The sequence below is a fragment of the Saccostrea cucullata genome, unplaced genomic scaffold, assembly GCF_032062105.1.
Source record: "Saccostrea cucullata isolate Sc308-1 unplaced genomic scaffold, CSIRO_AGI_Scuc_v1 ctg37, whole genome shotgun sequence".
Lineage (NCBI taxonomy): Eukaryota > Metazoa > Mollusca > Bivalvia > Ostreida > Ostreidae > Saccostrea > Saccostrea cuccullata.
Genome location: NW_026938868.1, coordinates 766,451 through 889,886, shown reverse-complemented (window position 1 = coordinate 889,886; position 123,436 = coordinate 766,451). Strand labels below are relative to the sequence as shown.

Sequence of the window (123,436 nt, the reverse complement as noted above, 5' to 3'; positions counted from 1 at the left end):
TAACATAAGTTGAAAATAAGCTTCATTCCTTATAATTTAATTTCAATGTAGACAATGAGACAATTTTCCGTTTCTTCCTTCGAAAAAAGGCTTCAAATATCGCATATTTTGAAAGTTAACGTCAAGCGGAGTAATACGTTTTTGACGTAACTCATTGTGACGTAGGCAAGTTATGTTATACAAAATGGATAAAACCGTTTAACCAATCATATAGCGTGTTACAACTAAAATTAAATTATACATATTTCATTCTAAAGAAATGTAGCTTAAAAGAAGCCAAAAAATAAATGAGGAAAGGACTATGGACCACAACGTTTACCTGATTCAATACCGGTATATGTTCTTCGTCAGCAGATTCATTTTAGTAATCACTCTCTAGGTTGTTTGGTATGAGACAGGGCATCAACGATAGTTGGAAAGGTGAGATAATTTGTATAACGGTCGAAGTCCGTTATGCATAAATTACTCCATGTTTCCAACTGTACGCAACAATACATGCACGTTATTCTTCATAACAGGCATACAGCCTTTAGACACTTCATTTGTGATTGGCATAAAATGCATGAAATGAAAGTTTTTAATTCTTTCAATATTTGAAGTGTTTTTTTTTTTTTTTTAAAGGAGATAATGTTTTGGTGATTTAAAATTCGTACACGACAAAGGTAGTGAAATAATGTCATTGATCCAACGTAAAATACGTCACTCTTTTTTCTTCTTCTTCAAATAAAGTACTGGTCAGGATTTCGATTTTTGATATTTCGTACTGGCGCATGATGATGCGAGGAAAACAGGGTGAAATAAGAAAAATAAAATAACTATTTACAGTGCAGGTAAAATAGATTGCTTGGTTCACGGTCAGATGATGTGGCTAGATAGCTTCGATTTAAAGCTATCAAAGGAGGTGGTGGTAACAAAGGATGTTGATAGAGAGTTCCACACTCGAATACCGTCCAGGGAAATTGACACCTGTTACACTAAGGTTCTGGCATAAGGAACAAGGAGCATCATGCTGTTTCCTCCGGTTTTATTGGCTGGAAACAGGAAGAGTGTTGTAATGTCGATCAGCTGGTACACTATGCGGTACATCATAACAGCTTTTGCTCGACCACTTCGCTCCTGAAGAGATGTCCATCTCAGCTGTTTTAATGTCTAAAACACTGCTAGTTGTCCTGTAGTCAGAGGTTACCATACGGGCACCTCGTCTTTGGACCATCTCCAGTTTACCAATATTGTCCTTGGTGTAAGGATCCCAGATGGTACTCCCGTATTCCAAGATGGGCCTGACTAAAGTCTGATAACATAGCGCCTTTGTTTCTGGTGGACACTGGTGTGAATTGCGTCTCAGAAAGGCGACGATGGAATTGGCCTTCTTTGCAATGGTTTTAATGTGGTGGTTCCACTTCAGGCCTTGATTAAGGTGGATTCCCAGGTATTTAGTTGTTTGTACTATCTCAAGGACATATCCGATCTATAAATCGAGAGAACATTCGACATCGAACCCAATGCAAATGATCTCACAACCGTTTCGCAAAGGACATGTATTCATTTCATTTTTAAACTGGAAAAATATTGATGCTGTTGAATGTCATTCCTATAACAATAATTAATATCCCCTCGCAATTGGAGGGTATATAGTAACGCAATCGTTTGTGTTTGTTTGTGGGTTTGCCATGTCCTGTGAGGTCATTTGTATCGGGTTCGATGTCGAATGTTCTCTCGATTTATAGATGTGCTGTCTGCGATCTAGTTACGAAAGGACCAAACGTTTGCTTTGAAACACATCTTCAGATACAAAATTACATCAAAAAACAACAATGAACCCCTTGAAAATCGTCAAAAGAAACATAAGAGAGCTTCAATAGCATATGTATCTGTCCCTGATCAATATGAAGGATATATTCATTAGTAGACATTGTACTGGCTCTGGTCGCCTAAAGGCGCGTGAAAGATCTAGCAATGTGCTGGACAGATAGTATTAATACACTGAAACTTGCTCGTTATCTCTATAACAAGCTTCATTATCCAGGCAAGTAAAGACTCCGTGAATAATGAACTTGGTTCTCAAGGTAAATGCGTCCATTATTAACTACGGTAAATATGCCTTTTGTGCAGGACCATGTCTTCTTCGTTGATTACCCCCATACTGAATTTTAATTAAAATATCACGAATCGTTCTTAAATATGTTTTGCATACATAATCAGACGCATTGATCGTTCTAGTCAAAATGTCAGAACATCAATCAAAGTTATATATATATATATATATATATATATATATATATATATATATATATATATATATATATATATATATATATATATATATATATATATTTGAACATATGTGTGCATAAAATGCAAAAGACATGTATATAAATACGATAGGCTATAATTGCAGGCCAAGAGAAAATAAATGGTTTTTCTACTTTGAACCATTAAATTGTGAGGTTGGAAATATCTTTAAGTAGACTTTTATTATATATATTTTTAGATGATATTTACATTGTAAGTCAAACTTACCAACGAGCAAACAGACGGACAAAGAAAGCCCTCAAGTACATTTTACAATGCTCCTCAAACTTCTAAAGCACTTTAACAGGAAAAAGTAGAACAGCATCTACTAAACCCCCGCTTAAAACGTGGGAGGGCATGTAGTGACTGGGATTTCCGTCTGTCCGTCCGTCCATCTGTTACGCTTTAGGGTTTAATGAGACTTTAACAAAATCTTTGTTACATAGTGCCATTGTGCACTTCTTATTTTACTTTTTGTCCCGACACATATTTTGTTTCCCATTGCAAAACATTCCTATATTATTGAAGGGTACCCATCTCTAATCCCTTACTCCGCCCATACCACTAATCAAAATTTAATGGTATTTTTACAGATTCTTTTTTACATAATACCATTGTGCACCTCCTATTTACCTTTTGATCTGACTCTTATTTCGGGTCTCCTAGAGCATAATCATATCAAAGGCTGGGGGTATCATTTAGTGAGCTCAGAATTTACAGTATCTCTAGTTATTTCCATGGAGGTTCATGAAAGAAATCAATGCCTTAATTATTTCTGAAATGGGCGGGAGTTATTCTATGACATCAGCTTTTTATAATTATACCCCCTCTGCTTGAAAAAGGAGAAGGGGGGGAGTTATAATAGTGATAGTGGTGTCCGTCCGTCTGTCTGTCCAATCGTTCTGTTACGCTTTGGGGTACCATTCTCTTATCTGCAACACCTCTTATACCACTGAACGAAATTCAATGAGACATTCACAGAATAATATTTACATAGTGCCATGTGCACCTCCTATTGCATGACAAAACATGGACACTGTCATTCTTCCTATAATATTGAAGGTTTCCCATCTTTTGTCTGCAACTCCTCCTATACCTCGAAATAAAATTTAATGATACTTTCACAGATTCTTTATCCCTTGATGACATTGTGCACCACCTATTTTACTTATTTGCCATTTTGGTTATTTATCGGAAATTTTCTTGTATTGTATACAATTTCAAAGTTACGCAATTTCCCTCATAAATTATTAAATCAATGTAAAATTTTCACAGATTTCCTAGAATTGGTGTTATACAAATTATCGATAAAGGATTAGAATGAAAAGTGAGTTATCATCGTAATAATTTCATCAGTACAAAGAAGTATTTGATTGGTTCTCCGCCCAAACAAATGCAGAACTAGAGTGGAAAACAGTAGGCAGGTTTGATGATGATCTTTGTCTACTGCTCTCTTCTGTGCTTGTTCGTGTAATCCTGTTTCAGGTTACCATAATTTATTAAACATGTCATTGTTACACTGGGTGGAAGCAATACCTTGTATTATATGCCTTCAGTCTGTCACGAAATGAATTTCTATACTAGACAAATTGAAGGCGAAATTGAAAAGGCGAAATTGAAACCTTTCTTAGAGACTATAGCCTTCGTCAAAGTCGAATACCAATTTCTTCTCTTTCTGAGTTTTTGCTAGTCTGAGAAAGACTGTTATAATATGTAGAACTGGAAGCAAAACCTGACTTTTTCCTCATTATTGGCTTCAATATGATAAATTTAGCTCTTCATCAGAATCAAGATATTTAATTAATAATAGAGCCAGAAAAATATAGATCAATAACATTTCAAGCCTTTCTGCTGGTGTTTGGAACTCTAATGTAGTAACCAAGTCTCCATTGTTATTCACTAATTCATATGTTAAAAGAGACAAGTAAAATTTAAACGAGAAATATAGAATTCGACACAAGTAAAATTTAAGGGAGACATATGTATAGAAAACAAATACATGTACTTCTTTGATTAACTTTATTCTTTAGGGAGATCCCTACGACAGATTTCTTCAGAATGCTTAATGCTTTTATTCCGTACATTCAGAATGAAAATATGGAGATAACGAACAGTATTCAAAATCAAAAGTCTTTTAAACAATACAAAATTGGAGAAGAGCGAACACGGGCCTCCAAAACATCATTAGTGGGATCATGTGCCATGGAAGAGTAAGCATCCCCTGCCAACCAGTCACAACCGCCGTGTGTTCCTTGTCATGATCGGTAAATAATTGAAAAATCCGTCGTCAATTCAGTGTATAAATAATGCACTTACAATGAATATCAACTTCCTTTACATATGCAGCAATATACCTTCATCACCTGTATACGGAGTTCATACATTCCAGTATAGAAATTGTTCATACGTAGAGCATGTTCTTGCGTATCGAATCAACTGAGATATATAAACTCCATACGCAGGTGGTGGTTTGGCTATTTTTTTTAGCCGGGCTTATTCCTCAAAGAGCAATTGCCGGCTTATGTGATCCTGTTCAAGGCAGGATGTTGACCCCATAGTCGCCATTTTAAAGTTACGTGCAAAAATATAGTTCTTACTCTCAACCGCTTTTAAGATAATACAAACGCTAAATAAAGCAACAAAAATAAAACGAAGTTTTATCTATAAAAATTAAACATTAGTAGTAATGACTTTGAAAACTTCATAAGTCAAAGAACATAGTTCATTAGCGTAAGGATTTTTGATAATCAGTGTTACCGTAGTTCTCTACACATACGAGGTAAAGCAGGAGAGGGAACCAGACTGGCCTGTTTGTTTACATTCAGCTGTGGTACCAGATTAATTCTGATTCTGACAAAATCGAACCGTGGTATTAGGATTGAAAAACTCACTGTCAGTGTCTTATCATTTATATTGATACTTTAAAAATAATTTTTTCATCAGAATATAAACGTGATTCATGTAAGAAATCCATTCTACTCTGTAAATGAGCCCGGCTCTCTGTACTTCTGAGTACTTTGATTTATATAGCAATGTTTTTTTTCCCGTTCTTGTTGAAAAAAGTCATTTTCTCACCATCAATCGGTCCCCAAGGTGAAAATGAAAATTCTAAGACCGTATTGGACATCTACATAACATCAATAGCGTTCATGTCGATACTGAAGCTACTCCAAAAATAAAGAGACGAGAGGGGGGTTCCTATCGAAACTGAAGCTACTCCAAAAATGATGAGAGGAGGGGGGACACTTGATGTTTTACTATTTTTGAAATATAAATAGAAATGTGTTGAAATTTGTGTACTGTTTTTCCCCTAAATCTCTTTTGGTTCCAAGGATGAAAATGAAAATTTATATCACTTATTGCACATCTACATGACACCAACAATCATATTCCAAAAAATGAATTGGCTTGGTGCTCATAATATATGAGGAGACTCAATTTAGAGGATAAACCAAACCGAAGCCATGCTGCACTATTAAAGAAAACAACTAATTCTACTCCAAAAGATAAAATAATCAGCAGAAATGAGTGTTTCACATATACACTATAGGACTATTTTTAGTCAATATTAGCGATTTACTTGTGTGATGAAAATGCATTTCTTGACTATGCTAAATGAAAGTAATAGCATATGACCATATTCATCTTTTGACTAATGGAACAGAATCCTTCATTAGATAAAACAAGTTTATAGATCATAATTGTAGTCAAGTGTTCACTATCCATTACCCGTATTGGATGCCATATAATTACATTATCAACTGTACGTCTCATTAAGATACAACTTGTCGAGATATATATCCTGTTGTTAATGGCTTCAGCAGACGACAGTGGTTCCAGCGGGAATAAGAAGTTGCCTTCTAGCGCCAAAATGAACACCTTAAATGCTCAGTTTAAAGCTCGGAGATCTAAGAGATTGTAAAATCACACACAGGAAACAGAAATGTTCCCGCCGTAAAGTGGCCATGTTCCACTGACATTTCTTCCAGTGCAGCCCCTCTACAAATCGATTTTTTATTGCAGTCTTTTACATTAATTTCATTTTCGTGCATTTGTTTGGAGTTTCAATTGCTCCTTAGGGAACACACGACTGTTTCCACAGAAGATTGTCAAGTTAACAGTCCAGTATATAAATTTATGCACTTCTTCTTGAACTATTTTCGTCCTCGGTATCGAGAGGCAGGATTGAAAGAATAATTTTATTTATTACTCGTAAATACATAGATTGCCTATTCAACTGATGTAATGAGAAACAATAACATTTTTAAAAAATTAAAACCATGATAATCTAATTGATGTTTGTTTATGTCAGAAATTCTGCTGAAATAATAGTGCATGTTTGTGCGGTAATCTGTTAAATCACTCATTTTTCTTGAGGGTTAATTTTCGTGGTTTTCGAAGTATGAAGAGTTTATGACGAATTTCTGACCACCATGAAATGTAATTTTTCACAGATATTATTACTCAACAATTCTTCATCCACGAAATTAAACCCCCCACAAACCTTTTTTTCCCTCAAACCTCGAAAATATTTGATTTTACAATTTTGATTCCTCCGTATCATTTTTAGGAACTAAAGTATATCCATATTTCGGTAAATGACCGACACTGTTTTGCAAATCAAATAGACATGTATATGATTCTAGAATCAGAACAGTTTCTGTCCAAGTACATGTAAGCTGTGGTTTTCGCAAATAAAAATAATTACTCATCATCAAAGTATAAGAGGCCTCCAGTATCACTGAAGGAGATGTAATAGCATCTGAACACGCAACACGAACCTGAGGTTATCTGGAAAGTAAGTTACATGATCAACTATGAATGAATTTTTATCATTTTGTACGATCTCCAACTGCGACACAGACCCTCATTCGAAGAGGCGGTCTCCGTGTTTGGATGTTCCGCACCGGGATTCGAACCCGCGGCCGCGGTAAGGATCGACTGCTAAAGCTTTGCTCCGTCTGCATATACATGTACATGTAATTATTGTACTAGTGTTGTGGGTTTGGGAGGAGAAATGAATCTTGACATTGTAAACAGAAATTTCGTAGAGCTGATTAAAGAATGATATTGATTCTTGACAAATGGTTTGTGTCGTCTTTTATACATCTGTTTTGAGACAATACTGAACATTTTATTCTTAGAACTGAATTTTTTGTAAGCATCCGGAGTAGTCAGCATAAAAAGAAAATACAGTTGGTAATTTTTACTGTTAGTAAAATTTTCCATTTTAAAAATTCTTTGCCAAAGTTTCTTGTCCAAAAACTAAAGCAACATATTGGAAACCAATCATTTAATTCATGACTAGTATGTTTCTAAATTCAGTGCGAAATTTGAGGGAGTTATTTTTAATGGTGGTCTTTTGATGTCTATAATTTCATTACAGATTAACTGGTTTCCTTGTATAAAAGGAGAGGTTACCCGGTAATTAAGAGACTGAGACATAACATCGACCAAATTCCTTGATTTTGAACATCGCCTAAAATGTTTTAGAATAAAATAAAAAGGTGAAATACCAAATTCACTCACCTGTTACTGGACTAAAGTTGAAGCTTTGGGTTGAGGGATATGTGTTCTATCTAACAGACGAGAAACAAGTATTGTTACTGATCGATAAATTCTTTGTGTGCACTCAATTCGTTTGTCATCCATTTAATACTCCAGTTACAGTGCAACAAATTTTGACACAGCAGGCAATTTGAAGAAATAATTATTCACATTTAGCTTCTCTGATTTCTAACTTTCTAGAACGTCATTATCCGGAGTACGCTTTTGCCGTTAGACACTCTCTATCCGATATGAAAAATACTAATGATAAATGATAACGTGTAATTTTCTTTTTCATTACATATTAGAGATGCGTTCATTGATTTCGTGTACCGTGTGCTGGGCTTGATTTCCGAACATCCTCAAGTCAAAATCAATCCAATAGAGTCTATGTCAACTATATTTATCTTTAATTATCATGTTCCAAGATCACATAGTTGATGACGTTTCTATGTACTCACCAAAAAAAAACGGGTATCAAGAAAACGTCACATTGTGTACGTAAGTTTGATTTGAATTCAATAACAGTCGATCCCTTTCTGTTTTCCTCCATGAATTAGTAAAGGAAGTATATTTGGAGATAACGGACAGTATTCGAACTAACAATGTAATTCAGGAGCAGAGCAAACACAAAGACTTAAACATCAGAGGTGGGATCAAGTACCATAGAGAAGTGCGCATCCCTTGCCGACCGGTCACATCCGCTCCTTGTCATGATCGGAAAATAACGGGAAATTCTTCGACATGTAAATTATGGCTGGTAATAATATACGTGATATGAAAAATTTCAGTCAGGATAGACTTTATTTGCTGGCAAGGTAGACCATAATAGAAATCTCGAAATGGTAACTTTAAACGAGACTGTCGATATTCTTCCATGCTTTATGAACTAGATTGTCTAAAACCTCGTGTATAAATGTTTTGCACATAGATCATGCTCTTGCGTATCGAATCAACTGAGATATAAATCTCGTATACAGGAGATAAGATTGTATTGATACATAAGTATTAATTGGAAGTTGACGATTGCAAAGTTGAAGTCATCCCGTTTATCATATAAAGCTTTGTTGTTAGGTTACCATTAACGTCTTTTTTCTAGTAAAATATCCAAATGTGAAACAGGTGTGTCAGACTCCGTGATTTCTATTATTTAAAGCTCACTTGGTTATATCATGTCGACATATGAATGGGAATAACTATTGTTATTTGACAATAAGTCTTCGATGTACATGTATCTACATGTCCAGTGGAAGGTCACAAGAAGGACAATATGAAAATTTGAATAAATTCTGCTTCATGTAAATACAAACATAGGTCTCCTTATTTGAATTCCGAAAGATTGTTGGAAGACCTGGTCTCCAAAAATCACAAATATAGTAACAATCAGAAATACGAACATCCAGTTTTAAGAAGTTAATTTAAAGTATTTTTAATGACATACAGCAGGTTTTTAGCTCACTGGTTTAAACTGGAATCAACAACGAAAACGATAAGTTAAATGCATTTAAAATAGTGTTTTATTTCCAAAAATAAATTGTTGGGAACACATACAGTTGCTAAAAATAAACATAAAAATCGCGCCCCGTTATTAGCTTATCTATTTTTGTATTCATATGAAGGAGATTTTATTGAAAAACTTCTGCAAAATCAGAAGTGGCCTTGAATTCAATATTTAGACACATCGAATACGTTTTATCAGTTAACAATATCCATTTCTTTTTAACATTGATTCGATGCATCTTTAAAAGATGCTACAAAGTTTGACACAGCAGTTTCATATCTTACTAGACAGACGATAATGGTAACCTATCAACAAAACTTTTTTGATTTCCAAACATCTTGACTTCAACTTTCCTGTTGTCATCTTCCCTTATTTGTGTAGAAATATATTATTCTCACCCGCATATTTCATTTAAAGTTTTTTAAAGTTTATGTTGCAAGAGCATGCTCTACGTACAAACAATTTCTAAAACGAAGCGAGCTATTGACAAACAAAATGATGCAACAAGAATATGTACAGTCTCATACTGGTCCAATGCTGACTGACTTTTTCATACGAATTTTTAGACCATTATTTATACACTGAATCATCTACGGATTTTTCCGTTATTTCCCGGTCCTGACATGAAGCACACGATGTGGGTGTGACCAGTCGACAGGGGATGCTTACTTCCCCATGGCATTTGATCCCATCTCATACTTTTACATATATGTGTTTTCAAATTACTCTGTTTCCAATTTGAATAATTTAAATGGACTTTTGAGCTTCAGTACTTTTTTATCTCCATATTTTATTTTTGTTTGTTTTAATAGATAAACACCTTTTTGAATGCACGTAAACGTAGCTCTCTTGTAGTTCTTTCCATTTTACTTTCAGACCAGTGAGCTACAGATCTGCGGATATACAAAGAATAGTAAATGTTTTTAATTTTCTGTTGGAAAGGAAAACAATGATTATTAGAATATTCAGATTTTTGTGCAAGTATGTTAAAATGATTTTAAAAAATATATACCTTTGGCACCATTGATAATGTACAATATGTTGTTCATTATGTTTGCCGGGGGCCAGTAAAACTAAATAAAAAAGATTTCTGTTGGGAAAAACTACTGGCTTTATCGACATAAACTGACATTAATCTGCACAAAACGTACATTATCATGATTCTGAATAAATGTAATAGCCTTTCAAGTTTATCTTGGATTGATTTTTTTTTATCCATTGCTATTTCACTGCTTGGTAAGCACTTTCAATAACATAACATTAGTCAGAGACTGACACTCTCATTTAAATCGTGACCTGTTGCCTGTGGTAAATGTTTTTTAATGTTCAAAGATTTTTTGTAGTTGTTGGATATCCTATTTATGGCACGCCAAATTCACAAAAATGAGCTAAACATAGTTTCACAGTCGATAAACTAGGTTTATCGGTTGTAAACTATAGTTTACGGACTGTAAACTATAGTTAACAACGTCAATCTATATTTTACATCTGTAAACCATAGTTAACGCGATAATCTTTGTTTCACAACCGTAAACTACACTGAAAGAAAAACCTAGTGAATTTAACTAGTGTGTTTCATAAAGCGTTGGTCGTGATTAGTAAACTTTCAGTTTACTGGTTAAGATAGTGAGTTGTGAAGCGGGGGTCGTATAGATACTTAGATACCTAGTGAAAGTTACTCATCAATTCTAAATTTACTAATCTTATCTAGTAAATATACCAATATCTGGTAAAACTACTATTAAGGTAGTCAATCAATCAATCAATCATTCTTTATTTCCTCCTCATGGAGATATATGAAATATGACATACAATTAGATAAAATGCATTGGAATGTTGCGTCACAAATAAACTATCATCTCATCGTCGAAAACCCACGAGTGATCTCGTTTTTATTTATCACCGGGTTATGAGAAAAGATGAGATCATCCTTGGGTATCCGATAATGATAAACTATACATGCTATTAAAAAAAACAAAAATAAAGAATCATCTGACTTCCACCTAAAACATCAGAATGAAGTGATTATCTAAAGAATACGCACAAATCGTCCAAAAATAATGCATGCATATTTATTGAATTGAGAATTTCAGGCAATGTGTATACATGTACATGTTTCCCGTGACTTAATTTTCGCTACATGTAACTATAGATAATATTCTTTTAAAATTAGCTGGTTTTTCTCATATACTAAGTAAATAATATACGAACGATGCATAATTATTATTTTATTTTACAATTTAAGAGAATTTTAGATTATTTACATCAAATTGATTTTTAAGGTAAAGTTTAGTACATTATGAGATATTTTGTTGCTGAACACAGAGAGAAATCTTTTTACATATTTTGAAATTACAGTCCGTCCGATGGAACGTTAAATAGTTCCCTATCTTAAGGTTTACAACTACATGTACATGTATTTCGCATGCAACAGATATAGATTACCCGCCGATAATGGCTTAAATCTTGCCGACTCGGCGTTAGGCTAAAATCAATCAATCAATCAATGATCTGTATACATGTACTGTTTAAAATGATATTTTTTTTTTTTTTTACTTATTTATTTTTGTACATGATGGATAATAGAAATTTGATAAAAAGACGATCGGTTTTTTTATTTGGAGGGAGGGGTGATCATGTAAGGCACAGTAGAATGTGGCTGCAGTAGAAACAGTTTTAGGAAAAAATCCTAATAAAATGAGTTAACTTTGAGACACAAGGCTAGTATCACACCATGTTTGATTTCACGTTATCACGTTATATACAAATTGATGTGATTTTTTTTATTTAACTTAAGAATAATTATTGTAGCATGATTTTAGTTGTGATTTTATTGGCTGCATGGTTCATGTATTTTCTGTAAAAAACGAGGTATTTCTGAGATTGACCCCCTGTAAATTTGGACTCGATCACATTGGTTTCTTTTTCCTTCACATCAATGACAGGGTATTACGTAAAATCAAACAAAGTGTGTAAATTAACTCGCATGCTTTGAGGATAAAGGTTTTGTGAAACGTAAAATCAGCATATATGTAGATCTATATTTTGTTAATTGGAAGTTCAGTTGTTTATGGAGACGGATTTGTCTGTACGAAAGACAGAAAAGTATATCTTTTTTCGGGGGGGGGGGGGGGGTCGGTTTTTAAAGGATTTGAAATACATTTAACACAATTTTTTTGGGATTGTAGATAAACTGATTATGATCAACTATTTTTGTCATAATTAAGCATATTGTATAACTTAAACATGATGACCACTTGGATTGCTAAGCGATGACAGGTACCCAAACTGAACAACTGAGAAAAAACCATGACGTCACAATTGAATCGTCGAAAAACTACGATATGTTCAGAGTTAATTTTGTAAATATACCAATTTCAAAATGTAATAACTTTGTTATAAATGAAGATATTTTTATTCTGTTTTCAGTTTTTGTCGTGATTTTGCATGGACCACTAAAATACACAAAAATCTCAAATTCGATAAATTTTGCCATAAGGTCGATTTCTATCCGACGAGGCTCAAATATTACACAAGTTCCATTTAAATAGATATAAACATACAAAATATGATTAACACAAAAAGACAATATATGAGAAAACATACTCATAAACAAAACAGAAACATATTTACAAAACCTTTAAAGGACTGCTGAGAATGAGAGGGAAAATGGAAAAAAAAAGGGGGGGAAAGAAAAAAAAAGAAAAGAAAAAAAAGGGGGAAGTTACACGTTATTTTGTGTCTGACAGCGTTAAGAAAGTGCCCTGTTGTAGTGTGCGGCTGCGCTTCGAACAAGGTTAAAATTCAGTAGTCGAAAAGATTCATTGTCTGATTCAAAATTTGTATGGCGTCCCAGTAGAACTAAAAACCATTCATTTTCGGTTAAGCCACACAGCTCTGCGGATAGACGCACGTCAAAACAGTTTGTGATTACGTTCCACCAGTTGTTTCTTACTTCACTGGTTGCAGAACATGTACACGTGGAATGCTGAAAAACATTAGAGAATGTTCTTCCACAAATGACACAGTTTTCGAGGTGTTCCTTTGAGCATGAGTAGGTACACAGTTTACAGATGAACTTGCAGAGTTCGATTTCTTTGTAATTTTCGGCTATATCCCAGATAGAGGAGGGTTTCGAGTCCGAGAAAATTTGTGTGAAGGAATTAAAATCAGGGTCGTGAGACATTCGTATTTGGCGCTGAGATATGTGTGAAGCCGTGACACTGCCGCGTACCATTTTCTTCCAAGCAGATTTCATAGGGAAAGAGCCATCCTCCAGAAATTTCCATAAATGGGAGACAAGGTTGTATGATTGGAGAGTCCTTATAATATCAGGAATAAAACCAGATTGATCATCCGAGAGGTTGTGGAGGTAAGAAAATAGTCTTGCAAGAAAAATTGATTTTGTTAATGTCTTTGGATTCAAACGAATCAATCTTCCAAAAAATAAAAGTTTACGTGCGTCAATTTCAGAGCATATAGGTAAGACGTTAAAAAATGACTCACACATGTCTGACCGGCACAGTTTTGGTAAGTTTAGTGAGTTTTTGCAAATAAAGTGTTGGAATGTGTTGAGTCGAACTTTATCAGCGGATGTCATATTGTTCCAGAGTTCACACCCGTAAAGTACTGACGGTAGCACGATCGTTTTGTACAAATGAGACATCGTCTTGGGATTTAGAAACTGTGTACCAAGATCGGATAGTGCAAAGTAAGATTTGCGTCCTTTATTGCAAGCTTCGTGTATTCTGTCAGATAGTTTACACTTATGGTTGATAACGATTCCTAAGTGGTTATAGGAATGTTCACATGATACTTCGGAGGGACCCAAGTGCCATGATGTTTGATACTAGTGTGAATCTACTAGTTTTCTTCGTGACATTAACTAGTTATTTTTTTACAGTGTATACTTAACACCGAAAACAATCATTTGCTATGGCACGCCAAATTCACAAAAATGAGATAATCATAGTTTCACAATTGATAAACTAGGTTTATCGACTGTAAACTAGAGTTTACAAACCGTAAACTATAGTTAACGATTCGTTAACTATAGTTAATGATTCGTTAAGTATAGTTTTCATCTGTAAAACTATATTTAACGGTTGTTAACTATAGTTTACGAATGATAATCTAAGTTTATTTGTCTCTAATGAAACGTTAACAATAGATTTTGGTGATAAACATAGATTCACGTCTGTAAACTATATTTTACGTTCGTTAACTATAGTTAAGAGTTGTTAATCATAGTTTCACAAATCGTGAAACTATATTTATCAGATCGTTAACTATAGTTAACGGTTTGTAAACTATAGTTTACAAATCGTGAAACTGTATTTATCAGAAAATCTATGTTTTGCAATCGCAAATGATTGTTTTCGGTGTTAAGTATAGTTTATGGTTGTGAAACATAGATTATCGCGTTAACTATGGTTTACAGATGTGAAATATAGATTAACGTTGTTAACTATAGTTTACAGTTCGTAAACTATAGTTTACAACCGATAAACCTTGTTCATCGATTGTGAAACTATGATTATCTCATTTTTGTGAATTTGGCGTGCCATAATATGCGATTGCAAAACATAGTTTATCTGATAAATACAGTTTCACGATTTGTAAACTATAGTTTACAAACCGTTAACTATAGTTAACGATCTGATAAATATAGTTTCACGATTTGTGAAACTATGATTAACAACTCTTAACTATAGTTTACGATTGTAAACCATAGTTTACAAACGTGAATCTATGTTTATCAACAAAATCTATTGTTAACGCTTATTACAGACAGATAAACTTAGATTAGCATTCGTAAACTATAGTTAACAACCGTTAAATATAGTTTTACAGATGAAAACTAGACTTAACGAATCGTTAACTATAGTTTACGTAATAGTTAGATCATATTAAATAAAATTTTAGTGGTTAAGAAGGGGCGGAGGGAGCGAAGCGACCGAGCCCCCTTCTTAACCACTAAAATTTTACTTAAAATGATCTAACTTACTTAGAACCTAATCGCGCTTTTTCATTGGCTAATTAGTCAGCCCGCGGAGTTACTGCATAAACATAAAATCTTAACAATTAAGTGATCAACTTAATAGAAAATTTAGCAGCTGCTGATTGGAGGAAAAAGCGGGTTTGGTTCTAAGGTTTGTAAACTATAGTTTACAGTCGATAAACCTAGTTCATCAATTGTGAAACTAGGTTTAGCTCATTTTTGTGAATTTGGCGTGCCATACCTATTATATTTCAGAACTCTGAACATATAGGGATAATAGAGACATAACTATAATGACTTTTTTTTGAAAAATTCAATAGGGTGGAGGTAGAGGCATTTTTTTAAAGAATAATTTTTTGCTATAGATTTTATTTCATAAGATTTTTTTTTTCATTTAGATGCTTGTTGTCCCCTTCGAATTTGTGTTGCTGTAAGGACAACACAGGCTAATTCCAACATTTGAAATAAAATTACCAAATAAGCTAAAGGAAGTACGTCCCCACTTCCCACGATTTTTCGCTTGTCATTGGGGAACCGAGCACCTGTCTCGTCATAAAATTGTTCCACACATTTCCCCTAAAGAATTTTAAATGATGAATTAGATTTTACACAATTTCATGGTCGCTCAGGAGAGGGGGGTGCCAACAAGATCTGATGACCTTTTTCTCTTTTTTTCAAAGAATTTTCGTTTGATAGAACCACCCTAACTGTAAATGTGTGGCTGTACTTCCCGACTGAAGTTGCCTCCTACGGACCTTAACTTTGAAATATCTTATTGTATATATCTGGTAAAAAAAATAAACAGCAGTCTCAGTCAGCATTTGCGATCCATTCGGCTTTCCGACAAATATTTTGCAATAAAATAGGCACTGTGGATTACACATGTGCATATGCCTATTTTGATCAACATCCTTTTTTATCCCAGAAATTATGATTGCATAATATTAATTAACGAGCAAAACATATCAATGCACTAGTATTAAGTGTGAACTTAATCGTGGTGTCAAATAAAAAAAACAAATAAAGGTTTTTTAGCCTTACAAAAGTTTGGGTCTTTGAAAGATAATGTCACAAACTACATTTTACAAAATTTAGTTTAAAATGTAACAGAATTTTAATTTATAAAAAGAATTATTTTTAATGCCTGTTTTTAACATATGTCGAAAATTATTTATCAGTCAATTAATGTTTAGACAGTAAAAAGGAATTTGTCACTCAATATTTATTTAAGGAATTAGTGTCAATCCTCTACCTCAAAGAGCGTCCGACTTGTATGTGTGATAATTGCGTAAATGTGTTAATTGAAGTTTGAGTGAATCCCTTATGTTGTGTGAGAGAGTCAGTTTTAGATCCGCCGTGGACTATCCCGGACGTGAATATTAGATGCACTGGACATTCCGTCATCAAGAAAATACAGTTTTTACTCTGGACTATTCCGAGTTACCAAAACGTTTGTGTGTGTGTCCGTGTGTGAACGTTATAACCTGTCTTTGTTTTATGTGTCTTCACTTGATTTATTTTCCAAAATATAAACTTTTACTTTTTACTGCTTGACTTTCGTTAAATAAATTTTTTATCACAAGTTCACTTGTGTTAATTGGTGGAGTATCCAAAGGGTATTTAACCCGGGGGTATTGCATTTCCTGTGCAATACCTAGATCTCGGTACCTAAACTCTCACCCGTGCAGCTATTTTCCCCAAATTTGATTTAAAATGTCAAACTCAATGTGTTATCGCTGTGGAGAATCATTTTACAAGGGACATCTTATCAAGTGTAAGGCAATGAATCGACAGTGCTTTAGATGTCAGCAATTTGGTCATCTTTCTAAACAGTGCAGGAACTCTAATACAAAGCAAGTGACTATACTTATTGTGAAAAAGAAGTCAGTCCACAAAACAGAACGTGACCAGAAACGCTGGAATGAATTTCAGTCTAGACGCTCATTCGCCTTGGAATTACCGTTTTACGGCATCGAATCACAGACTGAGTTTGTAATCGCGATAAACTCTCTATCTACAAAGCCTTTCGGTGACCAACAATGCAAGAGCACAACATTAACGGATAAAATACGAATATTAAAGAAAACTATTTTGAGCAAGGAAGAAAAACTTTCATCTTTAGAGAGTAAACTTTCGGCCGCGTGGAAAAAGAATAAAGACGATAAGGAAAGAAAAAAGGTGCAAGTTGAGGACTTGGAGGAAAAACTCGCAGACGCGCGTACGAAGAACAAGGCCCTAGAAAAGAAAATCGGGAGGATGGACACAGAAATATTTGAGTTGAAAGGAGCCCATCAATCCGTGGCAGATCGGCTCGTAGCAAAGGAGCGTCAACTTAGTTTTCTTAGGTTGATGCCTCCAGTACCCACTGTTCCTATCCCTCTACAGAAGAAAAGTGTCGGAACCAACACGGATACTTGTAGCGCCAGTGACGTCAGCGACGCATCCACACAGATGCCAGCATTGGAAGCACGCAGGACAGGAAAAGTTTGGTACCCGCCAGGTCATCCCAACCACGTAGAAGCTAAAGCATCCTCGAGGAAAAAGAAACCGAAAACTAATAAACAATCCCAGCAACATGCTGCGTCTCCTAACCACCCCGCATTATCGTATCCTCGTATAGTGTATCAACCTACGCAACAACAACGTTTTTCATCCAGTCCCCGACAGCCTTCCATACCGACAGACTATTATACCACCTTTTATGGATATTAATTTAAGATTGAACCATCAGTGACTTTTTGCAAGATGAATTGAAATTTCAAATAATTTAAAAGCATAATTTTACATGGATATTATTCATTAATTTAATTTTAATTTGTAGACTCTGGGACAGAGTCTTACTCGGAGAGGGGAAGGATTGTCACAAACTACATTTTACAAAATTTAGTTTAAAATGTAACAGAATTTTAATTTATAAAAAGAATTATTTTTAATGCCTGTTTTTAACATATGTCGAAAATTATTTATCAGTCAATTAATGTTTAGACAGTAAAAAGGAATTTGTCACTCAATATTTATTTAAGGAATTAGTGTCAATCCTCTACCTCAAAGAGCGTCCGACTTGTATGTGTGATAATTGCGTAAATGTGTTAATTGAAGTTTGAGTGAATCCCTTATGTTGTGTGAGAGAGTCAGTTTTAGATCCGCCGTGGACTATCCCGGACGTGAATATTAGATGCACTGGACATTCCGTCATCAAGAAAATACAGTTTTTACTCTGGACTATTCCGAGTTACCAAAACGTTTGTGTGTGTGTCCGTGTGTGAACGTTATAACCTGTCTTTGTTTTATGTGTCTTCACTTGATTTATTTTTCAAAATATAAACTTTTACTTTTTACTGCTTGACTTTCGTTTAATAAATTTTTTATCACAAGTTCACTTGTGTTAATAATATAAAAAATATTTGACAAAAAATATTTATAGCATAAAGAGGGGTATAAATACATATATGTATATTTATAAATGAAAAAGGGATATTGTCCACAAAAGAAAAAAAATATACTTATTTCACGGGCACCCATTTAAATATAGAGGGGGTAGAGATTTTCGATATTTGGTTAATTTAGCGACTGATCGATAAAAACTCAGGGGCTCGTTTCTCAAAAAGTCGTAGATTTGGGCCTAAGTTAGTCCCATTAAAAAAGTTACGCCAAAATTTAGACGGGCCTAAATCGAGTTTCAGAAAGCGGCGTAAGACTGGGTCTAAGACTAAGACCTCTCCGCTAGGTACTAAGCATGCGCAGATCGTATTTTATTTGGTTTAGAGACTACAATAACATGAGGCGGATCAAATTAATATCACACTTGAACCTAAATAAAGGATATAAAGCACAGGAAGCACGAGCACACTAGCATGTTTTCCCTTTTCACCGTCTTTCAAACAGATCTATCACGCAAACCCTGTATTTTCAAGTTCAAAGCATTAACATAGTAGCGGAAACAGAAATCTTTAAAAGAGGGACAGATTGGGGTAGGCACCCACAGCCACACTTAACAAAACTGACTGAGTAAATCTTTTATTATAATTTTGGACACAGTCTCCCTCTCTTCATCCACAAGTGTTTTATTAGATATCTACATGAAAACCAAATGATGGAGGACATACATGATTATAAATACATGTACTTGCGAAAATTTGGAATAAAAAGTAATTTTCCTATGAGTAAAAGCCATATATGGCTAGGGGCTGGAACAGGCTCGTAGCAAAAGTTTTGAAAGTCGGGGGGGGGGGGGGCAACCAGTATTTAAAGGAATTTTTTCTGTATTTAAAATACTTTACGCAGTTAGAGAGTGAAGGGACAGAGCCCCCGACCAACAGGCGTACTGTCAAAAATTTATCAGTTATGAAATCATAATCATCATAAAATTAAAACATGGATAAGAGATTTTTTTTTAAATGATTAGTTGTCTTAAAGACCTATATATGGTTTTCCTTGGCTCCTATTTTTGGTAAAATTTAGACGTCAATGAACCTCAATGAAATTTATGTTTTTTGAAATGATAAAATTTACATATTTCTTTTATCTTTATATTGATATATTGATTTAAGTAATATGCAGAAAATTAAAGGTTTCAAGTGCCTTAGTTTTAAACAAAACTTCAAAAAATGACAATTTTCACACAGTAAGCGACGATTTGATATACATGCGACGCCTTGATCAAGAAAGAAATTTACACATGTAAAACTTTCTGAATGGGGCCTAAAATGGCCCATACCATATATAATTCTTAATAATTTCAATCAATTTATTCAGTATGAATTAGACATATATTGGAAACCAAGGTGATACATGTACATGTACCTGCATTTACGATACATGTATTATATTTTGGACATAGTTTTACACTGATATCGTCATGGTAATTTACATAGGCCATGTAGAAATACATATGCATATACATGCACCATTTGCATTATAACACACAAATTCTCAATTTGAATGGAAATGTTTTAGTAATTTATAATAATTAATAGATTTATTACCTGTAATATGGTTCACAAGAATTCGATTTAAAACTATTAAGCTTTTGCAAGCCATTAAGAAAAAACGATTAACCCATCTACACTTCTCATCTCTCGACAATGAATGAACAGTCTTATGAACAGAATACTTTAAGTATAATACTAAACATTTTACAAATTCAAATTTTTATGTTTTAATAAATATTATATTTAAAGACATGCAATTAAAGGGGAAAATTAAAGAAGCATTGACATGGTTGATGGCATAGTTACCGAATATTTCTTATTATTTAAAGTATATTTTTAAAAAATAAATATTGTCTGAGGATTTATTGAAACATTATCCATTTCAAAACAAACAAAAAATATCCGGAATCTGGCATCGTTTTTAAAAAGTGAATGGGGATGGGAGGGGGTTAAGTAATTAAGTGACCAAAATATTCAGCCGAGAAGAGAATTTGCTGAATGTGGGAATCAGCCCATAAGTTATGTACCTTTTTTAAAACAGAAAACGCATTATTGTAATAAAAAAAACGGGAGGGTTGCAGCCCCCCCCCCCCACCACCACCACCACGACAACGCGTGCCTACATTTTTAAAAAATAAAATCTGGCACTTCTTAAAATCTTACCCAACTAGAATTCAAAATTCTTAATAACAAATTTCTAGTTCATCCCACCTTTTGCGAAAAATAATCGATGGATGATAATATACAATGTATGTTGTTTGTTAATTTTCATAATTTTTGCATATCTATAATTGTGTGCATGTATATGAATAGTTATTATATCGCATATGTATAAGAAATATTTTTTAAAAACTCTTTTTGATTAAAACACTTGCCCTTTTTCAAAGTTGTGTACAGACTAAGCACTTACGCCTACTCATGAGCAGGCCTAGATTTAAACCAAAATTAAGTCTCGACTAAGTCTCCGCCTTCTTGTGAAACGCAATTTAGTCCGACTTCCGGGTTTAGTCACTGATTTAGTCCGGACTAAGCTTACGCCTGGTCGTAGGCCTTTTTGAGAAACGAGCCCCAGGTGTCTGTACTGTCTCAGTGTGCTTATTTCAACTTGTTTTCACCCTCCAACTCCCCCTCTTGACTGTTTTGTCTCCCTTCCTGGTAATAACTCTTCTGTAGTTTATAGATAAGGAAAGGGGGTCTTGATCAAAGTGTGTTAATGTTTAGGGTCAAAATAAGTCAACCACAAGGAAAATATGCATAGGTGAGCATTGTGGTCCATGGGCCTTTCGTTCAAGTATTCCGGAATTTAGGCTGTCTTCAGATCAACTACTAATCAATCATTGTAAACATCCGTCGATCGACTTCTTCCGAGCCTCGGAGTCGGAGCTGCGTCTGGTTGTATCCTTACGATGGAAGACGCAAAATTTTCATTGCAGGTTTTGACACTGAATTGCTGGTATGCCTGTGTGTTGCATATAGTAATTTCTGATTTAATACATATTTTTCTAGTTCGCATTTCCTCAATCATAATCAGTTGTTGCCTTGTTGGTAGCTACTTTCTGTTTTAATAATTCTATGTTTAATGACTGTTTAAATCACTTGTAAATATGAACTAAGGCAGTTCGCAATTTTATCAATGAAGTCAACAGAGTCATTTGATTGACCAAGCCATGACCGATATGAGCTCATCTTTAGCTGCAGATCTGTAGTCTTAACATTTCTAATGTTTTACTGAACGGGGATAAAAAAAATCTATGACCGCTGAGTGAGATGTTGGACCTGTTGATGAGATGTTGGACCGCTTACGTCACACAATGGGTGGGGTTTAATCTCATTTGCATTCGTTGGTGTTTCATTAAGTGACAGACCTGAGGTTACATCACGGAAGACAACTACAAGATACATGTCAAAAAATGTCAAAATAGAAAGTATAACAAAACTCAGCTAGTGCTCTCAGGCAAAATGCGCTTTGTCGACCCTCGAACCAAACTGTCTGCCTGAACAGCCTCAGGCAGACAAACAGTTTGTTTCTTTGGTCCAACAAAATGCAAGTTGCCCTTGATTGGCCTTGAACATAGTCAACAAATGTAAAATATACTGAGAAATAAATCAAGAAACGGTACTCTTTGTCAGTTTTTGTGTGCATAAATACACACTTTTTTCAATGGGTGTCATGAGCTCTCTGGTCTTTCATCATAATTTTTTTAAGACCAACCAGCTACAGATCTGCAGCTAAGTTCATCAGCTGTTCATGTCTTGGTCAGTAGAGTGATGATCAAAGTGCAGATTCCTGTGTAAAAACTCACTTTTTTTTAAACATTCATATCATTTTCCTTATACTTTCTTGATATACATTTAGGGGTGTGCCAGTGCCTTTCGCATGCAAGTACAGAAAAGAGAGATTTCAGGCTATTGCAGAGGAGATTGGAAAGGGGAGATATGATATAGTTATACTGCAGGAGGTATGATTCAGTTATACTGCAGGAGGTATGATATAGTTAAACTGCAGGTGGTATGATTCAGATATAGTTATATTGCAGGAGGTATGATATAGTTACACTGCAGGAGGTATGATATAGTTATACATGTACTGCAGGAGGTATGGTATTTGTTATACTTCAGGGGATACTTTTCTTCTATTTCAAGTAACATTGAAAAACTTAATATTTTTAAATGCAGAGGAGTGCTTGGTCACATTTCCACCGTGGATGTTACAGATAAGGGAAGAGCTGGGTGGGTGTCTTTACGGTGAAACATTTATAGGGAGGGGGGATATGGTGGTCAGGCAGATTGATCTATATATCTAGTCTAGTTCGCAGGGCACCTGTCTAGAGTTCTGTTAAGAGTTCTGGGGGAAGGGAGAGTGGGACTTGTTTAAATCATAGACTGGTCCTGTATATTTTTTTCCCTTGCCATTATTGTTCTGAATTCTCTTCAACTTTTAAAATTATTTTTACTTGGTTAACTTAACACAATGTGCATGCAAAATAAATTGATCCATATAAATATCTTGTGTGAACTGACCAAGATATCTATTTCCACCCACAATATCCAAAGTATAGTACGGCTCTTTTGTATTGATTGGCATTGTGGTATTTTTTTTTTTTTACATTTACGGCATTAAATTTTTATATTACTAGATTTAATACTGATGTTTTATTTTTGTATAAAGGTGTGGACTGAAAGTGATTTTAAACTTCTTCAACAGCATATATTGAAGGTGATGCCATATTCTCATTATTTTCAAAGGTAGAGTTGAGTTCCTATGATGTAAGTTATAGAAAACTTTTTTATTACACAAGTGTATATTTTAAAAATGTTACTTCATACAGTTCATACTTGATAATAAAAGATGAATTTTCTAAATATTAATTTTATTGTAGGCCTAATCCTTGTAGAAAACAAATTGACTGAATAATTAAATGAGTCTTAGCTTATGTACAGTACAAAATTTTGCAGTACAAAGTAATCTTTTAGAACAACATTTGAATCATGTCTAATTCAATTGATATAATGTTAAAGTGGGACCATTGGTAGTGGTGTCTGTGTCTTCTCCAAGCTCATCATTGAGGATTCATTTTACCATTTGTTCCCATTAAATGGCTACTTTCACAAGGTCCAGCATGGGGACTGGTTTGGTGGAAAGGGATTAGGGCTCTGTAGAGTGACCTTTCAAGGCTTAAGTTTCAACATTTATTGCACACATGTAAGTATGCATTGCTTCAATGTAAAATTACATCAAACTCTCCTCAATGAACATTAACATGTATTTGAAACGGTGGCGGTCAACAGAGTTCGATTACCAGTGACTAGATAGCTCAGTCAGTAGAGCACCTGACTGGAGTTTCAGGGGGCCTGCATGGGTTCAAATCCTGGTCTGGTCCGCTGCATATTCTCCTCTCCCGTTACAAAACTAACAGGTCTAGAGTATCATTATTTAAGAGTTAAGTCAATACTGCAACCAGTGAGCCTAGATCTGTTTTCTAGTTTTATGGAAAGAACAGAAACTAGAAAATATGTCTATAATCACCTTAAAAAATAAATTTTTGCAACATATAGATAGTCTAGTTGAAGTTGTAGATTCCTTATTTTTTACAAGTACTTATCATTGTGAAATTGCTTTTTAACCCCAAATCATGAGAATTATTATTCGCAAATGGATGGCTGATCAAGAGAATTTACATGGATTACCAGTAATACAGCACCATAAAAATAAAAGCGAGTAATTTTATTTATTATTTGCCTCTCACAAAATTATTTGATAATAAATTCCTCGCATATAATAAGGAATTTACAGTATACAGATATTAATAGTACAATCATTATATACCATTTGAAAGGTATTTTTGTACAGAATTATTGCCTTACTTTTGATGATACGGTTTCAAATCTCTTGTGTAGGCACCTATCTATTTCTTTGAGATTTTCTGGTCACATTCAGGTTACGGGGATTAAATTCTCTGTTAATTAGGGGCATTTGCCAAAGAAATACTATAATCTCTTGTGTAATTGCTCTATACATTTACCTGTAGGAATATAAGAAATGAATAAAGAAAATGTGTCTAAATGCATCTTATATCTGTTGAAAAACAGTCATCATCGACTGAGTTAGATGTACTGTTTTGAAACTGGGACAAAACAGTTATAGTACATGTATATGTTTATCTTTTTACACAGCTACTCATTATAAAGAAATATAGAATAACTTTCATTTTCATCTGGTTGCCTGTATGTCCCTGCTTTAAATTTTAGTTTTCACAAAATCACATAGCATCAGCTATATGATTTTAGTTTTAATCATCAATAATGCTTGTATGTATAATGTTTATACGCACTGAACATTCTGCGTTTGGGATGAATTAATGAATGTAATTGGAACTCACGTATTCAATTTTAAGTTAATTTTCGTACTAAAATCCACATCATATGTTGTATCAGCCCAATTAAGGCCCCGCATATTAGCCCTTGGACCCTAGGCCTGGCCCTAAGGCTAATAGGGGGCCATTTAGGCTGATATACAATCCTGATTTCATTGATTCATGATTGTATCAAAATTGTTAGTGATCTTTGCTTTTTGTTTTTGATTTATTAGAATATTAATTGATGTAATAATAATTAATGTAGAGTTTTGAGGGATTCATCCCACTGAGCATACATGTAGATTTTATTAACCCTTTTGAGAACTCTTGAATTCTTATTCCAGTTACATGCTGAGTACGACATGGCCTCAGATGAATACATTGCTCATCGTGTGGCTCAGGCTTTTGACATGAGTCAGTTCATCAAGTACACCTCAGAATCATGTGATGTAGTCATTGTCGGGGGTGACTTTAACCTCCGACCTTCTGACCTGGGATACAAATTGATTATGACAAATGGCAATTTGCATGACTGCTGGCTTGCAAAGGTATGATTTATTGGTTCAAATGGCAAAACTTTGTTGATGCTTGTATTTATAGTTCAAATCAATATTCCATTTAAAAATCATTAAGAAAATTCTTCCCGTAATGTTTACAGTGTAACAGAAATTTTAGTATGAAAAATGCATTAACTTCAAAATATTGAATACCTTACACATGTATATCATTTATACTTTTATGTGATGTTTCTAACTTTTAGAACTCTAGCAGTCAGTATTTTCATCCACTGATTTCTTTGTTTCTCAATTCTCAGAATGAAATTAGATTCATGCAGCATGTATCTTTAATTTCTGTGGGAATATTTAATCAGATTTTTCCAATTGTCAAAACAATAAGCTTAAAGTGCTTTGTAATGACAGTATTCAATAGCATTTAGGCTTAATATTGTCAAGATACCCAAGCACTTATCCAAATGGAATGGAGATTCTGAGGGCAGAATCATTAAAGAACACTAGTCAGTAATTTAGCACTAAACCTATATTTACAGATTATAGAATTAAGACTGTCAACAGCTTATTATACTCCCGTGGGGAGGGTGTATTCACATTCATCAGCTTCCCTTACATCCATTAAAATTGTGCACCAAGTGGCACCCAGAACAATTCAGTTATGTGTTTTACATAATATGTTTTTAGTTGGAATACTCGGAGATACAGAAACTTATACTGTATAGTGGGATATTAAACATATTGAAAAAGCATCTGTAAGGTTAACTTACTCTTAACACATCATGGAACTGTGTGTCCACCAAAATTATTGGCATACCTTTGAGCAAGCAAAAAGCTAAATTTTACAGCGGCTATGGAACCCCACTATATAATGGTTACTCAATATAAAAAAAATGTGCATGATTTGTTTATCTTTAGAGAATTAAGAATAACAGAATATGGAGTGAGCGGATTTGAAATTTAGGAAACCTAACATTTAAAACATAGAGAGTAATAATACATGTAATTGTAATCAATCTACAAGTTATCAATTGAGATAAATCAGTTATTATACCACTCGCAACTAGTTACGTGAGGTATAATGTTTTTATACCCCACGCAACTAGTTGCGTGAGGTATAATGTTTTTGACCCGTCCGTAAGAGTGTCAGTCAGTCAGTCAGTCGGTCCTTTTTTTTGTCAGCGCAACTCCTCATAAACCGCTGCACAGAATTTCGTCAAACTTTGCAGGTATTTAGGACACAATGTGTAGATGTGCATATTACCAGGAAATTCCGATTCCTTTTTTTCCGGGAATTTCCGCACTTTTTAATGTAGGCCTTTGGCCATACCATGAATATAAAGATGAACAGTTTGTCAGCGCAACTCCTCATAAACCGCTGCACAGAATTTCGTCAAACTTTGCAGGTATTTAGGACACAATGTGTAGATATGCACATTACCAGGAAATTCCGATTTCTTTATTTTTTTCTTAGAATTTCCGCCTAAAAACTTAGGTTTTTGGCCATACCTTTTATATAGAGATGAACAGTTTGTCAGCGCAACTCCTCATAAACCGCTGCACAGAATTTCGTCAAACTTTGCATGTATTTAGGACACAATGTGTAGATATGCATATTACCAGGAAATTCCGATTCCTTTATTTTTTCTTAGAATTTCCACACTTTTCAACTTAGGTTTTTGGCCATACCTTTTATATAGAGATGAACAGTTTGTCAGCGCAACTCCTCATAAACCGCTGCACAGAATTTCGTCAAACTTTGCAGGTATTTAGGACACAATGTGTAGATGTGCATATTACCAGGAAATTCCGATTCCTTTTTTTTCTTAGAATTTCCACACTTTTCAACTTAGGTTTTTGGCCATACCTTTTATATAGTGATGAACAGTTTGTCAGCGCAACTCCTCATAAACCGCTGCACAGAATTTCGTCAAACTTTGCAGGTATTTAGGACACAATGTGTAGATGTGCATATTACCAGGAAATTCCGATTCCTTTATTTTTTCTTAGAATTTCCACACTTTTCAACTTAGGTTTTTGGCCATACCTTGAACATACAGATGAACATTTTGTCAGTGCGACCCCTCATAAACCGCTGCACAGAATTTCATCAAACTTTGCAGATATTTTCCGCATTTTTTAACTTGGGCATTTGGCCATACCTTGACTATATAGATGAACAGTTTGTCAGCGCAACTCCTCATAAACCGCTGCACAGAATTTCGTCAAACTTTGGAGATATTTAGGACACGATATGTAGATGTGCATATTACCATAAAAATCCGATTCCTTTATTTTTCTGGGAATTTTGGCACGTTTCAAATTAGATTTTTTGGGATATCTTGAATATACAGATGAACATTTTGTTGGCGCGACCCCTCATAAACCACTGCACAGAATTTCGTCAGACTTTGCAGATATTTAGGACAATGTATAGATGTGCATTTTACCAGGAAATTCTGAATCCTTTATTTTTCTTGGAATTTCGGCACTTTACAACTTAGATTTTTGGGGATATCTTGAATATAATGATGAACAGTTTGTCAGCGCAACTCCTCATAAACCGCTGCACAGAATTTCGTCAAACTTTGGAGATATTTAGGACACAATATGTAGATGTGCATATTACCAGGAAATTCCGATTCCTAAATTTTTCCGGGAATTTCCGCACTAAAAACTTAGGTTTTTGGCGATACCTTTTATATAGAGATGAACAGTTTGTCAGCGCAACTCCTCATAAACCGCTTTATAGAATTTTGTCAAACTTTAAAGATGTTTAGGACACAATGTGTAGATGTGCATATTAATTACCAGGAAATTCCGATTCCTTTATTTTTTCTTAGAATTTCCACACTTTTCAAATTAGATTTTTGGTCATACCTTGAATATAGAGATGAAGATTTTGTCAGCGCAACTCCTCATAAACCGCTGCACAGATTTTCGTCAAACTTTGGAGATATTTAGGACAAAGTGTGTAGATGTGCATATTACCAGGAAAATCCGATTTTTTTATTTTTCAGGAAAATCTGAATCCTTTATTTTTCTGGGAATTTTGACACTTTTCAAATTAGATTTTTTGCCATACCTTGAATATACAGATGAACATTTTGTCAGCGCGACCCCTCATAAACTGCTGCACATAATTTCGTCAGACCTTGCAGATATTTAGGACACAATGTATAGATGTGCATTTTACCAGGAAATTCTGAATCCTTTATTTTTCTGGGAATTTCGGCACTTTACAACTTAGATTTTTGGGGATATCTTGAATATAGTGATGAACAGTTTGTCAGCGCAACTCCTCATAAACCGCTGCACAGAATTTCATCAAACTTTGCAGATATTTAGGACACAATTTGTAGATGTGCATATTACCGGGAAATTTCGATTCTTTCATTTTTTCCAGGATTTTCAGCACTTTGAGTTTTGGGGGAGCATGGGGTATGTGAGCTTGCTCACTTTTTCTTTCATTCAGTATGATTTGTATTGTCAGACATTTCCTGCTTTTATGTAGAATGAAGAGAATGAATCAGGTCACACTAATGAGAGAAAAGATAACAGCTTCAGTACACACAATGTTCAGAGGTTGGAACCAGTTGGAAGGCGATTAGATTACCTCCTGTATAAGGTCAACCAAGGTCAGTACAGGTTCATAGGTCAATAAAATTACATTGTACCAGTATAGGAATAATCCAAAGGAGCTTACCACATAAAGTCTTCAAGAGATTATAGTTAACCTATTACATGTGCAATAATAAATTTGAACAAAAATCTTAAAGCACTAGAACTTGACATTAATTAAATGTTCATTTCCTGCATGAAAGAATCTTTAGAATGTATGTCCCACCTTTTGTCAATGATAATCATTGGAATTTTCAGAAGAAATAAATTTCATCATCAATAAAGATATTGGTTTTTCCAGTAATCATAAGTCAAAAACCAAAATTTAACTCCTAGATATCTGAATTAATGGTACAGTAATATGTAAGTATTTGTTGAGTGCAAAAATTAATTGGAGAATTCATCATAACTACTGTATGTGTACTTTATTTAAAAAATGGGATTCATATTTTAGCGTCTTTGGCGCTGACAACAATGTGCTAGTTCATGAATACCGCTAAGAATCATTTACATATACAATACACTGAATGAGTATGTGTAGCGCTAATTTACTATCACGCCAACAACTTCAAACCCAGTGATTACGCTAAATTTTGAATATGCCAAATTATGTATACATACAGTATTTTCTGTCTATTTGAATAGTTTATATAGGAGAATGAACACTTCTAGATTTTTCAGTTAATATATATTTGAAAAACAAAATTAATAATTGAGATAATGCTAGTACATGAATACAGGATTAAAGATTTATAGAGGGTCGCTTTGAAGAGGTCATTTTTATCATGAGGGCAGAACATTGAATGGATGGGCTGGGCCCATGCCAGACCTGCATATGAAATGCATCTGATAATGACTGTGAGTGAGTGTAGCATTCATAGATTTGAGCTACTCACAGATTTTTTAACTGATAGGAATGAGCTTTAATGACTTTGTTTGACAATGCCCTGTCAGTGTTAATTTCTCATACTTTAATACCTGTACATTGGGAATATGTTTGTACTTTTAGGAGTGGAGGTAGAGGTGTCCAGCTGTAAACTTGACTTTGGGAAAATTCCAGACAAGCCCTACAACTACTCTGACCATGAAGGAGTCACAGCTCTCCTACAAATCCAGAGGAAAAAAGGTACATTCAAAGTCAAGTCTTTTAAACATCTTGACTTTAGAAAACTAGAGGTACTGTGAGCAATGGGCTCACTAAATGATACCCCCCGCCTCCCATATGTGTATAAATGGCAGTGTCCATGTTTTGCTATGGGAAACCAAAAATATGTGTTGGATCAAAAAGTAAAATAGGAGGTGCACAATGGCAATATGTAATAAAGATTCTGTGAAAGTTTCATCAAATTTCATTCAGTGGTGTAAGAGGAGTTGCAGATAAGAGATGGGTACCCCAAAGCGTAACAGATGGACGGACGGACGGAATTAACGATTACTATATACCCTCCCACTTTTCAAGCGGGGGGTATAAAAAGAGGGTCACTACTGATAATTTTCTGTCAAGGGGCACAACTCTTTAATGTCATTCTGTCAAGGGGCACAACTCTTTAATGTCATCTACATGTGTTTTTAAGTCTTGTCACTGGATTTTCAAACTAGCTACTATAGATTTCCTTGAAATAAAGGAGACATCTTTTAAATTAATTGTTAAATACAAAATGCAGGTATGTAGCTGTCTAGGAAATAAAATTTGGACAAACATACTATCTGATATCTGAACAGCTTAAGTGTTGTTAAATGCCAATATCAGATGTTTTATCATTACAGATTCTGGACAATCTCCGGATACAAGAGATGAGAACAAACTGTACGATCTTCTCTTGGAGTCTACGACCATTGTACAGAATGGCTTGAAGAAAGCCAAATCTGACAACCTTTTCTACACTGTCCTGTGTGTGGTGTGTACTATCGCTCTGTATGGCTTCTGGTGTACGGAGATGGAGAGAGAGAGCAGTCATCTAGTCGTCATCGCCAGGGCCGTTACTTTTGTGACCTTGACCTTACTGGTGGCTTTCTTCCTGTTTTACAAGCTGATCATTAATAAGATAGAATATAAAGGTCTAACTGGAGCAGAGAAGGATATAAATAATCTATGTTCTAGTGTTAAGAGAAGGATCAAACAAAACTAAGCTAACTTTTTACTGGACATTCCAGAATATACATGCTCAAAGCATGGAAGAGCATAATTATAATTGTACATTTTTCTTTGTCTACAGAGTTTATTTTGTAACAGGAGTCACAGTTACTTATTGATTTATTTTACTGAATATTTAAAAAGCTTCAACATTCCTGTGATAAATTATTTGATTTTTGTATATTTCATATCAGGACACTGAAATCCTATGACATATTTTTCACTGTTATATGTTACCTGACCAATTTTTGCATATACAATATAAGTGTTATTGCTATGGATGCACAGCAAAATAAATGAAGTTTTATTTCAATTTTTGTTATTTCTAAGTTCTGCTAAAAGGCATAATTGAAAAGGAAAACAAAATTTTAATATAGATCAATGATTCTGTGTTTCTTACCTAATAAAAGAAACATTAATTAAATGAGCTCTGTAACCTCTGGTTATTTATGTTTTCCTTGATTGCATGAATTACCCAATTTTCTCCCAACTTAAGCTCAAGCTAACCCTTGTGTCCATAATTTAAAATAAAGACTTTGATTTAATGGCCTTTGAGTCAAGGTCATAACCCACTCACAGGTTATTGGTAATCTTAATGCCATGTACAAGCTTTCAAAATTTCTCTATTTCAAGACAAGGTCAGGACAAAATGAAACATTTTTTGACAGTGACCTTTTAAGTACTTCTTTAAATGAACTTGGGTCAAGGTTGAGACACCAGTCATAAGCAGCCTTTGTGTGAAGTATAATTATATGACCGACAAGATTGCTTGGATGAATAGCAGAAAATATATTTGCTAAATATTAAACCTCTCATATGAATGTATAACTTTGTCAAATATTTTCTCTCAAACTTTTTAGGTTTAAAAATTATTAGGAAGGTTAATATTAATATATTAACATAATGTCGGATTTTCACACAGAAAAAAAAAGCCATCTTTTCTTCGAACATAAGGCAAAAAAAATGTTTATAGACAAACAAACAAAGGATACACTCTACCATAAGCTTTTCTGGTCTCTGACCAATGCATATGATAAAAAACAATTTGAAGATGCAAGTTTTCATATTTATTAGTTTTTGTTATGTTTTCTACTATTTACATGTGTGAATGAAGCTGTAACAGTGACTGTAAATGAAAAAGGCAAAGCACAATTTAATAAATAAAGTTCATAATGATATACATGTATTGCACTAGATCATGGTCCTTGTTCATTTCACTCTGGGACCTGAAAATTAAAATACAAACATTGAAGATCAGGAAGAATGATATATATATAATACTAGTATGTTATTTCTTTTGCTATGAGAGTAACAGGTATCAATTAATTATTTAAATCTACACTTAACTGCAGAATATTTGCTTACTTACTATCTGTGTCTGTCTTTGGATTTACTGGACGGTGTTGCCTTAAAATGCTGATAATAGCTAACAGTCACATCAACCATTAAATCTTGAGTACATTCTGGCAACTCTTCAGTAAATCGTCCTACATGAAGCAAATATACAATCATGCAATCAACAAACCTTTCTATTTCAGAAATAAATCTGTTCTTTCATGCAGTAGATGATGATAATTAAACTATGAAGTAACAAGAACAAACCTGGTGAGCCTGAGAACACAGTGAAGGGAGGGACCACCGTCTCAGGGGGGAGAACTGTGTTGTCAGCAATAGCACAGCAATCCTTCAACACACACCGCCTGCCCTATAAAATAGAGCAAATCATTATAACAGAAACTTAGTGCTGTTACTACAGTACATAGATTATGCAGGAACATGAATCACTGTTAAAAGAAATTGTCAAGTTATACATGAGTAGTATTAAACTTATTTCTTAATATCAATATTTCATATTTATCAAAAACCGTATTACATGGATTATTTTTGGAATTCCTGTCTACCTTTTCCTTAAAGTACATGTATTTGAGAATCTATCAATATCTCAAACTCTAAAAAATCGTTATTTTTTCTTGGTTCCATCAAGTTTGTGATAACTAGATTTGACATTGAATGCCTTCCTCTTTGTTTAACATTTTACACACAGCAAACAGTTTCCAAGGGGAGAAAATAAGTATATCCTAGATAATATTCTGAAAATTCAACTATTAGGTAAGCCATAATCTGTAAAATGCACTTTTATGTATGCACAATATGAGATCAGGAGACTTACTATGACACAATTTTTCCCTATATGAACATAATTCCCAACTTGTGCTGCATTTACAACAGAATCTTCTTCTATAAACACATGATCTCCTATGTGAAGAGGAAAGAATGCCACACTGAAAAGAGTAAATTAATTAAATATTGCACAGTGAATTGAATGTATAGTGGAGTCTTGTACAATTGTATATTTTATTCTCAATTCTTGCATACATTTTTTTAAAAAAAAAAAAAGAAAGGTCTAACATGCCCTGTAACGTCGCGTACATCTAAACCTGTATAATATACACCTACCCTTTACTAAATTTTTTAAATGGTGGCCTTATCACTGCTCTTTTGCTGACAACACAATGTCTTCCAATTCGCACATTGGCTAAATCTCCACGAATCACACAATCTGTCATTATTATAGTCTACAAAATAAAAGAATACATGTTCTCCTGAGAATAACAACAAAAGTTCAACAAATAATAAACGTGTCGGGATATTAAATGGATCTTTTACAGATATATAGTAAATAAAATGTTCTTCATTTAAACTAGCACTGTCTGCACTCACCCTAACAAATGCACTGTCAACATAAAATAGAGGGAAGACCTAAATATGTATAAAATCTTAATTCTTATTCAATAACATTAACAGTCACTTACTTTTCCATTAATAACAATGTTTTGACTTCCACACAAAACAGACTGTCGACTCACTTTATTTCCCGATGCCTGTAATAAAAAGGTAGTGGTAATGTATATTTAAAAGGTTACATAATCTTTTGTAAACTGTCACAAATGTAATATTTGATCACTGCATTTCATTTTATTCTTAATAATAGAGAAAATTCGAGCTACGTCATTTCGGAAAACAATCATGGTTAAAACTAAAACAAGAGTTTAATAATAACACTAATACATACCGTTTCTATATACTCGGCATTATTATAAAATTCATCTTGTAGCTCCATTTGAAATCTATCAATGTTCAATAAATCGCCAAATAAAAAACAAAATGATTTTTTTTTTCTAAATAATGTTAACTCGGCCAACAATGATTCGGTTTTCGTAATAAGCTAATTTGTGCTTTAAATAATTCGTACTATGTAATGCGCATGCGCAAATACACGTGTTGACGTTTCCTACATCTAGCATCTGTCACCCACATGTAAACTTATCTAATCAATGTAAAGTTAAATGCGGCAGTGAGATGCCAATGACAGACTGAATGGTGAATGAAAGGTATGCTTTTAGTGCTTCATGAAGAAGAATATTTAAGTACAATTCATCTTTATTACCTGGATCAGCAGAAACCACCTGCATGAACTGATGAAGACTGTCTAACAACAGCTAACAGTTTCCTTTTTGAAGTTTTTCTACACAATTCAATACCTAAAGTTTAATAATTAAGAGAGCTTTACTAATTCGTTGAACTTAAATACACAACAATTAAGAAAAAAGATTTTTGTAGAGTTGTGCATCAGTATCAGCTAGGCTACATGTATCTTTACAACTGAACCTATGTGTTATAGACTATAGTGACTTTAGTCAGTTTAGACATGGCAGCTAAATCTGTTTATATAAGTACTATATGTTAAATATACTGAATATGTATGTCGATATGTGTGGCTTTATTCTCTTTTGAGATGTTGATGGCTTAATTTCTATGAAGGGGGGGGGGGTGTATATTAAAACACAATAAATTAAAGGCATAAACTAATCTTAATAGCAGATAGTGTGGCTCATAAATACAGAACTAATTGATTTCATATAGGATTAGTGACAATAGTAACTTCTCAGGCCATTCTAACCAGCGAAAGAACAACTGAGAAAGTATAACATAGATGCCATTGCCATGACACTTTAATCCTCCTTTTACAAAAAGTTTCAAAATAATTTACCTCTTATTTGTGGAGTATATATGGAATTGAACTTTAATTGACATAAAGACCTGAGTTGATGCGATTGGGAGGAGTGTATTAGTTTATTTATGATATGTATAATTATAGTACTGTACGTTTTATATGTATAGAATTAAAAGCTATAGAAATTATTTGAGGATTTGATGATTGAGGTAACACATTTATAGGGCTGGGCAATAATATCGATATTTCAATATATTGCAATACAATGACAAAAAATATCGAATCGCAATACGATTTTGTAATATCGATATATTGGCAATATTTTTAGATTAAGGAATTTTGTCATAAAATATAAAAATGGACTTGTGAAAGTTTGTTATTAAGCCAAACAATAAGTCAGAAGTTGTTTTGTGGGAACATTTCAGGGCATAACTTAAATGAAATCAACAAGATTTTTTTTTTCGTGTTGGTTACTTATCATAGTTATGTACATTCTGCATGTAAATTAAAGTAAAAAAAATAAGAAAATGCCATTTCTAAGACATTGAAAATATTGCAATACATATCGCAATACAGTTAAAAATATCGCAATATATCGCAATACGAAATCTCGGGCCAATACCCAGCCCTACACATTTATAAGTATTTTAAAACTTAATGAACATTGAGTATGTTAATTTTTCAAATTAAATGAAAAGGGCAATTTTGTGAACTATTAAAACTCATAATACTATTTTTCCTAATGTATTTTCAAATGTTTTCAATCTATTAGGATTAAAATAAAAGAAATATTTAGTACATGTATATACATTTCTAATTTCTTTCTGTTTCAGACAGTAAACTGGAATGATGAGGAGATTTTTTGTCTGGTTTCTGTTCTCTGTGTCTGTGGTTTTGGCTGGAGAGGACTTCTATGATATATTAGGAGTGGAGAGATCTGCAACTGCAAAAGAAATCCGTAAAGCATTCAAAAAACTCGCCATCACAAAACATCCAGATAAAAATCCAGTAAGTTTAAACTTGTCAAGTAAACATGGCATTATATGATTCATTATTATTCAGAACATCAGGTGAAAACACAAAGGTTGATCCAAAGTACATGTAACATAAGTTTTGTCTATCATCACATGGAAAAAATGTTACCAATGTCATTGTGACATTACTTTTGGATAATCATTTTTAGTTCATATTTTTTTAACAATGCAAGAGGTTCTTTTTCATAATGTGCTTTAAATTATTTATTGATAGGTTGCTGTATCAGAAATATATGATCTTTGACCAAATGTTATTTCTAAATTCATGCATTCCTCTTTGAATAAATGTAATTTTTCACCAGATTCAAAATAAGTATCACCTGTCATGGTAGCCTAGTGGTAGAGTGTTCGCTTTGTGATCAGGAGGCCCTGATTCAATTCTTGTATGCGCGCGTGGGGCGGCATGCCAAACTTAAGACATAAATATAGGTAGTGACTGTACCTTTGCCAAGCGCTTGCATTAGATATGATCTTAAAAACTTAGGTATCCTGTCACGGAAGGCGTTTGCACTATAACGAACCCTCACATCTTTATGGCCTTCAGTACCGAGTATAGGTCTATGAATTTAAAGCCCTTCACAAGCATATGGTGACATCTGAGTGAAAAATAAAAATGAGTGAAAAAGTCTCGAAAGGGACGTTAAACAATATGCATACAATCAATCAATCAAAAAAGTATCAACAAGAAACATTACAATGACATCCCTACATTCTTGATTTGAAGTGAAACATTCAGCAAACCTTGGCTGGTTCCATCACCTTTATCAAACATTAAATAAGACACGAATCGGCCAAGGTATGTCGAGTGTGAAGTGAAAACAAATCAAGCATTGTGTGTTTTCTGTTAAAAATATTTTATTTTATAATGTATTTCATATACACTGTATCTATATTAGCATCAAAATATATTAAAGCATTAATATGTAATGTTTAGATGAAAACTTCTGATTTTTCAAAATTTTGTAGCAGTTGTGATTGTGACTTTTGGATTAACCCATGTATTCACATTGAGTGATAATATTTTGGCATAACACTGTATAATCAGAGTACTATATTAAAGAGGCAGGCATTTACAGTATTTATAATATGCTGACACAAGTTCACATAATTTGTTTGCAAAATGCAAAGAAAAATGAATGCTTTAATATTTACCAGTATTTCAACAAAAACAACTCATATTTTACACAAAAATTGAATGATATTGATCAATTTTCATTTCTGTCTGTGTATTGTGTAAGTATATATTAAGTACTGCACACCTCATAAAGCATCAGATGTTGAAGGATATACAAAGCAAACAATTTTTTCTCCAACATTTAAATATTTTTACTGAAGCATGTGTCTCGATCTCTGACTAAAGGTCTGTGTAGTTAACATATGGCTAAACAGCTTTATGTTTGATCAAGCTTTAAAATTCGTAAAAAGTGGGAAAATGTAACTCAAAAATAAATACAGTTAAAAAAATGTACTACATCCAAAGAAAAAAAATGCTGTTGCCTGAGACCGTAGTAGATAAGATAAAAATGAGGAGTAAATTAAGGTTGTGGTTTATAAGGGACACTTCTGCGGAATGTAAATAGTGTACATTGTTTACTCACTTAAAGACTAAAGACATCATTATCAGTCTAACACTGTCACATCTTCCCCTCAGACATGAAAGAGTTAATTCAACAAAGAAGTATGATTTAATTGTCATCATACGTAATTTATCCATTACTGTAAATACTCCGTATAAACAAAATAATTATGGAGTTATGATGATAATGAAGTCAGCAGACATCAGTTATTTTTTATCGGTACATGTACGCATTGCGTGGTTTATTTAGTCTTGGCTCTGATGGATTTTTGTTGACACATGTAGTACTTTTTGACATATTTTATAAATATCTGAAATTGAGTAAAACAATATAGGCCAGGCCCTATCACCATAAAACTGAGAGAACCTTACATGTAGTTTTTTCTTATCAGAGGAACAAGGAAGCTAAAGAATTATCTTTACTGGTAATGTCTCAGTGTTACACTTATATCTCTTATAACTTGAAACACATGTGTATACATGTATATTATGCTATTGATATATATAAGATTATATTAAATTACACCATACATGGGACATTTTATAGCACAAGACAAGATTTTTGACATGATGAATGACTTGAGGCATATTTTATCATGCTTGAAACATTTCTTTACTTTTCTTGATGTTTTAATATGTATATTTTTTTTGTTTGTCTGTTTGATAAAATATCTTTTGAAAAAGTTATATTTTGAAAATTCATGTTCTCCTGGGTCCAAAATTGAGGTTCTTTATTACAAGTTTATAATAAAAAGTTTCATTTTTTATGGACATAGAGCAAGCAAACTTTATGTATGGGTGGTAGTTACCTATTTGCACTTTACCAACTTTTTAAAATGCTGATTCCAGAGTAGAGACCCTAAAATGGGACTCAGTTGATTACTTATTCATTATAAAAAAAATTACTCCTAGTCAACTAGTAACAGCAGTTTGTAAAATCCCCGTTACATGAATCAAGAGTTTCAAATTCAGTTTGGGCTTAATTTTAATAGATTAAACATTCGATACTCAGGTGACTTTCAAGGTCTTTTGGCCTGTTTTTCACAAATCCTTGCTTAATTTGCGATGACATTTGTTTTCAGGATGATCCCAAAGCTCATGAAACATTTTTAAAGATAACTCGTGTGTATGAAGTGTTGAAGGATGAGGATTTGAGGAAGAAGTATGACCTTCACGGAGAGGAGGGACTGAAGGAGGACTTCCACGGAGGAGGGCAGTATGAGAGCTGGAGCTTCTATAACGAGGAGTTTGGTAGGGAACCAGTTTATGTATCAGTGCTCAACTTAATTACCATTCCAAGACTTGTTCTCCCAATTCAGATTTATTTTCTGAGATGAACCAATAGAAGGACATATATATGTCTGATTGAGGCCAGGAATCTTGCTAACTTACATATATATGAAAACACTTTATCTTTTTAATTATATCATTACAAAAGTTAATTTTGAATGTTAGATTGATGCAGATTGCTTGTTGATTTGCTCTCATTTTGATTTCTAGGTATATATGATGATGACCAAGAAATAATTACTCTTAGTCGGTCTGATTTTGGTAAGTAAATCAAGATTCTCTATTCTCATTCTAGAAATTAAGCATACTTGTCTAATGTAGATTGAGAAGTTAAGTATAACATTCCAAGATATTTAGCAAAACTACATGATTCATTGATTTATATGAACCATACATGTACAAATAAAATTGGAAATATCAATTTTAATTTTACCATTAAATTTGGTAAGATTTTCATGTATTTCACTACTGTATCTATGTAAAGGACTATAAAGACAGTTTTATGCACTATTTTCAGAACAGTCGGTTGATGGAACAGATGACATTTGGTTTATCAACTTCTACTCCCCGCACTGTTCACACTGCCACGAGTTGGCTCCTACTGTAAGTAAATGTTCTGATACAACAGACACTGTAAAGTAGTGTCATAATATGTGGGTGATCTTATTATAAAATAATAAAGCTCTAATGAATGAATCATAATAGGATAAGCTATTTACTGTGAACAGATGTTTTATAGTAGTTGCAGTTGACTTGCTTAATGCAATAGTTTGACTGTAAGGTAATGAAATTAGAGATTTTCATCAATGGAAGTATTGATTTTAAATTCATGCATGCACTATTTACAGTGGAGAGAACTTGCGAAGGAACTGGAGGGAGTGATTCGTATCGGAGCAGTGAACTGTGAAGATGATTTCATGCTCTGTCAACAGAATGGCATTCATTCCTTCCCATCTCTTGTCATGTTTCCAGCTGTAAGAAAATACATCTATTTCAGTATTTTTTAAAAAAATAAACCTTGTATAATGTAATATGATTGGAAAATATACTTGTACTTGAAGAACATTTTTTGAAAAAATGCAATTTAAATGTTATATAATTTTTTGTACCTAATTTAATGATATCATCATAATTTTTTATTGGATGCAAACTTTTGTTAGAGAGAGAAATACCATGGCAATAGAAATACACGTGACCTGGTCAGACACGCCCTGAAGTTTGTCAGAGCCGAGGTGATTGAACTCTGGGAGGGAAATTTTCAGAAATCTTTGGAGGAGAATTCAGAAAAACCCTGGTTGATAGCATTTTGTGGAGAGGAATGTAAGAAAATTTCATTGATTAAAGTTAATATCCTTATTTATAATTTAAATATACAAATGGCAAGTGCAGTATAAACAAGTATCTTAAGTTAACAAATTCTTTATCTTTTCTTTTTAGCTTGCTTGTCAAGGACCAATAGATTGAAGCTGTCAGCCATTCTTGTAAGAAACTTTAAAATTTGTAATTCTTGCAAACTATTTTTAAGTGAAGTTTAATGCTTTCAGAGAATATACAATTGTTTGACATATATATAGGCAGATGTGGTCAACTTTGGAACTCTGAGATGTAAACACAATGAAAATCTTTGTGAAAAACTTGGAAAGGAGCATGGGATCTTTTACTATGGTCATGATGGTGTAACAAAGGATAAAGGCATTGTGAGTGAGAAGCCTCTCTCTCTCTCTCTCTCTAATTCTTTCCCAGCATACAAGTACAATTAATTGCTTTTTGCATGTCTCAAAGTGTATGATTTTAAAAAATACATTTACTAAACCTGTATTTTGAAAAAAAAAAGATAAAAATACACTTTATGTTTTGTTGGATATAGGAAATCTCAGGATCAGATCCTCAGGAAATTGCCTTTCAAGTTATGTCTCAGTTACCAGATGTCAAAGATTTAGACAAGGAGGTCTTTGAGGTAAGAATAAATATTTCATACCCAGTTGTTACTGTTATTTAAGAAGTTGGTAACAGTAAAAAAGAGTTGAACTTTTTTTCACAACTATAGTGAATTTATGATGGCACAAATATATTCAATTATCTTTGTTTTGTCATTGCACAACTTTTAAAAAATATTTTGATCTCCACAATTACTGTAGTAGTACACAGGTGCCAAATGCTTCAAGCCATTGTGGACTGTGAGGAAGAAATCTATTTCATCAATATTTATTTTGGTTTGTCCTCTATTTCAGAATCTAGTGAGGAAGATGACAAAGGGTCAGGACAAGGATTGGTTAGTACACTTTGTAGATGAGGAGGAACATCAAGACATTGAATTCAGAAAACTACCAGCCATGCTGCCTGAGTTCAGGGTAAATATTGAAGTTATCTACCATGCTTTCTCAGTTCAGACTCGACATTGATATTAATCAAGAAATGCTTATACTAAGTTCAGGGTTAATATTGAAATTATTAGCCATGTTTCTTCTCAGAGTGTTAGCAATAACCTTAAGAATTCTTTTTAAGTAAAGTTGTGTCCTTATATGTGTGATTCTCAGAATTAACTTTTTCAGTGCTGTTTGAATAATAAATGATCTAGTATCAGGTTTAACTTAACATTAACTAAAATACTCTAAACAAGGAAAGTGATTATTGATACCTAGGAAATAGCAGTACTCTCAAGGTGTTTTCCTCCTCCATTTTCATGTACCCACAGATAGGAAGAGTCAACTGCAGGAAGTTATGGGACATCTGTAAAAAACTCCATGTCAATAAGTTTCCCTCTTTTTATGTCTTTAAAAAAAGTGGAGGATATGAAATTTATTATGGTAAGACTGACATCATATTTCTGTAAACATGAACAATGTACTCTTTGCCTGAAGAACTAAAGAGGACCAAAAATTAAGAGAATACAGTTACTTAAATAAAAGAAATATTTATTGATATTTAAATAATATATCTTTAGGTCGAGATACAGCACCTGATGTATCAGCCTTTGCCAGGGACAGTGCCAGTACTACCCTGGTGTCGTTAGGACCGGATGACTTTAACCCAAACAAAGTGGGCCCCTCTAGTCAACAACCCTGGTTTGTCGACTTCTTTGCACCAGTGAGTACTTTTTCTAGATGCTGGGCTAAAAAAAATATAATTTGAAACTATTTTTGAAAAGACATTGTATTATATCTACCGTGATATTTCTGCAACAATCAAAAATAAAAAATTGTTTTTAGTGGTGTCCTCCATGCATGAGGTTGTTACCAGAGTTTAGGAAGGCAGCACGGGATTATGATGGTGGGGTCAACTTTGGAACCGTGGACTGTACAATTCATGGTGACCTCTGTCAAATGGTAATTGACATTTATCTGTATCATTCAGATTTATAAATACCAGTACCTCAAACTTAAGCTTCATAATAAGTTACAGAGATGAATTTTAAATGTATACACTAAATATACACATGTATAATAATTGGGTGATATACAAGTCTTTTGTGTTTCAGACTCTTTATTTGAATGAAATATATGTTATTGATTATCTTAATTTTTTGAAAGTAATTTAAAATTGCTGTAGTAAATTGGAGATCTACATGTATCATAAATTTGTGTTTAAGGATACATGTATTGTGGAATTTGTTGTACAAATATGCGAGGAATCATTTTTAATGATGTTATATGTATGTATTGAATAATTATGAAAAAAATGGACTATGTTCCTTATGTTTGCAGTATAACATCCGTTCTTACCCGACAACGATTTTCTACAACCAGACGGTTCCTCATCAGTACCACGGTCATCACGACTCATTCCATATCTTACAGTTTATACAGGTAATATGTCTATACAGGTAATGATATAAACTGTATACCAGGAAATTTTCACCAAGGTTTTATTTTCACCCCTTTCACCCTAACCTCATCTGGACGAATTTAAAACGGGGCGAATTTAAAGAATACAGTATATTTCTCAAACAAAACTATGACTTATTTGATTCCTTCAAAAATCTTAACTTGATTTTTAGTACTTTTTATGATAGTTGTTCCTTTAAAGAGGCTGGGGGGTGGCAGCCATTTTCAGACTATTTCGATCTCCTTTAAAAGAAGAGCTCCATATAAAGATATACAAAAATGATCAAATTTTAAAACTAAAATGTATGAATTTTTTCTTTGCCAAATGATAGTTGACAGCTTAAGATACCGTATCTTAAAAAATAAGTTAGATCTTATGGTTAATTTGTTGACCCCCCAGCCTCCTTAAATCTAAAACATTGTTTCAATTGATCTGTTTTCTGGGACCTTTTCTCAACCTTTGACCTTTCTGTGTTGTAGGACACATTAAACCCCCCTGTAGTAAGCTTGGACAGGGGGACTTTCCGACATTTGGTACAGGGGACTGACAGAAGTACTGCATGGTTCGTAGACTTCTTCGCCCCCTGGTGTGGCCCTTGTCAGCAGCTGGCTCCAGAATGGAGGAAGCTGGCTAAGGTATTACTTATAGTGAAGGAAAGATGACTCTCAAGATATGAGTTGCATTTGCCAGTCCATATTCTGGGTTTTAATATAAAGGAATGTGCAATGGAGATTTACAATTAATTTAAAGATTGATTCCACTATAAGTAAAGATTTGAGATGAAATGAAAGTCTATAGATGTAGATAGATTAATACAGCTCTTGGCCTTTTGCAGATGTTAAAGGACGTGGATGGTGTTAAAGTAGGTCAGGTGGACTGCCAAGCCAATGGAGATTTATGCAGCTCTGAAAATGTCAACTCTTACCCCACCATAAGATTGTACAGCAAAACTTCTGAGGGACTGCTTCAGTTCTAGTGAGTTACAAAGCACTTTAAGTCTACTTTTAATTGTCATGCATAATGGTAGAAACACAGGTTTTGGGATCAGTGATTGGGGTGGGACGATACACTGATCTTGCGATACGATACGTATATATTAGCTCTTGATACAGTAAAATTTGTCTATATTTTAGTCCCATGCACTTCTTTAACAAATTCATTAGAAAAAATTCTGTGTAATCCGGATATTGATATTATGATAAATTATAAAACACCTATTTTTAAAACACCTTTCGTATTTTATTTCATTTGCCATGAAACGAACTCAGTGAAACGCGGCGGTGACATTAAAAAAAATTACTAGTATCAACTGTTAATTTTGTTTTAACTGATAAATTATAAAAAAGAATAAATATGTACTAAACAAAAAATATATAAGTATTTCATTTCATTTTTTTATAAAAATTAAAAGTTCTTGACATTAAATCAACTGATTATATATAGTAGGCTATATTAGACTATATAAAATCATGTGTGCTTTGAAATTAATCCTTGAAGTTGATTTCATCATTTTTATATTTTATATTATGTAAATAATGAACTTGTACAAAAATTTTCAATAATTTTTTCCTGCAATGTACATATTATTGTTATACTGTATTATGATAAATTATAAAACTATTTTTAAAAAGTATTTTATTTCATTTCTATTAACAACTGTTACATGTTTATAAAACTAAAAAAAGAATAAGTATTTCATTTCATTTTTTATGTCTTGACATTAAATCAACTAATTATTCTTAGACTATATAAAATCATGTGTGCTTTGAAATTAATCCTTCAAGTTCTTCAATTTTATTGACTAAAACTTTACAGAAACAATAATAAATGTACATATTATTGTTACTTTCTAAAAAGTTGTTTACAAACAGTTGTGTAGTCATAAAGAAAACTGAAAAAAATCACATTTACATTATTAATCAATTGCTGAAAGTCTGTAGGCTAGTTGACATTACAAAAAAGCACAAGATGGACTAACAATTAATGATAAATTAATATCAAATGTTCTGGAAACAATACCATCGTTTTCACATGGCAAAATTATTTTGATGAACCGTTAATTGGGAAAAGAAAAATATTTCACTACTCGTCTCCACTCGCAATGCTGTGTGTAAAGCACGCTTTACATACTCAACTTTTATTGTCCAACCCTCCGAGGCTGCTTAAAAGTAAAAACGTTTTACCCCTAATCAACGACTTATTAGTTCTACAGCATGTTTTTAATATCATCATCTCTTCGCTTCGTACAAGCCGCCATTTTCCAAGAACATGTACTTTCATTTTCAGTTTTTGGATAGGTCGTTCATGTATCGTTTCGTACCGATATTTGAATGCTTGTATCATAAACCGTATCTTAGAGGAAAATATCGATATGTATCGGTGTATCGGTATATTGTCAAACCCCTAGTCAGTGATCTAGATTACCAGCATATTCAAGGTCAAGATACCATTAAGACAGTTTAACTTGGTCAAAGTGAAGTCATGAGCACCTGTGAATTGAATTGCTACATCCATAATTTGTTACATTGTACAAAATTTCTGTAAAATACATTAAGTATGGTTGGTGAACACACTCAGGGAAGCATTAAAATACAAAACTTACCTTGGGATCCAAAAGTTTTTGGATGAACACAATAACACTTTAATTACAGACAAATTACAATGTCTCTACAATTTTTAGGTCACCTGAGTCACTCAGGTGACCTACTGCTATCCGTTTTCGTCTGTCGTCCATCGTGTGTTAATATTTGAACATTTTCAGCTTCTTCTCTGAAACCACTGAACCAATTTCTACCAAATTTGGTATACAGCATCTATGGGTGAAGTGGAACAAAAATTGTGAATTTTATGGTCCCCACCCCCCTGGGGCCTGAGGGGTGGGGCCAAAATCACTAAAATTAATGAAATGTTTAAAAATCTTCTTCTTTACTCCTGGACATAAAGCAGGCAAACTGTTGGTGTGAATGTAATGAGCACTGAGTCCTCTACCAAAATTGTGAAATTCATGACCCCAGGGTCAGGGGTTGTAGTGCTAGGGTGGGGCTCTATTGATTATATTGTGAAAATGCATTAAATCTTTGAAAATCTTCTTCTCTGCTCCTGGGTATAAGATAAACTAATTAAGTACATAGTTATGATGGGGTAGAATGCCTCTTCCAAAATTGTGAATTTTATGGCCCCAGGGTCAGGGGTTCTGGTGCTAGGGCGGGGCTCTATTGATTATATAGTGAAAATGCATTAAATCTTTGAAAATCTTCTTCTCTGCTCCTGGGTATTAAATAAACTAACTAAGTGCATAGCTATGATGAGCAGGAGTGCCTCTTCCAAAATTGTGAATTTTTTGGCCCCTGGGCCAGGGGTTCTGGTGTTAGGGCGGGGCCCTATTGATTATATTGTGAAAATGCATTAATTCTTTCAAAATTGTTTTCTCTGTTCCAGGGTATTAAATAAACTAACTTAGTATATAGTTATAATGCCTCATTCAAATTTGTGAATTTTTTGACCCTTGTTTCAGGTGTTTTGCCATTTGGTGTAAGGGGGGAGGGCTTTTTTGATTATATATTGAAAATACATTTATTCTTTGAAAATTGTTTTCTTTGCTCCTGGGTATTATGCTAATGATCCAAGTTTATATATTTATGATGAAGGAAGGTGCATCTAGCAAAATGGTTAATTTCCTGCCCCCTGGGTCAGGGGTATCGAGGGGGGGGGGTGGGGTTACATAGTATGAAAATAAATTAATGCTTTGAAATCTGCTCTTTGTATTAATCAATCATTTATGATGAAATTTCCAAAATTTTTAAATATGTGGCCCCAGGGTCAGTGGTTCCTTTGGGTTGGGATGCACAACTGGTTATAAAGTAGAAGTGCATTTTCTCTTTGTTATTCTGATCTACCTCTGGGTATTAAGTAAATAGAGTAAGCATGCTTAGTTAATTATGATAAGCAATGGTGCCTCTTTCCAAACTTTCAGAATTTCATGGCCTCTGGTTTAAAACACAAACCAAATTCAATTGTTGGAAAGTTGTTACATGATACTCAGGTGACCTTAAATTTTGAGATTATAAGAATTTGTTACAAAAAAGGAAAATTTTGTTAAATTTTACATCTATGGGACACCATTTATACACATGTATTAAATACTGTGATGGTTGTATATCCATTGAAATTTGATTTTAAAATATACCCTTACATTGCAGTCATTACAATAGTTGGGCTAGAGATGCTGTCAATATCATAGCCTGGATGTTTGAGTCCAGCCTGGTGCCCTCCAATCTGGAGCCTATAAACCAAAACACATTTTACTGGAAGGTGTTACGGAGCTCCAAACCCTGGCTGATAGACTTCTATGCACCATGGTGTAATCACTGCCACATGTTCAGACCAAAGATTGAGGTTGTGGCTAAAGTAAGTTATATAATATTTTTTAAAAGAAGTTGTCTTCAGAAATGTCTTAATATTTTCAGTTTTCATTGTAGATACATGTAATAATGGGACTTCTGTACCAAGAAAATTCAATTGATGTTTCTCACGATTTCTGTATGACTTTTTGCAGACATTAAAGGGACGTTTAAGAGTAGGGAAGGTTAACTGTGATGCAGATCAGAGCCTTTGCCAGCAGGTGGCACTTCAAGGTTATCCCTCCATTAGACTATACAGAGGGGTCAGTCCAGGACAGGATGCACAGGTTAACTACAAAAGTCGTTGTTTTAGGAAGATAGTTTTATACAGTGATATCTTTTGTTAGGGAGATATTTTTTAAAGTGATTGATTTCCCAATTTCAGCATCCATATGGAGAGGAAGTAGAGATGTATGAAGCCCAGGAGCTCATTGAGTATCTCCAGGATATACTTCCCCAGGTGTCAGAGGTAATAGGATTTATAATGTGTTATTAAATGTGGAAAACTCAATTATTTTCTGAACTAATCTTTCACGCAGCACTTCATTATCAAATGCCTACCTATTTATCAAAAGAAAAAGAGTTAGGTTCACTAAATGCATGAAATTGCCCTGTCCACCTACCAAATCAGTGACTATCACCGTATGTTTCATTTCAAACATTACTAAAAAGTAGAGACTAAATGCTTTTATTCCTTATAACAAAGTTTCTCTTCAGAGTCCAGAAAAATAGGTTTTGTGAAATTGCAACCTTCTTGAGTTTTGCAGAGAATGTGTACACTTTGTAGTTGATTTCCTTTATCAAGAAATTGAAATATGAGCACATTTCTCCATCCAAAAATGACATGTTTTTTATAATGTACACAAACAGCTCTTCACTATTCAGTGGCATACCTATATACATCTACATGTAGATAAGAAATTTTGCATAGTATTTTTCAAAAAGTCTGAGCCAAAATGTGCCATCATCTTCAAAAACAACAAAGTTTTTGCCAATCATATCCTTCATTGATGCTTTGAATTACCAAAGAATTGTTATAAATGTACAATGTATATTCTTTTGCAGGAATCTGAAAGTGATAAAAGTCCATTAGATCACGATGAACTCTGATTACAGTTCCACTTAGAATTTATTTATTTACAAATCTATGAATGAATTAATCATTTTCATTGTATGTATATATACCTCAGGAATTTCTTCATGTGTTTGAGTGACTATGTTTAAATGTATCATTGCTTAAATGATTCCTGTGTTAAAATGGTCTGAACGTTCAAATACTGAAGAAGTAGCTTGCGTACTGGTTTAGTGCCTGTGGCCCACTTGTTCATCTGTCTATCTGTAAATAATCTCCCAAAGTCTATGAATTATAAATAAAAGTAAGTAAACCAGTTAATTCATGATATACTACTGTTAGAAATATATTATTCATTCAAATTATAGTATTGCAGATGATACTTATAAAATCAAATATTTTTATAATTTAGCAATAGTTTGTTCAAGATATTTACATAGGTATGCATTGTTGTCAAATTACTGGTAGAAAAATTATACAAAGAACACCAGGGCTCCCACTGGCATAGTATTTGCAACTTTTCGCGACACAAGCTTTATTAAAAGGCATACTTACATTATTTCTGCGGCAATGCAATGTACTTTTTGTTATTCAATTTTTTTATTATGTTTATCTGACACAGATATTGTTTTAAAATTGTAATGTTTAAATTGCTTATGGTAGTATCCATTTTGGTTAAAAAGAAAAAAAGTAATAATGTTAAAATTACACAATTAATTTGATATTGTATTGATATCGGCCAACTCTTGCAACACATGTTTTGTTTATATTTTTTCGCCTGGGAAGGAGGGGGGGTTTGCAGACCTAGTAAAAATATGACATTTTTTAAAAATAGAAATTTTCATCATTTCATTAATTAATTGTGAAAAGAAGTAAATTAAAAACTAATGAAAGTTAGGTTTGAAACTTAACAACTTGTATGTAATTTAATATGCAAGTTTGTTATTGTACATAACTCAGTGTAATTTACTAAATAAAGATAATTCTGTTTTCAAACCAATTTCTTTTTCACTCTTTGTCAGTTAATGGTATATTAATGTACGCTTTTTATATTTACATTAAAAATTTGAAGCCATTCTTTACAATTTTCGTCATGTTTCCCTACTTTCGGTTTAAAAAAAAGGCATCTACATAGACAGATTTTGTTGATAAAAATGTTTTATTTACAAACTTCATCTCCGAATAACACTTTATCCCCCCTTGTTTAATCCAAATTATATTATTTCAAGCAACTTTGTAACCCTTTATTGCTATATAAATCCTTAGTCAGCATTGTGTTCAAGCGAGACGTGATTTCCTGTATGTAGGTTATATAGAGACACCTCTGCTGCATTAAGTAAACAAAGGGACTTATAGTACATTGAATAAACAAAGGAGCTAAAATACACAAATTTTTATAATTTAAAAAATTAATTTTCGTTTAATATATTTCTTTTCGCCACTTTTGAAAAAAATTCGCAATTGGCGACAATGGCGAATCACAGCTCGAGCCCTGAAGAACACAAACTGTTGGCCATTTGTCTTGCCACTGAATTGTGAAGTTCTGCTTCTGTCTTCACACACTCGGAGGAATTTTATTCATTTTCAAGTCATTGTACACATAATTTGAGTATTGCAGTAACTGCAATAAGGTTGTTCTGTTTTATTATTGGAAATATTATATTTTATTTTAATATATATTATATATTAATAAAAATGAAGAATGTTTATTTTCTTGTTTAAAAGTACATTTTTGAACATTTGATTTCAAATGTCTTTTCCCCTGCTGTAATTAGGTATCACATTATTTTTCACCTCTTTTATTAGCATGATCATCATATTTCATTAGTTTTCAGAATGGATGCTTCTTAATATTCTAGGTATTGCAAAGTAGAGATATGTTTTATTATGAACAATTTTATATTGTAAGGGTTATATAAAAAAGAAATGCATTTTTTTTTTACAATAATTGGGTGAATGGAGTCTTCCTAATTTTTTTAATGTTACTTTACTTAGTCCCATAATGTGTCTTGTAGATGTAGGTTTAAATTTTGAAATACCAGTGGTTATCATTGTCTGCATACATTCAAAATTGGTTGTAAGTGGATTTTTGCCATTAATTTTGTTAACATGACAGTATTGTAGACAGTTAAGTAATACAGCTTGAATGACATTGCACATATACTACATTTGAATAGTTTTATCAAGGTAGAAAGGATTGTAATTCTGAAGGAACAAAGGTTTAGTTTTGAAAAGGTCAGTGATAGAAAGATCAGTATTATATTAAACAACCTTTAGTGTGTATGAGTACTCTATATACTTAAATTATGAGGGTAAAACAACTACAATATCATATCAACATTGAATCATTTTATTAGACTGCTGTTACCAACTCTGTATACCCCCCCCCCCATATTTTAACTATTTTTATGTTTTGTTCCAATTGTCACAATGTCTCAATGTGACTTTAACTGTAAGGGGTACCTGTAAAGTCATACATTTAGGTAAACAGGAAATCCATGTGTTTACTTATGTTAGTTAATGTACAATGTGTATTTATTTTGACATTGTATTTATTCTACAATTATAATGTGCCTTCTATATTATGGTGATTTTTTATGTGTCAAATTATAAACAATGTTCATTTTAGCTCTGTATCTTGTGAAATGATCGTAACTCTGTATTGTCAAGTACAGATATGGTATATAGGATCTCTACCCTGTTCAAACATTAGAAAATTTAAGAGTTAATATTTTAATTTTTTATCTATTTGATGCAATAGAGCTGTTCAGAGTGAATAAAATTACAACTGCTTATGTGCCAAAAGTGAAACCCTTTCCAATGTCAGTATTTTACTGAAGGACTCGATCTGTATGCTGTTATCAAATTATAATGGCAGACATCTTGTATGTTTTGAACTGCCAGTCGTTTTTGTTGATTCAGTCTTTTTTCCTGAATTTTAGAGGAAATAAAACAATAAAAGATTAAAAATGGTAATGATTTCAGAGTCTTTTTTGCAAATTGAACATTAATATATAGGTTAGATAGTATTCAAAAAATTGATAATTACGAGGGCTGTTCAATAAATAATGACCGGAACTATATGACATACATTACAGATATCATATGACATTAAACTTGACTTTCTCTCATTATTGAATCTTTCATGAATTTATAACAGTTTATGTGACCACTTTTCATCACATAGTTTCATCGTGAGAAGCTGGGAAACAAGGGCTATTCGAGACACTGCATTATAAATGAATGGTAAAGAATCAGTAAACTAGAGTAAAAATAAAAGCTTCATTAAAGCTGCCGTAAAACTTGTTTAAAATCCCAAAGAAATATTCACTGACTCAAAGGTACTCGAAGGTCACCCTATATTTTGAAAAATGAGTAAAAACGACAACTACATACATATGTCTTAGAGATTCAAGTTCAAGAAAAAATAAACAAAGCAGTTTTAAACGGATACGAAATTCTTAACAATTATTTTGAAATATCGGTAATTGTAGTAATCCACGTTTGTTTTATTTTCAAACAGATATTGGAACATGAATCTATTGCTTAAAACCCTAAAAACAAAATTTACCATAAGATGTACTTGATAAAAACGGCGAATGTCTGACAAGAGCACAGGTATGCAAGAGTACAAAGACAGATTTATATGTAATTTTCTTAAAAATTAGTGGTATTGTTGTTCAAATTCGTATTCGGAGAGACAGTTTAATTTCTGGAGGTGTCTAGAAAGCAATTTTTTGCAAAAAAATCAAAAGGTTTATTAGAGAAAGGACCCAGAAACAGGAATCCACTACAATGAATTTCTTCATGACAGCGTCCAAACCCGCATGCCCTGAAGAGTAAAGGGGTTTTCGGGATAAACAGAAAGTTAATGTTTTTTCACATTAACAATATTCGCCAGATCTTTGACCTTTTGACTTGTTTCTATTTCCAAACTTGAAAAAAACACCTTTCAGAAGGAAGAAACAAGTCCGGGAAATCACTGGATCTGCCATTTTCCAGTATACTAAGGGTTATACCCAAAAATGAGTTCTAAAAACAATCAGAAATTGGAAAAAAAAATGTTAAGGACATGTATTTTACTTAAAAGAGATTAATAAGTAAAATCATGAAGACTACATCATTGAAAAGCGTCTTTTGCTTCTTTCTGAGCACCGAGGACATTATTTATTGAACAGCCCTCGTAAGCACCCTCTTGGATAAATCAAAATCATATTCTAGAACTACCAGTATTCAGAATTGTTTTCTTTTCTTTTAGTCAACCATAGAGAACATAGTAACCGTGGGCTCCTTCTAATGATTGGGAAATTACAGGAAAATCCGTCGTCAGATCTCACTGGACTGTAGACAACGATATGGATGGGAGCAATTCGACGCTGACGTCTGAGAAAACAGTGGATTGTGAACTAGTTGTGGCCTCACCTTACCCTTGAGTAATATAATAGGAACGTACTTCATTCATTTTGAAATATGTAATTTATTTTGCTCTTACATTAAGTTTCATCTTTTTCTTACCCAGCGGTTCTTGAAATGTTTTTAAAATGATGCCGCCAAATTTTCTGTAATTCTAAATTATCTCCTTTTGCGTGACACTTCCTATGACCTCGGTGCTTTTAATTTGAAAATGGGAATAATTTACAGAAAACAGACAACAGGCAGAGTGACGGACGGAATTCAGGCACATTTTGCTCAGAGAAGTTCATTTGTTTATTTTAGCGATTATTATTTTTACAAATAATGAGCAAAGTCACCATTATTAGTGAGTCCACGATAGATGTTATTTTAAAACGAGAATGTTGAAATCCTTGTATCATCAGCTTATTCTAAGAAGCATGCATTGTTTTCGAAATTGACCGTTCATAGAATATGATTTTGTATATTGAATCAATTGTGAGACACAAAATACCGTTTGCTTAATTGCTGCCTGAAGAAGAAAGGTTTCCGATCCGAAATCTACTTTACAACGTAGAGTCGATTTCTGATCGGAAATCCCTGGCCAGCAAGGATGATATAAATAATTTTGCTGATCTTTTTGCGAAAGGAAAATGCAACAACGTTTTAAAACTCGACAAAATGAAACGGGGGTATTGACAGTGTTATTGAAAAAATAAGTAATGACTAAAAATATGTACAAAGTAAACTATGTATGGGTATAAAAATTCAGCTACCTTTTAACTTCCCTTCTACTGTAATTTCGGATAACTTAACGATTGTGAGACCAAAAAATATGTAAATTTAAATTTTTGTAAACATGGATACAAAAAACGCACGTCCAATATATTCATTCTAATAATCATAAATAGCTTTTTAACAGAATTAAACCTTTATCGAAAAAATGGCTGTATGCTAAGATAGGGTTAAACAACATTTGAATTCACAATAATTACACGTGTATTGCACTTGTTTTTCATCAGTATACTAGCGATTTCAGTGCATAATTTTGCTTTCATACTATAAAAAATATTGAATTTTTGTATATAACAATTGCTACATATTATGCTATCATCCATTTAAAGAACGGTTTGAATAGAGAAACATAAAAAGAGTTTTTAAGTTTATCAATAAAATTTGTTTCAATGGTAATGTAGTTTTTCTCCAACACATTTTTAAACTATTATTTTCCTCTTATAACAGTGTTTATATACATGTAGTATGAATATTTGGGAAAAAATAACGGTGTTCGTATGCGAGGTATGATTTCTTGCGATCTTATAGCGAAATACATGATTATATAAAATTTATTCCAATCGATTCTATATCTCTGACAAGAATCGAAAATGGGATACATTCGAAGCTCGAAATGATTGATCTCATTATGAGTATTTTTGAAGAAAGATTACTAAATAAATAAAAAAAATCAAATAGAAAAAATGAAATCACATGTTTGTCAATACCCATATTGAATTCTATAGGTAACATGATTCTGCACTTGGTACAGCTTTTTCTTGTTCATTTTGCTGATTATCTGACTTATCCTCATTAGATTTTATTTCATCTTCAGAATCGTTTTTATCTTCTGAAGAGTTTTCCTTTGACTTTTCCGAGACTTGACCTAAACTTCCTGTCTCTACAGATGCACCAGCATTTGTATTGCCGCTTTCCTTAAAATTATCTTCATTAACTTGATCATGGCCCGTATTTTCAAGATTTTTCTGTCTTTCCTGGGTCACTGCAGCTTTGGCAATAGAGGCGAACCTAACTGTGCTTGTTTTTTCTGTTGTAGCATCTTTTAAATTATCTTTCATTTCGGTGTTATTACTCGATACTACCAATGTCTCTTCTATATGTTTTTCATTTTTATGCATCAAAGCAGTTTTAGCAACAGATGCAAAGCTGATGCTCTTCTTTTCTTGCTGGATTACTGTGCCATCGTTCTCATTAATTGTTTCCAGAATTTCGTCGCTTTCTTCCAGACGTCTTCGATTTTCTTGGGCCATTGCAGCCGTAGCAACAGAAGCAAATCCAAAACTTATTCTCCCGGTCTGTCCTTTGTTTTTACGTTCATTGTCAAGTTTTCCTCTTTCGGCAAAATCATTCCACCGACTTTCATGTATTTTTTTCCTGTTTTTTAAAGCTGTGGCCCTTCTTTTAATTTCTTGCGTACGGACTTGATTTTCTGCTATCGTTCTAACCGCACTGAGTGTCTTTCTATTGAATCTATTCTTTAATAATTTCTGAACTTCGGATATTTTGTCATCATGTACATTAAAATTACTTTCTTCGCGCATACCTCTCGTACTTGCATCATCTCCTACTTCTAAGGCTTTTGTAAGTGTCTCTAAATTGTCTGCAAAATTCGCACGTAGTTCTTGCGGCTGTTTGCTGGTCTTTTCTCGCAATCTTCTTGTGTATCTTTTCCACATCTCTCTCGATTTATTCCCGGATCGTGTGTAAGAGTCCTCGCTGTAATTTGTATCTTGGGACATTATAGATATCGTGTCATCTTCCTTTACTGCCTGAAGTTGTTTTACAACCTCTAACCCTTCTTCCACACCGATATCTGGGGAACCTTGTTCTTTGGGGTAAAACCAATCTTGTAATCTCTTGCTCAGATTAAATTGTGTAGAAGCAGATATGTGGATGAACGTCGACATACGATGCATAAGCATGCAGATGAACTGTAAGAATAACATGATTCCAAATACAGCTGTAAAAGCGAATGATATGGGTTCAATATAGCCCCGCCCTGGTCGCCCTTCCCCTACCGTACATGGGAGTTTAATTGAGAGTGTTTGGTTAGTAGTCGCGTTGACCTCCGTAAGAACGTATACAATCGTCACGAAAAGGGCATTCATCAACAGAAAACCAAGGCAAACTTTATTTCTTAATTCGATGAGACCTTGTTGCATCTGTAAAAGAGGAAAAAATAACTACTACACGTTATTCAATGGGCTGTCAGTAAATTTTGATTTTTTAAGCATTTAAGTCTTCTTACATTTGAGATAATAAATATTTGTCTCAACAATGAAAACGAACATTAATTGATATATACAAAAGCTTTACTATGATCTGAGAATATAATCATTTTTCCCCCTTACGTTTGGGTGTAGCTGATAAATCTAAATGTTTTGAGCATATTTCGACGAATAAATTTCTATTGATAAAAATTATGCAACTAAATGGATGTCTGAAATATATCCGAAGGCTTGAATAAGTACTCAAAGTATTATTAAATGACAATGACTCGACCTGTTTCTCATGCTCTTTATCTTGGGCCAGTGGTTGTAGATATTTTGGTATAAATTCTTGCCAAAACGCCATTTCATCCATTCCAAGAGATTTCACCGGACATTTTTTTAAATCTTCGTCACTAATCCAAGAATTCGATGCTTCTTTGTTTTTGAATTCTTCTTCATCATTAAACATTGGGTTTTCTACAAAATGAAGGTATTCCAGTTGCAATTACTCGTTCGGGGTAATTTGCTTTATTTCATGAATTTAACGTCGAGTAGTTTTAAATAAATGATAAACATGCCTCTAACGATAGCCCCATCTATCATTACGTTCTGTTTCGTGAAATGGAGTTCCTCTGCAGATTCCAAATTCTCTTCTTGGTCCGGCCCCTGTGAATCCTTAGAGATCTGGGCTTCTATGTCGTCAAGTCTATCAAGTAAGACTTGGAATAGTCGTTCATTTGGCTTCTTGGTTGGACAGCATCTGAATGTGGATTACAAATTAAATAAATGAATAAAGAAAATATACAATACTAGTAAAGTGCAGTGTAATGAAATATTTACTTTTAGATAATTTAACCTGGTAGTCAAATCCATTTCGTTTGTAGTGAAAATTTCAAAACTTCAGTATGGACACATATAACTTAAAATTAAAACATTTGAAACATTGAAAAACGAAGCATTTTTTACCTAATGAATTTTCCGCACGAAAAAAGATAATCAGATTTTCCGCCATTTGTTCCAAAACCAAGGGTTTCCACAAGCCTGTTAGATTTTGTTTTGTTATCCTGTAAGATGACGTTTCTAGCTGTCTGTTGTGGCTGCACTTCCTTGGTTTCACGTGTTCCCCATGACACCACGTGAAGGTTGCCGAGGGAGTAGATCATTAACAGCATAGACATGGACGGAATGGACAGGAAATAAATGAAGCCATGAAGGACACAATAAAATTCCTTTGAAAAAAATATCCTGATAATTTTACCATGATAAATTCTATCAGAAGTTTTCATATAATAATATGAATAAAATGCATTTTAAGGTTTACTAGTATTTACAAATAGATCATTTGTCTAAGGCTACCATTTTGATAATTGTGTTATTATAATGACTTTGCTCACAAAGAGTGTGATAGGTCGACGGTGGATGTTTCCACCTTCAAGGCACTTGATTCAATCTCTGGAATTCCCAGGGGCCCGTGATTATGCCTTCTTCACAATTATGTATTGTTTATAGATTGTTTGAGATTGATCACTATTCGCTATGTTTACCCTTTGTCCGGGATAAAAAAAAAAAGAACGGACCTTTATCTAAACAGCTTATAAATTAAAACTCAAAAATATAAGTGGTTTTATTGCGAAAGCGGTGAACACTCAAAGGATTTTTAGCTTTACCTGAGGATGAACAACGGCTGAAACAAGGAAGACACCGACGACAAACAAGAGAAACAGAGTTGTGACAGAACAGAACCCTGCCGTGGCAGCCTCCACTAACAGACCGACCAAGACTACCATCATCAGTAGCGAATAGATCGTCGATACAACCGCCGCATAGGCTAGCTTTAGAACAGGAAACAAGAATAGAATAAATAACCCCTAAATATAAAAAGAAGGAGATTTCGAAAAGTATTACATTGCTAGTTAAGTAAATAAAAAAAATAATAACTTGGAAGTTTGGTTTTGCAGTAAAACACAGTATAACCATTCCAGTGACGGGTACTAGATTGATCACCATCCCAGCGACTGGTGGGATAGCAGGAAACGCCATACTTATAGCCCCTAGAATCATCAGAAAAATTGTCCCAGGAGTTAAAATGGAGCAAATCATCAAAAACATCTGATACAGAATATACAGCTTAGAAATGTCTTCATTTTTCCTTGTGACGTTTTTCCAATCCATGAGAAGATCCAATACATTTGCCATTGTTGACGGAGACCATCTTCTGCGCTGGTTGTAAAATTCATTGAAAGTTTCTGGTGCGTATGTTAAAGCATCACTGGCGGCTACATACTCCACTTTGTATCCTTGCTGCAGTAATAACGTACATAGCCATCGGTCTTCTCCTGAAAAAAGTTCAACAAGTTTCGAAACACGATCTTCATGTGATCTTTGCCTTAATTAAGGTAGTTAACATTTTTACCATTGAAATTCTAAAATTATTCATGAAAAGATATGTGAACTCAGCAATTATGAATTATTATAAAATTCAATGAAATAATCCATTTAATATAAATTGATAGTCAAAAAAGCCAAAATTGATAGTCAAAAAAGCCAGCACCTTGATCGTATTGAACATAATGTTGTGGTTCTGTCGGACGTGTTGTGTATCGTGCCATGACATTGTCATCCATCAGGGAAGAACCACGAAACAGACTGAAACAGCCTGGGCTACAAAGCACACATCCCAAAACATTCTCTGCTGCCTTCTGGAGCCAATGGCTGACAGCATACTCGAATTTCTGATACCACACCATAGGACCTATTAGAATGGAATCATAAGATGAGGAATGAAATCTATGGAAATGTCAAGCTCAAGTCCATTAAACAATACAAATCTGGAACAGAGCAAACACGGACCTCCATAAATATCAGAGGTGGAATCAGGTGCCATGGAGGAGTGAGCTTCCTCTGAATCTAAGGAAATCTTACTTTTTGAAAAAAAATTATGGGCAAAACAGTTGTATTTTTGGTTTTTGTCAAAAGAAGTAACAACCTGTTCCTATTGGATGTATTCTTCCACAAGCTGCCCCTACGTCAGGATTCTTACGCATTCTATCCACAAGAAGCTGAACGGCTTTGGGTTGAAAGTCCACGTCACCGTCTAACGCCAGAAGAAACGTATTTTCTGCTATTGTCCTTTTCTGTCTCCTTGTCTTTCTCGGAATATTCATCAATTTATAGGCCAAAAAATAATACATATACATCACCTGAAAATAGTTTGAGAAACTACCAAAAATAATGAAACGCTACTGATAACAACTTAGGAAATTCGATATTCACGTTTACATGTATTTTCAAAGTATTTTGGATTTTTACTCCTGTATAATAAACTTTAAATTACCCATATGTAAAACTGCCCATATCACTCTTTCAAGCAAAAAATCGAGACAATATCCTTTACATAATACTAGTATTCAAATTTCCCTTATTATGATTTTTTTATATTTCATTCAGGGATTTCAAATACCTGACTCCATCTCTTTCTGTGACGTATTTTAGTTTTGTCCTTGAGATGGGCAATAAGATTGTTACCACCCGGAAGGTTCCATTCTAAACGCCCTCCATATGGCGTATCCATACAATTAGGTGAAGGAATTGTTTGTTTTCTTCCATATACCGATCTTTAAAAAAGCAACAAAACAATTGTTATGAATTGGAAAAGTGTTATTCTTATATTGAAAAACAAATATTAAATGCTACATGCATGTACTTTTTTCTCTAAAAAACCCCCCTAAATTCTAAATTCTGATCTTGAATTTTACATGTAACATACCGAGCTGCTATAGGTATAGAATTGATGAGTTGTTTCACATAGCTGTTTATCTTGAATCGCCCTTGGCCATCCGCACGTGCTTCAAACGCGTCGTCAAAGAAAATATGGGCTGAAATTGAATAGTTAAATCTATTTTATCTCTTCTAACCTGATATATAAATATTACAAATATCTACGAAATGATTTGTCGATCTGTTGCAAATGAATGTCTGTGATGAATACCTGTCCACTACTATAATCGAATCGAATAATAAATATAAAAGTCTTAGGATGACTGGCTTGTTTCATATTTCGTTGAATACGATCAATTCATTGTTAAAAAGACAGAACTTTGAAGGCATCTGAACTTTCTTACTAAATTATCAACATGTAAAGGAAAGACCATATATGGCTTGCTTGTATTTTTTCCTTTAGGGAGAGAGGCAAACCATAGGGCCTTGAAATTAGGCATTCATGTTGCTTTTCTAATACACATGGTAAACTCTGGACAATGAGGAAAGAATTCTCGATTGCAAGGTAATTTCTGGCCATTGTAATATGCACCAAAGCTAGAGATCGTATCACTTTAACTAGTTAACGCTATCAGAATTTTTTTAAAAAGAAAATTTGTTTTTTCTTTAACAAACCTTCGAATTCATAGTAATCTGGATCTTTAATTCCTAATCCAATCTGCACATTTCTCCTCGCACATTGATCAATGTCTTGTCTGTAATATATATATGATATTAATTACGATCCAATCGTTTTCTTTCATGTGATATGATCAGTACCATTACAATTTTTTTCGGGTTTACCTGAAAATGGACTTAAGTATCTGCACCATCTCGGTTTCTGATTCATGCCACATTGTTGCACACATATAGATCATTGGCGTATCATCCTCCCGGAGTTCTGACCAATTCTTCTCTTCAGAATTATCATCATTGTCGTCAGGCAATGGCACTTCTTTAGTTTCTTTCTAATTATGATTTACAGAGAGTTATCGTTTCTGTTGGGCGTGTTTTTATTTTCTGTTGTTCTCATTCTAAGATTATATTAATTAAGAGACCATGTATCTTTGCTTCCTATTTTTCATGATTAAGTCAATTCTATTGCAACATATCTAATGAATCATAACCTTACTAGCTTCTTTCTACCGAACAAGCTTTCTACTTTATATAAAGCAACTATTTAGATAACAATGTGAAATATACGCACGTTCTTTTCAATTTTTAACTCTTTATCAATCCGTCTACGGTTTAGAAATAAAGCCTGATCTAGGAATGCGCCACAGTATAATGCACGGACAAATAGCCTGCAAATATAAAGCATAATAAAACATTCCTTTCTATGTTATGATTGAAATAAAAGAACTATTCCAGTTTCTTCAAAACTGTTCCATTTACCGATCTGTTGGAATCAATCGCTCCTTGTTTGGTGACCAGATATGATTAGAAATCATCAGGAAGGATAAAAATCCCGAAATCCCTGCTACAAGTGCAGGCCAGTAGAATTCCACAAGCTCAAAGAGAATCGATGGGTCGACATTGTTGTTTGAACCATATGGTAGTGGAAAAATGCATGTCCCAAGTGTCAACGTTTCTGAAGGAGGGATTTCTGGATTCAGTGTATGAGAGTATATTCCGAAAAATAAACCAAGAACAGCTGGCGTAGAGAGGACAATGGGCAAAGCAAAACAAAGTTTCTGGGCCAGAATTTTACTCGCTGCTTTTACACATTTGTAGCAAATAATGCTAGATATAACATTTGTTAAAGCTACCATATATGGTAAGTACGATACACATTTGTCTCCATATTGTCCATTCATGGTGAGATTGGAGGAGGCTATTCGTATAATTTCAGCTTTTGGTGCTGATTGAAAGAAAAATGTCCTGATACAAGCCTGTCCGTCTTTACAACTAGCCCCAAACAAAACACTTGGCATTATAATTAAGGTCAAAATTATTTTCCATAGATTTGTAATGATCCCAATTCTAACTCTTTCTTTTCTCATATTTTTCTGAAGGAGGGGAAAAGAAAACATTGAAGGTGTTTCGGTTGGATTTGAATCACTTTTACTGAATTTATCTGGTTTCGGTTGTGATACAAAATTTTCCCACCATGAAATCGATATCAAAACTGGGGATAGAATAACCAGAATGATCAAAATTATAGAGTTGTTAGTGTGGGACAGATAAATATAGTAACACCATAATGCTACAGAACCTAACTGACACAAAGCAGCTAATGTGTTGATAGCTACTTGGGCTGTGTAGACGCCTTTTCCTGGCTTTTTAATGTTTTGGGGGTCTCTGGATGGGAAAATAATTTTTAGAATCCCTGGAATTGTAGATATACTGAAACAAAGAATGCATGCTGTGATTGGGTCAAAACTCGGTAACACCACCAATGTGAATGTACATAGTCCAATCGAATGTAACGTCTCGGTGAAAAATGCCTACAAAAGAAAAACAAAATGTCTTTAGACATGAAATGTGATAGTCATACACTTTTTTAAATTTAACAATAGAAATCTATCTATTTATATATTTACCACCAAGAGAGTATTCAAATGAAGAGGCCATGTCTTCTTGAAGAGAAAAACCCACGAGTACTTAAACACCGTGAAAAGGTAAGGTGCTGAGATTGTGATTAATATTCCCCATATCCAGTTAATGTCGGTGAATCTGCTTGAGTAAGACAGATTTCCACCTAAACTTTTCAGTCTGGTTGCATTGTTTCCAGGGAATATATTAGCAGTCATTAAAAGAAATGTAAATTTTGAAATAGCAGATGTAAAGAACACAAGCGTGAACAGCACAATGCAAAGAGCAATCCTGGTGACGTAGAAACAGGCATTCCAGCAGGCTAATTCCGAACCCGACACATTATCTTCTGTGGAAACTTGAAATACATCCCACATTTTAGCTGACGGTCTGAAAAAGTAAGGTTATTTTATAATACCTAAATATTCATTGTAAAGTTCAATTGATTGAAAGCTTAACATTGACAAATAGGTATTATTCTCAAGAAAAAAAAAAGATCTGTCTATTCAAGCATTCAACTCATTTGAATGCTAATAACAAGAAAGAACATGTAAAACTGTCTATATTTATTTATATAATCAACCTGTGCGAAAACTGGGAACTTTGGACTGAGAACTCCTCTGGAAGTGGTGTCTTTTGAATTGGAATATTTTCTACTTTCTGATTCCCAAAATGGTCGTCGTATTTCTCATCAGATGTCTCGCTGTCTGAAGAGTGTTGAAATGATTCTATTGAATCACAGGAATCGTCTTCATAAGCAGGGTTTCTGTGTGCAACAACATCCATTTCATTTCCCAGTGAATTTAGAGATCTTGAAATGCCCCTTTCTGACATTCTGAGCCCTGATCCCTCGCGATATGGAGCAAAATCCATCTAAATCATGCAAGTAAATTAGAAAGGTATACATGCATCTTTTTAATATCAACTTCAGGGTACTTATGTGTACAATCAGACTGTTTTTTAAACGAAGTAATTTTGCTAATGACCAATGACAAGGCAAGCAAATTCATGAGTTCCATCTATATTGAAAAAAAAACTGTCAATGATGTCAAAAGGCCTTGATTACTAGTATAATTTAACTTTAAGAATAAAGTTGAAAAGTCGTAAGTTTTTATGTTGTTGCTTTTGGTAAAAAAAAATTTGTGATTTCACATTTTCAAAAGTTCCTTAATTGGAATTTTTTATCCATATCTGATTTACACCACTTCTTGAATATATCTTTGTACAATGCTCCTGAAGGTTCGCCTTCACTACTGTTAATATCTTAATGAGGAGTAGAGAAAGAGACTTGAAAGAGCATTTACTGGAACCTATGTACCTTTGTAAGGATTTTTATGAAGTGTCGGAATCCAATATAGAAATGGCAATTTAAATTCATTTTGGGTTCTGGAAATATTAAATATTTAAAATTAAAATACAATTTTGAAGAATTTTCTCCTTAGAAAAGGAGCTAAGGGTATGAGTTACGTGTAGTTCCAAATCATGACCCTGTACGATAGGATTGGATTCATTAATTAAGGGATCTATATCATGGAGATACCTTGCTTACAGATATCAAAACCCTTTTTCTGGTGAAAAAAGTTATCTTATTAGATATATGATGATAAAACGTCCTCCTGATGTGCAAATTACCAAAGGGGACATGGCGAAGAGTTTACATAATAAATATGAAAATAGTGTAGACTTATTGTAAAAAATGCTACACAAATCAAATATGCAAATTTTCTTTAATGTTCATCAATGCCGCATATGACGAAAGACACGTGTAGGATGTATATCACAATAAATTGACCTTTAATCTGTATATCGCACACTCGTGTTCAAAGATTTCCGTGACAACAAAATCCTACAAAAATTATATCGTGAGATTTTATAACGATCTGCAGAATCAGAGATCCATACATCAATAATGAAAAACTCTGATTCAAAAGGATCCGCTTACTAGCTTTTGGTGTAAAAGAACGATTCCCGGTGTCTATAGGCATCAATTTTACAAAAAAACTGGATGAATTTCTGACTTGGAATAAGTTTTCATTTCGAAGTTTTTTTTTCTGCTGGTGACTGATACGTTTTATGATCCCAAGTCATACCTCCGAGGTCAGGTCAACTAGTGATGGTTATTTTTTGTATTTTGAAAAAGATAATTTTTATAACAGGCGCTTTTACAAGAGATTTTACTAAGGGGGAATAAAATGCTCCTATCCACAATATCCTCTAAGAATACGTTCCGTTCTTTATTTGAAAAAATATAAATCATATTTTTGCACAAGTTCTTTCTTAGTCATGTTGAAATATCCAATGCGATTTGCAGAAAATGAAAATATTAAAATATTTTTGAAAACACTTTAAAAATTAGAATATATTTTATACCACACTAATTAGAGGATAAAACTTACACAATCTTTAAAAAATGTTTACAGAAAATCATAATTGTACTATCATTGGAATGAAAATTTAATGAAATTTTAAAAATAATGTGAATATGTTGATCTAGTGATATCATTAACATGTAAGGATTGCATACCTTATTTTTTGGATTGTTCGCACGGTCCCCAGAACATCACAGCTTGAAATGATCAGTTATGATAAATTTAATGATAAAGCTGATAGACAGGGACCAAGGAGCGGGACTTTATTTTTATGATTACGAAGAAGTGATGTGCCCCCATGATTAATCATATCATTGTGACCTAATTTACAGCTCGATAAAGCTCAGGTTATGATATTTGTTCCTCGTTATGTTGTTGCAGTAAATCCCCCTTTAATTACCTGAGTTAACCTGATAATATTATCAGTAAAACATTCCTTGGATTATCTTCTTTAAACAGAAATATTTGCTATTTGTCATACGCTGGGTATCAGTGTAATTATATAATCATATACATGCATGTCATATACATAATGTTTCATTCATATTCACGGGGGTAAGGGGTGGGCTTACTTTTGTTTATCAGCTTTCCACTGCACGTTATATAAATAACCACGAACTTCAATTTCGACCTGTGTCTAACATTTAATCTTCCTGTCTCTTCTTTGGCTCTCTCTAGTATTATCTCTCATAGTGTGGTACCTTGTACTTGATTGTTTTTAGGGCATTTGCATCTGCTCAGTTTGTAGTTCCATTTCCTAGATGTGTACTCTAGTCCCTGGGTAAGAGATTCTTAAAGAAATCAAATCATTATCCTTACATTTCTATTTTCATACTGTGTCTCTATCCATTTCTTTCTCTGACTAATCAATTTTATTACTGCTGCACATTCTTTTAGGGGATACACTAGCGAGAAAAGCTCCATATCTCACAAACACAACTTTTCCGAATTGAAATACCACCTTTCCGGGTTATTTCTAGCGCTCTCGAATCGCCCATTTGTTAATCACAGAGTAACCATTTTCATCTGTTTCTTCTGCTGCCATTTCTTCCGAAGGGAGTGCTCTAAATATTCTTCATCTGCCTTATTCTGAATCAAAGCATGTCTTGCTCCTTGTAGAGTGTTCAAATGCCTAGACAAAGTCTCAGAACCTGGCTTTCCTTCTGATCAAGCAAATCTGCTATCATGATGTTTAGAAAAATTTCGATTCAGTCCAAATAATTAATTGATGGCTACTCTTTTCAGCATCTGTAATAAGTTTTCTGTAATATCTACCACTGCAAGAAGGAATCAACACTTTTACTTTAGCTTCACATTTCCATCAGTATCTAATCTTACTTTGTGAACAGTCGTTCACAAAGTACATTTTTGAAAAGGTTGATTCTTGGTGTTGTGCTTAAACAGATGTCAAGAATGGATCCATTTCGCGCATTCATCTGAATTAAATTCTCCTCCATTTCCTGGCGCTAATGCTCCCCAAAATTCCAAACCATTTTATCATGAAATCAATTTAAAATAACTTTTTACTTTGTTCGTTATATAGACTAAGACTGCATATCTAAACAATGTATGTAAAATGTGTAAAAATCGGCAACCTTCACACGTTTTCATTTTTCATTTTTTGCACAAACTTTAAAGAGGGTGCATGTTTTGTTTAAGAAATAAGGTATCATTTTTTGAGTGTTATTGGGATGTAAAACGGGTTGTTTTTTAAAGCCCGAAGGGCTTTATGGAAGATTTGATCATGTGCCAACCCGTTTTACATCCCAATAACACTCAAAAAATGATACCTTATTACTTATATTTACATTTGTGACTTATTCATACTTTGAACTTGCCTGATTGTGACTTTTAACATGTGAAATGCATTATTTTTCAAACCCAACGGCATGTACGTAATCCACTGACCGCGCGTCGACCCTTTATGACGTCACAGAGAAATTACGTCGAACGTTTATCCATACGAACATCTATGACCTCTTGACCCCGTACCTGTATTTATACAGTTATAAAAACGCTTGCTTTCAGTAGTGTTATATAAAGAAAAACATTTGCAAATGTAAATATTTTGTTTTGGGTTTTTTTGTATTATTTCCAACAGCTTTTGATTATCTTTTTAATGTTTTAAATTGGAAACTATTTCTATTGCAACTTCAGTGACCACCATCCGTAATCTTCAACTTCATATCTTTAAAAAAAAAACGGTGCGCATTGCAAGTAGGGAAAATGGTATTCAGGCAAGGTCATTAAAAGGTTTTTCTATCTCAGGCATTTGCTAATTTCAGTTTATTGGGAAAATGTCTTATATAAAATACCTGTGCCGATCAAGCAAATGTTCAATTAACAAGACGGCAAAAACTATGCGTTAACTATATCTTTTGTTTAGTGTAACATTTTGGATTACTTCTATTTTTAGGCAGTAAGGATCACATTCCAGCTATTTGACTTATCCACTTCCAAGATTCATCATTTTTACCATCTGTTGAGAAATTGTGAACATTGAACTATGAACGTTGAACTAAAATTCAAATGATTATATTAATTCTTCACTGTTGTGTTGCAGGGTAACACCCTTTGTGTTGGCCGGGCCTTCCAATGTGTTATTGCCTTCCCTCTGTGTTGGCTGTAATCACTCATCTATTGATTTGTTGCTCTGCATTTATGCCACAATTAGATTTTCAAAACATATATTTGATTATTATCTAAGATAATAAATTTTATTGTTTATATGTTATCCTTTCAAACAAACTAATCTCTGCTAATTATAAAAACTGTATTCCAGTGTCTACGAGAAATGGGAACCATATCAGCAAAGTCGAAATTGACTCTCAAATTCCATATACTTAGTATTTTATAGTTGGACAAATCCTTCCCATTTAATTTCTTCTAGAATAATATTGTGACATTTATTCAAGTTATACTATATTTGTAAAGTATCATAAATGCAATACATTTTTTTCAGTGACAATTAAATGAACATAAAAAATATCCAAAGGCCAATTGGCCTTTGACATCCAAGAAAAAAAATTCTTGGTAAATAATGTACAATGTTCATGAATAAATGAACAATATTCATGAAAAAATGACTTTGATTAACAATAGAATTAATTTGAAACCTTCGTTCTCTCAGGTCTTGATAATAAATTAGTTATATAAATCTCATATCCTTGTTTTAAACTAATGTTGTTTTTAAACCATACTTTGTTAGTCCACTTGGTACATAAACATTTTTTAGCGTAGGTTTCGCAGATTTTGGACTCTGAAGGGTAAAGAGCTATATAATTTCAAAAGATGGACAAGGCAATAATCTGGCATAAAGTTCTAATGGTACTAACAATTTACACACGAAATGCTTTAAAATACATAAACAGATGAAAAATATATATAACAGTGAAAAGTAAACATCAAAATACTTTATCTACAACAAAAGTCAGTATCACAGATTGTATCATATTGAATTATGCTGATTAAAACAATACATCAGCGTTAGCGTAGTCTCCTTCTGATTCTCTATCCTCTGCGTCCCCGGATGGTTGAGCTGCATACGCATGCTCCGCAGGCCAATCCGACGCATTACCTACTGATATCCGGGCTTTTCTCTCATCTACATGTTTCTTTGTCTTTGGTTCTTCTTCTTCTTCATCTATTTCAGCCATGTGCTTCTCTTCTTTTCTTTGTTGCATAGAAAGTTTCTTCTTTCTCTCTAAAGCAGCGGCAGTTTTTAAAACTTCTGCAAATCCCACTTTACTGCTATCACCTGTTCCTTCATTTCGTGCTTTCATGCGTTCCTCAAGTCTAACTCTATTTGCTGCAGCGACCCATGCTGACTGTACTTTCTTTTTCTTAAGTAATGACGCTCTTTTTTGGATTTCTTGCTTCTGCTTACTTTGTGCAAGTGTAACAATTGTAAGCAAAGATTTCCTCTGGAATCGGTTTTTAAAGACTTTCTGCACAGCAGCCACTTTGTCTTCTGTTAAATCGTCTTGTTCTGATATTCCTCTAGTACTAGATCTATCTTGTTCTTGCATTGCTTTATTTAGCTTTGCAAAGTTCTTTGCAAAATTACGAGATAATGTTTTCCCATTGGCTGCTTTTCTTTGTCGTTGACCGATTTTTTTCCAGAGTTCTTTGCCCTTTGAAGGGCCGGTAGTTTCTATATCATCACTTATTGTAGTTTCTTGAGACATGACAGACATTGTATCAGAATTGTCCTGGGCCTGCATTTCTTTAACAAGCTGGAGACCTTCTTCTACTCCAATTTCTTTAGGCCCCTTGTCACTTCTTCGCATGGTATCAATTAATTTTCTTTTTAAGCGGATCTCCGTGGAAGCAGCTATGTGTATGAACGTAGAAAACCGATGGAAAAGCATGCAAACAAACTGAAGCAAAAGCATTATTCCAAATATAGCAGTGAAGGCAAAAGATATCGGTTCAATATAACCCTGTCCTTGGCGTCCGTTACTCACTGTACAGGGTAGTTTAATAGACAGGCTCTGGCTGGTGCTGGCATTGACCTCCGTTAGTACGTAAACTATAGTCACAAACAAGGCGTTCATCAAGAGGAAGGCAAGACATACTTTATTTCTCAGCTCAATTAGATCCCTTTGTACCTATTTTAGAATAAATGCATTATTAAGTCATTGTGATATTAATTAACTGTGTTTTTAACTTTAAGTTTGAATTTATACGCTGTATCTGTATGGAAAAGGTTATCAAGGTTATCATTAAAATGATATACTAGTATCAAATTTTATCATATATATGTAATTGTTTTAATCAGCTTTTGCTTCAGTGTTGAACAGAAAAAACATCCTTACTTGTTTTTCATGTTCTTTGTTTCCTTCTAAGGGTTTGAGGTACTGTGGAATAAATTCCTTCCAGAACTGAATCTCGTCATGAGATAAGATGCACTTGGCTCCCTCTTTCAAGGATGCGTCATGTATCCAGTAAGGATCTTTCAATTCATCACGTCTTTTGTCCTTTTCTTCCACGAATGCTGGGTTTGCTATAAATGATTTTGATAATATTAAACAAGTTCTTCAAGAAAATCAACCAAAAAGCACATGCATCAATTCTAGATATCTTACTTCTTTCTACTGCTCCTTCAAATATTCCATTTTGTTTTGAAAATGGAAGACTTTCTTCTTCCAGCTTCACATTAATAGCTGAACCAGAATCAATACGGCTGTGTGTTACTTCCGTCATGCGCGATTCAATATCATCTAACCTCTCCAAGATAGCCCTGAACCTCATGTCTTCTGTATGGGAGGCCGACGCATGAGGACAACAAACACACCTGTTTTCAACAGAAAGAAATTTTAAAAGACGCCATTTTATGTAATTTTTAAGATAATGACAACAAAAAATCTATATATAATCAAATATATCACTGTTGTGATTTTATATAAGGTAAAAGATACTAATTTATACAAATAGTTCGTATGAATTGATTCCACGCTGATCGCATAACTGTAAAGGTAATGCTTTTGATACAGATTACAAATAACCACCATAAATATTACATGACACACAAAATGAAACATGAAATATTTTAAAAGACTTTACCGTAGAAGATTCCCACAAGAAAACGTGTAATCTGATGTTCCAGCATTGTCTCCGACTCCGAGCTTGTTCAGCCAGGATTGTACTTTATTTTGCTGTGTCGGTTGGTTCCCCTGCTGGGGCGGAGGAGCGGCTACTTTTGTTTCTCTTGTTCCCCAGGATACAACGTGTAAATTTCCGAGAGAATAAATCATCAAAAGCATCGACATTGATGGAATGGAGAGAAAATAAAGGAATCCATGTAACACACAGAAAAATTCCTGAAAAGAGAACATAAGAAAATCTATCTGATCATTATTAAAATAAAATTAAGCCTTTTACACATCGATCATTAGGAATGGAGGAAGAATAATTTTGTTTATGAATTCTAAATGAGTTTCTTTTGTAGAATACTTAGACTTACAGTATAAAACATTTCATTATTATCGAGTAAAAATATCTTTTTATGAAATAACAAGATGTATCATTTACAGATAACAGTGATTTGTGTAGCCTTCACTTGCCTGTGGATGAAGGAGAGCAGAGACTACAAACACGCCAGCAACAAACAGAAGAAACAGTGTCGTCACAGAACAAAGTCCCGCACCTGCCGCCTCTACCAGCAATCCCACCAAGACAACCATCATCAACAGCGAGTAAATAGTGGACACAATGGCGGCGTATGTCAGCTGAAAAAAAAGTTATATGGGTATAATTGGGGAAAAAAAGCTTGAAACTCAATTTAGTTGTTCTTCAACAGCATATGAAATCGGTTAAATTGTTCTAAAGTGAAATAATTTTAAACCTGTACCTGAACGTTTGATTTCGCAACAAAGCAAAGGATAACCATTCCAATAACTGGGATAATATTGACTGTCATAGCAGCGAAAGGTGGAATGGATGGAAAGGCCATGGTGATCGCTCCAAGTATCATCAGAAAGATAGTTCCCGGTGTCAAAATAGAACAAACCATCAGAAAGGTCTGATACAAAATGTAAAGCTTTGAGATATCCTCATTCTTCCTCGTAACGTTCTTCCAGTCCATCAAAAGATCCATAATATTTGCCATGGTTGATGGCGACCATCTTCTTCGTTGATTGTAAAATTCGTTGAAACCCTCTGGTGCATACGTCAGAGCATCGCTGGCGGCTACATACTCCACTTTGTATCCTTGCTGTAAAAGAAGTGTACACAGCCAACGGTCCTCACCTGCAAGCGTAAAAATCATCATACAGAGAGAACGACAGAGAGTAAACCATACAAGCATTGTACATTGTCTTCAGAGTAAATAGTCCCTGACCTTGGTCATACTGCACATAATGCTGGGGTTCAGTTGGCGGGGTGGTGTATCTTCTCATGACGTTATCATCCATCACAGAGGAACCCCTAAACAGACTGAAACACCCGGGACTGCAGAGCACACAACCCATTATATTCTCTGCTGCCTTCTGCAGCCAGTGACTGATGGCATATTCAAACTGTTGATACCATACCATTGGTCCTAGCAATGAATTTGTTTACTACATTTATGTTTGTGAGAAATGGAAAAATAGTCTTTATTTAATAGTAATTTTATTATACTAAGGTTTTCACACCTGAGCCGATGGGGTGTATTCTACCACATGCTGCTCCGACTTTTGGATTCTTCTTCATTCGATCGACTAGTAACTGAACTGCTTTAGGCTGGAAATCTACATCCCCATCCAATGCCAACAAAAATGTGTTTTCTGCAATTATTCTACGCTGGGCCTTTGATTTCTTTGGGATATTCATTAGCTTGTGAGCAAGGAAGTAGTACATATACATGACCTGGAATTCAAAAATTGTGATTGTATGTTATATAATGGGATGGATGTAGGAGATATGTACCTATGAAGTAATACGATATTCGCATAAATCATTGGAAAAATAACTACAAGTATCCTTTGAATATGTATTCAGTCCTATTTCAACATGATCAAGTAGTACATGACTGTATATTCTACCTGGCTCCATCGCTTTCTGTGACGTATTTTTGCTTTGTCCTTAAGGTGTGCAATGAGTTTGTTCCCTCCAGGAAGCTGCCACTCTAAGCGTCCGCCATATGGGGTAGGGTATTTTACTGGTGGGGGAATTATCATGACTGTCTTGTGAACAGCACTGAAAATAAAATGATGCACAATACTTAAGTTTGAAATAGATTTAAACAAAATAAAAACAAACTTTGTAACTGTAAACAGTATCATAATTGAATTTTAAAGGCATCACTTCAATCTTGCATTTTGTGAAAAAAATAAAAGATTTCTTAATATAGGTTTCGGTGAATAAAATCTATAAAGTATTATAAATATATATGTCCAGCATGACTTATGACAAAATACGTGTCAAAATATCAATTGTTGTTTGAAGAATGCAAGTATCATACCTGGCGGCTATGTCGATGCAATTGACGAGAAGATGGACGAAATCATTGACTTGGTAGATAAAGTCTTCGTCAGTATGTGCTTGGAAGGCATCGTCAAAGAACACATGAGCTGTTTATAAAAAATATCAAAGTTTGAACATCAGGGATATTATTTTACACACGCTTTGCTTTAGGTGATCGATCGAAGAAATGCAATCATTGAGTAGTATGTGGAAATTATCACCTGTTGTACTAATATTTCTGTTTTTATTAATAATCCTCATAAGACAACGCTCTCTACACCGTTTTATTATTTCAATTGAAAAAGATATTTTCTTTTAATGGTTTAAATTGTTTTTCTTAACCTTCAAATTCGTAATAATCCGGGTCTTTGATTCCAAGAAACATCTGTAAATGACGCCTGGCACATTGGTCCTCGTCTTGTCTAAAAATCATAGACATAACAAATTAATAATTTATTTTTTATTAGTATTTTTGATTTTGATTTATTTAATATCATTGATATTTCAAGACCATCAAACTTCATGACATATCAGGTTCAACAACACAAGCCATATGCCTGACTACAAAACAATTTCAATTATATAATACTGTAGTTACCTGAATATCGATTTCAAAATTTGAATCATCTCAGTTTCTGACTCATGCCACATTGTCGCACAAAAGTATATCATCGGTGTATCGTCTTTTCTCAGAATTGACCAATCGATCTCTTGTTTCTCGTCTATATCGTCATTTTCTGGGATAGGAACCTTCTTCTCTGATTCCTATAAAAGCACCAAGCTTTATGAAGAATGCTTAATACTTAATAATACTTAATAATATCTAGTGATTATTTTGAGAAAGGAACTCTTACATTATGTTCTTCTGCTCTTTTAAACTCGTCGTCTGTTCGTCTTCTGTTAAGTAATAAGGACTGGTCTAACAAGACTCCATTGAATAATGGTTGTACAAATAACCTACAAAGTTAACGAAGTTAGGAAAGTTTGATTTTCTACAGAAACAATTTCCAATTGCACTTTTCAATTTAAGTTCCGTTCATAAAAATAAGGCACCTGTCCGTGGCGATGAGTCTTTCTTTGCTTGGTGACCACATGTGATTTGTAACGAGAAGAAAGGACAGATATCCAAGAGCTCCCGCGGCAATAACCACCCAATACTTTCCTATGATGTCAAAGAGAATTGTGGGATCTTGGTTCTTGTCCGCCCAAACTGGCATAGGTAATGGGCAATTTCCAATTGTTATTGATGCTGTTTCCGAGTAGAAACCAAGTATAATCCCTATAACAATAGGGGTTGATAAAACAACGGGCAGGGCAAAACACAATTTCTGTGCCACAATCTTACTTGCGGCTTTAGCTACTTTAAAGCATATAATATTGGACAATACGTTCGCCATCGATATCATGAAAGGAAAATAAGAGATACAGTCTTGTCCAAATGACCTTGTATCTGTTATTGTTGCATTGACGATTATTTTGAGTCTAGCTTCTTCTTCAGCCTTAAGAAAGAAGGCATCGATGCATGTCTGACCATCTTCACAAAATACTCCATACAGTAAGCTAGGCATTACAATTAATGTCATTATTATTTTCCACAAGTTGACAAGGAAACCAACTTTGACTCTGTGGCGTCTCATGTTTAACTTCAATCGCATCAGACCTGAGGAGTTCTCATCGGGATCACTGGAATTTTTGCTCTTGGATTTGGCTTGTTTGACATAATTTTCCCACCACGTTACTGATACCAGTATCGGAGACAAGGCTACAAGGACCATCATAGTAATTGTATGAGAGTCTGTTGTCTTATATGAATGGTACACATAATAAGTCCAAAGGCCGATACTAGCCAACTGAAATACAAAAGCTAGAGAGTTAATAGCACGAGCAATTCGAAGTCGACCTGCGTCTTTTTCTTCTATTTTCTTCAAAGTTCTTTCCGGATAAATTGTTTTTAGTAGAGCAGGTACCAAGCACACGCTTGAACAGAGAAGAGTTGCAGATATTGGCTCAAAGTTTGGTAGAACCACCAGAACAAATGTGCAGAGTCCCATGGAGTGCAGTGTCTCAATACACAACGCCTGTATAGACAAAATATGTTTATGAACATTTTTTCTTTTTACCAAAAATGTTTTCAAAATTTATATTCTTTAAAAAAAAACAAAGTTTCTACTTACTGCCAACAAAACTTTGCAATTCAGTTTCCGTGTTTTCTTGAAAAGAAGAATCATGATGTATTTGAAGACTATAAACACATACGGCGCTATGATGGCAATGAGAAGACTCCAAATCCACGTGATTTCCACGCTTGATAGCGGTCTGTCCCTCAAATATTTAAGAGTTTGCTCTGGATTTTTAAGTTCTCCATTGGGTGGAATGATGTTTGTTGTCATCAAAATAAAAGTGAATTTTGAAATCACCGACGTCACACAAACAAAAAAGAAAATTAATGCACAAAGCACCACTCTGTTAATGACGAAACAAGCGTTCCAACAGGCTAACTCAGATCCAGATATATTGTCGTCCGATGCCAAACGGAACACATCCCATTTATAATGTTTACTGGAAAAATAGACAGCATATGTAATATGATAAAAATAACAATAAATAAACATCATAGTCTTCAGGCACTAAAATCAAGATTTATTAAGTACTAGTAATTAAAAACAACTGAATTCACCAGAGTAGAAATGTTTGTTTAATTGTTCGTTTGTTTATGGAGAATTTTATTGAAGTATGTGAATGTTTGTTTGGTCATTGGTTTGATTTGGAAGAGATTTTCATTGAAGTAAAACATATTAAACAGTTGTTAGCGCCTCTTTTATTTAAATTATCTCATATTGATTTCAGATTTTAATTCTACAGACATTTTAATTTGTTTTATACGATCATAAAATTAGTGTCTGAGATGCCTTTTTATAAAAGGGTTAAATTTTCTTCAATGAGTGCAATCTAAAACAAAATACTACTACTTTTATAGACAAATAATATTAAGATAAAGATGAACGAGTTTTTTATCAATCACTGCTTTCTGTCAACATTATCTAATGAATCAAACGTTCAAAAGAACTTTTAATGTACATGATAGTATGAGTAGATTTGGTAGATAATTAAGCCAAAAGATAAACGTACGGTCCTGTATCTTTAATTTCTCTGTCAACGTCGACGTCATCGTTTGGATCCCTGGATTTGTAACTCGGTGGATCATCGTCAAAAACTTCGTCATCCTCGTTAGAATGTTCGTGGCTTGATGACGCGGTGGATTCCTCGTCCTCCGTGTAGGCAAGGTTTGTCAGTCCTCCATCACCGTTCTGCATTGTATTCATAGGGATTTGGACGCCGTCGTCTTCTTCGTCTGGGAGAGTAAGACCTCCAGGGTTAAAAAATCTTCTAGAGGGGTTCAGCTGCAACATATTGACAAGGATTTTTAATATTTGTGCTATTTTGAAAAAAACAATATTTGTTTTGATTTTCTTATGCATTAAAGTATATATGTAATAAAAATGTAGAAAGTTTTTAATGCATGAAATATTAATCCACTTTTCTGTTGTTGTTGTTGTTGTTTTAGTGCTGATGCCTTTAAGAAAGGCCTATCCGTATCACACCGTCACCTGATACTCTCAGTATTGCATTGTATAGAGAAGATGATTTTAAGATGGTCATTTTTAAGTTTTTAAATTAATTTCTATATTCACAGCTTGGAATATTGGAATGGCTACTTCACTGTTTTGTAGAATGCATGTTTTCCTTTTGTACATAATGCATCAAGCAAATAACAAAGATACAATTGAACTTTTCTAAAAGATTTGTCTTCATCTTTTGTTTACAACATCACGTAAGTACAATGTTTATGTACCTGTTTAAAATTTAGTTCAACTTCTCCCCCACTAATGATTCCTGATCGAGACATGTCTGTGTTTTACGAGCGTAATTTGACCATCTTATCATTCGGAGCTTTGAGCAGTGGCTACAATATCAATTTCAGAGGGCCATAAAATCATTATATTTACAAATACTTGAACTCCTTTTCTTCGCCCACTTTCTTAATATTTGTATCTGTCGAAAAGCTTTATGCTTCATATTTTAATTTTGTTATCAAAGCGCTAAAAACGAATACTTATTTCATATTTGAAAATGAAAATTTAACAATTAAATGTATCAACCTATGAGCATGAATTGCCAAAAAAAAAAAAAAAAAGATAATTTTGTTTTGTAAAAGAAATTTTGAATTTGAAATTCATTTGAAATATTTTTCAGATAAAGGGATTTATTTCAGACAATTCCCCTGAATTGACAATGTTAGTGAGATTCTTACCTTTGTTGAATATTTAAACATTTCACGGCCACGTGATCAGGATTGCTTCATAGCAAATAGAATACATTTGTGGAGAACATTTTCTTCCCCTCTATAGACAGACTGTTAATGCATTTGATACTCTATGTGTATGTATGCCTGTTTGTAGACTTTATGTACTACTACCCCTACGCGACAGAATGACATATTTATAACTTTCAAACAACCTCCTACCCTTTAAGTAAACTATGCGCCAGATTTATTGGTTAGTTTATAAGATATAGCACATAATATCTGTAATCATGGGGTAGAAATAAACCTTAACGCTTGACATATTCACCGTTATAGGGACATATTCTTTATCCTTAAGTTTCAATTCAAAGTTCTAAAGTATATTTTTATTAAACATTAACTGGAAACTTATAAAGAACAGTTCACATAAAGTCATTTTCCAAATTTTCAATGAAATCTTATATTTTAAAAGAAGTAGCAACTGTCATCTAATTCAGATAATTTAAAATAAGATGGTTTTTAAAAATGTCAATTGATTTTAACACAGATGATGCATAGTAGTTATTTCAGTACTGAAATCCATATTAAAACACTGATCCTTCCATAAAGTTATGGTTTTCCTAAATTTACCCAAGAAAATTCTGTATAAATTTGTTAGAGTAAATGTTCCACAAGAAAAAGTGGATTCCTGTGAACAAAACTTTATGAATACCTTTTACTCATATTTTTTTTTACCTTTTTAAGATATAATTTAATATTCACTACTATCTTTTGACGTATGCAATTACATAGATACGAGGGTTGTTCGAAAAGTTCGTGGTCGATGTCAATCTTCGTTATGTTACTCACTAGGAAGTTAAATTAAGCACATTATAATATGTAAAAAAATTTGTTTTGTTGATATGTGAAGTTTCATTCCATTCGATTGAACAGAAATCAATTCACTTCATTTTAGAATCATCATTTTTTTACCCGCGGAGCACATTTAACGGCAATGTAACGTCAAAACATAGCGTCGAGAATTTCTAAAAATACTATCCCTATACAATTCCCACAGAATACTCTAATGTTCATTTATTAAATTTTGTCTCTAATTCTTTAAATTTATTTTTTTTGGTTAAGAATTATTCTAGATGTATAATTTTCTTTGTTAAAATTTTAATTTATTTTATTACTTAACTATGCTTTCACAGGATAAGCAACTCTGAAGTGCCTATGTCTTTCCTAGACGTTCCAACTTTTTAATGTTTTGTTCAGATTTTGTTCAGATTTTTACAGTTAAACAGTTTCTTCACAGATCATCCTCATCCGATACTCAAATACTACCTGTCCTATTTTACACACATGCACATTTCGCTTGTGGCATATTTTCTTGATTCCCTCAACATTTTAGAGTTTATTCAGGATTTTTCTTGAGTAAAGCACAAAATTGCATCGTTATCTGCTAATCCGTGACGTTTTAAAACGTCATCGTTTTTTCGTTTTCAATAAGGACTACCTATCTTCTCAAGTTGATTTTTTTTCAACAAAACAAAATATAAAACCATAATTGTTTTTCGTTTTTGCTCCATTTTACAGAGAATGTGACTACAGACATTATTTACTGTATTGTCTGTAACTTACTAAATTTTGACCTGCTCCACGATCCGAGTTTTGCATTTTTAAATCCTGGATAAATTTTGGATTAATATTGTGAAAGAAATTGATACAAATCATTTGGATTTATTGTTAAAATATTTCTTCCAAATTTGGATAACATATGACGTCAAATAAAAAAGACATGGCAGTTGTCCACGAACTTTTCGAACAATCCTCGTAGCATCTTATTTACTATATTCGCTGATGTTCAAAATCACTATTTTGGAAAAAAGAAAGCCTATGTAGGATTAGGAATTGAATCTGTAAGAGATTGTGAAATCTGGTGACATTTCAGAGATACATTGAGTATTTCAGTGTCTACTTTGCAATGTGTTGTACAAGATATTAACAGATTAAAGGAGGAATGAAGTCAAGGAAGAGATTGTATGCCTAGTAAAATAATATTCAAATAACAAGATGGCTTGAATATTTCCTTAAAAAAAAATAACACTAAGGATAGAAAAACCGAGTCCCATTCTTAGCCCTGTCGCCTCTTTTTCTCTGCCTTATTCTTTTCCATTGTCAATATTTCGTCTCGTATGAATCAGTATTTGACAGTAAAATACTCCATTTTTCAGAAGTACATGTATTGCTGGTTTGTTAATAAATATCTACAGTAAGGAAAGGCTTACTTTTTCAAAATCACTCAATTTGTACATTAGCAGTCAAGCGGCAATACACAAAGGAAACGGTAAGTTATTCATCAATAGCCATATAAAATAAGAAAGTGGCTAGTATTGTCATTCGAAAAAAAAATCCATATTCTATATATTTATTTTTTAATTTGGGGAAAATCCTTGAAATATTTCTCAGTAACATCTGTTAACACAACATTTATATGACCCTTTAAGCATAAATGAAGATAAAAGTCCTTCTTTTGTAAAAAGTAACAATAATTGTTAATTTGTTGAATGTTTTGTGAAAGATATCATTAAATTATTAGTATCGTAAAGGCTGTAGAATGATTAAACCATTACAACTATCAAACTTTGAGAGCAAGTCAATACGAATTATACTTGTCAAAGAGTGTTGTGCACAGAATAAAACATTATTTATACTTACTTTATTTTTTATATAAAAAATTAATACAACCATGAGACATAAAGCTGTAATAATCCATTACAGAGATAAAATACCTTTGTTGACAATAAATGATGCCAAGAGATGATAAGAAATGCCTTATCGGTAAAACAGCACATGAGTAAAGTGTGATTATTCTTTTTTTGAAAAGACTGGCCATACCATTTGTCCAGTTTTCAGGGGTTTTTTTTAATTATCTTGGTATACCCGGTTATCTTCGGGCATATTAATTTCTTTCTTAATATTCTATAGAAAAATTTTTTAAAAAATAATCCAATAAATATTTAATACATATTTATTCTTATTGCTTTAAAATTTAATCATGAACTATATTGTTTAAAATTTATCCATAACGGATGCTTTTTTAATTTGACAACTAATAAAATCAGTTTTTCTGTCCTACTAGAGACATTTTTCACAAGTTCTACTATTAACTTTGAACCATGCCAATTAAATGAATTTAATATTGTGGAATGCTTTGTACATTAATTATTATGATGACCGGTATTTACTATCTTGGATTCCAATTATGATTCAAGTCAATAGAGGCTCTGTCATCATATTCTAGTTTTGGCCTTATCATCAGAATATGTAAACTGAAAGTCATGAACATTACTTAACCTTTCTTAAATAGAAAATTTTCAAAGTTAACTTTTAGCTAAATTCAAGCATATTATTTTGAACTTGACTTCTTACAGACTTATTCTGAAATAATACGACGATCTTAGCTCTCCCAGCTACAGAAGTTATGTCTTAGATATAATGACTATCATGCCGTTCTGATGAAAACGTTTTGTAATCTCATGTGATTTCTGAGAAAGATCTAAAAGAAACCACCCAATATTGGTCATAATTGTCTATCGATTCCTAAATGGAAATGACTATTTCCTTTACCAAACCAATTTTGAACCACCTTTTTACAAGTATCATTCTTAGTTGAATATTTAGTTGAGATTGGTTCAAATTTTCTTCAGAAAAAGGTATTCTGGAGCCTTTCGCTTAGATCAGCTAAGGTTTTTTAACGATTTGCAGAAAGTATCAACTTAAAAACAAGATGGCTAGCGTTGATTTTCTTTACATTTCCTTACACAATTGTACTACATATTTACTATTTTTATGAGTACATTGTCTCATAAACTAACCTGAGTCCCAGCGTGTCTTCCTAGGGAACAACAAATACATTGATTTTTTTTTTTTTACAATCAGTCCTTTTTGGAATAAAAGCTCTTCTGTAGAGAGGAGATAATACTATTTAGAGATAACCTTTTGCCATTGTCAAGAACAGAGACATAGCATGGCGTATTGATAAAAAATATCGATTTTGGGTTTGATTATCTAACAATATCGTGCAGTAGGGGAATGGGGAAGTAAAAAAGTTGTCACTTTATAAAGTAATTTATACTTGATAAAAAACATGTTCGTGATATCAAAAAACTAGAGCTCTTAACTTATTACTAAGGAAGTAAAATAAAAATGTTCACCTTAACACGTATCCTTGCCTACCGCCACTACTCTTCACATAACGAATATTTGATAATACTTGCTAAGAATGATAGATAATTTCTTCCTTATAATTTATTTAAGATATCTTTTTCAAAACAGATGCAAAATATTATGTTGTTGTGCATTGATAAATAAGATATGTTGTATTGAATCCTCTGTCTAAAAAATAGTAAACGGGTATTCTCAAATGAACACCTTCACTTTTTTTCTATTTTGTCTATCTTAATTAAATAATAATATGAAAATGACATGCCAGATTAAATCAGTAGGTCTACGACTTTGAGATGATAAGTATGAAAGCTTTTTATAACTGATGTACCATGAATGGAGATATCAAAGTCTGCTGAAGAGTTTGAATGATCCTGTTTTGTAATGTTTAATGGATTTTTGAGCTTAAATACTGTTAATTCCCATAGGTACCAATTGCACCCCGTTATTATCAGACATATTTTTGTATTCATATGAAGCAGAATTTGTGCAAAATCTTATGCGTGAAAATAAGAGAACACTTGTTGTGACCTTCAACTCGACATTTAAATATATCGACGACGTATTGTCAATTAACAATGGTAATTTCCATTCTAATGTCGATACGATATATCCTGGTCTGGTTAGGATAAAAGATACCACAGAGTCTGACACATCTGTTTCATATTTTACTCCAAAAATACTTAAATGGTAATCTAACAATCGAGCTCTATGATAAACGTCATGACTTTAACTTTTCCATCGTCTTCCCTTACTTATGCAGCAATATACCTTCATCACCTACATACGGAGTTTATATATCTCAGTTGATCCGATACACAAGAGTATGCTCTATGTATGAACAATTTCTAAAACGCAGGAAATTATTGACAAACAAGTTGATGAAACAAGAATTTCAAAGTCATAATTTTGCAAGTTCTATGGTCGATACAATGACGTAGTCAGCAAATACACTTTATCATTGAGTCAAATGCTGACTGACAATTTTCATACTAATTGTGAATCCATTATTTATACACTGAATTGACGACGGATTTTTCCTTTATAACCCGACCATCACAAGGAGCACACGGTGGGTGTGACCGGTCAGCAGGGAATGCTCACTCCTCCATGGCACCTGATCCCACCTCTAATATTTTGGAGGACCATGTTTGCCTTGCTTCTATTTTGTATTGATTTATGGACTTTTGATCTTGAATACTGTTCGTTATCTCCATATGTTCCCCCATATATTTAATGTAATTATGCTTTATGCTACATCTTTATTTAAGGCTTGTTTAAAGTTAGTTATGATTTGTTTATTTTTTAAAAAGTTTGAACCTATGAATAATTTATAATTTAAATGTATTTCAGAATGAATATATTTAAAAATTAAATTTTACCAAATATGTAATAAGTGTAGAAAATAAGATCTTTTGTTTAAAAAATGTCAAATTATTATATAGCACGGGAATAGAAGAATACATTGATTAATTAACAAAAACTGATCAATTGAATTAGACAGCCATCATTATATCAAACATTTTTGTTTTTAAAAAAAGCACTACCGTTTTATTGTATCAGAACTGTAACTCAATACCAACAGTAATATTTTACTCATAATGTATGTAAGCATATGCTTAAGAATATGTTCAGCTTTTATCTTAAAGCAGATTATAGCCTACCTTTCATTAAATTCTTTTGTTCTTTGCCTACACCCGATTCCCACTTCGCCAACACTGATTTACCTGAGTTTTACCTAGTGTAATTTTTCAAAAGGTTTGCGAGGTGGAAAGACACAATTATGAGTAATAACAAGACTGTAAAAATTGGAGGAACTTCTTCTTTTAGTTGCGAGATAATTTCTTCAAAACGTTTGCCCAAAACATGATTTTAATTCAAGGGAATAAAAAAAAGCATTTAAAAAATGCCGAGCTAAGGTAACTCAGGTGACCGATGAAATATATGGAGATAATGTATTCATGATCAAAAATCCATTAAGCAATACAAAATTGGAGCAGAACAAACACGGATCTCCAAAAAATCAGAGGTGGGATCAAGTGAAAGTGAGGAGTAAGCATCCCTCACACCCGCCTGTGCTTCTAAATCTTGTCTTGATCGGGTAAAAGGTAGACAATTCAGTGTGTATATAATGGCTTAACAATCAGTACGAAAAAAAAACAGTCATCATTTGACTTAAGGATAAACTGTATGTGCTCACAAGGCCATTGTATTGGCTATAGAATTTAAACGAAATTAGTGATATTCTTGTTTCATCAACTTGTTTGTCACTAATTTACCTCGTTTTAGAAATTGTTCATACGTAGAGCATGCTCTAGTGTTTCGAACCAACTGGGAGATATAAACCCCGTATGTAGATGATGACGGTATATTGCTGCGTAAGTAAGAGAGGTTGATGATTGAAAACTTAAAGTGATTACGTTTTTCATGAGGTTTGGTTGTTAGATTTCCATCAACGTCTTTTTTTCAGGTATAATATCTAAATATAAAACAGATGTGTCGATGTGACCCACATATGCTCTTTTTAATATGAATTTTCAAACGGGCTGCTTCATAAATAAAGCAAGTACATACATATATCATATTGAAAAATATTCATATTCTCAAGCAATAGGAAAATTTGAACTACTTTTGGATATTTGCCATATATATATAACAGCTATACCTTATCGATATTTTCTCTATAAATTTTTTAAGATTACTCAGTATTTTTTATCGCTCAATCAATCTTAAATTCAATTTTCCGTGCTCGTGATGTTCCTAAGCTGAAGGGATTTTTTTATCTTTAAATATGTTTAAACATTTCTTTCCTAGTTTTTTTTTTATCGTACCCCTGCAAACTTCTACCAATTCTACACTTCGTGCAGTTTATATTAAGTAAACTGTCTACACTGAGTTGCTACCATGTTTTTTATGCTATTTCATGATGCTTTGGTGTTATAAATTGGTCATTTTATACACGCTATTTAGAAATGGATGTGATTTACAACCTTTACGAGATTGGCCCACGCTTTCAATATTGTTTGATGTCTATGGAAATTTGAATAGATAATGTTACCAGTAAATAACTTTCTATCGAAAATTATAAATTTTAACTCAAGCATCCATAACATTTTTTTAGTTGTAGCCAAAATAATTTTTATTTTGTGTATTTTCGTAATATGCATCTTTTTTTTATTTTGCAAAAAGAATTTCATATACTTTAATCATAATTGTTTTGAGAAAGAGGTCGACATCAATTAATCATTAAGAGAACATTTTTTATAACAAATATTTGGCCATGAACTTCAGTTCTTCAAATTGATGAAAATTGTTAATTTTTAGTAAATTTTCTGGTAAAAAGTTTTATTATGACAAAGATTAGAGTACATATATCTGTTAACTTACATCAGAATAAGGAAGGCCAAAGCGCGCCATTTCCTTGTCTTATCACACGTCTTCAAATGCACCCGCTATCAATAATCTGCACATTTTTTGGTGTTTATCGATTTCAAAGCTGCAATAGTTTTGTGCACGTGGTTCGATATCTGCGTTGCCTGACCACCGATGATAAAGTAAGTTGTCCCACTAAGAAACGCTATAATTCTGACCCTCGAGCAATAATGCAGGCAGACGTTATCATTTAGTGTATTCGTTATCTAGTGTTTTAAATAATACCGTCAATGTTACGTAAATTGTCAAATTATGATTTAACACTTTATTACTTTCACTATAAAGCAAACATTCGAAGTTTTTGATTATTTTGGTAGATTTAAGATCTTCCATTACAATAGATAAATGTTTATGACTAACACATAAGGTGCGTCTGTCACCTTACAAGGGAATAGATAGGATATATATGATTAGCCCTCATTGAGAATTTGAATAATATCCGATACATGTACATGTACGCATACAATGGTACAGAGATGATTTGTTTCAAATCTTCAACCTTAAGAATATCCTTATAAGGACTGTAAATTTAAAAAGTGAAGATTGCATATTACTTCTGTAGTCTCTAATACAAGTCAGATTACAAAATACAAAACATAACTTGTTCTGAATCCATTTATTTGGTTTCTTTGTATTCAATCAAATTCCAAAAACAGTTTAACTAATACAGAAAAGAAATATCAAACAGGAAGTTATTTGAAAACAGAATTCAAAAGTAGTCCATAGCCTTCTTGTCTAAAAATATCGCTCCTGTATTTTGTTCCTGGAAATCCACCCTTCCGATAACGGTTAATTTCGATTTGTCATACTATTTGGAATTTATATTGATTTTAAAATTACACGGCAAATAAGGGTTGCATTATCAGTACTAGCAGAACACTCATATGTGCACTTGCAAAATGATTTAGAGATCGAGATATTAGATTGTTATACGACAGGAGGTAGTAAGTACAAAAATTACAGCGACAGTTTTTGTGTTGACTTTAACCCTATAAATTCAGTGAACACCATATTACACGAGTGTTCATCATCACATTAAGGTTTTTGCATGCCTCTTGCATGCATTCCGTGTTATATTTAACAAGAATAGATATGGGTTACTATTCATTTAATATGTTTAACAGTGTTTATAATGACTTTAATTAAAAAAAACTGCACTGTCTAACTATGGAATTGGTGTAAATTTCGTGAGTTCGTAGCATTACGGTCACCCAGTCTCCTAACAAACAGTACACATACCTGTGTTCGCAAAACCAACATTAACCTTGGTCTACACACGTGCGATGGAGCTGTCAAACGCATCCAGCGAGCTCGGAGAAACACATTTTGTTTTGCCGAGAAGTTACGATGGCAGACAAAACTTTTCTTTTCTTAATTAGATCATATGAATACGTATTCTGATTAATACAAATTATACAATCCCTGTTGAACTATAGTTTGTTCTATTATTTGCATCTGCAACAACTTGTGTTTAAAATGGCCGGGTTGGAAAATCAGGACCGGGTCATGCCTTTTTTGTTTTGAAAATTACTTATACTAATGTAATCGACTTACATAATTCAAGTTCTATATAAAATGGTATGCTGAACTTCAATACGAACTTCTCGTTTTGCTACACATGTTAACCCTACAGTACCAAGTGTACACACGAGAACACCATAAAATTACAACGGACTATAAACATGTAGTTGATTTATCAATTTATCGGTGATCAAGAATGACCTCATTCTCTGTTATCAAACATGTAAAAAAAAAAAAAAGGCTGAGGAGGGAGCGAGCGTAGGAATATTGATATTTTTTATTTGCATTTCGGGGGGAAAGTGATTTTCTAATAGTATTTTGACGTTGTTTTTGATTGTATGACATACACAACTTTACTCTTATCATTAACAATAATGTTGTATCTACTTATCATGACGGAACTATTTTGGTCGGACCAATTTGTGTGAGCCGCCGCTGAATACAGTAATATATCTTGCACTAATAGTATGCACTGATCGAATATATTAAAAACTGGACTCATTACAACTCCTCAAAGAACATGATTTTATTTAAAATTATTCGCTGGTCATTGAATTCTTGTATTAACTAACAAGAATTGTATATAAGCACTATAAATATAGTTAATAGATACATCACGAATTACCCCCTGTCTATACAGTAGTGTTACAGTACAAAACATGTTAGGGCATGTGTGTTTGGGTGAAATTGAAACTCGATGTTTGGAATTTTTATTCCACAGATGCCAAGACACTTAGTGCCAAGTCATTTTGTCCTAAAAGCAAAGGAAAAAATCAAATAAAAACAAGGATATCACAAAAATTCTGCATATGTTAATGATTGTGGATACGTTTCATGCGATTATATTTTATCAGTTTGTTGAAGGTTATGGTAAAGAGACTTCTTTCTGATCATGCTTAATTCTAATGTATTAGCATGGTATCCTTCAATAAAATAAAATCAGATTTATCGCTGGTGTATCAACTTATCTAAAGAAGGACATCACGCCGCGATTTATGGTCAAATAACAAATAAAGGGGTGGGTGGATAAAAATGTAACATTTCTTGTTTGGAGCCTTCGCTACATGACGAGACCTTCTTTAGAAGTGTTATCACAACTTATGTTATAAATTATTCAAAGGGTAGTTATAATACGTTTACCGGTATTAGAACAGATAGGATGATATCTTACACTCTTTCTTCATACAAAAAAATGAAGATAATATGAAATAAGTAATGTGTTTCAGTGTAAGGTGTGTAAAAAAATTGTTATGCTAAGATACACCCAGATCGAATCTTTGTTCGTGGTTTATAATATTTAACAAATTAAATAAATAAATAAAAATAAATAAAAAGATGAAGTAATTGACTGTACGATTCTCATACAGATTTGAGACGACTTTCACTGTCATTTTTTTTTACGTAAACTGCATGTTTGATTCCAAACATTCAGTTTAGATATGATATAATTATAATGTCCTTTCCAATACTTTTTGATGCCTGGTTTTTGGACATATATTGACAACATGTTAAAAGGATTGTACACAAGTTCCAAAATTTTAGATAGTTCTCTTCCATACATAAAATATCAAAAGTCATACAATACATATAATATGCCTGGTTGTTGAATATAATTTAACGAAAAATAGTAGAAATTCCTAAAGTGTAAACAGTGGATAATGAAATGATAAAATCTTGATCTGTCTTTTCTTTTACAAGATTTTGTAAAGTGCGTAGTGTATAACTCGTAACAAAATCTCTACATGTATACTAAATACTGGATATTATCTTATTTGTTTCAGTGACAAATCAAACCATAAATATGTAAAACAATTATTAATTTTTATTTATTAACGTATTTTTTTTCATAGAATTGATCACGTTTCATCCGCATGCTTAACAAATGTTAAGAGCACTAGCAAACAGGAAGAATTTTTTAGTAGAATATGGCCATCTTATTTCTTTGAAAAATGTATTTCTTTCTGGAAATCCGATCAATTTTAATTGGCGTTAGTTGATACAAGATTTCATTTTGAAAAAAATAATAATTAAGAAACAATTTTTTAAAAAGTGGGAGAACAATGCACCAGAAAATTCCCTTGGTTTTCATTTGACATGCATGTAAGAATTCAATTGCGATTATGAAACTGTTGTAAATAACGTATGCAATTTATTAGTGCAACTCATAGACACTTGGCATTACATATACTAGTATTTCTTATGAATAAAACATAATTCCATTCCTAATAATCAGGTATGGGTTATTTTCTTTAATAAGAAAATTATGTAACGTCAAGTGTCTTTGGTGCAAGTATAAAAGGTAGAAATAATGTAACATATTACTGGTTTTGTTGTTGTTGAAGACTCTACAACTAAATAGAGGTATTTGTAAAAGTAGCATCACATTATATACAATACATTCAATTGTGCTGAAACAATTTCATTAAGCAACTTTTAAATCTCCGATTAGTTTAATACCAAATAATGATAGCATTTTTGAAAAATACTTGTCAAATTCCGTACTACTAATCACCGTCTACCAGTTGAGCTGGGAAGATGGACTGGTATACCATTAAATGAAAGATTATGTACACTCTGTGATGCAAAACATGTTGCCGATGAATTTCATTTCATACTTGAATGTAATGCAATGTCAAAAATCAGGAAAAAATATATTAATGAGTACTACTATACTAGACCTAATATTCTGAAATTTTCTCAACTGATGACAAAACAAGATGCTATGTCGCTTAAAAAACTTTGTATGTTTATATCAAAAATATACGATTTAGTCTGTCCTCCATAATTTCTTCCCCTTATTTATTTCATTATTACATGTTTTATTTATTTATTTATTTTTTCTTCATTTTCTTTTTCCATTTTTCTCCCATCTCATTTTCTGATTGTGTATATCATATACTTATACCTCTGACCTGATTATATATATTATATATACATGTTGTAAATATTTATCTTTGTCCTCATGTACCATGTATTTAATATGGTGTTGAGCGAATAAATGAACTTGAACTTGAACTTGAACTTGAAAAGGGTGTTCCTCAGTGTCGGGACCTGTGAAAACACATATTTGACAATTTAACACGGTATAACTAAGCCTTTTCCTCAAAGGCTTTGTTATGTTTTTCATAAAACAAAAAACCCTAATATGTTTGTCTAAAATAAGGGTGGATTTATTATGACCTATCGATAGGGATGCTTGCGCCTCCAAGGCAAATGATCCCACCTCTGGTGTTTTTAGAGGTCGGCGTTTCTTCAGTTCCTCAGTTGTATTGTATCAATAGATTTCTTAGCTTGGTTACTGTTTTTTATTTCCATATTTCATATCTCTGCGAAATTAAAATTCTTTCTAGGTAAGCTTAAATGATAATTAAAGTCCAGGTTTTTTTTTTTACATCATTGACACCTGGGTTTTTTTTTTTCAATAAAAATGGAACTCGTATATTAACTAACCTTGTCATTGGTCATTTGCAAAATTGTTTTGTTAAAAAAAATATTCTGATTGTACACACAATATTCCTAATTAGACATTTAAAAGATGCTTGAATTTCTGATTGACAATATCTTTGTTGTTAGACCTGGTTTTTCAACAATCTATTCGAATTCCCATGGATACCAATTGCGCCCCGTTATTACCAGACCTATTAAATTTTTCGTATTCATATGAAGCAGAATTTGTGCAAAATCTTATGCGTGAAAAGAAGAAAACACTTGTTGTGGTCTTCAACTCGACATTTAGATATATCGACGACGTATTGTCAATTAACAATGGTAATTTCCATTCTTATGTCGATACGATATATCCTGGTCAGGTTAGGATAAAAGATACCACAGAGTCTGACATCTGTTTCATATATGGATATTTTACTTCAAAAAGACTTTTATGGTAATCTAATGGTAATCATACAACCAAGCTTTTGATAAACGTGATGACTTTAACTTTTCTGTTGTCAACTTCCCTTACTTATGCAACAATATACTATAGTACCTTCGTAACCTGCATATGGGGTTTATATGTCTCACTTGATTCGATACACAAGAGCATGCTCTACGCATGGACAATTTCTAAAACGCAGTAAATTATTGAAAAACAAGTTGATGATTTTTCATACTAATTGTTAGTCAATTATACACTGAATTGAAGATTTTTTTTTGTTATTTCCCGATCATGACAAGGAGCACACGGTGGGTGTGACCGGTTGTCAGGGGATGCTCACTCCTTCATGGCACTGGATCCCACCTTTGATGTTTTGGAGGTCCGTGTTTCCTCGGCTCCTAATTTTTATTGTTTTATGTGCTTATGATCTTGAAAACTTTTGTTATCTACATATGTTTCATGCATACATATATGTAAAGATTTTAAGTAAAATGCAAAGAATATTCAATGTACAATTAAAACATCAAATGTAAAAGTGTAAAAGTTACCTAAAACTTAAAAAAAATCTTCACAAAAAGTTGAACATTGATAATTAATCTTCTAACCCTTAAACCTGAAGGGTAGGTATTGCAGGTAAATTCAATTTATTTTTCTAGATCTATCAATCACGATTGGTGACGAACAATTGTTGCTCTGAATAAAAATAAAATGCAAGTAAGTTAAATTGCTGAACATTTTCTGACTATCTTTTGTTTTCTCGTGCGATCTCTTAACTCTACTCCCTCAAAAAATCCTATAAAATTAATTTCATAAATCAGGTAAATCATGTAAATAAGATATTCTATTGATACAAACTCTCTCTCTCTCTCTCTCTCTCTCTCTCTCTCTCTCTCTCTCTCTCTCTCTCTCTCTCTCTCTCTCTCTCTCTCTGTGATTATATTTTTGATATAATAAAACATATGGTCTAGATAGCAACTTTCAGAGGCTAGCAGTAGAAGAGGTCAGGTTGCTGAAGTATTGCTTCAAGGAAAAAGATCCCGGGCACTTGACTTTACATAGTTTTCACATAATAAAATCTCTTACCTAATAATTGAGTATGGGATTATATAATTTAAAATAAGAGGAAAAAGCCTGTTTACGCTGATTTAATGAAGGATGAATAAGGAAACTTCATAAAAACGTACTTTTAACAGGTACTCCACTTTATTTCCTGGCATTGCGGAAAAAAAGTTTTAATTTCAGGAAATATAAATTCATTGCAAAACATATGATAATAAGAATATCACGATTTATTTTTCACTCATTTAAAAATGAATCTTTTTGGAATATTATGGATATCGGTATTTTTTGTGGTTCCTCATAAGGTATTAAAGACAAAATGCCCTCGATATTGTAAGTGTTTCACAAACCACACAACAATCTGTGAAGGACATCACAAAAAGCTACAGTATATTCCTCCTCTGCCCGAGGACACCACCACTCTTCTGTTCAAAGAGAATTATCTGAGGACTTTAGAGCCGGTGACGTCTTTATGAATATCTCGTCCTTACATCTAACAAAGCTCGTTTTAATAAGAAATGCAATCCACAAAGTCGATAAATGTGCCTTCGAACTGCTTCCACGTCTCCAAATCTTAGACCTGTGTGAAAACGGGGGACCCCACAGAATTAATCTAAAAACTGTATTCTATGGATTACAAACTAGTCCAATACAAGAAATCTACTTAGTACAAGTGAATATTTATAACGTACATGAAGAGGATGTAGAGTATTTGAGGAATACAAGTTTGAAATTCATTTCTCTGGATGGCAATAAATTAAAAAGTTTTAATGGTTTCCTATTTTCCCATCTTACGAAGTTGCAGGGAGTTTCTCTTGAAAATAACAGAATTAAAGAGGTTCATTTTAATAGAACTTTTCGTTATCTTAAAACATTAGTTTTAAAGAAGAATAAAATACCAGACGTGCCAGTATTCTGTTGTGATTTTGAATACAAACAATCGTGTGTTCCAAACCTTGAGTCCCTTGATCTAAGCTTTAACCTTTTGATTGTTGTAAAAAGTCGGCAGTTTCGTGGACAATGCTTACCTAACCTCAAATCATTGAAACTTGGGCACAACAAAATTAAGACTTTGGGAGCCAATCTTATAAACCGTTTACCGTCTCTTTTAAATCTGTCAATCGATTCTCTAGACCTTCATGTTACTGTTGCTGTTTCTGTTTTTAATAGTACATCCCTGCGTAGTGTGACCTTGGCCAATAATGTAAACTTTTTCACAGACAATGAAGATTCGCTTTTATTTTACTATTGTCCAAACCTTGAAGAACTAGATCTCACCAGCGTAAACCTTTATGTGAGAAGTAAGACAAATAAAAAGATTTTCAATTTATTAAAGCCACTCAGGAAGATTCAGACAATGCTGTTAGATTGGACATCTTTATCCACATTTCCGAGTGGTCTGTTTTCATGGCTGCCAGAATTGGCTCATCTCTCTTTACAAAATTGCAAGTTTCACCAAGCTCATCTGCATGCATTCGCTAAAGCAAGAATAAAGAGATTACAGTTAGATGGTAATCTCATTTCTACGATCAACGATACGTCATTACCATCATATGCCGAAAATATTGGCCTTAGAAATAATCCTTTCCAGTGTAATTGTGATCTGGAATGGTTTCGGAACTGGATTATAAAAAATCATCAAAAGCTTATAGGTTGGCCAAATGGATATGTCTGTTCATCACCAAAGAATTGGGAAGGAAAGAAATTGAAAAGCTTTCATTTGTCTTATTCGTTCTGCCATCCCCTGAACCCTTATATTATTATAGCAATCGGTGTAGGAGTAGGAACTCTGATCATCGTTTCTTCGACGATAATTCTGTATCGCAATCGCTGGAACATCAAATACTACCTGTATCTCCTCAGAGCCAAGAGGAGGGGATACCAAAACCTTGAGGGTCATCATTTCCTGTACGATGCTTTTGTTGCGTACAATTCTAAGGATCGTGTATGGGTCATTTCAGAAATGATACCAAGGCTAGAAAAGAGAGAAAATTTGAAACTTTGTTTGCATGACAGGGATTTTGAACCTGGTAAATTCACTGTAGATAATATAACTGACTGCATCCGCAATAGCCGTAAAATACTCATCATTTTATCCAACAACTTTGTGCAAAACCACTGGTGTCGGTTTGAAATCTTATTGGCACAGTCGCTGTATGAAGATAATGCTTTGGTGATAGTAGTTGTGTTGGAAGAAATTCTGACTAAAAACATGAGTAATTCCCTACATGTATTGATGAAAACAACCACTTTTATTGAGTGGATTGATGACGTTTCGTTGCAGGAAAAATTTTGGGAAAGACTTGTTTCTGTTGTTAAATCGTGAAACATGTAGTTTTATTCATCTCAGACCGATAAACATTGCTATATGAATGAAAACTTCCCTATCATATCATAAGATATGCCAGTCTTTGTCTGCTAACTAAAACTCATATTTTACTGACAGCGGAATTAAAATCTTTTTGTATAACAGCAATGCAAGGAAATGAATATATCATCCTGTACAAAGCCATTTATACGGTGGTATATTTAGGACACGCATTTATTTTTTTTTAAATACCAGAAAAAAATTATCTTGTGAAAACGACATAATTATCTTGTGAAAACGACTTATTATCTTGTGAAAACGAGATATTATCTTGTGAAAACGACATAATTATCTTGTGAAAACGAGATATTATCTTGTGAAAACGAGATATTATCTTGTGAAAACGAGATATTATCTTGTGAAAACGAGATATTATCTTGTGAAAACGACATAATTATCTTGTGAAAACGAGAAATTATCTTGTGAAAACGACTTATTATCTTGTGAAAACGAGATATTATCTTGTGAAAACGAGATATTATCTTGTGAAAACGAGAAATTATCTTGTGAAAACGAGATATTATCTTGTGAAACCACTTATTATCTTGTGAAAACGACATACTATAATAAGTCGTTTTCACAAGATAATAAGTCGTTTTCACAAGATAATATCTCGTTTTCACAAGATAATTATGTCGTTTTCACAAGATAATATCTCGTTTTCACAAGATAATATTTCGTTTTCACAAGATAATAAGTCATTTTCAAAAGATAATATCTCGTTTTCACAATATAATTATCTCGTTTTCACAAGATAATTTTTTTCTGGTATTTAAAAAAAAATAATTGCGTGTCCTAAATATGCCACCGTACATTTACATGTTTCAAGTATCCGGAAGATTACAGCAAACGTTTTAATAACATTGGTTTCTGAAAATCCTACGGTGGTATATTTAGGACACGCAATTATTTTTTTTTTAAATACCAGAAAAAAAATTATCTTGTGAAGACGACATAATTATCTTGTGAAAACGAGATATGATCTTGTGAAAACGACTTATTATCTTGTGAAAACGAGATATTATCTTGTGAAAACGACTTATTATCTTGTGAAAACGAGATATTATCTTGTGAAAACGAGATATTATCTTGTAAAAAGGTCATATTTTTTCGGGTTTAAAATATGTTACAATACATTTAACTACAGTACCTTATAGTATTTTGCTATTCTTTGTCAAATAGGCACATGGATGAAGAGTATACAAGAGCTAGATGATACATGTATCATTAAGGAATGCTTGAAATTACATCTACATGTAAATGTTCCACAATACAATGATGTAATTGGGACATCTCTGTTCTTTATTCAACGTTAACGGATGCTAAAGCGAAAAATGCATGTACATTGTATTCTTAAATTTAAAAATTTCCGATCGTATTTCATTCAAGTACTAGAGGCCTAAGGGCCTTATAGGTCACCTGAGTATATCATGTAACAACTTTCCAAATATTGAATTTGGTTCGTGTTTTAAACCAGAGGCCATGAAATTCACATTTTGCGGTTTATAAAGCATAAACTGCCCCAAGTTATGTTACATGTATATTGTATAACAAAAGTTGAAATAATCTTCATTCCTTAATTAAAGGTCATGTCTGCAAAATATCTGCGTGTATTAATTATTTTCATGTATTAATTGGATTAAAAATGTACTTTCTTGGGTCCTAAAACGAAAATAAAACATCCTTTAACTTTATGTCAACAGTCATGTAATATATTCTGTGAAAAACAGTTTTTACTGCCTCCTGTAAAGTACCAAAATGCCCATTACGACCGTTCATTTCCACAGCGTCGATATGTCGTTTTCAAAAGATAATAAGTCGTTGACACAAGATAATATCTCGTTTTCACAAGATAATTATTCCGTTTTCACAAGAAAATATCTCGTTTTCACGAGATAATATTCCGTTTTCACAAGATAATATCTCGTTTTCACAAGATAATATTTCGTTTTCACAAGATAATAAGTCGTTTTCAAAAGATAATATCTCGTTTTCACAAGATAATTATCATAACGTCGTTTTCACAAGATAATTTTTTTCTGGTATTTAAACAAAAATAATTGCGTGTCCTAAATATACCACCGTAAAATCCAAACCAAACGCTAGATATTTAAACAAGTGTGGAAACCCTGCTTATGGAAACCCTGATTCTACCACGCAATAAACAATACATGTACTAGCTTAAAATTATTAGTAATGTTAGTTTCTGAAAATTTAACGGTCTTTTTACGTGTTCCTAAAAAGAATTCATATCTGTTTCATAATTTGGATCTTTTACTAGAAAAAGACGTTAATGGTTATCTTTCAACAACGTGATGACTTTAACTTTTCAATCGTCAACTTCCCTTAATATACCTTCATTACCTGCATACGGGGTTTATATCTCTCCGTTGATTCGATGCGCAAGAGCATGTTCTACGTACTTGAGTATGTAAAATTTATAAAACGAGGTAAATTAATAAAATTATTGAAAAACAAGTTGATGAAGCAATAATATCAGCACTCTCGCTGAAGGTATTCAATCCCTAAGAGGAACAAAATTCAATGAAATTGAATACATAACAGATATGTAGGCATTGAAAACTCAGTTTATTTAGACATACTTCCCATATATAACTATTAGTATGAATAGTGGGATGTGTCCTAATTTATGACCTTGAATTTTGGTAAGAGTTATCTTTCCTTTTTTTAATTAATAAAAAAAATCAATTAAAAAAAAATAGCTGGTAAAAAAATTATTTTTAATTGTCATTCCATTTTTAATTTTTCAATGCATTTTTCCACCGCAGGATTTATTGATATTCAAATTTTTTGAATTTTTATTTTGAAAAAAACACTTTTCCCCATAGACTTCAGTGCAATCTTTGTTAATTAACTACTGCTTAATTAATGACATTTTTTAAACTTTCTCGCGGTCAATCCTTTTCTAGTGTAAAATGCTTTAATATAATATCAGAGTATTATTTACTTGACGGGTAGGGAATTTGGTCCCATTAGGGATGGAAATCCTTAAAGGCATCATTTCGTAAGTTCTACGGTCGATACAATGACCTTGTCAAGAAATACAATTTATCATTGAGTAAAATGTTGACTGACTTTTATCATACTGATTGTTATTTATTAGGCCATTATTTACACACTGTGTTGTCTACGGTTTTATTTCCATTATTTCCCGATTATGAAAAGGAGCAATGGGCGGATGTGACCGGTCAGCAGGGGATGCTAATTCCTCCATGGCACCTGACCCCACCTCTGATGTTTTGGAGGTCCGTGTTTTGAAACGCTCCTAATTTGCAGGGGCGGATCTAGACATTTTTCAAAGGGGAGGCTGAAGAGGAAAAGACTTATTATAATGTCCGTTTTACATATACATATTCTTAAATAAATCGGTAGTATACAGGGTGGAGTATGTTTTTTTTAATGGGAGGTTGATCAACCTGAGGGAAAAAAATACTTGTATGGATTACCTGAAAATTTTGAAAAAAGAAAGGAAAATAAATCTCGGAACCCGAAAATCCTAATTTGTAAAGGGAGTGGGGTTTAAAGACGTACAACACACTGGGGGAGATAACTCTTGCGATTTCAATTGAACGTTTGACGTGACGTCAAATTTAACGTCAAAAATAAAGCGTCAAAACGACGAGTAAAACGATCCCGATGTATATCAATCATGAAAGAAAATTGGGATATGGGGCTTGGCTTTGATTGCGCGTACCATATTCAATCAATAAGTATTTTTTAATTAACCCGATTAAACTCCGTAAAAAGCAAGACATGAAATACCATCCCTTAATGTTTATTTAATTTCATTTCATATACAATAAATTGTATTTTTGATCAAAGCGCAGCATTTTTTTTTTATTCTGAAAATTTTATTTTACATTGCCGAAATTCTCATTATGTACAATTGGCTATATACATGTAACATTAATGGTCTTCATTACAATTTGTGCATTTACGATATATACTCGATTCTCATTATATCGCGGGTTTCGTTGTATCGCGGTATGTCGCAAAAATTTGGATACATAGCTTGTATTCTTTTTATTGATGGACAGTACATTTATGTTGTCTGAATGTTTACTTTTTTGATGATTAAGAAGTATGGAACATCCGTTTGAAAAAAAAATATTTTAAAAAACGTAATTTTTAAAGATTTCCAGTCACGTTGTTATTATTTTTAACCAACAAATTTATAACCTAGTAAAAATTATAGTATAGTTCATCTTTTAAAGGTTTGAAGTTGGTATATATTGTTTACTTTTCCTGTAGAATTACATCGTAAATTCAAAAATAAAAATTTAGGTCCATGTCATCGACAAGTTTCTATGTTTTCCCATACCGCGATACAATGAGACTCTCCTATTTAGGAGGTAAATAAGACTTCCTGTTTTAAAAATAGACAGATGGGAATCATCGTGCAATTTAAATCCATGTCTGCATTTTTAAAGTCTAAATCTACAATTTTATTTCACAATGAAATGGAAATATAAGGAATCACTGTCTAGTTAGGAGGGTATGTCAGGGACATCAACAATAGTGGGAAACATGGGATAATTTAAGCATAACGGGCTTCATTCACAAACATGACAAAATTGATGGAAGCGTGTTGTTTTGCGACTTTGCTTCAGGAAGTCTTAGAGCTAGCATCAAGAAGCTCTAAGGTTAGGACTTTGTGTCCAGGTACAGACTTTGTATTCGTGGACGACATTATTTGCCGGTACTGAAGAGGTCCAGACACTTAGGGAGAACTCATGCTAAGCTTAGGTTCGAAGCTTCCCTAAGCCGGGGGGGGGGGGGGGGAGGGGGAAGTACACTGTATATGCAACTTATACTGCCTTAAAATTGCTACATGTAGGTTTTCAGCAACGGCGAGCCTGTGTAACCTTTGGATGGGTGACCGCTTCACGTCATAATTATAAATACATGTGCAATGTACATTATTTTAGAAGCATAATAACAGACCCGACTACCATGGCCACAAATACTAAATACAGATTATATGTGATTGTCAAAAGGACAGGGGATGACATAGCTGTCGTCGTTGGGAATATTTTCTCTTTCATACACGTAAGATAAATATATTTGTCTGTTCTTTGTTTTTAAAAAAATATGTGACCTTATTCAGCTTCATATCAATAATGAGTATATACTACTAAAAAGCAGGGACGTGGTATCACTTTTTCTCCCGACATTACCTTTACTATAGAAAATGTTCACTCAAAGTAAGGTTGGACCCTCCACACTTCAGCACAGTACAGTGTTATAAAGAAAATTTACCCCAAAAACTTTGAATTAAAAGGTAGTTGGTCTTGATAAAAGTTAGCCAAAATCCCCCCCCCCACCCCCCCCCCCCCCCCACCCCACGAAATAGGATTTTCGACTTTGAGCAACTTTTAATTTCTCGGGTTTTTTTTTTGTTTTTTGTTTTTGTTTTTTTGCTCGTCAACTTTTTCAGGTAAGTAAAAAAAAAAATTCTCAGGTTGCCCCCCCCCCCACTTTCGAAAACGATGCTACGTGCCTGAAAAATACTATACTGTAGTATTAAAACCGAAACAAAGTAATGCATAGATAATGTCTTAGCTAAATCAAAAATAAATCTTTAATAGGAAAAAAAATATCAAGGAAAATGCTGGCATATAAAAACTGATTTTTATGTTGCAGTCAAGATTTTATACGCAGTAAAATAGCACACCTTGCACTTTCAAGTGTACATACATAAAATTATGTATGTATATTCCCGTACATGTGTATACCTAAACAAGTAAATAAAAGATAAGCATGATTGTATCGTATACTGGTATTTCAAAATTTAATGTAGTATTTCAATTAATATCATGAATTTTAGGGAAATGGAGAGGGTAAAAAATTCTTACAATAAATACGCTTTCTTGATGAAATAGTTTTTCTCGGAAAATTATCTCCTTAATTGACCCACGGTTATTGTAAATATCAATTCATATAAAGAAAAAAAATGAAAGGTTAAATTAAGAACAGATTAAATAAAAAAAAAAGATAAGTAAAAAATAGACTTAAATATGAATTTATTTAAGAGAATATATTTTTTAGGTTGAGAAATGTACAATTCTTTACGCTGTACAGGAATCATTACGTTAAATTTGATAACGCCATGTGAACGTTACGACGTCATGACGTCGTCAATGTTATTTTCTTAAGAAAACATTGCATTTTTAATTGAGTTGTGTAGGGAAAACGGTTTGAGATATTTTCAAAAAATAAATTGATTTAGAACAGGGGTATCCAAGACACATCATTTAAATATTATCGCCAGATTTTGGGACTAGGCGGATTTTGGTGCCTAACGTACCTTCTTTTTAAATGACACAAGCTTGGGAAATAATTTGACACTAAAAAGTTAGTCCATGGATTGGTTTATGGATATTTTTTGATGAGAGTTAAAAGTAAAAAATTGGAATAACACTTTTTATGCAAAAGGATTAAGTACCGCGATATAATGAGACACCAGTATAAATATATTTTTTTTTCTTTAATTAAATAAAATAACAATAAATAAACAAAACAAAAAACAAACTTTTTACAATGTAAAATCGATGTAGACCCTTACTGATCAAAGAGGAACAACTCTGAAAATGTAGGAGATGTTTATTTTCCTCCCTTTATTCGCGGTTTTCCACAGAATCAGATACATTTACAGCAAGACCTGATAAATCCGAGAATTGAATACTATAGACCTCATATACACAATGTAAGTATAGAATTGAAAAGAATTGTTCACTTGTACTGAAATTATCTGCATTGATGAATATCCTATTGCAGCAAATCGTTTGACTTTCTGTCAACAATGTCGGTTCGCATTTCCTCGAATCAAAACAAAACGTAGCCTATAAGATTTTTAAAAAAATATCGAAGTGCGATTTGATATAAATTGAGTTAATGTGGACGAATACGGAATTTTCATACTAACTTTAGAAGCGACGACATTGAAAGAAATGCGTACAATATCATGAGGGATGTACATCTATGCAAATGTCGATGTATCCCCACGGCCACATACTGTCTCGTTTGAAACTAGTGCTAATTGTAACGGGGACCGTTACAGATGTTCCCCAAACGCTCCCCAACTACCTTTTGGTGCCATATTCCCTGTAAGCTTCATTAAATAAGACAAACTCTATGCATCTGAGATTTTAACAACATTTACAAAGAAGTGTACAAAAATCATTTAAACTTTAGCATTGCACGCGTGCACATGTGAATGCATTTGCGTCATGACCATATCATCTTGCCTACACAATCTATATTTTTAATACACTGAATATTAAAGTATTTAATCCAAAATTATTTAAAAAATACACTCATTCAAGTGTATGTTTGATTTTACTCATTTCACGTGCACGCACGTGTATACATGAGCATGGTGACCATACCTTCTTGTAGAAGTCCATTACATCTATGTTCTACATTCCACCCCGTTTGGGTGATAACTAAGGGAGTTATAGCTGTTTAAACTTTCAGCCAATCAGATTACAGCACATGTACACGTATGTGTATGCATGTGCATGGTGACCATACCTACTTGTAGAAGTCCATTATATCTATCTATGTTCCAAATCCCACCCTGTTTGGTTGAAAACCAAGGGAGTTATAGCTGTTTAAAGTTTCAGCTAATCAGATTGCAACGCACGTGCATGCACGTGTTTTCATGATAATTGCTTTATTTCATGTTGTAGGATATCCTAATGCATGGCTATGTTCAAAATTTCAAAGGATTTCGTCAAACTACAAGAAAGATATTGAGACTTTAGTTGCAGCCAATCAGAGCGAAGTGCACGTGCATGCGCGTGAGATCTTGCTATTTTCTCCATGTCGTCATGTCTATACTACTAATATATCCTCACATTATGAGTTTCAAAGCATTTCATCTAAAAATAGAACAGTTGTGGCTATATCTACTATATTGGTCATTTCACGTGTTGCACGTGCACGCTCTTGCAAGCACGTGCGCGCAAAATGACCTTGATTCCGCAAATCTACATAACATGTCTACTAACCCTAAAAAGGTTTTACCTACATCGGACGAACAGTTTACAAGATCATTCCCGGACAAAAAAGTTCCAGGAAGAAGAAGAAAAATAATAATAACTAGAAACGATCTCGTTGCGAGCAACGAGAGGTCTTCCGTCCGATTCTGAAATAAAAAGCGAAAAATCTAGCGGAAAAAGTCATAAAAAAATTTCGGTCACACAGGGGATCGAACCCGGGTCGCCCGCGTGAAAATCCAACGCGCTAACCATTACGCCATCGGGAACGCCGCTTCAATTTTTTAAATGCGAATATCTCGAGATTGGCTTTATCAATTAAAAAACAAATTACATATTTCGCATTCTATAAAATGTCTCTATTATCACTATAAAAAGCAAAGAAAAATAATGAAAAACAAAAAAGTTGAAAATTTTGATTTTTTAAATTCGCTTCCGGTAGCAACCGGAAGTACCGACGACACACGAAAAGGACATTCCGCATATCTAGAAGTCATGTCCTATGTTCTCCAACAAGTCTCCAGTTCATATCTTTAGTAGTTCCTTAGATCTCGAGCTGACAAAATTTCATTTTAAAAACAGGAAAATGGCAATAACTTGGCACCGGAAGCGAGTTGTTCCAAAATTCTTCCAAATGTAACAATGGCATATAAGAGCGCATCATCACTGAAAGTTTGATGAAAAACCGATGAATAGTTCTCGAGATATCGCGTGCACAAAAATTGTCTAAAAAATAAGAATAATAATAATAATAATAATAATAAGAAACAAGTAGAATCACTATAAGGTCTTCCGTGAAGACGGAAGACCTTAATAATAATAAGAAACAGAGTAAAAACAATATGTTCCCCAACTTCGTTTGGGGAACATAATAATGACATGAAAGAAACTACAATTATTCCATTTATATCACAGGAGATTTGAACATACACCATTTTTTTTAATGAATAAAATCAAAGATATAAAATTAAAAATCGACATATTGAAGTTCAACAAAACTTGAATTCGTATCCAGGTTTCATGTGATATGGAATGCATAACGCATACATATATGGACTAAACACTAAAATCCTTCAGTATTTTTTTCCTGATACATATAAAAAGAGTAGTCAATATTTATTCTGCATTCATGAATTTAAGAACTAATGCATACCTCCGGGATTCAAATGACAAAATACCAGTATATTTGCACTGTAAACGACGTTTCGTCAAACGCTTATGGTCTGCGACGCAAAAAAGGAAGGGGTGGGGGTGATAGGGGTATTCAAAAATTGCCTAAAAATCTACATTTAAATATGCTTTACATATGAGAACTTTTAAATTTGTAAGTTAATATATTTTTGAAGCAAAAGCAATATTCCAATTTATTTTTTTTAATGTGTATTTGTAGATTCATATAACAAAGTGATCGACCCCCGTCTGAAAGACGCGCGGGAACGTGATTTATTGAGAAAGGGGGAGGGGGTAATTTTCCGCTATTAAATCAAAACTGGTCGTACAAAAATTATACAAAACAATATGAAGATTATTTTTACTACCAGCTACCTAAAGAAAGTTTTTTACCAAAATTAAACGACAGGTTTTTTCACAAAAAAATTTTGAATTTGAAAAATACGCAATTTTCAAGACTTAGATAATTCATAGTTTTTCAGTTTAAGGTCTTTAAAAATTATTTGGATGATATGTATATCAAAAAGATGACTATGTTTTTGTGTTAAATGGTTAATGGAATAAGCCAATGAAATTTGACATTGATATCTAACCTAGCTTTTTTGAAAATCAAGGTTTAAGTAGTTCATTGATTAAAAATTTTCTCTCCTCGTAATCAACTAAAGGGGGGTAACTTTTGGAAGTTCCTGTCCAAAAACCACTCGAACGATTTTGTCCAAAATGTGCATACATACAGTAGATATAGTCATGTACTAAATATACAAAAATAACGAAAATTAAACGACAGTAATTTTTTGGGGTAGGTGTGTTGTATATCCTTAATTTTATTTTCACAACCGAATTTCTTTACATGTTACAACATTAGCTTTTCATAAGTTCATTGATCATTTTCTATAGTAAAAACATAATAAAAATTTGGGACTTTCCCCTCTCTCTCTCTCTCTCTCTCTCTCTCTCTCTTGCAAATCCAAAGAGGGGGGTAACAACCCCCGTAATCCCCCCTCTCTGGATCCGCCACTGCCTTTTAATGTATTATGGAATTCTGAGCTCGAATACTGTTCGTTATTATCATATATTTCACTCACCACATCCCAGTATATACTCGAAATAAAGGACACAACGGTTGTCAGTGTTTAATCACCTACATTTTATTTCCAATTAGAATGTTTCACTAATTATAGACGTGAATTGCAACGTTAGCTACTGCCTTTATTATCCCCTCACAAAGGAATTGGAGTGGATGTGAGTGAGTTGGTTAGTTTGCCCTTGTGCAAAACGAAAGTGGTCTAATTTACATCGGATTGATGTTGAATGCTGCCTTATGCTCCTTGCAAGAGGATGCTCCGCTTTTCGGTGCCTTGTTCAAAGGTGCTTAGACACAGATTTGAAGTTATTATTTTCTCTAATTTTCTGTATAATATCACGACTTATAATTACATTGCAATAGCATTTCACACTAAATTATAATAAAAATCTTATTACCTCTCGGAGTTATTGAAACTTCGAATTTCTGGACGCCGGGGTTTGAATGACGCATCCTTGCACTTTCACGACTTTTAATTTTAATCTTGATAGTTAAGAAAAGTTTCAATTTTGTGTATTAATGAAAAATATTAAAACTACAATCCAGAGAATTCAGAGTAGAGATAAACAATTTCTAAAACGAGTTAAGTTATTGACAAACAAGTTGAAGAAGCTATCAGCAGTCTTATTTAAATTCATCATTTCGTTAGTTCTATGGTCAATACAACGACCTTTTTCAGGAAATTACTAGTAATTCAAATGCTGCATCTTAATTTTTCATACTGATTATTATGTCATTATTTACAAACTGAGCTGTCTAAAGATTTTTCCCGTTGTTTTTTTTTTCCCTCGAACACGGCGGTGTAGCCGGTGTCACTCACTCTTCCATGGCACCTGATCCCACCTCTGACCCCCCCCCCCCAATTTTTTCCCAGACATGACTTTGTACTATGTAGTAATTGTCCATTTGAGAGTCCGGTTGATGCCCCCTCCCCTTTTGTTGAAGTACAGTTAAATAAACAAGAGGCCTATGGGCCTTATAGGTCACCTGAGTATCATGCACAACTTTCCATCAATTGAATTTGATTCATGTTTTAAACCAGAGACCATGAAATTTACAATTTTGAAAGAGGCACCATTGCTTATCATAATTATACACTAAGCATGCTTACTTTGGTTACTTAATACCCAGAGGTAGATCAGAGTAACAATTAAAGAGAAAATGCATTTCCACTTTTTGTGAATGTCAGGGCCCCTGGGTCAGGGCTTCTTGTGTTAGGGCGGGTCCACAGTTGTGCACCCCATCCCACAGGAACCACTGACCCTGGGGCCACATCTTTCAAAATTTTGGAAATTTTATAAATTTTATTTCATCATGTTGTTGATTAATACAAAAGTGCAGATTTCAAAGCATTAAATTATTTTCATTTATGTTACCCCCCCCCCAAGTACCTCTGTCCCAGGGGCCAGGAAATTAACCATTTTTTGGAAGAAGCAGGTTTCTTTGTCATAAATATATACTAAGATCATTGGCATAATACCCAGGAACAAAGGAAAAGATTTTCAAAGAATTCATGCATTTTCACTATATAAACATTAGAGCCCAGCCCTAACACAAGAAGCCCTGACCCAGGGGCCCTGAAATTCAAAAATCTCAAAGAGGCATCCTTCCTTCTCATAACTATGTACATAGTTCATAGGTTAAATACCCAGGTGCAGAAAAGAAGAATCAAGATTTTTAAAGAATATCTGCACTTTCACTATACAATCAATAAAGCCCCACCCTACCACCAGAACCCCCAACCCAGGGGCCATGAAATTCACAATTTTGGAAGAGGCAGCCTTATTCAACATAACTATGTACTTGGTTAGTTTATTTAATACTCAGGAGCAGAGAAGAAGATTTTCAAAGAAGTAATTCATTTTTTACTATATAACCTATATAACCCCACCCTAGCACGTAGAACCCCTGACCTTGGGGCCATGAAATTCACAATTTTGGAAGAGGCAGCCTTATTCAACATAGCTAAGCACTTAATTAGTTTATTAAATGCCCTCGAATAGAGAAAAAGAATTTCAAAGATTTGTTTGCATTTTCACTGTATAATCTATATAGCCCCACCCTACCACTAGAACCCTGACTCGGGGGTCATGAAATTCACAATTTTGGAAGAGGCAGCCTTATTCAACATAGCTAAGCACTTAATTAGTTTATTAAATACCCTCGAATAGAGAAAAAGAATTTCAAATATTTGTTTGCATTTTCACTGTATAATCTATATAGCCCCACCCTACCACTAGAACCCTGACTCTGGGGTCATGAAATTCACAATTTTGGAAGAGGCAGTCATTTTCAACTTAACTATGCACTTGGTAAAGTTTATTTAAATCCCAGGAGCAGAAAAGAAGAATTTCAAAGAAATAATGCATTTTCACTATATAACCTATTTAGCCCCGCCTTAGCACTAGAACCCCTGACCCTGGGGCCATGAATTTCACAATTTTGGTAGATGACTCAATGCTCATTACAATCATACCAACAGTTTGACTGCTTGATGTCCAGGAGTAAAGAAGATTTTTAAAGATTGCACTAATTTTAGTGGTTTTTGCCCCATCCCCCAGGCCCCAAGGGGGCAGGAACCATGAAATTCACAATTTTTGTTCCCCTTCACCCATACGTGCTATATGCCAAATTTGGTTGAAATTGGTTCAGTGGTTTCAGAAAAGAAGCTGAAAATGTTCAAATGTTAACGCACGACGGACGAAAACGGATAGCAATAGGTCACCTGAGTTTACCTAATAATCATAGGCAGTGCCTATGCTAATAATAAGCTAGCGCGCTTCATGAAATATGCCTACGTGACAAGTCTGTGTGCATGCGTGAGATAAAGCGGTAGTCTTAAAAAAGGCTCCGAATATTTTTTAACTTTTTCTGTTATTTAATCGTTTTAAGTCAGTGAAATATTGGGATTTTGTGTCTTATATCCATTGGAAAGATGATGTTCGGGAATGGAGCCTGGAAACGCGATGAAGAAGACGAAGAAACGAAAGAATAAGAATGTAAACATCAGTGGTGAGAGTGAACAGAAAATTCGTGTGAGTACCAATCAAGCTTCAATACCAAGAATCCACAGTATGGATCCTCAAAATGCTCAAATCAATGCAAGTATGTGCAATCCCGCCATTATGCAACACTCAACACCTAATGCAAGTTCAAACTATCAAGGAAAAGGCCAAAACGGTCAAATCAATCAGTTCAACCCGTATGGGCCCCCAGGTCCTCAAGGTCAGTTCGCTGGTTTTGTATCACCAATAGCCAGTCAATCGAATCAACAACAATTCGATATACGTGACGCTCTGAAAGCTATGACAGATAAATTGGAAAACGTGTCAAACAAACTGAACAAACTCGATCTAATTGACAAAAGATTAGGGGAATTAGAAAAAAACGTCATAAACACAAACGATGAGCTAAGGAAAATGAAAGCTAAAATGGGTGACATGGACGAGGGCCTGCATTTCCTAAGCAAACAATATGAAGATCATACATGTTAACCTATTGTGATGAAAAAGAGGGAGATTCAGACCTCAAAAGAGGTAGCATTGCGCGCGTGTTGTTTAACGCTTGGATTATCGATATCTTTCATGTGATATACATGTATATTATAAGCCTTAAATGAAATCAAGTACCTATACTTATTAATCTTAAATATCAACAGAAAAGAAGAAAACAGAAACACCTTAAGTTTGACATAAATTGTACAAATTCAAATATTTTTCATGCTCATCATTTTGCTTGGATTGGCTTCTTTACTTAGCCTTTTGAAGAGTGATCTTTGCTGAAATAGCCTAAAAACAATAATTCTGAATGTTCATTCAGTTTTTAAACAAAACAAATGATGGCATGGTTTAATCTAGATCTAAAACAAGTTCGTTTCTTTCGTTATATAAATCAGATTTCCCGCAATGATCGAAAACGAAAGTAGAGATGTGCCACATGACTTGGTCAATCGAGTGATTTCTATTGACTTTATTGATAAAGTTGTGAGCTTCTGTTCCCTCAAAGACGATGTCAAATGTTTTCATCTAATTCTTAAAAGCTGTATCTCCTTTTTCATGGCAGGGATGTTGATTAATTTATCGTAACCAATGTAATCACTGGTAGTCTTATGTTGTTGTCGTTGTCAAATCCGTGCTTGAAATCTATGTACAAAAAAAAAATGTATGATTCCGAGTCAAATCACGCGATATCTAGCGAGATTTTATGAGAGTGGCTTCCAAAATGGATACCCAAGCGAACCAAAAATACTTTAGACACAGCTTTTGTAGAAAAGCGGTAGATTTCTGAATGAAATCGGTAGGCGGGAGATGGAGTGAAAAAGCGGTAGACTCCCGCCTAAATCGGGAGAGTTAACATGTATGTGAAGATCAACGTAGCGAAGTTAAACAAATAAAAGAATCGGTGGTCCAGATCAGGAAAAGATCAGAGGTCATGGTCGAAGAGAACAAGACTGTAATATCTGAGCTCCAGACAGTGAAAAACAATTTATTTGACCTGAATGAACGACACCTGGATCTCCAAATGCGCACAATGCGGGATAACCTTATCTTTGACGGAATCCCAGAAGCCCAAGAAGAAGATACAGAGGCAGTTTTGAAAGAATTTATCCACATTGTAATGGGAATCGAGGAGGAAATCCAGTTCCACAGAGTACACAGACTTGGAAGGAAAATTCCAAATAAACACCGCCCAATTATAGCAAAATTTGTGTTATTTAAAGAACGCGAGAGAGTAAGAAGAGAGGCCCCCTCCACGCTAGTCGGAAAACCATTTGGGGTCAATGAACAATATCCAAAGGCTATAAACGACCGAAGGAAACTACTCTATCCGCACTATAAGCAAGCAAAGCGACAAAACAGAAAAGCGGTGATGGTCGCGGACAAGCTTTTTGTCGATAGCGTTAGAGTCTATCCATCAGACCCACTGCCCGATGACAGACTGGTACCAAACCGTAGCCATTATGCGCCTGCCATCCCCATGGAATCGGCACCCTCTTCCAAATACAGAACAACTCTATGCCTGAACGTCACGCCGCCTTCCGCCAGCAACCCAGAATTACGCGTTGCGAACACGGAAGACTAGGATTACCATAGAGAGCAAAACACCGGATGTGTAAACATTGTAAATAGAGATAACGACTCTCTCACCTCTCCAGCAATAATAAGTTATTCAGAATTAAAAATTGTTAGTTTGAATGTTTGTGGGCTCTTATCTAAACTTCAAATTGTAGAATTTATTGAATTTATCAACCAGTATGACATTGTTTGTTTAACAGAAGCAAAAACTGATGAAGCGGACATTATCGATATTCCTAATTTTACAGTATTTAGTAAACATAGGTCAAAATTAGCAATTCGGAAATCTGGTGGCATTATAGTATATATTCGAGATACTCTAGCTAAATATGCTACTGTTATTAAAACCGAATGTGACAATGTACTGTGGATTAAAATTGCAAGTAAAAAAATGGGTAACATAGATGACTTGATAATAGGAACTGTTTACATACCACCCTCAAATTCTCGCTTTTCCTCTGTTGAAATTTTTGATGCACTTGAAAGAGAAATATCAAACATAGCAATTGAAAATAAATGTATATGCTTAGTTGGTGATTTTAATAGTAGAGTGTCAACTGGAAAAGATTTTTAAAAATATTTAGAAACTGTAACCCCTGTTATTGGTGAAAATATTTTACTTGAAGAGTATGTTGATGTAAACCAATTGGAAAAATACAATTTTGCTGTTGAGAGAAAATCTAAAGATTTAGTTATTAATCAATATGGAAGAAGACTCCTAGATGTTTGTAAACAGTGTAATATGTTTATACTTAATGGTAGATCAAGAGGTGATAGTGATGGGGAATTAACTTGTAAACAAACAAGTGTTGTGGATTATTGTATAGCCAATATTGATTTTATAAAATATGTGTCAGATTTCAAGATATTACAATTTTGCACACTTTTTTCAGATGTGCATAATCCTATTGAAGTTTCATTATTGTTTAGAAATGAACATTGTATAGGGTGTAGAACTGATGATCAACCTCCTGGCCTTTGTTATGTAGTTGGTAAAAACTGGGATACTGATAAAAAGTTGAACTACCAAAAATATGTTGAAGAAAGGGTGAATGTAGTTAAAATCCTTGAAAATGATATAAAAAACTGTGCAGTTGAAGATACTAATTTGGAGTTTATTGATAATATTGTAGATAGGGTTGGTGAAATCTTTGTAGAAAGTGCTAAAGAAGTATTTGGCACAAAACAAATTTATACAAACTGTAACAAAGAAATCAAAAATTGTAAAGTTAATAAACCTTGGTTTACGGCTGATTGTAAATGTGCCAGGCAAAACTATAGAAAAGCAAAGAGACTGTATAAAAAATTTGGTGGTTCTATTTTCAAAACAAACTTGTATGAAAAAGAAAAGCTGTATAATCAAAAACTAAAACTTGCAAATAGTAAACATAGAACAGAAATGAAAAAGAAACTAAGATACCTACGCACTTCAAACCCTAAAGAATATTGGAAAATTTTAAATACAAAGATAAACAAACAAAGATGTATGGCTGACCTAAACGATCTTTATAATTTTTATATAGACTGTAGCAATATGCAATTCAATGAATCAAATGATAACTATGTTTTGAATGAGGAAGAACTGCTTCTGGTATCTGATATGCAGTTGAATCACTTTATTAATCAACCAATCACACATGATGAAGTTCTTAAAAGTATTAAATTATTGAAAAATAATAAATCTAGTGGTGATGACAGAATTATAAATGAGTACATCAAGAGTACATCTGACTGTTTACTGAACTTGTATGTTGAGCTATTTAATAGAATATTTGATTCTGGAATAATTCCCTCACAGTGGACTAATGGCAATATAATACCAATATATAAAAACAAAGGTGATAAATCTGATCCTAAAAACTACAGACCAATTACATTAATAAGTTGTTTGGGTAAATTGTTCACTTCCATTGTGAATGAGAGACTAAATAACTATGCTGACAGAGCTCAACTTATCTTGGAGAACCAAGCCGGTTTTCGAAAAGATTTTTCTACTCTGGATCATATTTTTTCATTATACTCACTTATTGAACTGTTTAAATTATATAAAAAGAAACTATACTGTGTTTTTATAGATTTCGAGAAAGCCTTTGACTCAGTCTGGCGATTAGGTCTTTGGAATAAAATTTTATTGAACAATATAGATGGCAAATGTTTTAAAATTATAACTAATATGTATAAGGATATTAAATCTAGAGTAGTAGTTAATGGAGTATCATCAGAAATGTTTTCATGTACTGTTGGAGTAAGACAAGGTGAAAATTTATCACCATTTTTATTTGCACTGTATTTAAATGATCTTGAAGGTTTTTTGTTTGACAAAAATGTAAAAGGTTTGAAAAATCTGTCTGAGAAAATTGAAGATGAACTTAATATATATCTGCGGCTTTATGTTTTACTTTATGCAGATGATACTATTCTATTATCAGAATCCCCTGAAGATCTCCAGTACCAACTTGAGATGTTTGCTGAATACTGTAAAAAATGGCATTTGAAGGTTAATAGTGCTAAAACAAAAATTGTTCTATTTGGTAAAGGTAAAAGATGTAATAATAATACATTTAAGTTTGAAGGTGTTCCATTGGAAATTGTTGAAAATTTTAAATACTTAGGAGTAACATTTAGTAAAAGTGGATCTTTTAATTTGAATATTAAGGATATGTATGAAAAAGCTACAAAAGCAATGTATGGTGTTCTTGGAAAATGTAGAAAACATAATCTTTCAATTGACTGTAAACTAGATATGTTTGACAAAATAGTGAAACCAATTTTGTTATATGGTTGTGAAATATGGGGATTTTGTAATGTTGCTCTTATAGAGAGACTTCATCTAAAATTTTGTAAGCATATATTAAATCTTAGGTCTTCCACGCCTAATTTTATGGTGTATGGAGAACTTGGTAGATATCCTCTATCTATTAATGTTAAAACTCGTATGATTTCTTTCTGGGCAAAACTTGTGGTATCACAAGGCACTAAAATGTCATCAAAACTATTATTTGTGTTAAAAAATTATGATATACCATGGTGTAATGCTGTTAAAAATATTTTGAATGAGTGTGGATTGGCTTATGTATGGCAACAAAACTCTATTAATATTACATGGTTAAAGAATAAGGTGCAAAATATTCTTGTAGATCAATTTAAACAATTGTGGTATAGTGATATGTATAATTCACCAAAAAGTCTTAATTATAGATTGTTTAAAAAGTCAATAACATTTGAGAAATACTTGTTGAATTTACCTCCTAAACTTTCTATGAAATATTGTATTTTTAGAACTGGTAATGCTAAGCTTCCAATTGAAACAGGCAGATGGTATAATATTGTAAGAGAAAACAGAATTTGTCACTTGTGTTTATGCAAGGAAATAGGAGATGAATTTCATTATTTATTTAAATGCACTGACCCATACATTAAGAATTCTAGATTAAATCTATTGCCCAAGTATTATTACACAAATCCTAATGTTTTTAAGTTTGACCAACTATTTAATTTGAACAGCAGGGAAAAATTAATTAAGTTATGTAAATTTATTGGAACTATAATGGAGAGAGTCGGCTCTCTTGGTCTGTGACATTGTCATTTTTTTTTTCTTTTTTTCTTTGTCTCACGCATGCTTAATTAATTAATTGTAAATATTTTGTGTTATATCCTCTCTATACTGTTTTCTACAGTTTATGAGAATAAAGTCTTGTCTTGTCTTGTGTGATTCACACACCAATAACTCACACAAAACTTAAAAACATTCCTTAAATGTAGTATGTTTGGCTTCTTATGGTATGGAAAGAAAAGCCCCCCCCCCAGCCCCGGAATAGGATTTTTGGATAATCCCCCTTTTTTTCCTTGTCAAGATTTTTTCAGGTAAGTTGAAACTTATTTATCTCTGCCCCCCCCCTTTTCAAAAACGATGCTACGTCACTGCGCAGTATTGCTGGCGCAAAAAAAGACCCCCCCCCCTCCTGCTGAGTCTCAGTGCCAAGTACAAATTTACAGCTCTCCACCAGCAATTGGCGGCGTCTCCATATAATTGAAAAATCTCTAGAGGGACGTAAAACAATATACAAGATACAAGATATTTAATTTACCAATCAAGGGCCCCAAAGGGCATTTCAACATACATAAATGTACAATATATAATCAATAAATCATTCTTTAGAAAAAATTTATTTGATTAATTGATAATTGTTGTTTTAAGTGATGTTTCACTCAGCCATATTTCTGCTTAAAATCTACTTAATTTTCCGGTGCGAGTCATACTTGCTACGATTTTTATTTACACCGCACTGTATGTAAACAATGATCATTTATGATGAGTGACACCAAAAGAGCACGTCTTGAAAATAAGCGCACAAGCACGAGTGTCAATGAGACTCTCATTTTTGATGACTTCTACTCTAATGAAAATCTTTTGATAGACTTAAAAGATTGTGTGGAGGCTCTTAAGGAATGGAATGATTATTCATTGTGTATGTTGAAGATAAGTTACTGCAACGCCGAGTGTCCATGCACGTTTTCTAAAGCTTTTTGTATGACGGAGAGGTATCGCTTTGTGCACGGAATAAGCAGTTCGGGCATTGTGAAGAAGTTCGCATTTTCAAGTATTTTCAAGTACGGCGAAGAATTGCTGACATTTTTTTCTAAGCCTCAAAATGAATCCCGCTTGCCACAGAGAAAAGGGGCGAGAATGGCGCTCGAAAAATTGTTTGATTTTATGGCCAATGGACTTGAATGTAAGCGCTTTTCAAATTTGTTTTTTGTAATATTGTTTTTTAGTCGTATACTGAAGGTGATAAAAACTTAAACTTGCTTTAAAATTTGTTTTCTAAATATTTAACATATTTTTCCAAGGTTCTGGTGACGAATCTGCAAGTGGGTATGTTGGAAATTATTTAAGAAAATGGGCAAACAAGGGAGCAAAATGCCCATGATATGATTGATTGATTGTGTCTTGTTTAATTTAGATTGAGATTACACTAAACTAAACCAGTGAAAGACTTCAAATCTTGACCTTTACTGGACAGTCAGGGCAATATATGGAGCAGTGAGGGATCTTTATTGTGCCAATGCCTGCTGGGGCCTTGGTTTTTTAGGTCTCATCTGGAGTACCTGCAACTTTAATTAATTTCACCTTAAAGTTCTGAGCTCATGGCAAAGAAGCATGTTAATGTTACCCATTTTTTATTGACTTTGGTCAGCTGCAGCCAAGATTCAAACTCACGACCTTCCAATCACAGAGCACTCATTACATGACAAAAATGAACAAAAAATTTAAATCTCAATTATGATAAAATTAATTTTGAGATTGAATTCACCTACTGTTCCAAAAGTTATGACATACCAAGGTTAGAGTTTATCAAAAATTTGACAGACTCTTAGGCCAAGGTCAACATGATCAAAATGTTGAAATTGTTGGTATTGAAAGGGTTAAGGTCTTTTCACAAGAATTGCACCTGAGAAATATGAAAATCTTGGTAATAACTGTTCAAAAGATATGACCGAGGTTGAAGTTTATAAAGTGGGTCAAAGGTCAAGGTCAAAAGGTCTGAAATATTTATAATTATTTAAAGGTCTGCATGTTAACAGTGAATACTCATGTGAAGTATGAAAAACCTTACCACTTACTGTTCAAAAGCTATGATCAAGGTTAACAATTTTGGTAAATTGCAAAAGTGGGTCAAACTCAAAGGTCAAATATTTTAGTACGCAATGAAAGGCCTTGTCACAAGCTATACACAAGTGAACTATAAAAGCCATTGCTCCAAGCAATAAAAAATTATGGGCAAGATTAAAGTTTTTGCAGACATACAGGCAGATAGATGGACAGGGCACAGAAATCTCATAAAGATTGAAATTATGCATCTATGTAATAGGTAGCACTCATTTAAGAGTGCAAAATAAATAAATTCAAACTAATCATGACTATTGAAAAAAAAATTATTCAATTACTTTCCAAAAAAGAAATAAAAAGAAGCAATTAAATTGTACTCTCTGACATGTGAGGTAAATAATTTGGTTCTTTTCTGTCCTCTGCAGTCACAGAGACTTGCCTGGGGAAAAACATGAAAGGTGTTCCTGGATCAGAGTGGAGCACTGCGGTAGCTCATCATTTACTCTCCAAACTGGCTGTGTCTTCATTCTATCTTATTGATCACAGTAGAGGCAAACAGAGCACCTGTCCATGTCAGTGTGGAGAGAGACTCACTGGAACTTATGGGGACTCAAGCATAGGTGTGTAGATATTTTGTCTGCAAGAGTTTAAACTTTTTATGCCTTATTATTGTTCATGAATAGTTGAATACTAATCTGCTGTTAAACATTGTGCTGTTTCTTCATTTTTCAATATTTTCCTTTTATGCCTAACATTTAAAAAGAAAGATGATGGTTGGATTGCATTTTAACTTGAATTTCTGTTAATTCTATCTTTTTTTTATTATCATCAAAGTCTAAACAATAAACATCCAATGATGTTAAAGAAAAGAAAAATTAGTTTTATTCATGTCTTAAATGGTGTCTTTACATAAAATAGTTATGAAGACATGTATCTAAATTGTATCTAGATCATATTTTGCAATTTTTGAATTGAGATTTAGGACCATCAAACTTGGTTACATATTTATCTTTGGAGGAAGGTTTATCAAAACCAAAAGTAGGTTTCCTTGACGTTAATTTGGAATTTTTAGCTGTACTTGTATACATACTCAAATTAATCCATTTAATATTTTGAACTTGTGATTTAATGCTTAGATCTGTTTCATCCAAAACTAGATCACCATGACCTCTATTTTGGAATCTTATGGCCATAAATTGTGAAACTGTGTCCACTTTGAATATTTTACACTGGTGCCTAGAACTATGAAACCTTTACTGGCTGATTTATAAAAGGAGAGGGATCACGGCCCTCCTTTTGTGGCCAAATAATGTACGTGTACTTAAATTGGCACATTCAAATTTTAGCGCAATCACTGAGTAGTGAGTGGTTAGCACAATCATGAATTAGCACTACATACGTCCATGCTTTATATTGTAAGTTAAAATGATTTTTTAACGGTACTCATGAATTAACGCATTGTTGTCCGCGCCAAAGCCGCTAAAATATGAAGCCTGCTTTTTTAAGTACACATACAGTATACATTAGATTTATAAGTCAATTTTTAGGTGCAGGATATTGCATTATTTATATCTATAATGTATTAATGTTGCTAAGTAAAATAATGAAAAAAATTGTGGTGCTTTTTAGCATTTCCTCATAGTTACAAGTATTTTAAAGCAAAGTTACATTGTGTTTTGTCTTATTGTAGGTTCTCCTACAGTCTGGCATGGGTTACTGGATATTTTGATGAGTGTTTCAGTCAAGTTCACTGATTCTGAGGATTCAGATTCTGGACATGGCCCTGGAGGTCATTTCAAGGCGAGAGAAAAAGAAACAGACTTAAAGAGCCTCCGAGAACAGATAATAGCTCAGTCAATTGTGTTTTCATTCTTACAAAGAAAACTCCACCCTGAATATCAGAATCACTTGATACCTAGTATTGGCATTTCAAAGAACATGCTTGTGGTCTATTTATATGACTGTAATAATGATGTACTTCTAGAGAGTTCAGAAATGCCTTACCTCACAACACAAGGTGGTCTAATAAAACCAACCATTGTAGCACTGTGGCTGGTGTTGAACTATGAATTTTTATGCTCAGGCATAACAAAGGTATGAATAATTCTGGTTTCAATAGTAATTTTACTCAGCTTGTTCATGAGAAACTTAAATTCTATGAAGAAGTTACTGTGCCGTGTGATTCCTCATGTTCAGAGGAGGAGGAGCCGTGGACCTGGGGAGTCAGACCTGAAAATGGTGAACCATATCAGTGGTTCAGTGATATGAACATGTTACGGCCATGGAGACTTGTTGATGGTTAATAAAGAATAATTGTGAATTGAGAATGATGAACAGATCAATGGGTCAATGAGCATGTTACAACCATGAAACTTGGTATTGGTTCTTGAAGAATAAATGTGAATTTGTGTTTTAAAGAAGAATCTTCATAACATTATTTAGTTTTATTAATGATATCAAATTAATATGGAAACCAGAAGTCTCTGACGTCACAGACTGCAACTCTACTGAATTGAATTTTTAACAGAGGAAGATATAAGAATACTTGTGTGCCAAGTTATATTGAAGTCAGACCAAAACTGTAGGATGACTAGCAATCTAATAGATTTTCACTTTCCTATTTATACTAACCATGGCAACACCATCAAAATCAAAAACCCATTCACTAAATTAGTATCTTAGTGTACTCATCTTGTGTGCCAAGTTACATGTACATGTACATGTATATTGAAATCAGACCGAAACTATAGGAGAAGGATAATTTTAAAGGAATTTCACAGAAAATTATATGTTTTTGCCCCATATGGCAACACCATTAATCACAATAATTTGATGTCAAAAAAAAAAGCCAAAGTCTCAAGTGAGCTTTTCTGATCAAAGTCTGCCGTCGTCGTTGTAAACTTTTCTAATTTTCATATTCTTTTAAAGAACCCCTGCGCCAATTTTAACCAAACTTGCTACAAAGTATCCTTGGGTAAAGGGGATTAAAATGTTTTGTTCAAATGAGGGCCCACGCCTTCTTCCAAGTGGGAAATAATCAGGAATTATTGAAATATCAATAGCATTTTTAAAAAAAATCCAAACTCATGTAGCGACAATAAAAAGAAATAAATGAGCGGATCAAGGATTTGATCTTAATCAGATTGCGGTAAATTGTACCTTATTTTGCATTACATATTTTAGCATTATAGTTAAAGACTCGAATGTATAAATCATATAACGCTACAGTTCTGTAGCTATACATAATGCACGAATGAAACAGTATTCAAGATCAAAAGTCCATAAAACTTTACAAAATAGGAGCAGAGCAAACACGGACCTCCAAAACATCAGAGGTGGGGTCATGCCATAGAGGAGTGAGCATCCCTGCCGACCGGTCACACCCGCCGTGTGGTCCTTGTCATGATCGGGAAATAACGGAAAAATCTGTCGTCAATCCATTGTGTAAATAGTAATGGACTAACAATTAGTATGAAAACGTCAGTCAGCATTTGACTCAATGATAAAGAAGTGCGAACGATAGTATTGTTCTCTCGCCTACCTCCAAGTCAATTTTCAAAAGTTAGCATATTCGAAGAATTTTTAATATTTTTTTTATGGATAAATATATGGATTTTCATAAAACATTACTTATTCGGGAAAACAAAGAGAGATAACTTAAAAATTTGGGTAAAACATGTGTTTTTCACTATAGAAATCAAGGAAAAAACATCCCACCCCTCCGTGTCACAAAAATTCCTTTTTACAGGTAATATGGAATGTTATTTCACAAATTCATACCAAAGCTTTTTGTGTGACACGGGGGGAACATATGTTTATTGACAAAAAACGATAAAAATTCAAATTTTCCACCAATTTCAAAGCGATTTACAACTGAAACATTATATTTTATTGATATATTTAATATGTTTAACTTATTTGCCTAAAACATAAGAAAGATATAAGAAACATTTAGTCATATCCAAGACTATTTCAAAATATGGTGATGCTTGAAAACTCCGATTTCAGTGGAAAATATCGTCTACCCCCCTTTTTTCAAAAGCTGGAATCATGGATAATATACTGTTTAGCGCTTGTATTTTAAAAGACAATTCATCAATTACCATTCAACTGTTCTTTGTATTAAACAAAGATTTTATGGCCAGATTGCTATTTATATTAAATGATTCCAAAATGTTGGCGGGAATCTAGAGTTAGCGTGCGTATTTCTTTTATTTGCTGACAAGGTCATTGTATCGACAATAGAACTTACGAAATGATGGCTTGAAACGGGACTGTTAATAGTCTGTTCATCAGCTTGTTTGTCAGTAATTTACCTCGTTTTAGAACTTCCTCATACGTAGAGCATGCTCTTCCGTGTGATATGTAGACCTCGTATGCAGGTGATGGAGGTATATTAATATTGCTGCATAAGTAAGGGAAGTTGACTATTAAAAAGTTTGTCATCACGCTTATCATAGAGCTTGGGTATTACTTTACAGATTGCTAATAACGTCCTTTTCAAGTAAAATATCCAAATATGAAACAGATGTGTCAGACGCCTGTGATATGAGGCACAATACAAAATTCGCATATTTTTGTTATCTGTTTATTAAAAAATATATGTTTTTGAATAAAACCCATTAAATGTCGTGGAAGAGTAAAAACGTCAACCATAAAACATATTTTTTTTCAATTTCATTAAAATCTACTAGAAAAGAGTTGTAAAAATAATATTAATTAAAAACATTACGCACTGCAATATTAAGTTCAAAAATAACAATTATTTCTCCAATAGATTGTGGTATGAGGCAACGCACTTTTAAAAAAAATTTCAAAATGCGTTAAAATTTGGACAAAAACAACGCACTTGGAAAAATTTTTTCAAAGTGCGTCAAATTTGGGACAACATTAACGCTCTTTGAAAAATTCGTTTTAAGTGTGTTAAAAGTGTACATCAACATTTTTACTATGGAGGCACTTAACGCACTTTGAAAAAATATATTTTAACTAAAAAAATTTCAGACTTAGATTTTAGTAATAAACAGCATTTTTCCGTATATTTCTTTCGAAAAACAGATGAATTGATCTATCCTCGTTGAGAATGAGGAAGAAAAGACAGGTAGAAGCTTAAGGATCCTAAACCGATTTCGTAATCTTCCCTACCCAAATAACTGTAAAATAAAAGCAATTATCTTGCACAGGAATAAGAAAAAATTTTTACTTCTAAAAACTTATCAAATAATTATAAAAAGACCGTTATGTTTTATTGGAAAATTATTTTTAATCAGGATACAAACTTGGAACTCCATTTTGTCGCATTTCCCGTACCCCTAAGGGTCACATGTGAAACGTCTATTTCACACTTCCTGAAGTGACGTCATCAACAAAAAGTTACTCAACCAGGTTCAAATAATTTTTTATAATATCTAAAATGTGCAAAAACATTGAATACTTTAAGTCGTGCACTTTTTTTTTTAAAAAGTGCGTTAATATTCGATATTAACGCACTTTTTCAAAGCGCGATAACTTGATCCTAAACTTAACGCACTTTGAAAAAAAATTCAAAGTGCGTAATTTTTCAAAGTGTATTGAAACAGTGGTATCCTTTATTTCAAGCTCACCGAGATATATTGTATCGACATAAGAATGTAAGTTGCCATTGTTAATTGACAATACATCGTCAATATATCTAAATGTTGCGTTGATGGCCACAGCAAGTGTTTTCTTTTCACGTTTAAGATTTTGCACAAAGTCTACTTCATTTAAACACAAAATTAGGTCTGCTAATAACGGAGCGCAATTGTTGGAAGACCTGGTCTCCAAAAGCACATAGATATTGTCAATCTAAAACTCAAGCATGATTTGATGTCAACTTCAGAATACAATCAGAATGTTTTTTAACAATTTTGCAAATGACCAATGGCAAGGTAAACTTGTAAATTTACGAGTTCCATTTTTATTGTAAAAGCAGCTGTTGGTGATATGAAAAAGACTAGACTTTAATTTATCGTACCTGTTTAGGTGTAATTGCTCAAGTGGTTTTGGAGAAAAAATCGAAAATGTCAAAAGTTCACAGACGAACGGACAAGGAGACACAATGTTATCAAAAAAGCTATTCAGATCAGGTGAGAAAAATTGTTGAACATAATGACTTCTATTTCAAGCTCTATTTAAGAAATTATTAATTTTACAGTTTTAAAGGTTATCCTTCTTGGTTGAGGAGCGGATATTCTAAAAAAAAAACTTTTAAACAATCGATGAAAATCGTCTAAGAACTATGAAAATGTTTTCATGTCATGCAAATTCAATTTTGGCATTTCATAATCCTTTTGACTACCGGTAGGTTGGGATATACTTAGTTTTCACCAGAATGGGGAAAAAATTACATAATTCTTCAATCAAGGTAGAACTTAAAGTCCGTGAGCCTTTCATTTATCAATATTTTTACTAAAGCTTATTTAACTGGATTTTCATTTGAATCCTTAGGTAAATCCAAAAGTACATGTATTTCTATTGTAAGTGTAGCTGAATTGTCTAACAAAACATATATAAATATATGTGAAAATTTTAAAAGAAGTTTATTTTGAATAAACAAATAAATTAAAATCAACACTTTGACAAGTAATGAAAAACAGGTATAGATTCGCAAAATTGATATAAATTACAAAAACCAGTGTTCAAAAACAATTTCTGCTTTCAACTTATGATGTTCAAAGATTATACAAACACTTTTTGTAACGCGTCGATAATAGACTTTTATAGTGTGGCGAATACAACGGAAATTAAAACCAGAACTTGTTGGAGCAATTCGAAATATACCCAAATTGTTTTAGAAATGTTTATTTGCGTGACTTAAAAATTAACCATTTATGGTATAACTCATTGCTATATCTGAGTGACTTTGGCGTCGTTGAAACTTTGATTTCTTTTCTTTTATCCAAGCAACTGAGCTATACTCAGGTCAGTCAAATGTCAATGGGCTTCTAACTTAATATAACAGTTACAGTGACCACGGGAAAGTTACTGATTTTCTGTTTGCTAAGTGGTTCCTTTCAATCAAACTAATCTACTCTTCACATTTAAATGCATGGTTTGCTAAAGTATGTAAAACCCATAATCGCTCTTTTAAATCCTAGATTACAGAGTATTAATTTTTTATAAAGGTCAGATTGAAAAAAAAAAAGTAACAGATTTTTAATTTCTGTTGTGTCGCCTTTCTTCTTATCAAATTATTATTATATATCTGTGTAGAAATATTAAGCTTAATGTGATATTTTTGTTTCCGAATGCACGCAAGACCCAAAAGTTTCAAGTTTAGTGTGATTCTCTTCTACTTTTTGAAATTTGGAATAAGCTGTTTTACATAAAAATCTGAGAATTACACAAGTTCCATATTTTCCTTTCAGAGCTACACAGTCACACATAAAACATTCTTCACCATTCTCCTTGAACCTTCGAATTTTTAAGAAACCGAGACATTGTTATAGCTTGAGTGACCAGAGAAGAGTACAATACTTCAAAAATTAAACCTCTGTTGTCAAAATTTTGTTGAAATAAATTCACAGAATATCTTTAACCTACAGTCAGATTGAAATTTATCTGTTAAACAAATTTGACAAAACATTTGTCTGTTGCGGCCGGAGACGTTTCTATCCCTTTATAGGGATTGGATGGGAAAGTAAAGAAAACGGCATTTAAATACTTTTGTGAATTAACGTGTCATAAAGGAAAAACAGTTTTTTCATACAAATTTTAGGATTTTTTCTGCTTTTCTAAGGAAATGAATTTATTGATATTATTTTTCATTGCAGATTTAGGTAAGTACAAATATATTTGAATATATCTACTTTAGATTTTATTTTCATTTACTTAAATAAGATAATCAATCTTTTCATTTAAAAAGTCAGATAAAGAGGTTTATTATCAAGTCAATAAATGAAATTATCATTTTCGTTTAATTCAATTTATAAATAAACTGAAAGGGGTCAAACTATTTTAAAACGAAAGTATTTCTTACAGGAGCAGTCTTATTTTTTGACCTACATTTATTCAATCGTATAAAACAGAAATCTGATTATGATACATGGGTTCTAATAATATTCGTATCTCGTAGATACATGAAAAACCTTCAATATTGACCAATTACGGGCATTGTCAACATTATTGTATATTTTTATCAATATTAAATGTTTGAAATATGTCAAAAGAAAAACACAAGAAAAACAAGATGTGTTTGTGAAACACTATGCGCCCGGCAGCAATAAAGTTCAAAAAAGCTATTTTTAGCATATAGGTCACGTTCAAGGTCACAAGGTCATTGACTTTGGTGTTATTTGAAAGAACTTTATTAGTGGAGTATGCATACCAAATATGAAGTCCCTATCTCCTATGGTTCAAAAGTTACGACAAGAAGTCGAAAAAGCTATTTTTAGCATATAGGTCACAGTGAAGGCCACAAGGTGAATGACCTTGATGTCATTTGAAAAAACTTTATTAGTGGAGTACGCATACCAAATATGAAGTCCCTATCTCCTATGGTTCAAAAGTTATGGCAAAAAGTTAAAATAAAACTATTTTCAGCATATAGGTCATAGTCAAGGTCACAAGGTGAATGACCTTGATGTCATTTGAAAGAACTTGATTAGTGAAGTACGCATACCAAATATGAAGTCCCTATCTCCTATGGTTCAAAAGTTTTGGCAAAAAGTCGAAAAAGCTATTTTTAGCATATAGGTCACGGTCAAGGTACAAGGTCATTGACCTTGATGTCATTTGAGAGAACTTAATTAGTGCAGTATGCATATCAAATATGAAGTCTCTATCTTTTATGGTTCGTAAGTTATGGTGAATGTTAAAGTTGACAACAGACAGACAAACAGATAAACAGACAAACAGACAGGTCAAAAACAATATACGCCCTGGATCTATCGATCCGGGCGCATAAAAATACTTTTTTGCTATTACACAAAATGAGAATAATTTTATGAAGAGGGGATGGGAGGTTACACCGGTGTAACATTTCCCCAAAACTTAGAAGCCCCACTCTTCAAAGAGGGAGTTTTGAAATAAATAACTACATTAAAAAATCTATTCATATAAATTTTTATTTGTTTTCTTTA

At 33.3% G+C, this 123,436-nt stretch overlaps 6 protein-coding genes and 1 pseudogene across 6 annotated transcripts; 4 read left to right on the top strand and 3 right to left on the bottom strand.

Moving 5' to 3' along the window:
- The first annotated feature begins 21,591 nt into the window (after positions 1-21,591).
- Positions 21,592-31,705, top strand: LOC134251608 (putative neutral sphingomyelinase). The gene is made up of 8 exons (XM_062734016.1): positions 21,592-21,725; positions 22,629-22,731; positions 23,442-23,518; positions 23,792-23,975; positions 25,473-25,676; positions 29,152-29,275; positions 30,268-30,384; positions 31,026-31,705. The coding sequence occupies exons 1-8, from the start codon at positions 21,679-21,681 to the stop codon at positions 31,385-31,387; spliced, it is 1,218 nt and encodes a 405-aa protein (XP_062590000.1). The 5' UTR covers positions 21,592-21,678; the 3' UTR covers positions 31,388-31,705.
- Positions 31,706-32,436: 731 nt separating this feature from the next.
- Positions 32,437-34,621, bottom strand: LOC134251610 (dynactin subunit 5-like). Its single transcript, XM_062734018.1, has 7 exons — positions 34,466-34,621; positions 34,206-34,274; positions 33,850-33,968; positions 33,563-33,674; positions 32,995-33,097; positions 32,762-32,879; positions 32,437-32,618 (listed from the first exon to the last, which is right to left on the bottom strand). Coding segments are annotated over exons 1-7 (570 nt in total). The 5' UTR covers positions 34,514-34,621; the 3' UTR covers positions 32,437-32,617.
- Positions 34,622-34,697: 76 nt separating this feature from the next.
- On the top strand, positions 34,698-49,046 carry LOC134251609 (dnaJ homolog subfamily C member 10-like). Its single transcript, XM_062734017.1, has 21 exons — positions 34,698-34,784; positions 36,241-36,415; positions 39,100-39,268; positions 39,518-39,568; positions 39,825-39,910; positions 40,156-40,281; positions 40,468-40,627; positions 40,745-40,788; positions 40,882-41,004; positions 41,175-41,264; positions 41,539-41,658; positions 42,003-42,114; positions 42,252-42,394; positions 42,517-42,633; positions 43,012-43,113; positions 43,612-43,767; positions 43,968-44,107; positions 47,332-47,539; positions 47,688-47,819; positions 47,918-48,001; positions 48,598-49,046. The coding sequence occupies exons 2-21, from the start codon at positions 36,254-36,256 to the stop codon at positions 48,640-48,642; spliced, it is 2,370 nt and encodes a 789-aa protein (XP_062590001.1). The 5' UTR covers positions 34,698-34,784; positions 36,241-36,253; the 3' UTR covers positions 48,643-49,046.
- A 5,118-nt stretch (positions 49,047-54,164) lies between these two features.
- On the bottom strand, positions 54,165-63,161 carry LOC134251562 (chitin synthase chs-2-like). The gene is made up of 16 exons (XM_062733964.1): positions 62,876-63,161; positions 62,301-62,682; positions 61,153-62,204; positions 60,965-61,061; positions 60,562-60,725; positions 60,394-60,473; positions 59,768-59,876; positions 59,462-59,615; positions 58,988-59,201; positions 58,553-58,753; positions 57,940-58,337; positions 57,669-57,833; positions 56,968-57,230; positions 56,580-56,761; positions 56,294-56,478; positions 54,165-55,953 (listed from the first exon to the last, which is right to left on the bottom strand). The coding sequence occupies exons 1-16, from the start codon at positions 63,124-63,126 to the stop codon at positions 54,511-54,513; spliced, it is 5,340 nt and encodes a 1,779-aa protein (XP_062589948.1). The 5' UTR covers positions 63,127-63,161; the 3' UTR covers positions 54,165-54,510.
- Positions 63,162-67,369: 4,208 nt separating this feature from the next.
- LOC134251564 (chitin synthase chs-2-like) lies at positions 67,370-84,702 on the bottom strand. Its single transcript, XM_062733965.1, has 17 exons — positions 84,508-84,702; positions 75,738-76,009; positions 74,783-75,167; positions 73,662-74,686; positions 73,463-73,565; positions 73,207-73,373; positions 72,951-73,030; positions 72,607-72,715; positions 72,188-72,341; positions 71,798-72,011; positions 71,503-71,703; positions 71,014-71,411; positions 70,727-70,891; positions 70,227-70,483; positions 69,749-69,957; positions 69,479-69,666; positions 67,370-69,271 (listed from the first exon to the last, which is right to left on the bottom strand). Exons 1-17 carry the CDS (start codon positions 84,535-84,537, stop codon positions 68,129-68,131), a joined length of 5,100 nt encoding a protein of 1,699 aa, XP_062589949.1. The 5' UTR covers positions 84,538-84,702; the 3' UTR covers positions 67,370-68,128.
- A 6,518-nt stretch (positions 84,703-91,220) lies between these two features.
- On the top strand, positions 91,221-93,578 carry LOC134251573 (toll-like receptor 13). Its single transcript, XM_062733974.1, has one exon. The coding sequence runs from the start codon at positions 91,479-91,481 to the stop codon at positions 93,330-93,332; it is 1,854 nt and encodes a 617-aa protein (XP_062589958.1). The 5' UTR covers positions 91,221-91,478; the 3' UTR covers positions 93,333-93,578.
- A 19,456-nt stretch (positions 93,579-113,034) lies between these two features.
- Positions 113,035-116,930, top strand: LOC134251568 (uncharacterized; annotated as a pseudogene).
- The last annotated feature ends 6,506 nt before the right edge of the window (positions 116,931-123,436 follow it).

Coding starts and splice junctions, on each gene's coding strand:
- LOC134251608 (XM_062734016.1), top strand. CDS start 21,679: ATGGAAGACGCAAAATTTTCATTGCAGGTTTTGACACTGAATTGCTG. Junction 21,726..22,628: donor GTTTTGACACTGAATTGCTG/GTATGCCTGTGT, acceptor ATATACATTTAG/GGGTGTGCCAGTGCCTTTCG. Junction 30,385..31,025: donor ACAAATCCAGAGGAAAAAAG/GTACATTCAAAG, acceptor TTATCATTACAG/ATTCTGGACAATCTCCGGAT.
- LOC134251610 (XM_062734018.1), bottom strand. CDS start 34,513: ATGGAGCTACAAGATGAATTTTATAATAATGCCGAGTATATAGAAACG. Junction 34,275..34,465: donor ATGCCGAGTATATAGAAACG/GTATGTATTAGT, acceptor TTTTTATTACAG/GCATCGGGAAATAAAGTGAG. Junction 33,969..34,205: donor ACATTGTTATTAATGGAAAA/GTAAGTGACTGT, acceptor TTTATTTTGTAG/ACTATAATAATGACAGATTG.
- LOC134251609 (XM_062734017.1), top strand. CDS start 36,254: ATGATGAGGAGATTTTTTGTCTGGTTTCTGTTCTCTGTGTCTGTGGTT. Junction 39,911..40,155: donor GCCACGAGTTGGCTCCTACT/GTAAGTAAATGT, acceptor CACTATTTACAG/TGGAGAGAACTTGCGAAGGA. Junction 40,282..40,467: donor CTCTTGTCATGTTTCCAGCT/GTAAGAAAATAC, acceptor AACTTTTGTTAG/AGAGAGAAATACCATGGCAA.
- LOC134251562 (XM_062733964.1), bottom strand. CDS start 63,126: ATGTCAGAAAGGGGCATTTCAAGATCTCTAAATTCACTGGGAAATGAA. Junction 61,062..61,152: donor CGATTGATTCCAACAGATCG/GTAAATGGAACA, acceptor TTATATTTGCAG/GCTATTTGTCCGTGCATTAT. Junction 60,726..60,964: donor AGTTAAAAATTGAAAAGAAC/GTGCGTATATTT, acceptor AATCATAATTAG/AAAGAAACTAAAGAAGTGCC.
- LOC134251564 (XM_062733965.1), bottom strand. CDS start 84,537: ATGGCGCGCTTTGGCCTTCCTTATTCTGAT. Junction 71,704..71,797: donor AATACACCCCATCGGCTCAG/GTGTGAAAACCT, acceptor ATTCATTGCTAG/GACCAATGGTATGGTATCAA. Junction 69,272..69,478: donor ACAAAGAACATGAAAAACAA/GTAAGGATGTTT, acceptor ATTCTAAAATAG/GTACAAAGGGATCTAATTGA.
- LOC134251573 (XM_062733974.1), top strand. CDS start 91,479: ATGAATATCTCGTCCTTACATCTAACAAAGCTCGTTTTAATAAGAAAT.